The sequence below is a fragment of the Polypterus senegalus genome, chromosome 1 (genome assembly GCF_016835505.1).
Source record: "Polypterus senegalus isolate Bchr_013 chromosome 1, ASM1683550v1, whole genome shotgun sequence".
NCBI classification, from domain to species: Eukaryota; Metazoa; Chordata; class Cladistia; order Polypteriformes; family Polypteridae; genus Polypterus; species Polypterus senegalus.
The window spans coordinates 284,845,391-284,989,569 of record NC_053154.1 but is presented as its reverse complement, the minus strand read 5'-3'; the positions used below and the strand labels follow the sequence as shown (position 1 = coordinate 284,989,569).

The following is a 144,179-nucleotide window of genomic DNA, read 5'->3' as shown; positions in this document are numbered from 1 at the left end:
AGAACAATTCCGGCTGGAAAAGTTCTTTACTGAAAGTGTAGAAGGCTAGCTTGAAGGTTATGAATCTGATCTATCCTTCCAATCATATATTATAGTGTTTGGATACTTTACAGTGAATCTTTACAGAGAAGAAGGATTCACTGATCTTGACTTTGCTGACGATGCTGTGATCTTCACGGAGTCAATTGAGACTCTGATCGGGGCTCTTGAGAGACTGAGTGAGGAGTCTGAGTGTCTGGGCTTGTGAGTGTCCTGAATAAAAACCAAGATCCAGGTGTTTAATAACCTTCTACGCACAGCCATCAGCAGTGTGTCTGTTTGCGGAGAGAGTGACGACCTTGTTGAGAGGTTTACTTACCTCGGCAGTGACATTCATGTCTCTGGTGACTCTTCCTATGAAGTCAGTAGACGGATTGGAAGAGCATAGGGGGTCATGAGGTTGCTGGAAAGGAGTTGTGGCCCTCCCGATATCTATGCAAAAGGACAAAGGTCCAAGTCTTTACAGTCCGGGTGTTTCCTGTTTTGCTATATCGTTGTGAGACATGGACACTATCCAGTGACCTGAGACGAAGACTGGACTCCTTTGCTACTGTATGTCTCTTCGGAGTGGCCTTGGGTACCACTGGTTTGACTTTGTGTTGAATGAGTGGTTGCTCATGGAGTCCCAAATGAGGCACATTACCTGTATTGTGACGGAGCGTTATTTATGGCACTATGGCCATGTAGCACAATTTCCCGAGGGTGATAAGGCTCACAGGATCCTCATTGTTGAGGACCCGAGTGGCTGGACCAGGCCAAGGAGATGCCCATGTACCACCTTGCTGCGGCAGATAGATGGTTATTTCTGGAGGGGGGGGACTGGACCGCGTGTTTGCCTGGGGGGTTGCTAAGCAGGATCCCAAGCTGTTTTGTCATGTGGTGGATGCGGCAACGTTCTGTACCAGTGCATGATCCCCAACCTGACCTGATACTTAACTCAGCTTCTACTGTGACTTCTTTCTCATTGATGGAAGGGGAAATTGCTTATGTTGTTGGCTACCATGCTACATCCCTGGCATGGTACATTGACTGATTGTAGCAGATCTAATCAACCTATTCAGACTCCTTTCTTTAACAGATTTGTCTAATGCCAAACCTGCAGATGGCTTTAAAGTGGCAGCCCCCTCTCAGTATAACCATCACTTTGTCATTTATGAAAAGTTGCTATGCTATATATAGCCAGGCAGGCAAGTCATGCCACTTTCATAGCTACTTTAGTCTTTAGTCTTGCCCAGTCTGATTTGCACGCACACAGGTTCATTACTGTCTGTTTAACATTGATTGAGAAGAAGGAAATACAGGCCTGCTTAGTTCTTACTTTGTATACTTATTTGGTTGATATGTTAAATACTCATGCTGCTTACATCACTTTGGAGTTCTTGGCTTTTCTTTGCATGTTTGATGAGAGGAGTTTCAGCCACCTGGGTAAATTTCATGGCATCTACTTTCTGCCTATATTTGTTCTAGAAAGAGAGGAAGAAAAATTGAAAATATTAAAGAGTGAATCATTCTGTAAGTAGCAGGACAAACAATTTTACAACAAAGTTATCGACCTACTGCAGGGACTATATCTCTCATTTGGCCTGGGAGTGTGTGGGAAGTTGAAGGAAGATGCTGGAGTTAGGGTGGCCTGGACAGCTTTACTCAACATGCTGTGACAGTGACCCTCAACAAGAAAAGCAGATTGAAAATGATGATGATGATGGTGATGAGAACATTATGTTAAGTGGAGGAAAGGTATTCATTTAACATTGACCAAAACACCATTGAATAAAAACTACAGAGACGTAAACTTGTATTGAAAACACTCAGTAGAGGCACTTTGAATCATTTCTGTAGCCCTATTTCTGGATGATTTCTTTTATTGCCAATATAAAAGAAAATGAAAAGTAAAAATACCAGAGTAGAAAAAGTAAAAACATGATGTGTCTCAGTTCCATAGCTGAATAACCTCTCCCTATCTTCACCAACTGTTTATTACCTTCAAGCAATATAACTACAAGAAACTCAAACATGATTACGATGAGCCTGAATTTTTTAGTCTGCATAATGGAATACTAAAAACAAGTGTTGACTGACAGACAGCAATCATTAAGATCGGACTCATAACATCAAAGTATAAAAATGGTGTAAGGGCTGCCAGGAAGTGTATCTATAACAAGTCACTATTGTGGAAAATGTGTGGTGTACGGGTGTAGTTACCCTTGGGACTGTAGAAATATTTCAGTTAATCTTTATTACCTTTGTGATCAGGCACTAACTGGACCAATTAGTATCCAATTAAGCCCTGTAGTCTAGAAATACAAGAACAGCAAGTGTGAAAACCAATACGGCTAAAAGGCTGCTCTGTCTGCCTAGGGAACTGCAAGCTAATTAACAGGGGTGCATGCCTTCATAGTGTCATACGCTTCATCTGAATATTTATCCTCTATTTTACATGTAACAAGGTCTGGCTGAATACTTTGTCTAAAAAATGTTAATTATGAATTATGAATTATATGACATTATGAGACAAACTACGATGCCATTGTGTGATAAGTTAAAAAATGGCATAATGTAATTATTCACTATCAGGAGAAATGCAGATATAACTTCACCAGAATAAGCATGTATAGCAGGATAGGTAGGATAAGGGTTTTACGATTTGGTATTTTATTTAATTGTTTGTGGCATGTGATCCCTTTTTCACAATATATGCATCTATTTAGAGCAGTGTTTCGTGAACTGTGGGTCATGACCCATTTTGGGTAGCATGATATCTTAACTTTGGTTGCACACTGAGTCGTGAATTACAATAGTACTGAATGAGAAAGGGATACGAATGGTTTGGGGTATGCTTTGCAAAGAGTTGCTGCTTGCAGGGGGATACAACCACTTCCCTCCAGGGAAGACAACTATCGACGATTCCCCAAGAGGAACCCCAGTGCTAGACGATGATCAGTGGCAATTCTACAAGAGGGATAGATTCCGTGGATGATGCTCCACAGACACTGAATAACACAGAGATGACAAAAGGCAAAACTTGGTGACGAGAGAAGTTTAAGAACCACTGATTTAAAGGTTTTGAACATACTGTAGGTTTTCATTTTTTGGCAACTGGAAAAAATAGAAAATAGTTATAGTAATGTGCAGTTTTGCAAAAACTGTATATGCAAAAACTAGGCAAAAAAACTGGGAGTTTTGTTTTGCTTCTGTTTAGCAGTAAAACTGCCAGTGGGCTATGCAAAATTTATTTGACAAGATTTCTTAAAGTAAGCTAAATAATCATAAATTATAATAAAGTTTTTTTTTGATAAGTCAATAATTCTTACATTAAGGAAAACAAGATTTAATGTCATGATATAAAAATGTTTCACTTGCTTAGATTTCATTTTTTGCGTCGTGGTGAAGATTTCCAGAGTCATGCTCTGCATATCATTAGAGGTCAGGGAGTTAAAGTCCACTCCACACACTTCCTGTTAATCTATGATTGGATACAAAGGGTGTGAATGTGTGATTCTTGCAATAAAACGTCATCCTGTTAATGAACTTACTTATGGTATTTAGGTCAGATTTTTAGCCAGCATTTCAATTCTTTATGACAGATCAGTTATACATTTGTTTATAACCTCGGCCTGATTTTCGAACTATAACTACGTTATAGATACTTGTCAGAATCAGAACAAGTAGTTTTGTATTATTTGTTTTGTTTTTAGTACTGTATCGTATATTCTTTAAATTTTAGGAAGTAAATCTGAAGTACTACAATGCTCTCTGCGGACTTCTGCCTCAAATACCAGCCGAAGTAGCGTCTGTTTTTCTTGAGTATGAGACGCTTATCGTTAGTCTCTCCACAGATTACCAAAACATGCATGTTACATTTAATAGGTAAGTGTGTGTGTGTTTGGCAATGAAAATGAATTAATTCGTTTTAGAATTTTACTTCTTCAAAATTACAAAAATAATTCATATTTTTCTTATGTGCCAATATCTTAAATAGCTTCTGTTCGGTTCAGTTGAAGCTCCCTGATAAGTTCTTAAAGAATTTGTTAATCTGGCCCAGAAGATATACAGTGTATTGACACACACTACAGTATATTCAGTCAAATCCTTTCTTGCAACCATAATTTTCTTTCTTGTTAGTTAAATATATCCGGCCTTAATTATTGCCTGCTTTTAATACTAACACTAAAGCAAAAAAAGATACTTCATGAAGGCAGCAAAGACACGATAAGCATTATGCTAAAGGCGGTTTATTGGATGTTATGCCTAATTACATATTAAAAAGCATATTTTTATGATGCATTTGTATCTAGTCTTCTATTTGCATGTGCAATTATGTCATACTAGCCATGGTACCTGCTGAAGACAGATAATAGAATAATTTAAAAATACTAGCTATCTCTTGCCCACCATGCACTTTCAGCTACTCTCTTCAATATCCATATGTGTCTGACTGTCTCTTCACCAGCACTCCCTCCCTCCCTCAAGCACATTCCTGTGAAGCCTGCTTCTCAGACTCTGTCATTATTTTTGTGGTGCTTTCCTTGGCTTCTGTCCATTTTTAAACTTTCCGTCTTTGAAGAAGACTCACTCATCATGCACCTTTACTCCTCCTTGTGTGTCTCGTGCGTCCTCTTTGGTCGCATCCCCAAAACCCCAGACTGATCTCTCAGATTACTATGAGGGACTGGACACACAGACTTTAGTATTTTATTATTTAATACATATAGCAACACTCTTTTTTTTTTAAGTATGTACAGACAATTGAAAGACCAACCTTCAGTAATACCAATTATCATAAGCTTTGGGCAAGGATCTCTAAAAGACTGTTATATGTAAACCTTGAGTTATCTTGTACTACTTGAACCCAACACAACTGAATTTAAATTACTGTGAATGTGGTGCTCAAACTAATATTGTCCCTGCACATCTAAACCTCCTGTCTCCTGTCTGTCCTCCTACATGGGTAATACAGTTACATATGTTCCCCTCTGGGACTTTACATCTCCCCTTAAAGAGTCAGAAAGTAATGACTTTCCATTATTGCCAGCTTTCCTAGTCCTCGCAACATGATATCATCTTTCTTGAACAGGGACCAAGAGTTCTAGGGAAGAAGGACTTCTAGTCAGCTGCCAAATCTGGTCAATCCCAAATTCCCTTTCTTCCTTTTTAATGACCTCCAGAAACATCTTAAAGGGCACCAAGTACATCTGCAGGGTTGTCACTTACTGGGAGTTGAGTACATTGGCAGGCAGATTGACAATCTGTGCTTTCTACTCTCCTACTTTGGCCCATGCCAAGGATATTCCCTGTTCCTTACTGTTCTGGTACCACTTTAATCCTGACATAAGACTATAAACTGCAACTATAATGAAAGCAAATTCTGGCAGAATATTCACGCTTTTATGTTGACAGTATTGTGTAATCACGGACTCTGTACCTATTGATCTCTTAGTGCTCTCCATTATTTGTCAATGGTCACCCAGCCTTATGAAGACTGTTATAGCTGCCATATTATGTACAGTATGCCATTTACGTGTTATTATATAATTATCATGAGTTACCTAGAAGGGTATCTTGGGATACTTAAAACTCTCAGTTTGACATTAATAGATACTGTATCTGAAGTCTGTACAAATTGTCAAACATTGCTGAATTACAAGGTGTCTTCTCATCAAAATGGGATCATTAATAATCTCGATTTTCACTGATTATTACCATCTCTTTAAAATTTTATCTTTATAGAAAACATGTTTTTGAAATATCTACCTTAACTGACAACATTACTGTGTTACCCCAGCCTTGTGGAGCAGTGCTTGGTGCTGCTGCCTCCCAGCTCTAGAGGTCTCGGCTCATGTCCTTGCCTGGTCACAGCCTGCGTACATGTCCTCTATATTTGCATTGGTTTTTCCTCCACGTACATTGGATTTCAGTCCTAAACCTGTGTGTTTCAGGTTAGTTGGTCAGGCTACATTGGTCTGATGTGTGTGTGTGTGTGTGTCCGTGTGTCTGTATCTGCATTAGAATGTCCTTCATTGAACTAGCATGCTATCCAAGGGCTGTTTCCTGACTTGTGGCCAGTGCTGCCAGGGCTCCAGGCTGAGGCTCTCTCCTTTTCTTGCATCTTTCTTTTTTCTTTCATCTCTTTCTTGGAGTTACATGTTGTGAAGGATGGCCGGCCATTTATCCCGGCCAATACCCCCAAGCCGCCAGGTGGAGCCCTCCTTGCAACGTGGAGGTCCCCAGAAGACCAGCAGGGCATCATGGACATTGGAGTTTTTATGCAAAGCCCTGCTGGATGCCGTGGGGGCCACAGGAGGGAGCTGCAGGGAGGACCGAGGGCTTCTTCGTGCCCTGTGACCCGGAGGCTCGTCACAGGAAGAGCGACGGACTTCCGGGGTGAAGAAAAGAACTTTTACCTGACCCGGAAGTGATTGAGGATTACATGGACTGGGGATTGAGAACACTTCCGGGTCAGGGATTATAAAAGGACTGTGGGAGCTCCCAGACAGCGAGCTGAGCTGGGTGGAAGGGTGGCAACGCGTCTGGGAGCTGGAGGATTGATTATTTGTGTATTTGTGATTAGTATTAGTGATTTATATGAGTATTGTGGAGGAGAGTGTGCTTTGTACACTGTGGAAGAAAAATAAAGTCAACATTTGGACTTTTACCTGGTGTCTGGAGTCGTGGACAGGGGTTCAAGGGAGCGAGAGCGCCCCCTATCGTTCACAATATTTTGTAAGAAAATGTGCTATAGAAATAAATGTTGATGTTGATTCTGTTGTATTTCAGACTCCATAACTGAAACAACTGAGTTTGAAAATGTAAGTTATGGAGTGACGGCAGTGATGAAGACATCACATCAGCTACAGAAAGAAATTAAGAAAAAAGATTTGGACATTACCAGTTTATTAATATTGATGGGGATTATGTTCCATTATGTTGCAAATTAAAACTTGTTTGGCTTTGGTGTTTTTTTCTGAATGATATTCCCTGAATAATATGTATTTATACCCTCTGTACCTTTCAAAAACATGGTAAGAACACACAGTTCTTGAAACCAATTGGGCTAAAATCACCTTTTATACTATTTTTACTACCTTTACACTCTCATATGATACTAAAGATAATACGAAAAATAAGTCTTGTTTTTTGGAGTTTGTATTAAGTAAAAAGGCCCCACATGCATCTCTGGCAGCATTACATACCTCACTGACTAGATCTCCTGCTTTCTTTGCCTGTTGAACATCAAGGCTTCCTTCAGTAACCCATCCAACTCCTTTCATCCATGACAGGTCAGCTCTGTACTGGTTCTGAAATAGCAATGTAAATGTGAACATTCAAGCAAATAGCAAGTCTATGGTTTATGATTAATGCTGCGGATTCTACAAAGCTAGACTTTGAAGAAGTGATAGGTCTTTCCCATTCATCCAAATCCTCTAAGGTAATTTTATTTTCCTTTTCTCCTTTATAAAAAGTAAGCTGGTTACTTGTAAATCCACTAACCTCACTCTGAAGGTTGTATGCTTTCTTCGCCCATTTCACCTTAATATCATCTGGCAGCACAGTATACTCATGCAGCCTCTTCCTGTAGTCCAAGTCACTTGCCAAAGATTGTGCCTTCTTGGCATGACTCACACTGACCATATCCATTGGCAGATGGCATTTGGATTGAACGTCTTTGGAATCCTTTTTGTAGGCAATCTGAAGAAAAACCACACAATCCCAAATAAACAACATGGCGGCCATAGTAGAAAAAGGAAGGCCAAAAAAAGTTGTCAATTGATAACCTGAGGTAGCACAGTCAGGATGGCTCACTGCGTCAGGACACATATTGGGAGCTAACTATTTCAAAACCTCTGTTTGTATATATTTAAATAACTTTTGTGTTTAACCCAGGCAGCATATTTTGGCAATGGGAAACAGAACCAAAGATAAACCAGAAGAAGCATCAAGGGTCAATTGTCAGTGAACGTGGTGAAATCGCTCAAAACTAAGTAAGGGAAAGACCAATGATGTTGTGTCCACAAATGAAGTTGTATGCATTTCAATGACAAATTTGAAAATAACACCAAAATGATATTTAAAATTCAGGTAACACCTGTGTTATAGAATGAAGTATATTATACCATTACTTATTTTGGGTCAGAAGAGGGCTGTTTTTGATTCTCGTGTTGTGTTACAAAGAAAGGGCAAAGGAGTGTGTCGTAATCAATCCATGGCATGACTGTATGACATTGCATACCTTACAAATGTAATTATTTTGTGCCACGATATTAATAATACTAATAGCATTTAAAATATTAAGATACTCGTTTGGAAAGAAATGGAAAGGATGAAGGACTTTCCATATTATTGAGTAGCCATGGGCTCTTAACTAGACACTGAAGAAAGGTACTTTTTTCAAATTTAATTCAACATATTCTTCTGAAAAGAACACAAAGGTTAATCAAAAAAATTTGTAAATAAGTAAGTGTCAGAAAAATAAAAAACCATGCAACATTTAAATGGAGATTAACTATATAATAAAATGATCTGAAATATTTACAACTGCTGTGGAAGGAGGAATTTAGGAAGCATACCTTTTCGTTAAAAATGGAGGAACATAAGGGAAATTACTCACTGAGCAAAATATTAGCAACAATTATACACCTGCTTATCCATGCAATTAGCTAATCAGCCAATCATGTGGCCGTAGTGTAATGAATAAAATCATACAGATACAGGTCAGGGACTTCAGTTAATGTTCAGACACTAGAATGGGAAGAGTGTGATCTCAGTGATTTTACCCCCTTTGTGATTGTTGGTGCCAGATGGGCTGGCCTGAGTATTTCTGTAACTGCTGATGTCCTGGAATTTTCATGCACAACAGTCTCTAGAGTTTACACAAATTGGTGTGAAAAAAAGAAAGTATCCTGAGAGGGGAGGTTCTGAAGACAGAAATATCTTGTTAATGAGTTAGGTCAGAGGAGAATGGCCAGACTGGTTTGAGCTGACAGAAAGGCTACAGCAACTCAGATAACCGCTGTGTACAACTGTGGTGAGCAGAAAAGCATCTTGGAATGTACAACACATTGAACTTTGAGGCAAATATCCTATAATAGCAGAAGACCACTTTGGGTTCCACTCCTGTCAGTCAAGAACAGAAAGCTGAGGCTGCAGTGGGCACAAGCTAAACAAATCTGGATAGCTGAAGACTGGGAAAACATAGCCTGGTCTGATGAATCTCGATTTCTGCTGAGCAACATAGGAAGAGTAGGAATTCGGTGCCAACAGCAAGAATTCACGCCACCAACCTGTCATGTGTCAACAGTCCAGGCTGGTGGTGGTGGTGTCACGATGTGTTCATTCCAATCAATCAAACCTTGAATGCCACAGCCTATTTCAGTATTGTTGCTGACCACATGCATCCTTTCATGGCCACAATTTACAAATCTTCTAGTGGCAACCTCCAGCATGATAATGCATGACATCACAAACAAACATCATCTCAAACTAGTTTCATGAACATGACAGTGAGCTCAGTGTTCTACAGTGGCCTTCCTAGTCACCAGATCTGAATCCAATAGAACACCTCTGGGATGGGGTAGAACGGAAGATTCATAGCATGAATGTGCAGCTGACAGATCTACAGAAATTACGTGATGCAATCAAGCCAGCATGGTCAACATAGACCAGCCTCTCAAAGGAATGTTTCCAATATTTTGTGCAATCCATGCCATGAAGAACTAAAGCTGATTTAATAGCAAAAGAAGACCTTACCCAGTTTTAGTATGGTTTTCCTAAAAATTTGCTCAGTGAGCGTATTATTATATAGGAAGAGAGCACTGAGATTTAAAAAAATGTAACTAAGTAAGTGCAAACTGTGCAACATGTTCACATTTAAGTTTACTTGTCAGTTTAAATGGAGAGCAACAATAATAAAATGATCGATCCTATTTACAACTGCTCTGAAAAGAGGAATTTAGAAAGGATGCATTTTAGTTAAATAATGTAGGAACACAAGAAGAAAGCAAGATGATATTAGCTGAAAATGTTGGCACTGATGGAGAGTAACTGTTGTATTGCCTGGGCTTCCATGTCTCTAAGGGACTAATACAAAAGATCAGCGTTTATGAGATGTGACTGTGAAAAGAGAGCCACCTCAAATGTGAGCTGATGAAATCAGTTCTTGTGTTTAATGTTTCACTGAGATTAATACAATAATCTTTAGCTACTTTCTGCATTGTCCTAAGTAATGTAAAAGCAGGAGAATTGTTGTTATTCTGCAGATAACAAAAATTGCTTTGTCTCTGTGAAAGGGTTTTGATTCCTGTGTGTCTAATAATTTTCTTCTGATGATGACACCTGGTAGGCTGTCGAAACTACTTTAAGATATGTGACTCATTTTCTCCTTTTGTGGATTTCTAGCTACTAGTGTGTGTGTGTGTGTATACTGCATTTATATATCTATACTAATAAAAGGCAAAGCCCTCACTGACTGACTCACTCACTCACTGACTCATCACTAATTCTCCAAGTTCCCGTGTAGGTAGAAGGCTGAAATTTGGCAGGTTCATTCCTTACAGCTTACTTCCAAAAGTTGGGCAGGTTTCATTTCGAAATTCTACGCGTAATGGTCATAACTGGAAGCTATTTTTCTCCATATACTGTAATGGAGTTGAGCTGGATGGCCGTGGGGGGCGGAGTTTCGTGTGACATCATCACGCCTCTCACGTAATCACGTGAACTGACTATTAACGCAGTACGTAGAAAACCAGGAAGAGCTCAAAAAAGCGCTGAAGAAAACATGCATTATATAATTGAGAAGGCAGCGAAACAATAAGAAGCAAGCGACTGACATATACAACCATATTCATGAGTTCTGCTACTTCGGAAACAAAGCACGGTGTAAACCTAAAGTTTAAATTAAGTTCAAAGACAGGCTGCTGCTGGCGTTTGTAATTTAGTGCCTGCCCATATAAGGCCGTCCGTCAGCGGAAATCCAATAGAAACACTGCAGCTAAATATTCACGGGTGAAGGACTGTGCTTATGCAGAGGAAGATGAGATGGTCAGGGTGGTGTTTGGCACAAACTCAGCGAAACTGCGAGAGAAACTTTTAAGTGCCGGGTCTTAGCTGACATTACATACAGCCGTGGACATCACACGAGATGGCACCAGCACAGCTGGGAAACTTCGATGCATGTACACCAAGTGGCTCACGTGAACTGACGCAGTGCACAGACAAAAAGCAACAGTTCCAAAGAATGCTAAACAAAAACCGAATTACACAATTGAGAAGGCAGCAAAAAATATGAAGCGTCTGATACATACAAGCATATTCATAAGTGCAGCTACTGTGGAAACAAAGCACACGGTGGGAAAAGTGAATGTCCCACTAAAGGCACATCACTTCCTCTTCTGCCGCCCCCTGGTGATGTCACTTCCGGTCCTGCCTTTGACAACATCACTTCCTCTTCCGGCCCCGATCACGTCAGTTCTGTTTTGGACTCTGTCTTGTAAACATCTCTTGAAATATACCATTTTGCAGCCAGCATATATTATACAGGTAGCTGCCCCAAGCTTTTATAATGTCTTTTTGTCATTCTTGGGACTATATATATATATATATATATATATATATATATATATATATATATATAAACAAATCCAAATCATATTATGTGATATCATCTACTGTTAAATTCTGCTCCGTAGATGTCAAATTTTTAGTTTTATACTGTATTGAGGATTTGTTCTGTTTTGTGTATTGTATTGTATTGTATTGTATTGTATTGACCCCCTTCTTTTTGATACCCACTGCATGCCCAACGTACCTGGAAAGGGGTCTCTCTTTGAACTGCCTTTCCCAAGGTTTTTTTCTCCTACTGGGGTTTTTTGGGAGTTTTTCCTTGTCTTCTTAGAGAGTCAAGGCTGGGCGGCTGTCAAGAGTAACTGCAGGGCCTGTTAAAGCCCATTGCAGCACTTCTTGTGTGATTTTGGGCTATACAAAAATAAATTGTATTGTATTGTATATATAAAATATACAGGGGTGGGGAAAAGTGGGGATTCTGTCTGACCTGGAAGTGCTTCCTACGAGTAATGCCCTGGCATCAGAAGTAATCCCGGGTCTGAGATAAAAAGGAGCTGCTGTGCCTCATGCAGGTGAGTTGGTGCCAAGTGGAAGACACACAAAACTCACCTGGAGGAGTGGAAGGAGAGGGAAAAAGAGAATAAGTGTGTTTATGTTACTTTAAAAGCCTTTTTTAAGGTATTTTATTGTAATAAACCTTGTGTTTGCACAGGGTACTTGTGTCTGTGTGGTGGTGTCTTGGGTTTGGGGGTGCTGCAATGTCCTCTACTGGTCAATATGTATTTACTGATATTTGATATTTGACAAATGATATTTCAAGGAGAAAATGTTTTGTAGATTAAGTAGGGGTGTGATTTTAATATCAGAGGCAAACATGTAAAGATAAAAAATAAAATGAATATCCAGTATTTGTCCATGAATTTAACTCATTAACAGTCAGCGTCATTAGTATTAAAACATGGGTCTTGAATGTAGTAAACACAAAACGACCCAAGATAAAAATATGTGAAAACATGTATTTCAACATTCTCACGGTTCCATCTGTGTCAGGAGGCCTGGGAAGCACAGACTGTCCCTCCCACCTCAACCCTCCTTGTTTAGTTATTTTAATTATTGTGACCACATTTTAATTAATTTATCAAGAATTAAATAAACTAATGAAGTAATTGTTATTATTATTAAGTAGACTGTCCAGCCTATTTATCTTTATTACTGTTAGTTTATTCTCATTTTCCAAAATCTACCAAATTATCATGTCTGCGAAGGGTAGATAGTGTTGTGAATTGTATTGCAAGATTTTTCAGTTAAGAAAGATGAAGTTTTGAAGTACTGTTGTTATACTCACTAATCATGGTGCTGGAGAGTGGCGACATTTTGCCTGTAAATAAAAACATGTGCTCTGTACATATGACAATAAAGACCCGATAAGTTGATCAAGTAACCACTTGGTTATATTACATTGGCGACTGGAAGCACATTAATTGGTCTAGTTTGTTATGAGCTATTTACACAAGAGCATTTTGAACGTTGCTTCTTGATGTTACAGAATGATGCCAGCAGGGGGCAATGTGTACAGCGAAAATAAACCACTTGATGAGGCCTTTAGAGTTACCACTGGTGAGGGCAAAATTACAAACTACAACAAAATTGGGAGTAGAGATGCCACAGTGCCTAAAATCAATATTCTGGGTTAAATATTCCTTATAGTGTACCTTCCTAAACTGATATGCTTAGTGCATATAGAACAGAGCTTAAAAAATGGATGAAATCTTACCTTCTGTTAAAGAAATCCATTTTATAATTTATTTATAAATATAAAAAATTCTTAATTATATAAACAAATTAACAAATTATTCTTACAGCATTAGGCAATTAGAATACAAAGTTTCACTTTTCTTTTTGTATAAATTCCAGAAATTCAGTTGGGGATTATTTAAAATTCAAAGGTTACACTGCCAGTCTATTCTACTAAAGGACTCATTTACCTCGCTGCTCATTTTGGAGACTTGTAATGAATGTAACGTCTTGGAGTCACTCATGTTCACACCCACTGCTTTGTCTTTAACTTTCGCATACGCTTCTTTATATTTTATCTATTAAGAATAAAAAATATGTATTTAATAATAATACACTTCATTTATAAAGCACCTTTCTCATGCTCAAAACACTAACACTTGAATTTTCAAATAGCAATGTGGAAAATACAACATGCAGATTAAACAGGTCGTGTGGTTTGGTAGCTAACGGTTGGACTCACAAATTCCTGCTCACAAGAAGGTCAAATTCCATTCATGGCTGACTTTGTGAATCTCTGTTGTAGGTTTAAATGATCTACTTTGGAGCAGTGTACATGTCCACAAGTGGTGCAACTTGTACACTTCATTCAAAGGAGCATTGGGCTGTTGTTCACCATGAAGGTTAGCACATCAGAGTAAGACAGATTGAGGAAGTGACAAATGGTGCATCGTGAATAAGAGAAGAATTCCAATACAATAGTTGTCATTATAATTTCATAACAACTTCAGATTTTCCATTTGTTAAATGTTCAACTAGGACAATGAACATACAACATCTGAAAAATGTTGATGCATGTTTTCCGAGTTTTTCTGAGTATTACACATTCTTCATTTTTCTCTGTTTCTCTTATCTTTGCTAAATGTTTTGTACATACGGTATGTTGAAGAGCTGCACACCACCCAGAGCATATAATGACAGTCAGCATGAGGACGTAGTCCGTTTCACTGTTCTCGTACATCTCTGTGGTCCTTGCTCTGATGATTCTGGGTAGTGTCCATGAGAATGTCTCTATGTCTCTGGTTATTTTGTTTCCAGCTAACACTCACACAGGTTAGGTTAACTGGTGACACTAAATTGGCCCCATATGAGTGACTGGGGGTTTGTGTATGTGAGTGTGTTGTGTGATGCACTTGTTCCGCCTGCTCTGATCCCAATATTTCCAGGACAGGATATTTATTACCAAATGGATGAGAACAAATATTTTAACATGAATTAGATGTTATACTTGGGTTTAAAGAAAATGATGGAAGCCCCCTCCATGCAACTGCAGGCTTGTGTTACTTCACAGAAAGTCTTTTTTAGTGTGTTAATCATTTCATTCAATCTGCTTCATCTTTTTCACAAATGGCGACTCAATACTTACATCACTCGCCAAATCCCGAGATGCTTTGGCAGCTCTTAATGAGAAGCTGTCTAGATTTATGTCACATGCTTTGGATTTGGTGTTCTCCCAGTTTTGCTTGTATTTAATCTATAAAGAAATTTCCAACAATAAAGAATGGTGTTGTAATAACATGGTAATAACATGATACAAAGTGTCTCATGGAAGCTATAAACATACACAGAGAAGCAAAGAATTATGTGTGGGATGTCTCTAGCAGTTCATGCCACGTGACTCCATAATCAAAAGACGATACTTTGCAGTATTGAATTGTAGAATCTCTGTTATAGATTCTGATTGGACCAGTTAAGTTTATTGCAATTACCAAATGTCATTCAAAGTCAATAAACGATTATAATTAATGATATCCAGAATATCAGTGCATCTGTCTGCTAGCAACTGTGTGTGCCCACTGCATATGCAACATTCAAATTTCACGTCTCCTGAAGACCCTCTTGCCCTTTCCGCTGGCAGAACATCTAGAGAGCAGTGAGAAGGAGTTGTAACCCATATGCTAACTACTAATGACAACACGTACTACGACACCACACTGTCGGGGCTGCTTTTTTTCAACCAAATGAAGCGAGAAGCAACTTTTTTTGCATTTTTTTTTATTAAATCCCAGCATGTATTAACAAACAAGCAAATAATGCGAAGATTTAAAATGTTAACTTACGTCACTGAAAAGCTCAGAATTGGCTTTTGCTTTTTTAATCTGTGGAACATCTTGAGGCAAAGTGTATTTTGTTTTAGTCTTCTCATACTGAGATCGATAGTTTAACTGAATAAAAAAGACAAGAAAGTGATTATTGCAAGAAAAAGCTTGCATGCATACAGATGCAGTACTTCCAAATTGTCAAGTTCAATGTGGCATGCCTTCAGAAACGACAGAAACTAATGAAATGCATTATTGACACATCTGAAAGAAATGTTTGCATGTATTTTTGCCTGCTTGATTATAGACTACAATATTCAGAATATTTTTATTAGGTGTGTGCTCTTTACTTTTTTTGCCCTACAAATCATTGAACAGTTTTTGACTAATCAGTGCCAGGACTCATAGTGTGCAATTAATTAATGCATAAAAAGTCAACATAAAGGTCATATTTTAAAGATATGAGGCCCTTTACCATTTACTTACAGCCTCAATGTTAAGCCGACAGCTAATAGTCTGACAGACTCACACTTGCTTTATCCATAGCACTTCCATAACAGAGCCTGGAATCCAATATACACTTAATCTGAATTGCACATTTTTCCTGAAAAATGCAAGCCCTAAGCATTTATATCAATATGACATAAAAAGAGACGTTCAGGTAATTAGTTATTGTAATATACTGCTCTTCAATTAAAGAATGTACGGCTCTATTGGCATGTCCTGGTTCTCATTCTGCTATGCTCCTTACTTGATGACATCACCACTATGTTACAATATAATGGTAGAGGAAATAAGTGCACATACATACATACATACATACATACATACATACATACATATATACATACATACATACATAAAACAAAAACCTACAAAATGTCAAGATTAACAGCATTAATCCTACTAGTACAAGAGTACACTTCACTGTTTAGCTCAGCACATGCAGTCCGATGCTAAAGGGTTACAATCCACAAGTACTTAACTGCAGTCCTAGATAGCTGATCTCGGCAGCACTGAACACAAATCAGGAACAAGCGCTTTGTGATTCCAGTCCACTACAGCACACACTAACATTTTCTCAAGCTGAGTGAATTTAAAGTTTGAGCAGCAAAAAGACTTTAGATGGTAGGAACGACACCAAGAACATTGGGAGAGCATGCAGACTTAGGACAGAAGGCATCACAGCTTTAAATTGAACCAAGCATTATGAGCCACCAGCTTCACACACCGCATTATTTTGCTATCCCTTAATCACAGTAGCCGTTTAATGTCTAAATTAGTATTAGTTGCAAGCCTCGTGCATTTACTTACATCACTGAACTGACGAGCATTGATCTTTGCTTGCATTATATCTGGAGTGTCCGTCACTGTGGTGTATTTCACTCTATCTATGTGCTGTTTGTAATTGACCTACAATAGAAAAGAATCAGTGTCGCAGACTGCCATAAAAGTGAGGTGTAAAATTACATTTAACTACAATTAGAGCACAATATGGAATTGTGTAGAGTAAGGTTAAGTTCTGCAGTGACCTTCAGGTGAGAGAGCGCGAGACAGAGATGATACTGTCAGCAGCAGAAGTCCTGCAGATACCAGTGTGAACCTCTAGTGGCTGATTGGGGTACCCTGTATATGTACTATCTGCTATGGAGAGGGGCACCGGCATTTGAAAAACAGAAAGGGAAAAAGAAAAAAGGCTATAATACTCTACCAGGGCACTAGAAGTGTGTGGCCCACCTCCGGTAGAGATGCCACGTCTTGTGACTAAGGAGGAGGTATCAAAATGGAAACATCCCCAGCTGCTAGTGGGCACACAGTTCCAGAAAGGACAGTATGGGGCCATACTGCACTTGTAATAAAACAGACAGATTGAGGAAGGCTCAGGGGTGCAGAGACAACAGTAGAAATTACGGGGTAGCCTGTTATTCCTGAAGAAAATGTGAGCAAGGCCTGAAGAGACTCTAGGGTGGGGTAAAAAACTGACACTTAGTCAGGGGACCTTTGAGCACATAAAAGGGTGGGCAGATTGACACCAGCAGGAAAAAAGTGAGATTGGGGCCCTAATGAGTGAAAAACAGACATAGGGAGGAAGAGATAGATAGATAGATAGATAGATAGATAGATAGATAGATAGATAGATAGATAGATAGATAGATAGATAGATAGATAGATAGATAGATAGATAGATAATTTCACAGTACAGGATATCAGTCAGTATATCAGCACAATATATTGCATTGTCTGTTAAGATGTCTGCTAGACCTGCGCAGTACCATTCAGCTCTCAGGGACCACCTCGGCCAAGGGGTAGCTCATTAATAGAGCATGATGGCTGAGCATAGAAACAACCTGACATGGCACTCACTGGAGTGGGTGGATATGTCTCAGTCTGTCAGTGGATGTGCTCCTCTGTTTAGCCAAAGCTTCATACAGTCGTTGTCCAGGATGGTCAGCCACTTCCTGGGTGACCTCTCTATCTACCACTTCCACCAGGGAGCCCAGTCTGACTCCCAAGTTTGAATCATGCTTCTTTTTATCAATGTCGTTAGTCTGTTTGTTTCATCAGTTTGTTTAGTTTTTATTAATATTTTGTGTTATTAAGAGCAAAAGAAGCCCATGTTACTGTCTTGCTAGATAAAATCATGTGATCAATAGGCAGGAAGTGGGGTGCAGTGGTTAAGGTTTTGGACCAAGAACTTTAAACTGTGAGTCTGAGGTTTCAAATCCTGCTATAGACACTGAGTGACCGTAAGCAAATCACTTCACCTATCTGTGCTCCAACTGGAAAAACAAAAGTAATCTAAGCAATTGTATCTCAGATATTGTAAGTCACCTTGGATTAAGGCATCAGGCAAATAATAAGTAATAATATATGCATTATAGATAGTACCTAATATACAGAGTCTTATAAGTAAATATTTATTTTCTTTACTTGGAATTTCTTAAACGTACATTTATGTACAATGACAGAAAACATCAGCTTTAATTGTGGTTGAATTTCAAAGTGTGGACCAACCAGCAATTAACAAATTACCAGGGTACCAAACATAAGAACATTTTCATAAACCCAAGCTAATAATAAACAGTTGTAGAAACTATTTCTTTGTCAAAATGAAAAACTAATACAGTTAAAAACAAGATAGAAGTATCAGCAGTAAGTGTCATTAAATTACAAATTATAAGGTGAGGAATACACTGGTTTACTACCACTTTCAAGATTTTTAAATTTCACCCCCATCAGGTGATTCTGAATCATAACCTAAATCATAATGGTAAAGTGTACTTCTTTATGTATCATGACTTCTTAATCTTATGCTGTATATTTGAGTTTATACAAGAGTCAGTGCCACTCTCAACAGTTATTAACTCATCTAGTTTTTCACATGGATTACACAAACACTAATGCGACACTCATGGCCTGTTCTACACAGATATTGTGATTAAAAAACTTACGTCTTTCAGGGGCTCGAGTTTCTTCTGAGTTAAATAGGAAGGTGTCATAGTGGCTGGGTAATTATACTCCACTTGGCTGTTTTTGTCTTGCTCATAGTCTGACTTATAAGCAACCTGTTAAGTGTAAATAACATGCACCGAAGATCATGATAATTTACAGGAAATACAAAGAATAATTGTGAAAGTTTATTTCAGAGATGTTAATGATGATGACAATGATTATGATGAAGGTAATGACTCACGTTACTGGCCAGGTTTTTGACTTTTATGGCATGCAGTGTTTTCCTATCCATGCCAGTGCCTTCGTAATGTCCTTTCATTTGACTCTGGTAGTTTTGCTTGTACTGAACCTGGAAAGAGATATCTGCATTAGCAAAAGCTGGGTGTTGATATTCTTCCCCATTTAAAAATACATGATACTTTAAAAAATTATACTAGAAAACTCCTAGGATAAGAGAGGCCAAAAGACAATTTCAAACACATGCATTAGTAAAGGATTTTTTGCCCATTCTAGAACTGATGTTTGTAACTGTATGCGTATGATAAGGATTGCCTAACTGTCGCATAATGTACAGCTTTCACACTTTCACTTTCCATCTGCTTATCCCAGTGAGAGCTGCAGCAGTAACAGATTGAGTGGTCCTCGTTAGATTTGCTTTTCACCAGGCCTGTTCGTGTGTAGCCCAGTTGGCCTCATGTAGCTGCTGTGTGTGCTCACCGTCCATGTCAGGTTCAATGTCATTTATGAGACGGGCACTCGCAGGACTTATGAAGACAAAGCAGATTTAGCTATGGAAAGTATCTCCTGTGATGCAAAATTTGTAATCATTTTGTCGCTATGTGCTCTGTTCATCACTTGATACACACTGTGCAAAGGTAATTGGTGGGCAGATTTCTAGGAATATTTGAAACTTCAAAGTAATTGATCACTCTGAATGTCTAAGGTACACAAATAAGAATGTGAAAAAGTAAGTTCCAAAGTGGTAAATACAGCAATGCTGTTTTACATTTTATTTAATTAAATATGTAGCTCTAAGGTAAATAATGGTAGATGTGTAATCTTATATATAAACTTCTACGCATGGAAGTGTGTGTGTGTCTGTCTGTCCAGCCTGGAAGTGAGAGGTGGAGTCGGGGTGAGGGCAGGAAACAGAAAACTCACTTAGCCGCTAATAACACAAACGAAGTGAGCACATCGGCAAAACGAAATCTCAGAAGAAATAGAAACTTGCTTAGCCGCTAGTACAGAAGCGATACGAGCACATCGGCAAAACGTAACCTTTTAGGAAAGAGATGCCCAGAGTAGTTCCTTTCAATTACCTGACACTGCTACATTTCAATTTTGTTCTGACGATTTACACAGCTAGTGTAGCTGCTCCTGAAAGTTTTCTCCTGGTGCAGATGAGACCACACTGCAACTGATGTTTGAAGCGTATTTATTTGCTCTTTCTCTCTCTTTTTATGGATCTCGAACACAGTGAAAAACTATCCATCCATCCACAGGGCCGGATTTAGACTTGATAAGGTCCTACGCTATTTGAGACATGGGGCCCTTTATAAGTCCAGATATTCTATGTAAGTGCCAAATATGATTTGTTTTGGGGGCCCCCAAGAAGGCGGGGGCCCTAAGCTATAGCTTGTGTAGCTTATACGTAAATCCTGCACTGTCCATCCGTTATCCAACCCACTATATCCTAACTAGAGGGTCACGGGGGTCTGCTGGAGCCAATCCCAACCAACACAGGGCACAAGGTAGGAAACAAACCCTGGTCAGGGCGCCAGCCCACCACAGGGCACACACACCAAGCACACACTAGGGACAATTTAGAATCGCCAATGCACCTAACCTGCATGTCTTTGGACTGTGGGAAGAATCCCACGCAGACACGGGGAGAACATGCAAACTCCACGCAGGGAGGACCTGGGAAGCGAACCCGGGTCTCCTTACGGCGAGGCAGCAGCGCTACCCACTGCGCCACCGTGCTGCCTCAGTGAAAAACTAAAATAAAATAAAGCTAGTAAATTAAACAATGAATTACACAGGTGTAAGGATAACAAAATTAAAACATAACGTGTGTGCCTTCCGACCAGAACTTCAGGAGTCTTTATTACAGTCTCTCTGATATTTCATTTCTTACTATCTTATTAAAACTAAAACCTTTCTTCAGCTCAGCGTCCATTAAGTGTGTCACTACGTGCATTTCCTCTCCACCAATGAACCTTAACACATGACCACTGCGCCCTTTCATTCAGACCAACTTTGTAAACTTATGTACAAATACATTGCAATCAAAAATAAATAAAATTACAATTAGAAAAGTAAATATTATCAACAATAAAATTGCACCACCACTATTATGATATACAATATAATTTACAAAATATATTTTACAAATTCAAACATCAAATTTACATATATATATATATATACAGTACAGGCCAAAAGTTTGGACACACCTCCTCATTCAATGTGTTTTCTTTATTTTCATGACCATTTACAGCACTCCATCACTCTCCTTCTTGGTCAAATAGCCCTTACACAGCCTGGAGGTGTGTTTGGGGTCATTGTCCTGTTGAAAAATAAATGATCGTCCAACTAACCTGACTTCTGCACAACACAACTGCTGGTCCGAACCATATTGATAAAGCAAGAAATTCCACTAAATAACCCTGATAAGGCACACGTGTGAAGTGAAAACCATTTCAGGTGAGTACCTGTTGAAGCTCATCAAGAGAATGCCAAGAGTGTGCAAAGCAGTAATCAGAGCAAAGGGTGGCTATTTTGAAGAAACTAGAATAGAAAACATGTTTTCAGTTATTTCACGTTTTTTTGTTAAGTACATAACTCCACATGTGTTCATTCATAGTTTTGATGCCTTCAGTGAGAATCTACCAATGTAAATGGTCATGAAAATAAAGAAAACACATTGAATGAGGAGGTGTGTCCAAACTTTTGGCCTGTACTGTATATATACACATACACACACATAATTTGTGACAGCTACAGCTAGTACAGTATAAAAATATGCCAAGACATCAATTAAAAAGAGGCACATTTCTTTCTCTTTGCATGCTCCCATTTAGCAGATAAAAGCTATTCTGATACTTATTTACGCAGCTCTTCTCACTTCCAGTATAGGAATCCAACAGAGCAACACAGACATGGGGGTCTTATTATACAACTAGTGAAATATGTGGCCCTGCGGTCCTAAAATAATATGAAAATAAAAGACAAGGAGCTTTTGAAAGTTCTTATGTCTTGTAAATTGTCACTTCTTTTAGTTCAAGTCATAATGTATCTTATTACTTCTGGTAGCACATCTATAACAAGCGGAACCTTTCTGCTTTGGCATCACATTGTTTTGTTTTCAACATTAAGAACTATTGCTCTTAGTTATGAACCAGTGAATTAATTAACTTTGCTAAGTAGTACACTTCAAAAAAATATCAATAAAAGGATGTAAAAGCAATCCTTTCATATGGTCAGATTTTTCAACTATTTAACAATCTTCTCTATTGTCTCCAGGACATTCTGTCCCTGAAGTGCTCGTGCTTTGTGTATCTAGGACTTTGTCTTGTATACTTTCCGAGCCATCATGTTTGTCTGCTGCTCAATTTCTCTATATTCTGGATTACTTCTTGCTTGTCAAGGTCGTTCAGCATTCTGTCTTCTTCTTATTTTTCATTCTTTGTCACTTAATCACCTTCTGTGATTTGCTTGATGCTCAGCAGATGTCACTGCTCCTTTTTTCTTTCTGCCATTATGGTAGTTATTATTTGGTTTTCCAATCACTTTGCCATAAACACATGACCGCAGGTCACCCTGCTGTCCTTTATTTACTGTTTGTTTAGTAAAGATGTAAAAGCAATGATTGCATATGGTCGAGTGTTCTGAGTATTTGATGGCATGCATTTCTCTCTTCTTCTCGTTCTTGAATTCTGTATCCTAGTCTCGCAGGTCAGTGAGCCATTATGTTTGTCGGCTGCTCAATTGCATTATATTCTGGATTATTTCCTGCTTGGATACAGTATATGCTTCAGTGTCTTGACTTCTTATTATTTTCCATTCTTTGTCACTTAATCACCTTCTGTGATGTGCTTGATGTTCAGCAAAGGTCATTGCTCCTGTTTTTCTTTCTGCCATTGTGATAGTTATCGCTTGATTTTGCGATCACTTTGCCATAAGCATATGACCACAGGTCACTTTGCTGTACTTTATTTATGTTTAGTAAGGATGTAAAGGCAAAGATTGCAAATGGTGAAAAGTTTTGTGTATTGGATGATCTTGATTGTTGGCAAGCATTTCTCTCTTCTTCTTGTTTTTTTTATTCTGTATCCTGGACTTAGTCTTGCATGCCTATGAGCCATCATGTTTGTCTGCTGCTCCATTGCTCTATATTCAGGATTACTTCCTGCTTGACTATGTGCTTCAGTGTCTTGTCTTCATATTGTTTCTCATTCTTTGTCACTTAGGTGCATCTGTGATTTGCTTGATACTCAGCAGATGTCCCTGTTCTTTGTTTTCCCACAATTATGGTAGCTGGAACTTGGTTTGGTGATCATTTTTCTTTAAACTACAGGTTCATTTTCTTTTCTTCATGTGTGTTTAATAAAGTTTGATGTATAATGATCAATAAATACAGTAAATTCAAAAATAGTGTTTTGTGTTTATATCATGTTGTTTTTAGAAGATTTAGTAAAGAGCCTTTCAATTAACAGAGGGGGTTATGTGACACAAAAAGGCTGAATATAAAGAACAGTAAACTCTCCACCACTTGTTTACACACGTAAGAACTCTTGATTATAAGCTCTGAACATGTATTTGACAAATATTCTCGATTTTTGCCATGCATTTCTCTGTCTTTGTTGTTCTTGCATTCTGTATCTCACACTTGCTGCTGGGAAGCTCTTATGGTGTTTTTCATCATGAAAATGGCCTCTGCAATTCCCTTTACACTCAGCAGATGTCGCTATCCTTTGTCTTATTTGGTGACCAAACTCAGCAGGCTGTATGCACATTTGAGGGTAGGGTCAGAGGAGGAACAACAAGTAATGGTTTTCCCATCACTCTTGCCAGCCCCATCATCTTGCCCACTGGTGAGAGTTAATAGTTCTAGCTTTTCAGAAGGCTATCACTCACAACAAAGCCTTTCCAAAATAAATGCTGAAGTCCTATGAAGATTTTCCTTGCCTATGAGACTTGAATGCCAATGAGGACTTCCTTTTGGGGTTTAAGTAATTTAAAATCTTCAAAACAAGATGTTCTAAACACTGTGCCCAGAGATGATTCCTTTTGTCTACCCCATGCTGATATACTGTAGCCCTGTAAGCCTGAACAGGACTAAGAGGGTCTGAAAACAGACTGATGGATGGAGTTCTAAGTAGTTTCATTTATAGACTGAAAATTTGAGTTAAGACGAGAGTACGCCTTAGCTCAGCCTGACAACATCCTGCATGCAAAAATGTCCGAGGAATGTCTATATTTAGGAGACGGAACAGCAAGGGTGTATTGTTGCTCAAAGTATGGCTGTCACTTGATCCCAGTTATAGCCTATTTTAAGACAGGCCCCTCCTCTACCCCGCTTGTAGAACTGCTGATACTTACGTCACTTGTGTATTTAGAGATTCGAGACACATTCTTAAACTGAGGGGTTTCGCAGTAGTTAATGCTGTGACCTTTGATATTTTCCAGATCTTTTTTATATGCCACCTGAATAGAGAAAAGTAAAAAGCACTGTGATGAATACATTAATCACAAACATTGGTAGGTGAAGGCCGAAGCACTGCAGGTAGTCACACTTCATTAGGTAAGTAGGTGCTTCAAAGGAAAGCTTTATACTTTCAAAGGTGCCCCCTTATTTTAACTTATGCAACTTTAGATTTGTCTGTGTTGTAACAATATCACAGAAATGAAAGAAATATCCAGAGAACGTCTTATAATGCAATGCATTTATTTAATCTCTTGAGAACCTTAAAAATAATTGAAAAGTCCACTTGGATGAAGATGTATAATTCCAGTAAAGCTCTAAAAGATTTTAATATTAATAATAGAGAGCCTGCATAATCCCTTTAAACAATGCATACACAGTTGTGAAAGAAGTGATGACAGCCTTTCATGATATCGGGCACAAAGAAATACTGTAATGTATAATATTAGTTACAATCAAAAATCAATAAAATCTGCAGGATGGACTTTCTAGGTAACAAAGCATCCACCACATACTTTTAATCAGCTTTCTCTAGTTTAGATTTCACAGAAATGCAGAAACAACTGCAGCCACAACAGCAGCAAGTCTACACCAGTAGAAAAGAGTATACGATCCGCTTTGACTGGAGATGGAGAAACCCACCGCTGCCAGAAGAAAATAATGCAAACTGGGAAAGAACATTTAAACATGCAGACATTCATATTCTTCTTTTTATTTTTCTATTTAATCTAAAATGCTTTTAGACATAGTCCCACACGTGCACATTGGGAACAGCTTACGGGTTTGAGTGGTTGTAATTCTCTCCCGAGACATAAGGTGGCACTGTTTAATAATGATCTCTCCTCTTCTTCCTCTGTAGAAAGGAAGACTGACACCATTCCACCTATGACATCACTTCAGGGGTCTGACCACCCAGACCCGCTTCTTCCTCCCAGAATGCCTCTTACATAGAGGAAACACCTTCTTGGTCGGTCTAACTGAATTCCAACAGGAAGACTCACTATTTTGTGCAATTAAAACACTTTTTTTTCATTCATCATATTCTAAATATGCAGGGTTCGCCATAAGGTGCCTCAAAATCTTTCTTGGCTTTTGCCTTCTTTACAGCACATTGTCTACAATATTTACATTTACTCACTTAGTAGATAGTTTTATCCAAGGTGAGTTACAAAAGAGGTCACCTAATCGATTAAACACCAATGTAGGGGACTGTTTTGAAACAAGTGCTACAAACACAGGTTACTAGGGTGTTAAACTGTGTTAGCCATTATGCATGTTATGAGAAAGCCAAGCAAAATGACTCCATGCCTGAAGAAGGGGCCTGAGTTGCCTCAAAATCCTGCATATCGTAATCTTTTTAGTTAACCTATAAATGGTGTCATTTTGCTTGACTTCTCATTAGATCAAGGTTACAACATTCACCATCACAAGTAAAATGCTCTAAGTCAAACAGAATAACATAAGACTAGTTACTCCTTTCTTAGCTAATAAGAAGCTCACATCAACAGCATTATCAAAACAGAAGACTCTTCAAATGCTTCTTAAATACATGGAGGGAGTCAGCTATCAGGTGGAAGTGGGCAGCTTGTTTCACCAGCTAAGAGTTACAATCAAAAATATCTGGTCTGAGATTTGTTGCCACATAGAGGTGGTGTCACCTGATGCCTTTCATTAGAAGATCTGAGTGGCCAAGATGGCGTTGCTGCAGGCATGCGCATTGAGAGTATCTACAGGGATCTGGTAAGGTAAACCCACTGATCCAAATGCCAGAGGGACAGTGGTTGGTAAAAAGACAAGTTTCGACATCACTTCCCAGTTCTGCCTTAGTTTTGCGCCTTGGGGGCTATTTAATTATTAAGTGGTGCTTGAAGTCGTCATTTAATTGGCAACACACATCTATACTGCATGGAGCCCGATGGAGGAAACTTCTAGGAGGGATACTCACAGAAAGCCAGAGATTACAGTGGGCATGAGACGTCCACAATTTCATTTGGCTCTCTTTCTTTTCCGTATTTCTTTTACATTATCTCTTATCTTAGAAAGCATTGGACCCGATGAGTGCCTCCATATACATAGTTACTAATTCATTAACTAGTCAGTAGGCAAGAATCAAGGATGTGAACCTTAGGCATTCTGCTACAAGGACCCAGTGAAGTGACGTAAAAGAGGAGTGACGTTCTCACACCCAGCTGGTTTAATGCAAGACATGCCGCTGCAATCATCTGCTTCATTCTTATTGAGGTAAGTTATCTTACAAATTACTTGGGTAGATAGACACTAAAGTAAAATTCACACTGAAGACACCTGGCAAGTCCAAATACTATGAAGCATTGCTGCTACCTTCTGTGCTGCCATGCTGCTGAACTCACAATCATAACTAAACCAAAACCTAAAGTGATTCTTCACAACATTTGAGCAGAACAGCTCCAACAATATGTTTTTGATGCTGTTGACATTCAGCTGAAAACACAGCAAATGTTTTATGTCTGTTATGACTCACTCTGTTTTGGAGAAAACACTTGACTCAGTTTAAATGTGGAAAGAGCTTTTCTCTAGTACTGTCCACCACTTTCAATAATAACAACTCCTTTTTAGTTTTATGTTCTTTTACCTGTCAATGTTAAAAAAACAAGAAAATGACTTCAAAATAAACAACTATCCTTGTATAAAGTATTCCTTTATACTAGGTAGGCCCTGTGATGGACTGGCACCCTGTCTAGGTTTCCTTCCTGCCTCGTTTCTGATGGTACTGGCATAGGCTCTAATTTCACCTGTCTGAAATGGCGTAAGTGGGCTTGACAATGTTGTGTTGTGTTCTATACATTGTAGCACCTAAACATCTGCGTACAGGATAAAGAGCTGGAAAACAGCCACCTCCTCAGGCTGTTATGTCACGTAGCTCCATTCACTGAGCACTGTACAAAGTGCTGCCCTTCTCCCCCTCGCACTTGCAGTTTCGCAATCATTCTGTCTTTCAGGGGCCTGCTTCCTCAGTAATATTTACAATATGGATAAAGACATTTGAATCCACATGTTATGAGATTACAGTTTATTTGAATGCAATTGCAGGCATGTATGATGGAAATTATTTCATACAGTCTCAGTAAAAATACTCAAACACCTTTAATTTCCTAAAACATTCCTTCTATATATATAATTCACTAAGGCAAGACAACCATGAAAAGCACGCCGGAAGGGGCGTGGATTCACTAAGCCGCCGACAAGTTAGACACCTATGGCGCACACAGGAAGGAGCCACGCCCACCAAGTCCAAGACCATTGGATACGATGACAACTGGCAGGGCCACGGCCACCAACTCGGACGCGATGACACAGAAAAAATGGCGTAATTTATGTTCGTCTGTTGTAGAGGCCACATGCAGTGCAGGTCATGTTAATGTCATGTACCTCCGAGCTACGTTGACTGTTCATAGAGGCATGTTTCTCGTGGAGGTGAATCGCCATATGCAGCGTGTGAAACGGTTTGCGAGGGGTATCCCATGGGATCCTTAAAACAATCCTTTACAACTGAGGTTAAAACACAATGAAGGAATCAGTCTTTAAAAACCAATAAGCCCTGTGCCTCTGTTTCATTACCTTCTCACCTGCTTCACCAATGCAGGCCCTGCAACAGTCGAGACGCTCTGTCAGCAGCTGACCTTCTCTGTGCCTGACCGGTTCACACAGAGGCAGCGCAAGAGAAAGCCGCGCCAGAGACAGACAGACGCACACACACAGGCAGCTGGTGGGCGGCTCTCCGTGAGTTTCTCTTGCGAGTGGACACATGACCAGGCGGTGTGTATGCATCGAGTGCGAGGGTGGACGCGACAGGACATCTAGGAAAAATCATGTCGCGGATGTGATTCGCTGTATGCAGTGTGCAAAACAGTTTGTTTGTCGCAGATGTGAATTGCTGTATGCGGCGTGTAGAACAGTTTGCGAGGGGTGTCCCTGTGTCTTTGCAGAAGTGTTCAACCATCAACAAATAATTATGCGGCGTTTGTTATGCCGCGGGTTCACTATTGTGTTGTATTTTCCTCTCTCCAGAGTTCCATCTTTTCATTCACTTACTGTTGTATTCTCACACTAACCTGTTTTAGACAACCGTGTCTTTCCAGAAGTGTTCACCATTCAATAAATAATTATGCATGAGATTGAGCGTGTGTCTAGGCGTGGGTAAGCCGTTGAACCTCATTCGGGCTGCAAACCGTGGAATTGGCACTAAGTGCGACTCATACGCTCCCACTGTTTTCGTCCCTACCCTTTGTACACACCCCCCTCCCACACGTTGACTGTTAATAGAGGCATGTTTCTCGCGGAGGTGAATCGCCATATGCAGCGTGTAAAACGGTTTGCGAGGGGTATCCCATGGGATCATTAAAACATTCCTTTACAACTGAGGTTAAAACACAATGAAGTGAGCAGTCTTTAAAAAACGACTGCGTGCAGCATAGCAAAGTGTTGTACACGCTACATACAGCAATTCGCATCCGTGACAAACATGCGTCTTCTTAGATACTCCTGCACTTTGTACACACCCCCTCCCACCTCGCTACGCCGCACAGACGATTGTGTGTTGGTTCGTTCCGTGCATTGTTACAATGTTGCTTTTCTTGTTGATTTATTACATTACCGATTTTGCAAATGTTACATTTTCTCCCTGTGCTTAAAAATTATTAAAAAACCGGCCTGATTATGCGGCGTTTGGTACGCCGCGGGTTGGCTAGTTTCAAATAATTTATTTATATGTTCCCCTGCCTAAAGTCCAAATTTCAGTTCTCTAGTTTTTTATACAGCAATTCAATTAAAAATAATAGTAACTAGCCAACCCGCGGTGTACCATACGCCACATAATCAGGCCAATTTTTTATGATTTTTAAGCACAGGGAGAAAATTAACATTTGAAAAATCGGTAATGTAATAAATCAGCAAGAAAAGCAACATTGTAACAATGCACGGAACGAACCATCACACAATCGTCCGTGACTGAAAATATGTGCCCACCTCCAACTCGTCACTTGAGTCGTCTTTGCACAGTCCAGATGCACCTGTGACTCACGTAGACTTTCCGTGTTCCTGCAGGTGCATCTAAGAAGACGCATGTTTGTCGCGGATGCGAATTGCTGTATGTAGCGTAAAACAGTTTGCTATGGTGCACGCGTCGTGAATCGTAACCGAAAACTCGGTTTTTAAAGACTGCTTACTTCATTGTGTTTTAACCTCAGTTGTAAAGGATTGTTTTAAGGATCCCATGGGATACCCCTCGCAAACCGTTTTACACGCTGCATATGGCGACTCACCTCCGGCGCGGCTCCTTCCTGCGTGCGCCATAGGTGTCTTACTTGTCGGCGACTTAGTGAATCCACGCCCCTTCTGGCGTGCTTTCCATGGGTGTCTTGCCTTAGTTAATTATATATATAGATATTTAATGTTAAAATAAAGACACACAACTACCTTCTATTACTGCATTTGTAGTTGTCATTTTTTGCACTATATTAAATAATTAAAAAATTAAGAGCTAGGATATTTCAAAAAAGTAATGAACAATACCCATGAAACCTCTGATAAGTGCAATTTCTTTAGTAGATATCTGGAGAACTACAGTGATGACTTTGGTCTTACCTCGCTAACCAGTTTGTTGATCTTCTGGGCACTCTTCAGTGTTAAATTTTCATCTGATGCTAAAGTATGGTATTGAGCTGCTCCTTTCATCTTCAGAAGGTCTTTCTTGTATTTCACCTGTGAAATAAACAAATCATTGTAATGCATGGGTAGAGTTGCTTATTCTTTAAAATTGACTACAAGCATTCAGGAATCATAAACAGACTGTAGAATCAAGAACCACAGACCAATACCATGTGCAATACCTTTGTACAGTAGATATCAGTGTGCTGGGCCAGTAACATCAGTTTGAGAGAGGCCCAACAAGCTAATTAAAAGGGATTAGAAAGTTATGGGACACACACTGGACTCCCTGGAGGTCGTAGCAAATGAGAAAATGAAGACAAAACTGAGTGCCATTATGAACAATGCTGCACATCCTCTCTGTGACACTATCTATTATTTAGTGCCTTTATCTATCTATTATATAGCGCCTTCATCTATCTATCTATCTATTATATAGCAACTTTATCTATTTATCTATCTATCTATCTATTATTTAGTGCCTTCATCTATCTGTTATATAGTGCCTTTATCTATCTATCTATCTATTATATAGCAACTTTATCTATCTATCTATTATTTAGTGCCTTTATCTATCTGTTATATAGTGCCTTTATCTATCTATCTATCTATCTATAATATAGTGTCTTACCTATCTATCTATTATTTAGTGCCTTTATCTATCTATCTAACAATTCACTCAATTCATGTACAGTACCTGAGTACTGAACAGAAGCAGAAGTTGAAGCAGAAATATCACAAGTACAACTGAAAAGTCAAACACTAGTTGGTCAGTTTAACCAGAAATATCCTTAGTCTTGGGCTCAAACGTCCCAATGGTGTGTGTTACTTTGTATTAACAAATGCAGATGTTTCAGATTGTTGTTGCTTCACATTTGAGTTTCTTCAATTCTCCTTTGGGTCTTCTTCTTAAAAGTATTAATTGCAGCAATGATATTGCACCTCAATTACATGTTACTCTTGTTTGTTTTACAATAATTTTTGGATTCTACCACTCCACAACAAGGTTTTAAATACATAGATGCCACAATTTCTGCCATTATTGCTTTATCTATATAAACCAGGAAGATATCCTGTCAGCAGTAATATGTGAGATGCCAAAGTCTCTCAGCATGGCCCTAGGCAAATATTGACAGCTTTGTGGCCCCTGCTCAGCTCACTAGGGGTATCTGCATTAAATGTGATCTTTCTTTGGTGCTAAGATTTAAACTGAGAGCAGAACACTCCTGCATCCATTTTACTTGACCAGAACCCAAAGGGTAAGATTAGATTACAGAGTAGGAAATGTGCTACAGCAATTAATAAAGTGCTCTACTTTGATAAATAAACAGCTTTTATTTAATTTAAAATATTTTAAAAATGAACATCTTTCCGACAAGTTTTACACATGCCAGTGAGAATATATTACATCTCTTTTTTATTAGAGATCTTTTTGGACCCCCCATAATATATCCACCCTATATTTGCTCTCCTTCTTTCTGTAAACTACATTTGTGGTATTCTTATCTTTTTCTTAGGTGTGGCACATGAGAATTGAACTCCATGAGTGAAAACTCGATTAGTGCTTCCATTTGAATTATTCTCTAATTTGAATCTTTCATCATTGTGTACTCTATAGATTCTCTTTCTACTGCATTGTCAATTTATATTTCTAGGTATTGTGAGTAAATGTTTCTTATAGCCAATTTTAAATTAGTTTTCCTGTAATATGTCATTTATTAAATAATTAGGTATCTTATTCCTTTGAAATTGTGTGTACTTTTCTGTGAAGGCTGCTATATAATACAATAAGAATTTATTACATCACATGTTCATGGGTAGGGACTGTTCAAATGACACGAATAGCACTAGGATGGGGCTGAACAGAGGAATGATCTGTCCAGATGGTGTCATCTCTACATGTCAGTGCAGATTGACAGGGACAGTGGACCCATTAAGGGCCTTCTTCAGAAGCAATACAATGAGAGAATGGTCATGGTGGTCTACAGAAAGCCAGTATCTTTCTTTCAGTGGGCAGCACATAAGTTCCATAAGGGAGATTTGTAATCCTCTTTTTCACAAAAAAGGGCAAGCAATCTAAAAACTGCAAGGCATGACTGGTCCTTAAAATGCATATCTGTTGTCTGTTGGTTTCTAGACTTAATAATCCCTACCCTTAACCCTGTAGTAAGTCCTGATTTAATTGTCATTTATTAAATAACAGTTTGGAGTTAAGAAGTGAGCTTGAGCAAAGGGCTTAGCTGGCTGGGATGTAAGGAAGCCTCAGAGAAAAATAGAAAGAGTGGGAAAGAAAAGAGAAGGTGAGACGGTTAGATGTGTGGTGTTACTTTCTTCTGGGCAAGTAAGTAAAGCAAACAATCTGTAGAACTGGGAAACAAGGCAGAGTGGAGCAGATGGTGTAGAAATCTGTTTTTTATAATTTGCATAATTCTGTTTTTCTTTTTGCTCAGTGAATCACTTAATTCTGATAACTGCTTCTTTTTGTCACTTTTTATTTTGAGCTGGAGTGTATCCTAGGAAGTACTCCTGTTTCGTATATAATGTTGAAAAGTCCAGGTCGCTACAGTTCATTTCCTGAAAACAGGATTATGGTTTCAATGTATTAAAAAGGTTTAAAACACACTGTTGTATATAAGAAATATACAAGGTATATAAAATATATTTAATTAGGTAAAATGTCCTTGTATCATACATTAAATACTCACACAGAAAAAGTTCTGAATTTTTTAGCGGCTGTTTAAAAGTATTGCCAAAAATAACAAATAAACCCCCAAATGCTCCTGTCTCTCACATTTATTTTTAGCATTTAATAAGAGCATGCACAACATGAAGGCCTCTGCACCGAACCCTCTGCTACTTACATCACTTGCAAGGTCATTGGCTTTCTTGGCAATGTTATAGGCTGGTGTGATCATTGCTGGGAAGCTTCCTTTCCCTCTGTGCTGTTCATAATCCTCCGGGTAAGCATACTGTGTTAAGACAATGCAGATGGGAAATAATATCAGATAATAAAAGTCCAATAAGGGGTCACTATGCAAAAGGTTGAAGCAAAAGTAAGCCTATTCTTATTTTTTTTCTCCACTCATTATTAGAATTAAAAATCTTACCTGTTCCACATTTCCTGCTGCAACTTCGCTGCTTCCTTTCCCTTTAATCTCCGTCTCATACTTCTGATGGTACTTAATCTGAGATAAAAAAAAACACATAAGAATCAATAAATACCTGAGGTTGATAAACCTTGGAGTTGATACAGTGACCGTCAGGGACAGCACATTTCTAAACACTGCATGGATATATTCCTATGGTTTTCTATATTATTTGCTGTTTCATCGAGGTGGGGTGACACCCAAATGGCTGTCTATACAATCAAATCACCAAGGGGGCCCCACCCGCTCTATGAAACTATCAAATTTTCAAATACAGTGGTACCTCGGTATACGTCTGCTTTGGAATAAGTCCAACTTGGTATACGTCCTGTTTAGAGGCGAAATATTTTGCTTGGTATACGACCTTTGTTTGGAATACGACTCATGTGCTAGAACAACACGTGTGGTATACCGGGCGCGCGCCTTCAAAAAAAAAAGGGCCAAGTTTTAACCTGTACAGTAATCCCTCGCTATATCGCGCTTCGACTTTCGCAGCTTCACTCTATCGCAGATTTTATATGAAAGCATAACTAAATATATAACGCAGATTTTTCGCTGCTTCGCGGGTTCTGTGGACAATGTGTCTTTTTACTTCCTGTACATGCTTCCTCAGTTGGTTTGCCCAGTTGATTTCATACAAGGGACGCTATTGGCAGATGACTGAGAAGCTAACCAATCAGAGCACGCAGTTAAGTTCCTGCGCGCTGAATGCACTGTTAACCAGGAAGTCTCGTCTCGCTCATTCAGCATCAACGTGTTTCGCTGTGTAAAGAGTTGTGCTCTTTTGTGTTTATCTTTGTGCATAGTCAAGCCCTTCATTATGGCTCCAAAACGATCTGCTACTGCTTCAGGGGCCGTGCCCAAGTGCAAACGGAAGATGTTAATGATTGGCGAAAAGGTAAACGTTTTGGATTTGTTGAAGGCTACAATTCTTTTTATTTAAAAAGTAGGAAAGGAATATAAGATCTACGGCCGCAGTGTCTTTTTAACCAGGGTGCAAAACGAGTTGTAAGTGGATGTAATAAGGCAGTAGTCTGGATGGAATCTGCTTTAGGGATTTGGATTGAAGACTGCCAGAAGAAGAACAACGGCAGTGCTACACAATCGCCTGAAGTGGCTCCTTTAAGGGCTGTAACGCTCTCCTTTGTTGTGCAGTAAAATTAAACTCATTGTTATCGGACAATTCATTTTCATTTATTTCATCTAATTGCTTTTGTATTTATGTATTTTAGTATTAAGCAGTGTTTAAATTATTTTATACAACCCCATCAATGTATAATATGCCAATAACAATAGGATTTTATTTTCATGGGAACGAAATAATCATTTTCCCATTATTTCTTATGGGAAAAATTTGTTTGGTATAAGTCCTGTTTGGTATAAGTCCAAGGATCTGGAACGGATTAAGGACGTATACCAAGGTACCACTGTACCATTAATAGTGGGAATTACTGCATTAAATGGTGTAAGTGCCACATGGGATGGACGGGAATCCTGACCAGGAAAGGGAAAGGTTCCTTACCCGGATGGAAGGCCCCAAGTGGATGGGCAGGTATCCCAGCTGAGTCTGAGAAAGAAGCCTTACCCGTACAAGACACACCAGATGGTTGGACAGGCATCACAGACAAAGGAGAGAAAGATTCCTTACACGGACAGGAAGCCCCAGGCAGATGGACAGGCATCCCGGCCTGATATATTTGGAGTACCTTCCCTGACGATGAGGGCTGTTTACTGCCCCACGATGCTAGATGGCAACTACACTGGATATCGGTGCCCAGCTAGAAATCAGTAGGGCATGCTGGGAAGTGTAGTCCATAGCCCTGCTGGGATCTGTGGATGCCACAAGAGGGCACTGCAAGGAGTTACTCTCCCTGTTATTGGAAGTGCTTCAAATGGGCAAATGCCCTGACACTGGAAGTACTTTCAGGTCCTCAATTAAAGGAACCACACTGGCGAGTCAGAGCTGGGAGGAAGGAAGGCAACACTCGACTGGAGGAGAGCAGTGCAGTAGAGAGAGAGGAGGAGAAACAACTTGCTTTGCACTTGTTTATACAAGGTATTTGTGTAATAAACATCTTTTATTTGAACCTGGGACTGTCTTGTGTGTTCATGTTTGAGGCCCCCTAGCCTTTACAGTGGCCAGATGTTTGTGCACTGCATTGTTTAAAGTATGACCAACTGTCTGTTAAGGAGTTCTATTCATCAGGTCACCCAGGGGACTGTGGGGGTCTTAATCTGGCCTTGGTTGATGCACTGCGTGACACCAAACACACAAACATAGTGAGTTGTTGCTTGGGGTTGAAACTAAAGCTTTGTTTTCTGCAGCTTAGTGCCTTTACCAGTACAGTATCTCCCCTGTCACTCATTGACACATGAGAGATTTTAGCAAAAGTCAATAAACACTATAGTTAGAAAGTGTCAGACATGAGTGCTTAGGCGGCACCTTCAGGGCTCTGATAAGGTAAGCAGTACCGCTCCACACCAAGAGAAGGTGTAATTGCTAATGCCATCTCCCATTTTCTCCACAGTTCTTGGGTCACTTCCCCGTTTCCCCAGAAGTTCAGCCTCTATGGGAATCCTAGAATATATAAACACCCCAGCCACTGAAAGAGATTGTTCACTGATGGACCAGAAAGGACAGTAGATGATGCTCCAACCTTGCGATATATACAAGCCTGACACCTTTTGTAAACTGTCTGTGACTGTTCAAACCGTGACTTTTCTTTTTATTTCTTCTGCCTTTTTCCCCAGTTAAACAGAGTTCACTGTGGAGGTGCCTCAACTCCTCACTTGTCTCATTCCATAGTGTTAAAAAAGACATCCACATAGAATTATGGATTTACAAGTCAATGACTTACATATAGAAGCAGCAGTAAACATAAACTCAGGTCAGTTCAACTTATGTAATAGGATCAAGTCTAGAAAGATGGTGAAAATGCAAAATATCCCTAAAATTAGTAGTTTACAAAGATATAAATAAATCATAAATATTTATCATGCCAGGATGAAAATTAATTTAGAAATAACTGCTGTTTTTGGTTATATAATGCATTTCATAGGGAACATTACAACACAGCACTTGACACAATACTTACGTTAATAGAACTGTAGGACAACAGTTAACTCTTTTACCACATAATCTTTGGATCTTTTTATCTCTCCATTTTCTATCCCAGCAATGCTGGGAACAAGGAAGGGGCCAACCCTGGATGGGGCAGCAGTCTATCACAGGGCACACTCATGTGCCCACATAGTGACACTAAACCGATCTGTCCAGGGTTAGCTCCTTTAATGGAATAAGGACACATGCAAAGTGAATGAACAAAATGGAAAAATTAGAACTTTCAGATCTGGAGGGCATTATAAATTATTCCCTGTTAATTGGGGTAGGAATATAACATGTGAGTGTGACTCAGGACTTATGACTGAACAGCATTTGCACCACAAATACATTTTATTTCTAATAATGTTAGTGTCCAAAATGAAGCAATATTATTATTATTATTATTGTTTTACACATTTGTTCATGGTTCACTTACATTGCTGGCCAGCTCATTTGCTTTCTTGGCAATCTGATATGCCGGTGTAATCAATGCTGGGTAGCTGCCTTTGCCTCTCTGCTGCTGGTATTCTTCAGTGTACGCATACTACACAAAAGCACATTTTGATGAGATTTTAGGTGGCATCAAAGCATAATGGAGGAGAATGAAAGTAAAGTTATGTTACACACAGTTTTTAAAAGAGTGAACATTGGGTTATTACTGGCATTAAGTCCTAAAAAAATAAACCTAATTCTGTGTTTACAGCCTTTTCAAATATACAATGAAAGAAAAATACATACATTTAAACAAAGTAAGAAACACAATGTTTGACTGTTTAGTCTTTGTCAAGTATGTAACACACACTCATGATAAAGGTTAAATATTTGAAATGTTATAGATACTGATTTGTTTTTTCATTTTTAATCATGGAAGTAACCTTTCCAGTTTTTTTCTTTTGCAGATGCATCCCAACACAGACCATCACTAACAGTTCCCTATGCAATTAGTGTACATGATTTCATTAGACTCTGTCTGATGCACTTAACTAGCCTAACAGGAACATAAAATCAGCTACTGTAAATCAAGAAAACAAAACAAGCATTTTAGAGAGATAGCAGAAACAAGAGGAGTGGTCAAATCAACCATTTGATATATTCTTAAAAAGAAGGAACGCACTGGTGAACTCAGCAACACCAGAAGGTCTGGAAAAACAGAAGACAGCTGTGCTGGATGATGGCAGAATTCTGTCCCCGGTGAAGGAGAACCCCATCACAACATTTTGCCAAACCAAGAACACTTTCTGGGCGGTAGATCGATCACTGCCAACGTCTACAATCAAGAGAATACTTCAGGAAAGCAAAGACAGAGGGTTTACCACAAGGTGCATTTAGGCTTTGTCAGAGAAAAAATTGAAAAGCCTTTCCAGTTCTGGAACAATTTTCTTTGAACAAAGGAAACTAAGATCAATATATTCCAGAATGCTGGAAAGAGAAGAGTATAGAGTATAAGTGAAGAAACAGCTCATGATCAGATAACGCCACATCAGGTGTGAAACATGGTGTTGGCAGTTTTATGGCATGATCATGCCTGACTGCCAATGGAAGTCGGTCAGTAGTGTTTATTATTAAATTCTGCACTGGCGCCGCAAGTGGCAGCCATTCCAGCAGCTCTGTGTATGACTTTATCTTTTTACCTTTTTTCTCTATTATTCTCTATTTCACTGATCACTTCTACCACTTTCTTTTATGTGGAATTGCTCCCTGGACACTTTTTACTGCTTTTACTAGTTTACATGGATTTTTTTTTGCGAATTTCCCCTTGGTGTGAATTTCCCCTTGGGATTAATAAAGTATCTATCTATCTATCTATTGAAGGCCAGTAATGGTGCACTGCAAATACACTTGACTTTCTTTCTCTGTACGTTTAGCATTCATTTGCTAAGAAGTTGATGTGCTTGCTGCTTCCTGAGCAGTTCTACTTTTCTCGAACCTAGCGCCCGCTTCTTATCTTCTTTCATCGGCATCTTTTCATGTTAAAATGGATTAAATCAGTGTTTGTATTGCAATTACTTAGTACTTTTTACTTCATTTTTCACTTATGCTGCCACTTAAGTCTTCAATCTGCCTGAAGAATGATTTAAGAAATGAAGAGGTAGGGGAAGTGACGGCGAAGGTGGTAGGGATGAGAACTGCAGGCCGCTGCCGAGGGTTGATTCTACAATAAAATAAAATAAAAATAAAAAAAGAGTAATAATTCCAGAAACTCTTTGCTTTTAATATAAAGCTATAGTGCATAGTTTCAGCTTAGTATATATGTACCATATTTCAGGCTACAAGTTATTTGATTTTTGATCTTGACCTTCCTGGGTTGACCTTGGAGGTCAATCATCACTCCGAAAGTGGATAGTAGACATCACGGAGTATATGTGTGCCACATTTCAGGTCAATACTTCAAACGGTTTGCGAGCTACAGGTGATATAAAATCCTGGACAGACAAACAGACAGCCACGGTAGCGTATTATATAAGAAAATATGACTGTTGGCAGAAGTAGCAGGATGACTTCTGAAATGTACAGGACTATACTATCTGCTCAGATTCAGCCAACTTGATAGGACGACACATCACAATACAGATGGACAAGAAGCCAAAACATGCTGTGAAAGCAAACCAAGTGCTCTTCAATGCAAAGTAGTGGAAATATTCTTCATAGGCCGAGTCAATCAACTGACCTCAACCCAATTAGACATGCATTTCACTTGCTGAAGGCAAAACTGATGGCAGAAAGCCCAACGAATAAGCAGCAACTGAAGACAGTGGCAGTAAAATCCTGGCCAAGTATCACTAGGGTGGAAACCCAGCACTAGGAGACAGCCTTGGGGTCCAGACTTCAGGTAATCATTGACTATAATGGGATTTAACCAAATATTGAAAATGATGATTCTTTTTATGATAATATTACTTTGTCCAAACACTTTTGAGCCCTTGAAAACAGGGAGCCCATGTATAAAAATGTCTGTCTTTTCTAAACAGCTCGTTAAAATATTTTTGTTAAACCCCTTGAATTAAAGCTGAAAGCCTACATTTCAATCACATTTTGATTTGCTTTATTTCAAGTCCATTATGGTGGTAACAGAGCAAAAAAAATTGTGTCACTGTCTGAATACTTAAGGACCTGACTGTATCTAGTATACTGTAAACAACAATATAATTTATCATCGAGTATACAATACATATGAGTGCATTTAATTTATCTGACACTTTGATCCAAAATGACAAACCACATACACTTCTATAGTTCTGTCACTAAAATACTTGAATGTTTAGGGACCTTCTCAAGGACATACTGTCTTGGCATTCTTGATCATTAACCTTCATGCACTTAATAAGAAAACTCTGTTGAATAGCTCTTGAACACAAACATGTGGTTAAGCAGGCAGGGTAACCAAATGACTATCAAGTTGCACAGTAAAATAAGAAAATTCCAGTGCAATTTCCACAAATGACTCACCGTATAACCTGGCTTTAACAGTATGTCATCCATTCATTTTCCAAACACACTTATTCTAAGTAGGGTTATGGGGAAGCTGGAGCCTATCCCAGCAAGCATCAGAAACAAGGTGGAAACCATCCCTAGACAGGGCACAAGGCCATCACATGTTGATCACACTCACACATATTAGGGCCAATGTAGCATCACCGATACACCTAAAGTGCACATCTTTGGACTGTGCGTGGAGACCACGTCTCCTCACTGCAAGGCAGCCGTGCCACTCAACAGTATATCATTATATATAAAAGTATACATATATACTGTATGCAAAACATGTAAGCAATCACAATAAGCATTTGTGATGTGTAAGTAACTTTAATTAAAACCAAAGGCTAAATACTGTAAAGTCATGCTGCATTAGTGGTCTTTTTTAGACTTAACACTCACTCTAGACATTGCTGCATTAAAGAAATATTACACATAGGATTATTTTTCCTTCATTCTTCCAGCTGAAATATTTGATTCATGTACATATATGCACAATATATGCACAACAGACTAAACATTTACATATAGTGTGCACACACATATACAGTACAGCTTAAAAGTTCCGTCAGCATTAACAAAACTGAAAAGATTTATCGCTATTAGAAATTACAATAAAAAGATTAAAAATTAGCATATTAGGTGTGACCAAAGCACTGGGGCACTCAGATGCATAAGATAAATGTGGTTCTGCCATGAATAAATGATTGTATACAGTAGTATATTACTTTTTAAAATATATAAACATTTTATAGAAACCCTCTAAAGTGCATAGGCACCTTTAACTGTATATTATCTAACACAATTGTAAAAATCCTCTAAAAATAAAATATCACTGGCTTAACTGGTCATGTTGTCCCTCTACACAGTAATGTCCTTCTTTATTAACTCACATACATCACTAGACAGCTGTCCACTTGTCTTTGCTAGAAGCACATCTGGGGTCTCAGCAACTGATGTGTATTTTGAAACTCGCTCCTCATGTCCACGCTTGTACTCCACCTGTTCCAAACACACCATAATAAAAATAACACACCTTTAGTTTAAAGCATGATACATATAGCACATTATCTATACGCTCATAGGTTGGAAGCAGTACATACATTATAAATCTAAAAAATTTAACAAATGCTAGGATAATATTAACCCTCTCAAACTTACATAATATTTAATCTTTGGAAAATGTCCAGGATTAAAAGACTTAGAGAACTGCATATAGAATATGTTTTTGTATCTTATGGAAAATAACACTTCAAATTTAACTTCCACTACTTTTAAATCAGAAATTTTGCTAAAAGAAACCTACCTAATTTTCCTCACCTCCCACCCGTTTCTATTCTAGAAGAAGTATTGATCAGTCTTGAAGGCACAGACAGTATCTCAACAATATATAAGAACATTTCAAAGTTATTCCTTTTCAAAGATCCCAGGGTACAATGGGGAAAGGATTTTTCAAATAATATTTCTGAAAAGGAGTGGAAGGCAGCCATGCATAGAATACACTTCAGCTCCATATGCGCAAAACATTCAATTATTCAACTTCTTTTATCAATCACATTTATCTCATTTAAAATTATCCAAAATATATACAGGGCAAGATCCAACCTGTGAACATTGCAGTCTAGCTCCAGTGTCACCAGGCCACATTTTTTGGAAGTACACCAAATTAACATTAAATTAATGCCTATCAGACAGCCTTGGGGTCACAATCACTCCTAACCCATTAACAGCTGTATTTTGGTAGACTCCCTGATGGGTTGAAAGTGAGAGAGGCAAACTGATTGTAATTACATACAGTACACTACTAGCATATAGACTTATCTTGCTTAACTGGGAGAACCCCAGCCCACCTTTCATAAGTCAGTGATGTTCCATACTATGTGAAATTGGAAAAATTCTCACTTAAAGGATCTGTCAACTGTATCTCCGCCCGCGTCGTAGTGACACAGGACAAAATTTAAAAGGCAGTAAAAAAGCAGGTATCACCAGCTAAGTGTAGGCAAGGTACACTCCAAAATGCAGATGTACACCAACTCAAATGGAGGCTGGCGCGTATGTGATGAGGGCCCTACCCAGCCCCCTACTCCTGACGTCACGCCTCCCCCTCCCCTCAGCCCACAGCCTCTGTCTCAGATTAGCACAAATAAATCGGTACCGCAAGTGAACTATGATACTTAGAAGTCAAAAAATCAACGGAATGTTCAAGCAAATTATGGAAAAAAACCCAATCTAAATCTGTTAAGTAGTCCTCTCGTGAAAAGCAGATATACATACAGGCAGAGAGACAGACAGACATTGGGTTTTACATTTATAGAGATTTAGAATAAGCATTTATATCTGGTTGGAAAAGGACAATTTTCCTTCTTTTTCTTTTTCTATTTTTTCCATTGCTCCTGTCTCTCCTCTCTGTCTCTGTTTTGTTAGGTTTTGTATTTTTTTGTTCCTGCTTTCTTTTTTTCACTTTCTGATGATTTTTTTTCTAGTTTGACTATGAAGTAATTTGTTGTATAAATACAACTTGTTTGTATGCAAACTTATTTTCTTCAATAATAAAAATTTTAAAAAAGGGCTTTTGGGTTGTGGGTTCACATCCTGCCATTTAGAGAGCATAAGCAAATCACTTCACCAGCCTGTACTCCATTTGGAAAAACATCAGAAATGCAACCAATTGTTTCTCAAATGCAGTATGTCACCTTGGATAAGTAATATTAATAATAATAATACACACAGACTGTGATTAATTATGACCATGTACAACACGTAAAGACACAATTACCGTACTAGCCTCTTCCAAGAAACCAAATGAAACAGCCTTTTTCATAATTCCTGATTACATTCTTGATCTCAATTTTGATAAAAGTGTTGCAAGTCACCTTGGATAAAGGCGTAAGCCAAATAAATACATTTACATTAAAATTTGCTTAGTCGGCATGAATCCTTTATACAACATTTATGATACAATTGCTTATATTTCTTTTGGTAAATATACATTTAAAATCAGGCTCAGTTGTAGGTAACGAGTATAATCTCCAGAACCATGTGTCACCCAGAAATCAACTTACAGACTTCCGATTGCACACAGTGAGTCTTCCACAATCCGCTGGCGGCTCATACTGTTGCTCAACCAGATGTATGACGTTTCTGACTTTCCATATCTGAACCATGTGATTTTTTTTCTGTTAGGCTCTTCGTATAATACAGTTTCAGAAATAAGCATTGATTACTCATGATTCACTTATGAATTAAAATAAAATGCAGGGATATAGAAGTGTTGCCAAATTAATTCTTCATGTACACAATAAAGCTAAGCTTCATCACTGTACTTACATCACTAGCTAAAATGTTTGCTTTCTTTGTAAGCTGATATCCAGGCGTTATCATGGCAGGGAAACTGCCTTTTCCTTTAAGTTGTTGATAATCTTCTACATATTTAACCTGAAAGCAAAAAAAATACCACTCTTAAGGTGCATGAAAACATCACTAGAACAATATTTGTTTTACATATTCACTGTCCTATTATTCTTTTACTTTAATTGGTACAGTATATACATTATACATATGGAATATACAATGTAGTACCAGACAGTAAGGTTTAAAATAAAAATCATGTTTAGAGCTTCCATTTTTATTGAAAAAAAAAACTTAAAAATAAAATAAATATACTGCAGGTAATGGCATGTTTATCTCATTTAGCTGCAACAGTGGAAGGTTACATAAGTGGCATTATACTCTGAGCCAGTAGCCATCACAGAGATGACATTTTAACATTGAGCATAAAAAACATTTACAGCTATAAATGCCTGTACAGGTCCATAGCCATCTATCTTCACACTCTAAACACCACTTCAGCAGCTACCTTGTGGTCACTTACAAATATCTGCAATATGTTCTTCATAATTTTGCCCAATGTACAATATTTGTAAAGAATTAAAGACTAAAAGTGAAGGAACGAGAAGCACCTCTCTTATGTGGGTTACAAGTCAGCATGAATGAAAGCACCACCCATTCACACAATTAAATCAAAGGTTTAATTAACAGCAAAAAATAGTTTCTAATGAAGAAATTGGTTTGAACAAAAACCTACAGCGATTGCAGCCCACCTGGATTGAGATTGCTGACCCTGGTTTAGATCTATTAAAATAAAGTAACACCTTTCTACTAGTACTATTAGGAAACCGATTGCCTAATAGTTTTTATCACTATACTAGTTTCATCAAGAATTCATCATGCAACATCAACGTTTGCTTATACGTTTTAGTTAAGATCTTTAGGATAATTTTGGATTCATAGACTAATAGTTCTGAAATAACTACAATATGCTTCATTGGTGTCTTTACTGAGAACACTGGACTTTTTCTAAAGTCCTTTAAAAACAATTTGCAGTGCTCTAAATATCCATTCAGTTTCTGAACAACAATGGCTTCAGTCCAGTTTTACATTTTTTAAGTTCTGTATTATGCCAGTTTCTTCTGTCTAGTTCTTTTGAGGCTTTATAGGCTTTAGTATTTGTTTTTAGCAGGTCACCGCCTTCCTGTTTTCTGTTCTCTCCAGATAAAGTTTTTTGATATATTATTTCTAACAAACTTTGACTTACACATGACTGCCAGCTTGCTTCTATTGCCTCTAGTCTTTCTTGTCAGCTGCTTCACCATCATAATTGTCCAGATCTTTTCTTTAGATGATTTCTTCTCTTCCTTTGTACACTTCCTTGTTCAATGCTCTTTATTTACTATTGACTTTCTCTGCGACACGATTACATTGATGACATTATAGAAAAAGCACGTATGATTTGCGTCACCACAGGTTTGTATTTTCATAATGATGCACTGAATGCAACTCTGAATTGTTGCATAGGACATTCTAATACGCATCTATAATAGATACGTATGGCATGCATTATGCATTTAGGAGCACTATTACATGGTTAAATATAACATAAAGGTCTCTGATTTTTTTTCAATTGAGTGTCTTGTTATCTATTAATAAATGATGCATGTTTTATAGTTCCTTTCTAGTCATGGTTGCACAAACCTCTTACCAGCTCTGCAGTTGCAAAAGACCTGTAAATACATTACTGCATCTTCAATGCATAAAACATTCTCTACAGTCATCATACGTGTCTCCCAAAGTTACAGCATTGCCTATACATGAGGATACATTGCTTCTTTCCCTCTGATGGGCTGCACAAAATAATGAACTAAGATTGATAGCACATACACAAAATCATACACATTCCTCAAGTATGCTGTTTATTATAAAAATATGCTTTGTCCAATGGTACATTAAGTGCCCACTCCACGGCACGCAACCTTGTTGTGGTGAAAGGGTTTGTGTCTCTCTTTAATACCATGGGCTATACCATGTAGAGCTACTCATGATGAGCCTGGTCATGGCCCACTGGAGAAAGAAACAGATTTTGTTCTCCGTGGCTGTAGAAAGAGACTGCAGCAATGAAATGAAATATCACTTGCTTCTGGAAAGCTATGGGTAATTTTGATAAAACACTAAAGAGCAGAAGCATCACATTCTCCACAAATCCTATATTATTAAAGCTATGGTGTTTCCAGTAGTGATGTATGGCTGTGAGGGCTGGACTATTTCTAAAGCAGAATGCAAAAGAATTGACACTTTTAAAATTTTATGTTGGAAAAAACTGCTGACAGTTCCTTGGGCAACAAGAAGATCCAACAAACCAATACTTGAAGAAATACAACCAGAAGTGGCTTGATTTTCAAACAAAGCTCACATACAGGGCTGTTGAAAATGAAAGAGCACATTTAAAAAATGTATTTCAAACAATCTGTATAAGATAGAAACACATTCCACACATCACTGGATAGAGAAAATCTCAAAGTTTGGTTCTATGGTCCTTGAGGTTGCATGTACTCAACATAAGCACCATGTGTAGTGTGACAAACATCAAAATGGTAGACCATTTCTTGCCACACAAGTGTCAACTGGTCCCTACTTACTGTATTCACAGCTTCCTCAATTCAATGTCGCAAATCTTGAAGATAATCGTACATAGGTGGAACAAACACTCTTTCTTTAATGTACCCCATAGATAAAAATAGCAAGGGTTAAGGTCTGGAGACCTGGGAGGCCATAGACGATGAGCAAGATCTTCTTGTCCACCTCTTCCAATCCATCATCCTGGAATGGTGTCATTCAGGTAACACTGGACCTCCAAGTGGAAATGAGGCAGGGCACCATTTTGCATGACGGTCCGGCATTACCTGAACGACACCATTCCATTACGATGGATTGGAAGGTTCCCACTAATCTTAAAGGTTTGCGACATTGAATTGAGGAAGCTGTGAATTCAGTAACTAGGGACCAGTTGACTTTTGTGTGGTAAGAAATGATCTACTGGTTTGCTGTTTGTCGCGCTACATATGGTGCTCATGTTGAGTGCATGCATCCTCAAAAACCATAGGACCAAACTTTGAGCTTTCCTCTATCCAGTGATGTGCGGTACATGTTTCTGTCTTATACAGTTTGTCCAAAAATAAAAGATGAATTTCCTACTTCTGTGCTATTTGATATATAGAGGATAAGTAAGAGGTTCCTTTTTGATTTAGCTGAAGCTATCTATAGTTGTGATTTTAGGCCAAAAATGAGAAAAACTAAATACAAACACACACTTTTTAATTAACAGTTTATTCTTTCTAAGTTTTTACCTTGATTTGTTTTTTTTTTCTTTTGTTGCAATCACGTTAAATTTAAAAACCTATAGTAATGGGCTGTTTGCGTATTTGTACTTACATCACTGGCGAGCTGACTTGTAGCTTTGGAATGCAGTATCTGGGGCGTATCTGTCACTGATGTATACTTTGAAAGATGCTCTTCATGGCCATGCTTATATTCTGTCTGTATTGATTTCAAAAGCAGAGATAAGGAAAACACTAATTATAAAAATGTAAAAACATAATGTGACATACTAAAAAATATCAACTGAACATTAAATTGCCAGTAACCAGAAATAATATTACTTTCCAAGCAGGAAATTCAAAAATAAGCAAATGGTTCAATTCTCTTGTGTTATAAAAGTAAATCTGTTAACATATCCCTAAATTAGGCAGGTTGTTTTAATATTGTTCATCTCAACAAAAGGATGGGACAAAATTTTAGAACAGGGAACAAGACCAGGAGATGAGTGATAAATAAAGGCCAGAAGAGAAGCGGAGGTCAAATACAAGGAGATCTTAATTAATCAAGTGAGACTCCCAAAACATTAGTAATCCCCTAATCTTAGTCAAAAACCCCTGCTTCATGCACAGTTTTGGATCATAAAAAGCATTTCACCATCTTTTATATTGATGGTCCACTAACATCACACGCCCCAATTTACAAATGTTACATGACAGAAGAGGTGCCATTACTACTGACTAGCTAACTATACAAAGCAGTGGTGCCTGTCAACAAATAGACACTATAAAATGGCATCTTGGTAAATAATAAAGCGATGTGGAAAACAACACCTCCTAAATAAATTACAGTTCGCAGAATAATAATTAAAAATTATTCTCTAATTTTATAAACCCTAAAATCATGACAAGTATATTTTTGAAACAACAATGTGCCACCTTAAACTATCTATTAAAAACAAAAATAACAAAAACAGCTGCCAATAAAGAGCCTACTATGCAGATCAACAGCATGTAAAGACATATTAAGCATTATATACCTACAAAATGAACATAAATATTAGAAGTGCAATGCTAACCTGCAAGGGAGTTCATCTTAAAACAAGGTTGTAAACCCCTGATAATCCATCCATCCATCCATTTTCTAACCCGCTGAATCCGAATACAGGGTCACGGGGGCTGCTGGAGCCAATCCCAGCCAACACAGGGCACAAGGCAGGAACCAATCCTGGGCAGGGTGCCAACCCACCGCAGACCCCTGATAATGTGGCAAATAATCAGAATAGGCTAGTCTCCTGGGCCAGACATCATTCTCAAACTAGAGTACATTCCTGGGCACAAATCATTAAAACGTTTTGTAGTGAACAATGGTGTAGTCCACCATTACAAAGGCTATGCTCACAAGGTTTCTTTCTAAAACATTCTCTCCCAGTTCCTCCAGCCTGTGCACTTTAAATAGCTGGGGTTTCAGAGAAGAGAGAAAAAGAAACTGAACAAAAGACTTGAAGCTGAAAATTAAGAACTAAAATTGCTGTTATCCATTCAGTAGCTCATTAACACAAGGTAACTGAAGCTTAATGTTTAATGTGTACATTTTATTGAATGTGGCGATAGAGGAGAGAGACACACATACACATGTTGACCATGCAACTACTTGTCTCCATGCATTTAAAAAGTACTGCTGTCTGCTATATCTTTCTGTCATTTTGACTACAGTATCACTATACAGCATAACATCAGCAAATAGAGTTTAGAGAAGCACTATGGTTTATATATATTTTATGTGATTAAACACTATAATGGCAATATTTTTGCATGGCAAGTTGACATTCACAATTAGAAGTAATGTTAACTTACTTTAATTATTCATTTAGAGGTGCAGTTAGAAGGTAACTGCTGGGCAGTCTTTGTACATATAAACAACTACTGTTATTAGGCACATTTATTGATTTGGGTGTGTTGAGTACTGTAATTGCGGCACGGTGGCGCAATGGTAGCGCTGCTGCCTCGCAGTTAGGAGGCCCGGGTTCGTTTCCCGGGTCCTCCCTGTGTGGAGTTTGTATGTTCTCCCCGTGTCTGCGTGGGTTTCCTCCGGGTGCTCGGTTTCCTCCCACAATCCAAAGACATGCAGGTTAGGTGGATTGGCGATTCTAAATTGGCCCTAGTGTGTGTTTGTGTGTGTCCTGCGGTGGGTTGGCACCCTGCCCGGGATTGGTTCCTGCCTTGTGCCCTGTGTTGGCTGGAATTGGCTCCAGCAGACCCCCGTGACCCTGTATTCGGATTCAGCGGGTTGGAAAATGGATGGATGGATGGAGTACTGTAATCTGAATTTCCTGTGGCTCTTTCTTATGAACCCTCATAATGGCAGTCATTGCCACCTACTTTTGATGGGGAGTGACACATTGTTTACTTCAAAAGCATTACTTGCAATTCATATTTTCATGAACATAGCTGCCTATTCTTTCAACTTGACATCGGCTCCGACACTATTGTCATGATTGAATATCAGAGAGCACATGCAGTACTTGCGACAATGTATCAATCACATTTACCACTTATCCACTGATGTCTTTGAATGCCATTGTATAATCTGACATTTCAAAAACATTTTTCCATTACAACAAGTTATTTTTATTTTTGATACATGCAATATGCACTCTATACACACGACACACATTTACATGTTTAATAGGGGTCTTTTAGAAGACTTAATGACTGTAGACAGTTTGTCGTAATCAGATGCCTGCTATCTGTTAAATCAGGTTAACAACAGCACTTTTGCTCTTTCCAGTTCAAAATCCCCCACCCCTACTTTGAGCACCACCTTCAGGAGGTGTTAGATTTGGTTTAGAAATGTGACACTTATTGAGCTATCAAATTGTCTTCACCCAGTTCTAAGTAAAATCTACTCGTTGTTGTCGCTAGCCATATACAGTATATTACACATCAGGTTCAGCAAGACTAAGATGAGAAGTCAGTTTTTCTCTAGCTGGCTATTGTGTGCCTGTTTGAAATAATATAAGGTGCAACTCTTTGTGTCCTCCTTCTCTTTTGAAATCCATTAGGCATAATAGGTGCACTGTGACAGTGTCTTATCTCTCATCTTTTAAGTAATACTGGGAGGCTATTTGCCATATTTATCACAGATTACCTAAAACGTGTATTTACTTTCTATCCATCCTGCCTTTCCACTGACCATATTAATACCTATCTTTTCTCTTTGGAACACAGAGCCATGACACAGTATTCTTCAAACAGTATTCAGAATGAGATGTTATATTTCATATTTATAACAGAAAATTCAATAGAGGCTTTAATTACTGTGCTTAGTATTAAAATCAACATTAAAAATTCAAATAAATCATTTTAACAGCTTTAACCATAAAGAAAGGTATGAAAATTACTAAAAAAAAGTTAACGCCAGAATAACATTTTGCTAATGTTTGCATTACAGGGATTGTAATCCATAAGAGCTTTCTTTCCACAAGTAACTACAAACATAAAATTGTTCTCACCTGGCTCGCAATATGGCTTAAGTTACAAGTGTGTTCCACTTCTCTGGATTTGATGTCCCAATGAAAAATTGATTTATATTTTTCACCTTCTTCTCTGTATTTAACCTAAACATAAGAGATTCTAGATTAATCAATCTAATGATGAATGCACAACATTAATTTACAACCCTTGTATGCTTTTCACAATAATCACATAACTTCAGCTTTGATTACTGTGGGTACTGCGTTTCCCCATATTGTTTGTGTAGCCTTTTCATATTCTACCCAAGTTCGTGTATTCCATGTCCTCCAGTAGAATTGGTTCCTCATACATTTCTTTAATATATATAGGATAGATTGTTAAACTTTTATAAATTTATGAATGAGTGCCCAGGTTGTGCTCAGTTAGGTTAGGTTAGGTTAGGTTAGGTTAGGTTCTGGTCCATTCGCAAATCTATTTTGGAATAAGTGGGTTCATTGTAAAACTTTGTAAATGTTTGCTCAGCTGACAGCTGTCTATCTGGGACTAGAATGTCAGACGGCACTGGAGAATGGAAGAACCCAACAGGTGCTTTGTGATGAGACACAGATGGCAAAAGGTCATGGTTGACTGGTAGAAAACAAGTTAGGTTTCCAAATGGTGTTCAGGGAAGCAGACAAGGCCCAGAGGGGAATTTGTGGGGTACTGTTGAAAATAAGACAGGAAAGTTAGCTAGGTCACTATAAATATATCCATCCATCATCCAACCCGCTAGATCCTAACTAAAGGGTCACAGGGGTCTGCTGGAGCCAATCCCAGCCAACACAGGGTGCAAGGCAGGAAACAAACCCCAGGCAGGACTCCAATCCACCACAGGGCACGCACACACACGCGGGACAATTTAGGATTGCCAGTCCACCTAACCTGCATGTCCTTGGACTGTGGGAGTAAACCGGAGTACCCGGAGGAAACCCACGCAGACACGGGGAGAACATGCAAACTCCACCCAGGGAAGACCGGGAAGTGAACCCGGGTCTCCTTACTGCGAGGCAGCAGCGCTATCATGTCGCCCTATAAATATATGTTCCTTTAAAGAAATAGTTTGTTCAAAATTCTATGTTTCACTGTCATTTTCTGACATAGAGCAATGCCTTTAAGTGTGAAAAATATGCACTTTTCAGTCCATTTATTTTGTCTTCCATTATTTTGCACAAGGCTGAAAGTGTCCATGATAAAACATAATAGTCCATAATAAGAAACTGTTAATAGAATTACAAAACTATCACAGTGTATGTGAGTGTGAGTATGTTTTAAGCCCAATTGTCTTACTCTCAATAGATATCTTCTGACAACAGTGCAGTAATCCCATTGAAATATAATTAAAACACTGAATGGATACATAATGTCATTGAATGTACAGCATTTCACTTTTGACTTAAAACTTGTGAAACAGGAGAAAATATTGGACTATGCTAAGACCATTAAACCATTGTCACTGTGGTTTGTATGGCTGCCTCATGGATCCTGATACGTAGCAGGCATCTTTGTGGAGTTAACACATTTTCCCAGAGAGTTTGTTTTTTCTGTATGAGCTCTCCTGTTTCCTTATTACTTTATCAAAAATGCTCAGATTCAGATCATGTTATTAAGGGTATGAGTGGACACAGCCACAGACTGCTGTTATGTCCAAATTTGCATTGTGTCAGAATAGGCTTTGCCCCCCACAATCTTCAGCTTTTAAGTCTTACTTTATTTATGTCATTAAAATTCTTTAGGTCCAAATAGTTAGCAATTATATTATAATTCAATAAAATTACAGCTTTTTCTTTCTTTGAAATACTGTACTATTTTCACAATCACCAAATTCATGCAATTAGGACTGGTTATAATAACGTGTTCTTTAATTTGTCAGGGGGGTGTTAAAATATACCATAACCACAAATGATATAAAAGAAAGCAGAAATCATTCTGAAGAGATTTTGGATGAAAATACAACACTTTACATAGGCATTAACAGCTCATATGGCACCAGTGCATCAAACTGCACACTGGCTGTTACCAAGGGGAAGCAAAGGGCCAGTATAAACACAACACATAAGCTAATGTGCTAGGTTTTACCATTAGGCTTTTTGTTACTCTTGATTTCAAGAAGTTATATTTCCTCCTGGCCACAGAGTAAGTAGACAAAATTATGATTTAAGGGTAAGCTATTTCATTAAAGAACAGAGAGACCCTTCAAGCTACTAGAGGATACTGTAGTCTAATGATCCTGAATTTTACAGATCAGTCCTCACATCATGAGTGGTTCCAGAGATACTTGAGAAATAATGATGGATGAAGGATGAAGTTCAAAAGACCATTTCATGTCAGTGCCTGTTGTGTCTGGAGGTGAATTTCAAGTAAAAATCCAATGTTGGGAAGATAGTAAAGACAGAAAAATTTGACAGAAAGTATCTGTGATAGTGTTGGAGAGTTCCTCGCCTGATAGATAAGGTAAAACCTGATCTAGACAGACCCAGTAAGGATCTAGGTTTGTTGAGATTTTCCCTGGTTCATTGTTCCATGAGCATCCACTAACTTTATTGTTACTATTGTGGGTTGAAATAACTGGAAAGAAGCAGAACTGTACTTGAAGTGTCATACAAGTCTTGCACTCATCCTCTAAGTCCTACTATGATTTCCTGTATGTAAATTAACTCCAACATCACTATTATCCCTCAGGTTCACAGAACAACATCATATACCAATACACTAATGATAATACTATCAACTATGAAAGTTTTCAAATCCTGACCTTGGTGAGCACTCTGGCTACTGGCAACTCCTTCATGAGAGACCAACACCTGATTGTAGTCATCATTGTGTTCCTATTTCTGACATTATATTTTCCACTTCAACAATACAGATTTATTTTATACAAAATGGCTAATTCTGTCATCTGATTCTAACTATGAAGATGTTGCTTCTGTATTTATTTCTAAGCAATTTACAGAATAGTCAATTAATGATGAGTACACAGAAAAAGACTGGATATTACATTAATGAATTGTGAAATTGGGAAATTGTGAATTTCCCCTTGGAATTAATAAAGTATCTATCTATCTATCTATCTATCTATCTATCTATCTATCTATCTATCTATCTATCTATCTATTTGTTTTAGCATTTATAAATTATTATTATTATCATTAGATAGATAGATAGATAGATAGATAGATAGATAGATAGATAGATAGATAGATAGATAGATAGATAGATAGATAATTAGCAGTCCAAAGTTCTTAGCCTTACTATACACATACTGTTTGTACACCATTATAGCCAATAATATTTTAAAATGTATTCTAAATTGGTTTTAATCTTTTTATTATCAGAATGCCAACACAAAAACTTATTTAGAGTGTTGTTAATAAGATTATTTTCTTATGACTTTCTCAGTGTAGCATGGGCATTATTTCATTTGAAAGAGTTATGTTTATTTAACATTTTTAAATTTAATTGAACTAAAGAAACATTTGTGTACTTTCAACAAAAAATGTACAGTATCTCTAGAACTAAAAAAATAGTCAGATATTGAATGTTGTATTGAAGAAGACAAGAATTTTCAAGTGTCTCCTGCCACCTACCACATGAAATGAGTGAAAGAGACAGGTGAACTTTAGCATGGCAGTTTATAACTTCTATACTTAAAGCGGGTTTCACATCACAGTCTCTAGATAGAAATAGATCATGCAATAAACCAGACTTCATTCCAAGCCACAAGTCTGACTGGAACTCTAAGTTTGGCTTAAATACTTGGAAACAGAGGTAAGCTCCCTGCTTGAGTCTGAACTCCAAGCTCAATAAAGTCCCATTTGTACTTAAATCTATCATGGACATAAAAAATAGTTTTTTATATTTACTGAAAATAGCCCCTTTTGCACAAAAAGCTCTGAATGTTTCAATGTGGTCACTCATTGTTTAAAATGTCCATGTTAAGTTTTAGTATTTAAGATTTTAATACACAACCTACTAGTAAATGGAAAAATGTTTATTTTATTTGAAAAAATGCAGCTCCAGAGTCCTGGACTAGGCTGTGTCTCCGTGGAGTTTGTATTTTCTCTCCATGGTTTTACAGGTTTATCTATGGGTATTCCACTTTCTCCCTCAAATCTCAGAGTGAAGGTGCATGTGTGAGTGTCCACTGCAATGGACTTGCTTAATGCTAATGCTGATGCTGCTGAGATAAGCTTCTGCCTCCAAAATCCAGGACTAGACTGAGCAGGTTCAACAATGAATTGATGGTACAAAAAACTGTTCTTAATCTGAAATCTTAACAAAATATACTGAATTATATGATATACAACTAATCTTTGAACTTAATCTTAGTACTAAACTACACTGTTTAAAATGTTTTACATGTTTTTTAAGAATGCCATGAATATTTACATTGAAGTTAGCCATACGTAACCATATTTATTTCTATACATACCTCACTGACAGCTTGTGATTGCTTTCTGGCATTTATGTTAAATGGCGTCTCATAAACACTGGTGAATGTGTTGAGTTTAGGATTATGTCTGTAGATGAAGAAAAATAAATTAATTACAATAGTATAAAACGCTTAATAATCTCTTGGCAATTCAGCTACATTATATATGTTCAAAAAATTAATCTTAACATCAAAGATAATAGATAGATAGATAGATAGATAGATAGATAGATAGATAGATAGATAGATAGATAGATATTTCAAGAATACAGAAAAAAGGTCACTTACACTTGGCAGTATGGCTTTTTCTTGTAACTCACACAATTATTTGCAGTTAAGGTCATCTTACATATTTCACAGTGGAAACAGGATTTGTGCCAGTTCTGAACAAATAATTAAACTATAAATAAAAATTCACTTCCATGCAAAAATCAATTTATTATTATTAAATCACTTAATAAGAATACTTTTAATTTTAAAGAGCAAAAAATTTCAATAGTCTAAATCATTTTTGTATAACTGCTATAAATAATAATGTGCTTTTTAAAATAAGTGCTTAGCAATAAATCGATTACTAAGCACATTTTTAAATAATTCTGAGTATAAACCAAATTTGAAGCAAAAGTGTAACTGGGGTAAATCTCAGTAATTTTATTCAGAAATACTTAAAAATCATTTACAAAACCCGTCACCTTTTTGCTGAACTTAAACATTTGAAAAGAGGCCAATCCTCTCAGTAATTAAAACATCTAGGGAAAGTACTTTTATACAGTAATAACAATATTTTCAAAGCCTGAAATTTGTCTTTTTACAAAGCATATCTCATTATTTTTGTAAACAAACTACATTCTCCAGACATTTTCATTATATTTTGTACATATTTTTAATTATATTTAAATTTATGGCATATAATATGATAAATGTAATATTTAATTTTTTTTTATGTTTTTCTCTTTCACACATACAGAAACATATGTTAATATATTGCAGCATTAGTTTATAGCATAGATCCAGTTTAAGCTATATTTTTGCATAATGAATTATATTATTTTGAAAGTCAAATTAAAAACAAAAAAACAAATTTGAAAAATGATTAAGGGTGTGTTGACACAAAATCAGCTTTGAAAGTAAAAAGAAAAATCTCATGCCTAAAATGTGCTGCTGATATATTATTAAAAACAGACAAACTGGGCGACATACCTGGCCAATGCAGTTGATTTTTTCAGCTGGATACACCACAAAGCCACATCTAGCACACGTTTGGATATTCATTTTCTTAAAACAATCAGATTTTCCAAAATATAAAACTGACGTTTGGGACTCCTGCTGTAAGAGAAGTTCAACTCAGCTCTTTGCGTGTGCTTTTCACCTCGTCTCACACTACACTCTTCTCAAGGGCCCTGCTCTTTAGCACTCTAACAGAGGTATGTCACTGACGGCTGTCTCAACAGCAGTGGAAGAGAGGCAGTAAATTACCAGAGCTAGCAATCAAGTGAGTTTAAGTGTGACTGAAGACTCATGGAAACCCCCACCCCACACCAATACCCCCCATCCCATTCATCCTCAGTGCCTTCCTTCTCAAAATAAAAGTATGAACTCATTGGAGAGTGACTTATGAAAAAAACTCACAGAAATAAACAGAGACAGTCACATCAAAGGTATTCTAGCATGTAAGAAAATGACAAGTAATTTCAATAATAAAAAAGTTTGTCATTTGTTGTTGCACTTGATTAGATCACTATTTTAACTTATACTTATATGCTTACACAGTAGCACTTTTCACATTGACCACAATGACATACATAGTGCAGATTACAATTTACAGAAGTATACTATACTGTGGTCTCCCATTTTGAGCTCATGTAATTGACATGACTTTTGGATATGGGCATTTAGGCACAGTAAAGAGTATACTTAGAGCTTTTCTTAGTTTTTGATTTTTTTATGAATTATAGAGAGGAGGGTCCGTCGGATAGTCGAACCTCGGATTCAGGAGGAACAGTGTGGTTTTTGTCCTGGTCGCGGAACAGTGGACCAGCTCTACATCCTTAGCAGAATCCTGGAGGGTGCATGGGTGTTTGCCCAACCAGTCTACATGTGTTTTGTGGACTTGGAAAAGGCATTTGACCGTGTCCCTGTGGGAATCCTGTGGGGGGTGCTCCGGGAGTATGGGGTACCGGACCCCTGATAAGAGTTGTTCGGTCCCTGTACAACCGGTGTCAGAGCTTGGTCCGCATTGCCGGCAGTAAGTCAAACCCGTTTCCAGTGACAGTCGGACAGGGCTGCCCTTTCTCACCGATTCTGTTCATAACTTTTATGGACCGAATTTCTAGGCGCAGCCAGGGTGTTGAAGGGGGTCCGGTTTGGTGGACTCCGGATTGGGTCACTGCTTTTTGCAGATGATGTTGTCCTGTTTGCTTCATCAGGCCGTGATCTTCCACTCTCTCTGAATCGGTTCGCAGCTGAATGTGAAGCGGCTGGGATGAGAATCAGCACCTCCAAATTCGAAACCATGGTCTTCAGCCAGAAAAGGGTGGAGTGCCCTCTCAGGTTTGGGGGAGAGATCCTGCCCCAAGTGGAGGAGTTCAAGTATCTCGGGGTCTTGTTCACGAGTGAGGGAAGAATGGAGCATGAGATCGACAGGCGGATCAGTGCGGCGTCCGTAGTGATGCGGGCTCTGCATCAGTCTGTCGTGTTGAAAAAGGAACTGAGCCATAAGGCAAAGCTCTCAATTTACCAGTCAATCTATGTTCCAACCCTCACCTATGGTCATGAGCTATGGGTAGTGACCGAAAGAACAAGATCGCGAATACAAGCGGCTGAAATGAGTTTCCTCCGCAGGGTGTCTGCACTTTACCTTAAAGATAGGGTGAGAAGCTCAGTCATCCGGGAGGGGCTCAGAGTAGAGCCGCTACTCCTCCGCATCGAGAGGAGTCAGATGAGGTGGCTCGGGCATCTGATCAGGATGCCTCCTGGACGCCTCCCTGGTGAGGTGTTCCGGGCACTTCCAACCGGGAGAAGACCGCAGGGAAGACCCAGGACACGGCTGGAGGGACTATGTCCCCCCGGCTGGCCTGGGAACATCTTGGGATTCTCAAGAAGAGCTAGAAGAAGTGGCCGGGGAGAGGGAAGTCGGGGTCTCTCTGCTCAAGCTGCTGCCCCCGCGACCCGACCTCGGATAAAACGGAAGAGGATGGATGGATGGATGAATTATAAATGATTAATATTAAGATTATATGTGATCTAGCATCTGGCTTGTCATTTCACATTTTTAAATTGAAGATATTTTGCTAGCATCTCTAACCCAAGCATTGGCTTGTCTTAACTGAATTTTGGACAAGCTGCAAACTCAAGAAATGTCATAGGGTGGGTGTAGAGGATCTGAAGGCTACATTACTTCTATAATATCTCAGAATGTAAGACACTCTGAAGAATATATTAGATATTCCTGTACTCATCTGGTCACCAATGTACTGCAGTCACCACTCCCTAAGCAGCTATGCTACACATTATCGGAGCATAGAGCATGCCCGAGTATGGAAAGGGTGAAGAACCAGACGCAAGTGTAAAAATAGGGTGGAAAGGTCCATTATATCTCCATATAATGAAGAATGTTCAATTGCTTTTAAAAAAAGTTAGATTAACTGTCAAATCTCATTCAAGTATTGTGATATTTTGTGTACTGTGGAGAACTGGCTTAAACTTATTTCAGATGTTATTTTAATGCTGGATGAGTTTCGTGCAATCAAACAGACAGAAGGGGTACTGGAAATCTATGTGAATGAGCAATGGTTAAAAGCATTATAATGAGAACTGAAATGTGTACATGTAATCTGGACGTTAAAATACTGACTGAATTCATCCACATGAGTGCTGAGGGGGATAAGTTACATCATCCTTGTTACTGTTTTATTAACTTAGTAAGAGCAATTACTCATTTTATTACATACACTTTAATGATGAAATATTCTGACCCTAGCATGCAGGTGACTTCAGTGAGGGGAACTTTGAAAGCAGAAAACTTCTATAAGCATATTCTAGTTGTGGAAACAACAAGCTGGACTGGCTCTATCAAAATGTCACTACCTTTATAAATAAACATGTGGTACAACATATCTGACTTACTCATTCCTAGAAGCCTGTGTCACACACGTGCAAAAAGGGGACAACCAAAAGGGGATCGCAAAAGAATGAAGGGTGAGGGACTGGAACGGAGTATTAACGCCTTTTTCCGTGCCTTCCGTAGCAACCAGATGTAAGAGTCCGTTCTGGCTACAGAAGAGGGCTCAAATTCCGGCTCCCATGGTTACCTCACTTCCGGTCTTCTCCTGATGACTTAATTTCCACTCTCCCGATTATGATGTCATATCCAGCTCCTTCGATCATCATCTGCCTAAATTTTATTTCCTGCTTCTCATTGTATTTCCTGCCATGTACCCATAAAATCACCCAGAAGCTTTTTTGCAATTGTCAAATGCCTGTTTTGTTCAATTTTTACTGTGACTTCAGTACAATTCTGAATCCAGGATCCACCAGCATTATATAGGTATTCTCCAAACTCTTGATCTTTTCTGTTTGTACTTTATTTTGTCACACCTGTTATCAGAAAGTAGCAGCTCTCTTATTATCCAGGCCAGATGTTCTTGTGTGTGTTTGGTAGTTGTGGTTTTTTAAAATATTTATATTTTGCTTGAGCTTCAGCAAAGTTTTAATATCCTCTTGTGGACAAAAAAAGTATCTATCTATCTATCTTTCTATCTAATAATAATAATAATTTATAAATGCTAAACAATTAATGTAATATCCAATCTTTTTCTGTGTACTCCTTATCAATTGAGTATTCTGTAATGCTTAGAAATACAGTGCATCTGGAAAATATTCACAGCGCATTACTTTTCCACATTTTGTTATGTTACAGCCTTATTCCAAAATTGATTAAATTCATTTTTTTCCTCAGAATTCTACACACAAAACCCCATAATGACAAAGTGAAAAAAGTTTACTTGAGATTTTTGCCAATTTATTAAAAATAAAAAAATTGATTATTCGTAGTATACACAAAGTACTGTACAAGTAACCACAAAAGGAAAAATAACCCAACTGCCTCACTGCTCTACAATATTTATCTTCTATGTACAGTATCATTTATGATGGCTTGAACATAAGCCCATTACAAAAGGACACTTTTTTTTCTACCTACCAAACATACTCATACACATAGTGGCACTACCTTTCTGCCAGTTGCTCTACATAATAACTCTACATTTTGTCAGCACAGAGTGTATCCATTTATGTTCTATTTTAGTGTTTACTACTAGGGCATTCATGCCCTCTACAATTATCAAACCCTTATCATTTGAATTCCTCTTTTTCCTTATCTGGCATGAGCTCTAGCATTTCTTACCTCAACCAGAACAAATACTATGGCTTGATCAAGGTATCAATGGCACCAAATGCCACTATGGTGTACTGAGAAGATATAAAAATTATTACAAAATCAGCCTAGATAAATGACTAAATACTGAGAAGAGATAAATAATATTACAAAATCTGTCTAGAGAAATGACTAAATAACAGTTTTAGAGTAAGGTGGCACAGTGACCCTGTAATTAGCTGGCAGAGATATTCTTGCCTTGAGCCTAGTGTTTGCTGGAATAGGCTCCTCCATGATCCTGCTCAGAATAAGGCAGGTTTGGAAGATGAATGAATGGATGGTGGTACCACCTAACAGCTACACAATCCTGAGTTTGAATCTTGACATGGGCACTACTTGTGTGCAATTTGTACATTCTCTCCAAACCTGTGGTGGGGTTTCCTCCCAACTCCCAATTAGAATACCACAGTCTCAGTTGTCACGCACGAGCGAGTAGGAGGACATTGTATGGACCAAACGAAGGTAATTCCACGCCAGGCCAGGGGCTGGCAGAGTGTACTAAACCTTCTCCTGTTTTCTCTACAGACCTGCTGTAGGAAAAACTATCTGACTCAGCATTGAAGACATCACTTCCGGTGTCAACGCCTAGGACAACGTCACTTCCGGTTCTGGCACCTTTGATGATGTCACTTCTGGTTCCGGCGCCTAGACTGAAGTCAGAAGGTGGTCACTTCTGGTCCCTCTACATCACTTCCAGTCTAGTCACTTAAAACCACCATTTTTCCAAACCTTCAGAAGTTCATGTCTGGACTCCAACAGAGACACATCTCTCTTCAAAATGAATCCATTGCAGCCAGGGATAATATATGGGTGGCTGCTTCAAACCTTTTTAAGTGTGTAGAGTCTAATCTTTTCACACAGTTCATCCTGTATGAGTGGCCCTTGTCCAGAACTGGCTCCCGACTTTTGCCTAGCATTTGCTGGACAGACTCAAGTCTCACAAGCCCCTGAACTGGATTTAGGATGGGTGAAGGAGTGCTGTGTGGATTTACTTCCCATTTTGATTACTTTTTATTTTTAAATAATAATGTCTGTTTAACTTTGCTAAAAATTATCATGAAAAGTGTATTTGTGAATGTTTTATTATGTTATAGGAATGTCCGTGTCCTATGAACAAAATGGACATTGTGAAGTGTATTCATTTAACGCTTTATACATTACAAGGGTTTTTTTTAAATAATCCTTAATTTATTTTAAAGTCAATAAGGAAACATAGAGTAACAGCTCTATATTCAAGTGTTCAAGTTCTATCTTTGTAGCAGTTTTTGTAATAAATATGTACAAAAACCTGAACAGCCTTCTATCAAAGCAATTTCTACTTTAAAAAATGGATGAATTGACATTTTTTGATATTTCAAAAACAGACACAGCATTTATTTTCCAGCCTTCCTGAGGTGAAAAGGCAAATTTACTGCATCAATATCACTGCTAAAGTACAGCTTGGTATCATTCAAAAACTGACCTGTCACTGTCTGTGTGAAGTTGGTGCATTCTTTTTGTTTGTCTTTATCTACTTCTACATCCCACAGGCATGCTAATTTGGTTATTTGACAAGTATACATCAGCTTTGTATGTGTGAGTTGGGATGTATCTGTGAGTGGGCTCTGCATTCAAATCACATTCAGAGCTTCCAGGATTGGCTGACTCCCAACAATTCAATACTGAATTAATCAGGTTCAGATAATGTTTGGTAAAATGAATAAATCAGGATCAAATATAAAACCTAAACTGTGAACAGAAGCTGTAAACATACAATCTCACACTTTCAGAAATAAAAATTGACAAAATCTTGTTACTTTTTGGAGAATTGCCACCTCTTAGTTTTCTTGCTTCAAAATCCACAGTCACTGGAACAATTAATGACATAATACTGGAATCATCAAGGATTGATGAATGAGTACAATTTACTGTCATTTACATGAGGAAAAGTGAATATTAGGGTATTTTTAACATTATCTTTTCTAATGGAATAATAAAGAGAACATTAGGGGGCATTTCCCCTTGGGATTAATAAAGTATCTATCATCTATCTATCTAGTATTTCAGGGGAAAGCCTTATCTAATTTCATAAGCAAATAATAGACTGCTGTAATTAAAATGAGATAATGATGAAATAAACCTCTAAGTGGCAAATAGAACTGAAATCTAGTATAAATTATATAAACAAAGCTGCACTTAAGTTTAAATTTATAATGATTATACTTTCTGAGTAAGAGGACAGAAGAAACTCATTAAAAACACAAACTGGGAGCATTTCTATACTATAACTGGGACGAAAGTCAAAATGAAGGTTTTCAAAAAAGTTGTAGTGTTTAAAATGAGACTAATAGTGCAAGGCTTCTTCATCGTTTAAAAAAAAATGAAAGGCAAAATTCAAAATTAGACAAAATCTAATAAAGGCAGTCAACTTGACATCCAGGTTCTTCAAAGAGATCTGAAAAGGGTCATTTTGAATGCAACAGGAACAGTAAAAATTGTATTAATTACAATAGGTATGGGTACTGTGACTTTGGTAACTGAGGTTTTCAATAATTTGGTTGAAAGTGGGTGCAATAAGTCTAGAGATTGGTCTCTTTTCTGAAATCATTAGAAGAATTTCCAGTTCTGTCATTGAGTTAGAATTAGAAAAGTAATGTGAAGTAAAGAGCAATAGGGCTTGAAACAAGATTACCAAATACATTTCACTACCTATAGTCCTGTGAATAATGTTTTGCTGCTTCATGATATCCTTTATATTTGTACTTTTGTCACAATGTATGGCATTAGATCTTCAGGCAAAATGCAATACTAGATAAAGGGAACCAGATTAAACTCAAAACATGAATTCTAACTTGTGCCTCAATCAAAGGGAATCCCAGAAGGAGGAAAAAAGTGGTTGAACCCACCAATCAGGAACAGGTTACAAAGCCATTTCAAAGACTTTCGGACTCAACCATACCAGAGTGAATGCAATTATCTCCAAATGGAGAAAGTTTGGAACAGTGCTGAATGGAAAGGCTGCTCTGCCAACACTACCCTAAAGGTACAGTGGCAACTTTTTCAAGAAGTTAGAGAAGAGTATCCAAAGAAATGAAGGTCTCTTTAGTCTTGGTAAGGTGAGTCATGATACCACAGTACGAAACAATGGGATTCGTGATAGTGTTACAAGGCTGAAAACTCTTCTCCAACCATGAGTAACATTAGTGCTCATCTAGTATTGGCAAAGAAACACCTGGATGATGCCCAGACGTTTTGGAATAATGTTCTACGGATAAACAAGTTAAAAGTATAACTTTTTGGACTACATGGGTTCTATTATTTTTTGTGTAAAGTTGATACAGAAATGAAAAGTAAGATCAACCCTACAGTAAAGTACAACAGTAGTAGTGTGATGGTGGGGGGATGCTTTGGTGTCTCAGGAACTGAAAAGAACCATGAATTCTGTACTTTATCAGAATATTCTTAAGGAGAATGCTCATCTGTCCATGACTTGTAGCTGAAATGTACTTGGGATATGCAGAAAAACAATGACCCCAAAAAACAAAACTACAACTGAACGCTCAAAAACAAAAATCTTTTTGGATTGGCCTACTTAAAGACCTGGTTTAAACCAAACAAAGATACTGTAGCAGACAGTTTGCACTTGCAAGTTTAACAGTGTTTTTAAATTAAAGAAGCTCCGCAAGGAGAAGTGCAGGGCTTAAATTCCTCAATAGAAATGCGAAAGGTTGAAATTATGAGAAGCATTTAGTTGAGATTATTATTGTTAAAGGAAGTGCAACCAATTAATGAAAGTACGGGGGCAATAACATTTTCACATGAGTGATGTAATGCTGGATAACTCTGTTCCTCGAAAAAAGAAAATAATCAGTTAATAACTACATTGTGTGTTCACTCAGGCTCACTTTCTCTAATATTGCCTTTTCAAAAACAGAGGATATCAAGAAGGAGACACATACTTTTTCACAGCACTGTATGATCCTCTAATGTCTGGCTGGTTTTTAAGGAAAAGTTTAGGTAGTACATTTTACATGGCAGTTCAAATTTCTTATTTGCCAAATTGGCTCTAGCAGACCCCCGTGACCCTGTGTTAGGATATAGTGGGCTGGATAATGGATGGATGGATGGATAGATGGATAGATGTCCCTCACAACAACACAGGGCCCATTTAGAATGGTAATCAAATTAGGCAATATAATGAGCTTTCTTACACTTTTCAGCGCTAATGGGTAAAACTGAAAGTTATTTGTTCTTCATTTACATCTTAGTTTGTAGCATTGTGATTTAAAATTGAGGTAAAATTAAACTTTGGTAAACTTTGGGAGATGCTTTGATTGCGTGTTGAAAACCTGTTTCAGAAATGAGTTGTCATCATATCTGTGGTGATACATACTAATATGAAAAACTCAAAAGGTATGTTTAATATACTGTATTTACATGTGGTGTATGTTGTAATCTAATGCCATACTGCTCTAATTTTACATTGTGCTATTTTTTTGGCAAGGGCAGGACAAAGTGATATAATAAATTGCTGATCTAAAATAGTTTCATTTAGACACAACTTTCCAAAATTATTCAGTTCTAAGCCTCCATCAGTTCTAATGCTGCAGATGGGAATGACGTCCCACCAGAGATGACCAGTTAAACGAAAACAATATGGACACCTCCATGAAAACCTTTGCTGTGTAGACAACACATTACACGGTGTTAGAAGTATTTTCTTAGTTATGTTAAAGTGTATTGCTGGATATTAGCACAAAGTCAATGGGAGGTTCTATTAACCCCCACAAGCTAAATTATACTGGAATATTCTAAATATTTCTTGTCCCTCTGATTACAGACTAGTTCAGTTAATGATCTGCCTTGCAGATCAACAGTTTCAAAACGTAGATACAGAATGTACTAAGTGAAGCCTACGTAAGTTTGCCACCATTGAGAAATGACACAACCTTTAAATATAGAAAGTAACTGAAATTTTAAATGACAAAGCTAAGATTTTAATGAAATGGAGAAGAAACCTTTTATCCTTTTTTGTCTTTTGTTCTACAGTATGTATGCAATAACTTTTTTTTCTGAATTTTTGTGATTTGTTCCTTTTTTAATTTTCACTAAACCTTTTTAAAACAAACTTTTTTGGACTGAGAAATTTCTTTTGTTACAAGTTTATGACTCATGCTGTATTCTACCTTGCCAACTCGGTAGCTGCTCAATTTTGGGGACCTGGAAAAGACGTAGCTACACTTGGTATTTTGCACATCCAAGCACTGTATCATCATCTCCACAGACAGGACTTGGACAGTACTGTGTGTACAACTGATTTAATAAAACAGAAGTAATAAACAAAAGCGTTAAATAACAGTATAAATCTACAGCTTTTCCTAAAGTTTCCTTTGTACATAGCTATTTTGCATTGACGTCATAATCTGATGTCAGAGAAACTTGAACTTGACAGACCAGCTTCAAGATTCCAAGTAGGAAATTTGACTTATGGGTGTGTTCCAGGTAAGAGGCCCAGTGCAGCTCAGGAGAAGACACACTACATGTTTTTCTTTCTTTAAAGCTCCATGGTATCCATTTGCTAACCAGTTGCTGGTTACTCCAGAGCTGGTGCCTCCAAACTATCTTTATAAACAAATCGGAGTATTTTGAGCACCCAATGGATTACTGGAAGCAAATAATAACCACATGGAGTGCCCAGCACAATGATTTCCAATCCCAGTCCTGGGGACCCTTCAGACTGCAGTTTCACCCCTTCATAGGAGCTGCTGATATATTTCTGCAAATTAACAGTTTTAGTAGTATAATGATCTGTTTTACAAAGCTAGAAAAGTCCATGATGGTAACATGGCTGTTGTAATGGACATGGGTGGAGTGACCTACCTGCCAGGATGGAAGGTCATACCTTGCCCAGCCAGAAGGACACCATGCTAAAGGGAGCAGTGAGATGGGTGGGCTGCAGGAAAAATAGTATAACAATGGGAGACTGATCCATCAGGACAAAGAGCCCCCCAGTGGACTAGGTAGTTGTACTCCGCTGGCATGCCCCCAGTTTGGTCTCCCCCCTTTTTGGATTTTAGACCTGATCCATAAGTGCTCCTGGGGTCCAATGCACCTGAAGTACTCCTTGGCCCAGGATAAAAGAAGCCTGTCTGTCTCAGTCAGAGAGTTGGAGTTGGTAAGAGGTAGAACAAGACTTGCATAGGAGAAGAGGAATTAGTGAAAAGGGAGGGTTTGGAGCATATTATGTTATATTATGTTGTATTGTGTTGTGCTGAACTTCCTTGAGAAAGCCTGGGAAGGTACTCAGGAAATAAAACAATTTTATTGGAACCCAGGGCTGTGTGTTGGCAGTTGTGTCTGGGGCTTAGAGCTCTGACATGCCCCCTTGTGGCCACACAGTGAATACAATTAAAGCAGTTTCCAGTTCTCAAAAACACCTCAGTGTTTGAGAAGTATACCTAATAACAGAGACATGCTCCGCTCTCAAGGATGATGATACATTTGAAAGGCTTTAAAACCATATCCTTCAGTTCTGTGGCTGCACATCTATCCATTCATTCACCAGTTATCAACAGGTGGGACACTGGAGCCTAACTTATCAAAATCCACTTTGCATTGCATTAAAAGAGTGTATTACATAGAGTTGCCATGAAGTTTTTTAGACTTTTTCCTTAACTTAGCACATAAGAGAATGCAAACCTATAAACCAATGTATTGTCCATTAATCATTTAGGTGTCTGCTTGATTGCTCAAGGACAGTATGTATTGTATTATACAGTTGAGCCCTATGTTTGTATGAAGAATGTACTAAGAAAAGCATCTGCAAGTTGCCATCATCGTACTGGAATGTCATGCTGCTCTCGGCATCTCTTTATTGTTTTTACTTTGCTCATGACAAACTAAAATGACTGCAAAGTATGTGTGCCCAACATACATAATATCTACAACCACTAATTATAATTTTCAAATGACATTAGACACTGCCACCTTACAGTGCTTCAGTCTAGCTTTTTTTTCTCTTTGTACGTAGTTTGTACAGTTTAATATTATTGTTTCATTGGAGCCTCTGGTTTGGGCCTGCAGTTAAAAAAAATTGTGTTGGAGCATAGTGAAATTGATGTACAGATGTACATAGATGTAAAGTTTACGTCAGCTTTCCATGGCAGGCTAATTTAATGGAGTGAAATGTGATTAAACAGGTAAAGAAAATCATTGAGAAAAATGTGTTTATGGCAGTATATTTGAAGTGCATTTTCTTACATGTTTATATTGAATAAATGGAGTTAGTTTAGAGCTGCGCTAAGCATGCATCTGCAAAGGGAAAACAGATAAATGGTTATTTCCACACTGGACAAGAAAGAAAGTTAAAAATGCAACATTTCAATGAATAGCCTTCATCAGGTGTGCAACTGAAAAGAAAAGAACAGGCAACATACTGATAGCAGGGATGGAGAGAACAACACCTGGGCAGATAAAAGGAGAAAAGGTGAGACTAGATGTGAAAACGCTGTAATTAGAGATGATGAAAGGAGGGTTTAGTTAGTTAGTTAGAAAGTTAGCCTATCATTATGACCTTTTTGTAAATCTTGTGTATATACAAAATGAGGTCCGAAATCTGCTTATACAAATTTCCATGCACATATCGGAATTCATAAAAAAAACTTGATGGGGGAACGTGCGCATATTTACGGCAACTCTAATCCATACGTACTCAACATTTCGTGAAACTGGGAAATGACTACACCCTTGATCAAGTCGGGAAATGTAACCATGACAACTCGCCCACATAATAATAATTTGGATCACCCAATCGTTATTATTATATGCGTTGATGCGCCGTCACCTCAACAACGATTTGAACGTGTATAAAGGGTATGTATTTACACTAAAGAACTTTTTACCACTTCTCAGTGAACTGGCCGAACTCCATCTTACCTGCGGTGCCGAAAGCCATTAACCGGCTGGCAATTAAGGCACTACATCCAGTTTTCGTATGATGTAAGTGCATATACACTCACCTAAAGGATTATTAGGAACACCATACTAATACGGTGTTTGACCCCCTTTCGCCTTCAGAACTGCCTTAATTCTACGTGGCATTGATTCAACAAGGTGCTGAAAGCATTCTTTAGAAATGTTGGCCCATATTGATAGGATAGCATCTTGCAGTTGACAGAAATTTGTGGGATGCACATCCAGGGCACGAACCTCCCGTTCCACCACATCCCAAAGATGCTCTATTGGGTTGAGATCTGGTGACTGTGGGGGCCATTTTAGTACAGTGAACTCATTGTCATGTTCAAGAAACCAATTTGAAATGATTCGAGCTTTGTGACATGGTGCATTATCCTGCTGGAAGTAGCCATCAGAGGATGGGTACATGGTGGTCATGAAGGGATGGACATGATCAGAAACAATGCTCAGGTAGCCCGTGGCATTTAAACGATGCCCAATTGGCACTAAGGGGTCTAAAGTGTGCCAAGAAAACATTCCCCACACCATTACACCACCACCAGCCTGCATAGTTCTAACAAGGCATGATGGATCCATGTTCTCATTCTGTTTACGCCAAATTCTGACTCTACCATTTGAATGTCTCAACAGAAATCGAGACTCATCAGACCAGGCAACATTTTTCCAGTCTTCAACTGTCCAATTTTGGTGAGCTTGTGCAAATTGTAGCCTCTTTTTCCTATTTGTAGTGGAGATGAGTGGTACCCGGTGGGGTCTTCTGCTGTTGTATCCCATCCGCCTCAAGGTTGTGCGTGTTGTGGCTTCACAAATGCTTTGCTGCATACCTCGGTTGTAACTAGTGGTTATTTCAGTCAAAGTTGCTCTTCTATCAGCTTGAATCAGTCGGCCCATTTTCCTCTGACCTCTAGCATCAACAAGGCATTTTCGCCCACAGGATGTTTTTCCCTTTTCACACCATTCGTTGTAAACCCTAGAAATGGAAAATCCCAGTAACTGAGCAGATTGTGAAATACTCAGACTGGCCCATCTGGCACCAACAACCATGCCACGCTCAAAATTGCTTAAATCACCTTTCTTTCCCATTCTGACATTCAGTTTGGAGTTCAGGAGATTGTCTTGACCAGGACCACACCCCTAAATGCATTGAAGCAACTGCCATGTGATTGGTTGATTAGATAATTGCATTAATGAGAAATTGAACAGGTGTTCGTAATAATCCTTTAGGTGAGTGTATATATAAAACATAAAAAGGCAATTTGTACAGTGTCCGGTTCTCCTAACATAATCAGGGCACTTTATTACATTAATTCATCTGTGATGACACGAAGTGACTGGGAAACGTTGTGTCCTCGTAGCCTGGGTCTGCCAGTAATTCCTTTTTTAGGTAAAGAGGCTTACATGCGATAGTGCCATAGGTGGTGGCTGGTTTATTTGTAAACTAAGTAACTGGTTAAACTCTCAGCGTTTCAATTCAATTGCAATAGCAATTATCATTACATGTGCCAAGTGATAGTGGCTAACCACTCAAGCGCTTACACCTTTCTCTGGCCCTCAGAACGCACATCACACACGTAGTGCCACAGATGACCTTGCTCTGTCAGGTGTGGAGCTAAGCCTGTGTGACGGACAGCCGGGTCCCATGCCCGGCAGGGACGCCCCTGCTGCTTCTGTCCCGGGGGATTCGCCATGGGCAGTCCAATACCTCCCCCGGGACGCTTGGTGGCAGCCTCCCTGGCCGACTATGATTCCCCAACCGCCCGCAGGGCTCCATGGGAGATGGAGTCCTCCACAGCTTGGTTGGGGCCCAGCATGGCTGCTAGGGGGAGCTGCCTGCTTCCCACAGCCTGGCTGGACGAGTTTTCAGCCCCACCCGGAAGTTCAATTAGGACCAGGTGGTTAATCACCTGGAATGCTTCCGGTGGGCTATAAAACCCCAGCCACCACCACTCAGAGAGCCAGGGTTGGGAGGAGGAGGGCGGCGGCGGCGGCGGCGGCGGCGGCGGCGGCGGCGAGGAGGACGAGGAGGAGGACAAGGAGGAGGAGGACGACGGCGGCACGGCGGCGGCACGACTAAGCTTGCGGAGGAGTGGTGGAAGAGAAGGTGGAGAAGTGAGTTTGTGGCTTTGTACTTTTGGGACTGTGTTTGGGCTGTGTGGCACGGGGAAGACGTGTCACACAGCTGAAGAAAAATAATAAAAGCCTGTGTGTTTTGTACACGTTGCCTCTGCGTGGTCTGTGCCGGGTCGGGCGCTATATAGCGCCTTTTACACCTGATACTGTACTTTTCAAAGCAGGGGGCGGGGTCTCAACGTATCTATAGCCAATGAACTTCAGAGGCATCGTGATTACATATGTATGAGGCTGATCCGCATTCACTGTACAGTATATTGATGTTTCAGGGTTGTGTTCGACTCACATTTCCGACTGTACGTCTATTTACAAGGTGATTGTGATTTATAAAAGTGAAATTGCTTAGAAAAGTACGCAAGCCAGGTTTTATAAAGCTGTTTTTTTTTTTTGCGTAGACATTTTCTTGTTTTTAGCATGCGAAAATTTACGCTGAAATTTATTCACGCAAAGTTTTATAAATGATGCCCCTGGGATCCACCTTTGTCAAAATGCTCTTACGGCATAATCTGCACAGAAAAAAGATTTAAGCTCCATTATCGTCCACTGTGTATCCAAAGCAGCATGGAATCAGGATGTAATAATTTCCTTGTGTTTTATAGATTAGTCAAATTGATGATTAATATATAGGTTTATAAAACTGGAATTCACACAGCAAACTCTTTTCTGCTTTACTGTGCCATTTAGCCTTGCAAAGGACCCGATAAATTTGCTTTCTGCATTACACTCAGTGCTGCTGGAATAAAAACTATTTTTTTACTTCATTAAGATAAGTATTGCGTTAGGTTACTCATTACTTTAAAAAAAAGTAATGTGTCTGCTTAACGCATACTACTTTTAACAAGTTTCCCTATAGGCTCTTGAGATTGTGTTGCTGAGTTTAGCATTGTACGTTCAGCTCATCAACATAAATTGAGCAATTTCTGAAATACTGAAACATATTGTTTCAGTTATAGGAGAAGGTATAAAGCGAACGACCGAGCATTTCCTCTGGAAATATATTTTGTAAACGCTTCTGACCGCGGCTGCTGAAAGCGTGTGCGAAGCAGATACCTGTGCAGGCTGACAGAGTGCAACAGGCATGCGCAGATTACAAAATTCGTAACAATAATAACCCGAATAAGGATTTAGATGGGCACATGAACGAATTATTAGAGGTTAAATCTACCTCTGATAACCAAGTATGTCAGAGGCTAATAACCCGATTTCTCTGTTCGGAAAAGGGATTTACATAGCACTTTAGAAATAAGGTATCTGTGAAATATCAGTTTATTAAAGCATGGAAACTTACAATCTTACACACCTCAAGTGTACATACTTTTTATGTATTATAAAATGATTCATGAAACAAACTGGTGAAACCTCCGAAATAAATGACTGTACAATTTTAAAATTAAAATATTGCATCTATTGTACATGTATACCTAACCCTTTAAATGCTCAGTCATGTTTCTCTCCTATCCTAGTCTTCATGAAAATTGGAGCATTGGTTTATAACTGTAATATTCAAAAGACTACATTTAGTTTATCTTTAGTTAGCCTTTATGCTGTATTTTTAGTTTTAGTTTAGTTTTTATTTCACAGAGACATTTTATTGTATAATTTACAGATGATCTCGGATTTACTTAAAGTGGGTTGTCAAAAATATTCTACCTGAGCAAATTCTATCTTTAAACTACTGTATATGAAACAAGCAAATATGTATTAAATTTGATTACATTTTTTGTTATTTTCTGAAGACTATTGAAAACATTTTTCATTTGAATTGACATTGTGTTTTTATTTTTGTACACTACTGAAGACAAAAAATCTTTATTTTAAATCCATAATGTAAGACAATATCAACAATAATTTCAGTAAAACCAAAGAGCTGGTCATAGACATCAGGAAAAAAAAAACAGACCACACTCCCATCATATACCAGAAGTGATGATGTTGAGAGGCTGAGCAGATCTAATTTTCTTGGAGTAGTCATCACTGATGAACTTAAGTCACAAAATATTTCTGCTATTGACAAGAGTGCACAACAATGAGATTTTTACCTTAGCCATCCAAGGCAAGCTCTGATTTGGCCACCTGTTCTCACAAGCTTCTACAGGTGCACAATGAAGGCAATTCTCACTGGCTGTGTAATATCCTGGTATGGGGAATATCTGGCTCAAGATCATAAAGTACTGCAGAGGTTAGGGAAGGTAGGACAGAATGTTAGCAGCACCTAGCTAGCTGCCTGCTTTTTAGGACAAATGTAACACACACTATATTAAAAGAGAGAGAGGGTAGGAGCACACACTGATACAGTGCATTTCCGCACCCTCCACATGACAAACCAATTTAGGATCCTAGATTAGGACCCGAGTGCAGCCATGTAATGGGTGACACCTCAGCACCACACTAATTCAGATGGAATGGAACCAGTATGAGGGTTTTTATGGTGACTGGAGTGCCAATTCTGCCACCAAACCCCAGGTTTTCCCTGTAGGTTGGAGGGCCTTCATGCAGGGCTGGATGCAGATTAACGTCATACCCAGGACGGAGCAATTGCAGGTTATAAAGGCAAACTAAATTATTAAAGACTGCCTAATGGTATAGGACCATTGGCACTCACTTCAATTAATTCTGGGACAGTTTCTGTCCACAATACAAGTGCTATACGTGTTTCTACTTAAAATATTACTGAACACTCAATCATAAAATCAAATACTGTATGTATTCTTGAATGTATCTTCTTCTTCTTTCGGCTGCTCCCATTAGAGGTTGTATGGTTACTGCAAATACATGTTGGTTTTTGAATATTGGTTTGTAAATCATCTTGTTTGTCTCATGGTGGACCATTACGTTAATGAGATCAAATAAAATACACCTTGACTCGTTATAATACAATATGAATAAATCTCTCTTTCTGTCTTCCTCTGTCTCTCCCTTTGAATATTACTATTGTTACCACTATCACTGTACTTTATTTCCATAACTACGCCAATCATATGGAATTTAATTTAGTGAAATTCATACAAACAAAACAATGATACAAAACACAGCATAAGGACAACAGTAATCATCATTCCCCAAACAATGAATTTAACAAAAAATAACTTTGATACATTTATCAAATTAGTACAGAAGATCCTTAAGGTGAAGGTGTTAAATTCATGCATTTTGTAGCTTGTGCACAAGTACTGTTCTGAAATCTGCTAGTCCCAGTGGTGATTGTCCCAAGCTGTTTTACAAGATGTAAAGAGAGTAAACAGAGGGTCAGTGATGTGGCAGGTCAAAAAAACATGAATGGCTTAATGCTTCAGTCAGGGAAAAGTAAAATGAATCCACTCTGGGGAGGTGCCACTAATAATTTTAGAAGTGGTAAACAACACTCTCTGTAGTGATTTCCTGTCCTTGGCTGAGGTACTATCATGCAAAACTGCATTGGAAAAAGTGTTAAAACTCTTTCAATAAAGTACCTGTACAAAACAGTCATTGCTTCCGGTGACACCCTGAACTTCTTTAACTGTCTCAGAAGGAAAAGCTTCTAATGAGCTCTGTTGGCCATAACACGTGATACGACATAGTCCTGTGGGCACCAACAGTCAGGTGACAAACTTAGAAATGTTCCCTTTAAAATTTACCACCTGCATATATCTATATAGTGGCATCGGGGACGCCCAGTAGGACCAGAGGAGGGCTTGTACCTCCTCCAGACCGCGAGAGGGCGACCGCCCTGGTTATGGGTAAAGGGCTTGGAAGCTCAGCCCTGTAGGGACCCGTGGCCACCGCCAGGTGGCGCCCCGGTGCCTGAACAACCCTAGAGCCCAGCACTTCTGCCACACCAGGAAGTGCTGGGGGGAAGAAGACGGGGGACACCCGGAGGGCTTCCGGGGTGCGCAGCCGGCACTTCCGCCACACTGGGGCGTGCCTGCAGAGGAATGCCAGGAAGCAGCTGGAGCCCATCCAGGTTCCTATTTAAGGGGCCGCCTCCCTTAATTCAGGAGCGGAAGTCGGGTGGAAGAGAGACGGAGCTGGAGAGAGGATTGGAGGCGGCCAGAAAGGCAATTGGACTGTGTGCCCTGGACATTGGGGGAACGTTGCTGGAGGCACTGGGAAGTGCACTGACGTAATTGTAAATATTATAGTGTAAATAAACGTGTGTTGGGTGAGATTACGATGTCCGTCTGTCTGTGTCCGGGCCAGCGTTCACTATATATATATATATATATATGTATATATACACACATATATATACACATATATACAGTACATATACTGCTCAAAAGAATTAAAGGAACACTTTTTAATCAGAGTATAGCATAAAGTCAATGAAACTTATGGGATATTAATCTGGTCAGTTAAGTAGCAGAGGGGGTTGTTAATCAGTTTCAGCTGCTGTGGTGTTAATGAAATTAACAACAGATGCACTAGAGGGCAACAATGAGATGACCCCCAAAACAGGAATGGTTTAACAGGTGGAGGCCACTGACATTTTTCCCTCCTCATCTTTTCTGACTGTTTCTTCACTAGTTTTGCATTTGGCTACAGTGAGTGTCACTACTGGTAGCATGAGGCGATACCTGGACCCTACAGAGGTTGCACAGGTAGTCCAACTTCTCCAGGATGGCACATCAATACGTGTCATTGCCAGAAGGTTTGCTGTGTCTCCCTGCACAGTCTCAAGGGCATGGAGGAGATTCTAGGAGACAAGCAGTTACTCTAGGAGAGCTGGAGAGGGCCATAGAAGGTCCATAACCCATCAGCAGGACCAGTATCTGCTCCTTTGGGCAAGGAGGAACAGGATGAGCACTGCCAGAGCCCTACAAAATGACCTCCAGCAGCCCACTGGTGTGAATGTCTCTGACCAAACAACCAGAAAGACTTCATGAGGGTGACCCAAGGGCCCCATGTCCTCTAATGGGCCCTGAGCTCACTGCCCAGCAGCATGCAGCTCGATTGGCATTCGCCATAGAATACCAGAATTGGCAGATGCACCACTGGTGCCCTGTGCTTTTTACAGATGAGAGCAGGTTCACCCTGAGCACGTGACAGAAGTGAAAGGGTCTGGAGACGCCATGGAGAACATTATGCTGTCTGTAACATCATTCAGCATGAGCAGTTTGGTGGTGGGTTAATGATTGTCTGGGGAGGCATATCTATGTAGGGTCACACAGACTGCTACAGGCTTGAAAAAGGCACCTTGGCTGCCATTAGGTATCAGGATGAAATCCTTGGACCCATTGTCAGACCCTATGCTGGTACAGTGGCTCCTGGTGCACGACAATTCCTGGCCTCATGTGGTGAGAGTATGCAGGCAGTTCCTGGAGGATGAAGGAATTGATACCATTGACTGGCCACCACACTTTCCTGACCTAAATCCAATAGAACACCTCTGGGACATTATGTTTTGGTCCATCCAATGCCACCAGGTTGCACCTCAGACTGTCCAGGAGCTCAGTGATGCCCTGGTCCAGATCTGGGAGGAGATCCCCCCACAACACCATCTGTCATCTCATTAGAAGCATGCACCGATGTTGTCAGGCATGTATACAAGAACACAGGGGCTATACAAAGTGCTGAGTACAATTTTGAGTTGCTGCAATTAAATTTTGGCAAAATGGACTAGCCTGCCACATAATTTTTTCACTCTGATTTTTGGGGTGTCTTTGAATTCAGGGCTCTGTAGGTTGATCATTTTCATTTCCATCAAACGATGTGGCATCCTTTCGTTCCTAACACATTACCCAGTCTATATCAGTATAGATATCCAGGAGGATTTCTTTTTCCCATTGAGATCTGATGTGTTTTCAAAGTGTTCCTTTAATTTTTTGAGCAGTTTATATATATAAATATATATATATATAAATATATATATATATATATATATAAATATATATATATATATATATATATATATATATATATATAAAACCAAATTTCAGGTCACTACCTGTTGAAGCTCATCGAGAGAATGCCAAGAGTGTGCAAAGCAGTAATCAGAGCAAAGGGAGGCTATTTTGAAGAAACTAGAATAGAAAACATGTTTTCAGTTATTTCACCTTTTTTGTTAAGTACATAACTCCACATGTGTTCATTCATAGTTTTGATGCCTTCAGTGAGAATCTACCAATGTAAATGGTCATGAAAATAAAGAAAACACATTGAATGAGGAGGTGTGTCCAAACTTTTGGCCTGTACTGTATATATACAGTATATATATAAAAAATAATATATATATATATATATATACACATATACAAACACACACACACACACACTATGGTGTTCCCCCCTGCTCGCTTCGCTCACTAACCCCTCCGGCCTGCGCTATGTGCCAGTCACTTCACATCTCGGCCGCTTGCGTTGTGAAGAGGGGTGCTGAACGCACCCCAAGCAGATGTGGTTGCTCCTCTGAAACCTCCTCTTAAACAGTGATACAAGTTTTGTTTTTAACTCCTCTTTGCTCAATCAGCTGCTGGCTTGCTGGTGCCGTACCACGTGATCTGCATCTCGCACGTTGCTTTGAACATTTAAAAGCTTGTACAGCAGCTTTCCTACTCTTTGTCTTTTATTTCCGGCCCTGGGCATGATTAAATCTCTTGGCACAAAGTCTCGTCTTGTCTTGCCATAAGTTCTTGATATTTTTTTAGTTTAGAATTTAATAAGAACTAGCAAAATACCCGCGCTTCGCAGCGGAGAAGTAGTGTGTTAAAGAAGTAACGAAAAAGAAAAGGAAACATTTTAATAATAACGTAACATGATTGACAATGTAATTGTTTTGTCATTGTCATGAGTGTTGCTGGTATATATATATGTATATTGGTTTGAGAAGAAGTATGAAAAAATATGAGGTTAACGCAGAAAAACAGATCACCAATTGAAGCTTTATGAATAATAATTATTTCGCCATCAATAATTGTTTTGGTAAAGCCATACTCAGTGTAATCCTCCTTCCATTTTATAATTTTTCGGCGACTAGCCATGATTAAATGAACGGTAAAAAAGTAAGAGCGAAGCGACAGTGACTTATTCAGGCAGGCAGGTGACAGCTCAATAGCTTGAATTTGGATTTAAGTAGGTTCTATTTAGTCGCCAGAAATATCTTTGGTAGGAATGGAAGTTGAATTTAGTCTTTAAATTTCTATGGTGAAGAAAAATTTATGCAATGATGACTAAATTTAACTTACATTCCTACTAAACATATTTCTGTCGACTAAAAAAAAATTACTTATATTTAAAATTTAAATAGAACTTGAACAGATACGATAGTTTATAATACCCACGCAGCATTAAGTGCACGTAAGAGCGGGAGTCATCCGTTTTAACAAGCAGCGTATTGCACTGATATGAAATAGCCTGCCCATTTAATTATTTAGGAATGGATAGATAAATTAAGATTTTGTACAAATAATGTTTTTAATTTTTCTTCCTCGATGGATTCTGGCACCCCAGCAACAGCTGCTCGCACCCCAAAGGATACATATATATATATATATATATATATATATATATATATATATATATATAGATATGCGTGTTTGTATATGTGTGTGTATATATGTAGATATGTATGTATGTATAAATATATATATATACTCAGCAAAAAAAGAAACATCCCTTTTTCAGGACTGTGTATTTCAACAATAATGTTTTAAAAATCCAAATAACTTTACAGATCTTCATTGTAAAAGGTTTAAACAATGTTTTCCATGCATGTTCAATTAACCATAATCAATTAATTAACATGTACCTGTGGAATGGTCATTAAGACCTTAACAGCTTACAGAAAGTAGGCATTTAAGGTCACAGTTCTAAAAACGCAGGACACTAAAGAGACTTGTCTACCGACTGTGAAAAACACCCAAAGAAAGATGCCCAGGGTCCCTGCTCATCTGCGTGAACGTGCATTAGGCATGCTGCAGGGAGGCATGAGGACTGCTGATGTGGCTAGGGCAATAAATTGCCATGTCTGCACTGTGAGACGGCTAAGACAGCACTACAGGGAGACAGGAAGGACAGCTGATCATCCTCGCAGTGGAAGAGCCCTGATCTCAATCCCATTGAGCACGTCTGGGACCTGTTGGATCGCAGGGTGAGGGCTAGGGCCATTCCCCCCAGAAATGTCCAGGAACTTGCAGGTGCCTTGGTGGAAGAGTGGGGTAACATCTCACAGCAAGAACTGACAAATCTGGTCCAGTCCATGAGGAGGAGATGCACTGCAGTACTTCAAGCAGCTGGTGGCCACACCAGATACTGACTGGTACTTTTGATTTTGAGCCTCCCTTCATTCAGGGACACATTGTGAAACATTTTTAGTTTATGTCTTATGGTGTTGACTCTTTTAGTGTTCATACAAATATTTACACATTAAGTTTACTGAAAGTAAAAACAGTTGAAAATCAGAGGACGTTTCTTTTTTTGCTGAGTATATACAGTATATGCCAGTAACACTCATGACAGTGACAAAACAATTACATTGTCAATCATGTTACGTTATTATTAAAATGTTTCCTTTTCTTTTTACTTCTCCACTGCAAAGCACGGGTATTTTGCTACTATATATATATATATATATATATATATATATATATATAGTATATATACTGTATAAATATATATGTATACGTACATACAACGTACTGTATATATAAACATATAAAATGAAATAAGCATTAAAAGTCTATTTAAATACAATTTATCCCCAAGGAATACTATTTATGGACTTTGTTTCACTGGTATATAAAAGATGATATTTTATACATTTTTTTTGCATTTATTAATTCTTGTAAACTCTGTATTTAGAAGCAGGGTATCCTGGCAGCCATCGAAAAGAGAGAATTTCATAAAGTACTTTTCTATTGCAAAACATCTCTCGTGGCATTTCACTTGGTAAAACTATTACAAATGCATAAACTATACTGTATATTCATATTCACAGGAAGAGAACATCTGGACACAGTGGTTTTACTGCAATTAAACATTAATTTAATGGGTGGAATATGAACTAATAGCTTCCTTTGTTTCCAAGATCTAATCCAATAGGCTAAATTTACTGAAGTACACATGCAAACTATCATCCTACAGTGTTTTAAACAAAGTTAAATGTAGAAACGACTGTGCATCATTATTATGTATACTGTACCAATAAATAGACTAGGCGCTTATTCATACCTCTCTGATCACATTCCAAGCGCATTATCAAGAAACCGATAATTTCGGCAAAGCTGTGAATTGAAAACACACTTAAGACGGTATAAACCACCTTATTTATTAAAGCAGTACAGTAAATCATTACAGAATGGGCCGGTTTACGATGACGTCATTCGTATTTTTTTTTTTGGTTAAGGAAAAATTCAGGGGTTACAAACGAACCTTCCCCGCAGTCAGATCAGCGCGTAAATTGAGGTGGATACGCGCGTCAACTGCAGTGACTCACAGTATGAATGTTTTTGCACCCAAAACTGTCAAAGACGAGCATAAAGCCTTGCCCTTCAAACGACACCGCCCACTTTTAGGAAGTGCTACTTTGTTTCGGTTTACTAGTATTTCCTTGAGCCATCATCAGAAAGCCAAGTCCTAGCGTAAAGAGGGTACATTTTGTGGAGACGACGGGAGTCCCAAACTAAAGTAAGTCGCATTTCTTAGGCTCAATTTCATTTATTTGTGGACTCTTTGCTTCCGCTCTTTAGGAGCTTCATGTGACCAATTACACGCCGGGTAGTTCTCTGACAGGAGTTTGCGTAAACTTTGTTCTCTGATAAAACGGATTGCGCGAAGGCCTCGTTCAGCGAGAGGCGCGTCCTCATTTTAATCCTGTACAGGTTACGCTTAGTACTCATGAAAAATGCAGAGGAAGGCTGCATTTATATTAAACGACAAATAGTTACCTTATACACAAAATAAAACTTCACGTTTCGCCTTAAGCAGGGGTTCTCAAACTCGCTTCCGGGTGCCCACTGTGGCTTCAGGTTTTCGTTTCAACCAGATTCATGATCTATAACAACTGATAACCCTGAACTCTTTTAATTAGCTATTTTTATCTTCTCTTATTCTACATTCAGAAAACCACAGCAGCATGAGGTTTACGATTATAAGACATTTTCTGCTTTTGCTGTAGATTTAAATGCTTAACTCTCTTTTGTTTATTTCATTATATTTTGCCCATTCTTTGTGCAGCTTGCTCCCATCGTAATCTCTTAATAATGACAATTAAAAACGAGTAGAGCAGACTCCCAGGCAAGCTGCACGGAATCATGAAAGTCTACAGCAACTTTAGCGTCAGACCCACTAATTAGTAAATAATGGATAAATAAAACAATTAGAACACCTGTAAAAGCAGAATGAAAATCGAGATCCATCCATCCATCCATTTTCCAACCCGCTGAATCCGAATACAGGGTCACGGGGGTCTGCTGGAGCCAATCCCAGCCAACACAGGGCACAAGGCAGGAACCAATCCTGGGCAGGGTGCCAACCCACCGCAGGAAAATCGAGATGAAAATGTTAAAAAGAAAAAATATATACATTATTCCCATATAACTGTTTAGTACATTTTAATATATGTATTTTTACTAAACTTAGTTTTTTCTAATTAATATATTGTTCCCAAAACACAGAATCTGGGAAATAACAGGTCTCTTAATTAGCCCTGGAGTTTGATTAAAAACAGAAGCTGGTTGGAACAAAAATCTGCAGTCACAGTGGGTCCCCAGGACTGAGAACCCCTGGCCTAAAGAAATGCCAGAGAGTTTATTTTAAATATAAACAGGAACATCTGACAACTTGAACTTGAAGTACTCCGTTCCTTACTAATGGTATCAGTTATAATAGGATTAACAAGGACTATTTTTGCCAATACTGTTTAGAAGTGTTTTTTTTTCTTAGTTTTTGAGAACCATAATAGGCAATAAGATTTAAAATAAGAGCAAATGACTCTTGTTAGCTGATGACGTGTATAATCAAGTGAAAATGTAAATACAACCCATAGTAATTGTTGACTTTTTCGAAATATTTGAACAGGCAAAGAATAGATCTTCATTCAGACAGTGCCTGCATAAAGGTGTTGTGCTTTACTTCACTAAAAACCTTTTTACCCATTTTTTATCAAAAATATCAATAGATTTAATGTTCTGCAGAGAACAAAGTAAGTACACCCTTGGCCTCAGAAGTTGGTAGCAGAAATGACTTATGGATTGGCATTTTGCCCAAGTGCCCACCAATTCCTTCAGTTTCAAGATGTTGGTATGTTTTTTTTTCTTTTATATATTGCTCATTCAAAATCTCCACATAATATTTTGATACGATTCAAGTCAGGGCTTTTACTAGGCCAGTCTGTAACATTCTATTTCTTCTTTTTGAGCCATTCCTTTATGGATTTGATAATGTGCTTTGGACAGGTGTCCTCATGTTCTCCTCAAGCACATTTTGATATGATGCAGATTTCATGGTTGACTCAATGACTTCAAGCTTCCCAGGCCCTGAGGTAGCAAAGCAACCTCAAACAACAACATCACCAAAGTGGTTCACAGTATGGTATGAGGTTCTTCTCCTGAAATGCTGTCTTTGGTTTGAGCAAGACAAGTCTGCTGTTAATGTGGCTAAGCAACTCTATAGTTTATTCATCTGTCCAGAGCACATTTTTCAATCGCAAACTGTTGTGGTGCTATAATGTTCTTTCTGCACAACAAAAACTTTTTTCTTTGGTACACCTTACATGCAGAACAAATGTGTGCAATTACTTTGTGATTGTTGATGCATACACTTTGACACAAAGCTTTGCAAGAAGAGTTAACTGCAGATCCAGCAATTTAAGTTTGGGGTTCTTTCATTAGCAAGCAGTCAATTCTTGGGCTGAATCTGCAGGGCCAACCAGTCCTGGAAAAATTAGCAGTTGTTTGAAACCAAAGCCACTTGATTTTCCTTACAGTGGAATGATTGATTTAAAATCAATCATCGATCATTTTAAATCCCTTGCCACACTCATAGGCATCCACAGCCTTCTTTCTGAGGGCTTTAGAGAGCTCTGTTAATCATGCCATGATGACAACATCACACATCAATAGAAAAGGGAACACCAATCCTTGATATCCGTGGTTTAAAAAAAGACAGGTTCTGCGTACATGTCCCTTAAGGGGGATAAAAATAATTGCCACTTAATTTCGAGTCTCTGATCAGGACAAAGGAGGTTATAAAATTAGTGAATGAATGAAATTTCCTTTCACTCGGTTTTTCTTCAGCACTCGCTGGTCATCCTTCAGAGCCTCTTTCACACCGGATTTAAATTCTGTCATCTTCTCATTTAGGTGACTTTTTAGCTCCTTAGCAAGCAACATCCTGTCGTCCAGAGCCATTTCAGCCTCAGATCCACTAGCTTACTATCCTGGCGGTAACAGGTTGCAGTCTAGTAACAAGCTTGTAGATGGGACTAAGATAAGTAAAATTGTAGTTAGTTCTGCCCAAAAGTGTTAGACATTTACACTTGAAGGCATCTTTAACATTTGAATAGAGCAGATCCAGTTTGCTACTTCCTCAAGTGGAACATGACATAAACTGAGGTACGCTTGTTGTCGTTTCTTACAGTCACATGGTTGAAGTCAGCACATATAATTGCAAGGTCAGAATGATTCATCATTAGAGTGTTCAAATAAAATGCTCCAAAAATCCACATTAAAAGGGCAACAAAACCAAAATGGAGACCCCCACTTTCTTGTGTAGATGTCTGTCTAAAACAATTATGATCATTAGAATGCAGCCAAATTCCTCCATCCAATGAGAAATTTTCCATCAAACCTCACACACACATACCTTCCAGTCACAATGAGATGTGCAGGCTGATTATTTATTACTAGCTGGACTAACATTTAAATCCAAGTGCAGAAGTTTCAGCTGAACCTCCTTTAACTCTTTGAGGGCTGAATATTTTTCCAAAAACCTCTGTTTTCTGAAAAGCACACAATGCACTGGTTTCACACATAACTCAACATAAAATGTCTGTTGCTACGTGCTGTGGCTGCTGTTGGCGCCTGCACAGGGGTGGGTCGATGGCCAAAAGGAATGCACAGCAGGCCGGCTACCTCTCTGTCTTTGCACAGCAGGTAGGTGATGGTGGCAGTTGCTCTTGTCATCATAAGTGGTGGTCTTCCTAGGCAAACGCTGCTGTAAGCATATCAGCTACATGAACGTGTTCAGCACCATGATCAGCTGGGGACAGATAGGCTGATGCTGGTACCTCACTTTTATTTTCAATATCTATCTCCAGATCACTTGCATCAAACTCAGAGTCCGAAAAGTCAGAGTCCTATTCAGTGATAATACGTAAAACGGCCATGTAGTATTTTGCTTTGCACATTTGCTTTAGTCTCGACAGATGCCTATGCCATTTTAGAGGCTGTTTACTCTTCACTACACATGCATGTGCAGTGAATCGAGGTGAAAGCAACTTTCCTTCAAGCAAAGAGAGTCAAACTAAAACATATGGGCGAGTTTTGTCACAGTTTACAGCCGATTACCATCCTCTACCCCTGAATTTCAACAAAAGTCAACATCAGCCCTGAAACAGTTAATTGTAGCAAACCTGCTTTTACCTGAAGCAAGCCTCCTTTAACTTTAGTTGCTGGTTGCACAGAAATCAGCTTATTTTATATAAATTAGAATTTGACAACACAGATCAGCATTGATGCCTCTCAGCTCAAGACACCTCAGTTTGCCACATTGGTCAGACTGTGGAGCTTCCATGTTTTTTCTAGTGACACTAGTTTTCTTCCAAATCCCAAGGGCTCTCCAACCATTAGTAATGATGGTAATCCAATAATAACTTAGTTCGACTGCACTGCCCTATCTTTAGCAATAGTCTGCAAGGGATTCTGAAATGTTCCCATAGCTGCTTTGAGATATAAAATGCTCATCTTATTTCAGGTTTTGTGCATTTGTTTAAAAGTTAAAACTGAATTTGGCTCAGCGTGGGTGGATCCAGTAATGAACTGGTGCCCTATCCATGATTAGTTCGGAAACTTTTGAGACATACTCTTGTTCTGTGAGACCCTGTAATGGAAAAAAAAAACATTTCTTCACAAAGTATGTCTGGATTAAAGTTCCCTTTCTTACAGTTATAATAGCTGTAATTTGTTTTCCTCTCCTATCACTATGTCCTTAGAGCAGGAATCCTCAGTCACAGATCTGGAAGGTCGCAGTGGCTACAGATTTTCATTACAGCCAGTTTCCTAATTAGAAGTCAGTCCTTGCTGATAATGAAACTTGATATTTAACTACAGTATGTGCCTGTGACGATCCGGGTTCTGCTCCATGCTCCCATCTTGCTTCCGGGAGCTCTGAACCGGACACCGTTGGTAATGTCACCGATGAGCTGGACAGTGAGGCACAACAATGAAGCAAGGGGATGGTGCAAAAGTGCTTTTATTAAAACATCAACAAAATTGAAACAGTGTTCGAATAGTGCAGTGTCTCTGAAAGGTCAATAAATAAATAATCCAATAAAAATGAGTGAATTTGTGGAGGTTAAAAACACAACAGCAAAAATCCTTTTAAAACTGAGGTTTAAACAATGGCTGTAAACCAGTCTTTTAAAACAAAGCCCGTTGCCTTCTTTTACTGGTGACTCCCCTGCTTCTCCCATCCAGGCTATGTGCCAGGGGAGTCGCCCTACATGTAGCTGACCTTCTTCACTGTACTTGTCCAGTGGCCTTTCTGATCCCTGGCTCCGGTTCTGCTCACCCAGATTGAAACTTGGGCTCCTCAGCGACCAGGACGCTCACGCTGGGGCTTCCATTTCCAAAGTACCCATTTCCCGCTGCCTTCACTGCGGCGAGCCAACCTTCTCCTGGTCACTCCTGCTCTAAACAAGCTCTCGGCAGTAGCGACCACTACCTTCGGCCCTCAGGTGCCAGCCAAAAAACCCACTCTGGCCCTCCTCTTCCAGCTGCCTGCAATCAGTGAGAGCCTGCGCTCGTTCAGCTTTCTCTGTCCTGCTTCCTGCCGTCTTCTTCACCCTTAATCTCCCTTCACTTTTTTTTTTTTCTTTTCGTCTCCTCCGCCTCTATTATATGTTCTGGGGACATGGATCCGGTGTGGCGATCAGCAGCTCCCAGCAACAATTACAGATGCAGACGACTCCTCACCTGTGCACTTAAGTGAGGGCCGTCCGCATCACGAATCACCCGGGAACCTTAATTAGAAACCATTTATTTACTACTAAATCAATACATTTGTTGGGCTTAATTTTATTTATCTTGCCTGTTACAATTCAGAACCCTTAGTTGCCTTTTTTAGTTTTTAGCAGCTGCATTTAAGTTTTAATTGTTGCCTTTTTTTAACCAGCCATTAGTTAATAATGGAGTGAAGATGACCAGTAAACTAGCAGTTCTACAGCTAACATGCTTCCTTTTAAACCTTTGCATATGCGCCGAGAAGAATCCGTGTTAAAAAATGTGAAGAAATAAATGAGAGGGGAATTGGAAGGTCCACAAAACACATGGATAATGTTCTCAGAGAAAGAAACTCTACAGTGCATTTAAAGTTTCTCTTGGATGGATGAAAGCACTAACAAGCCAAATAGTTAAATACTAAAATACCAAATTTCATTATGAGCAAAGACTGTGTTCTAATTAGGAAACTAAATGGAAGGAAATCCTGCAGCCACTGTGGCCCTACAGGACCGTGACCGAGCACCCCTGTCTTAGAGTTTTTAAATTCTTTCCATATTAGTATTGCTCTTCTTTTAGTACTCTGGTTTCCTCCCACCTCCTGCACAGCATGCATATTAATTTCATTAGCAAGTCTGTACTGGCCTTGTATGAGAGTGTGGGTGTTTGTTATTATGCAAATTCCTTGTGATACGCTGCCATCCAGTCCATAGCTAGTTCCTGCAGTACGGTATGCTTCATGCTTCCCAAAATCCCAGTGACCATGTAGTGGGCATTGTGGGATTAAAAATTGGGAAAAGTGTTTTTACTCCAAATTATTTAGGTGAAAGTAAGCTAACGTGGAATTATTTAAATTAGAACCATAATTGCAGTTCAGTTTTGGCATTTGCAGCAAAGGAGCAGTAGTACTATTATGTACAGTACATTTCCATCTTCATGTCTGCCTCTCATTCTGGATCTTACAACATTTTCTCCCTGGCTACCATCTTCATTCTGTGGCTGACAGTTTTACATTATACCCAGTATGTTCACTATTTCAGTGTTTGATCCAGATATGTCTATTCATTTTTATCAGTGATTTTTTTCTCTGTACTGTATGTAGTTTCAATAACAGTTTGTATTTTCAAAAAACACGTTGCATATGTTGCAAATAGGATTACAGTGCAGCATGAACTAAAAATATGAAATGAATAAAGTTAAAATAATACATATGGAAGTAAGGAATTAGTTCTGATAGAGACTGGAGTATGGGAATGACCATATTTTTAAGTAGTTTTAGAAGAATAAAAATAATTGTTGTATGACACAGCTATACTGACGATGTGCTAATCATCCACACAATGAGTATTTATATGGTAAGGCCAGCCAACCCACCCCTTTTCATAATTTTATTTTCTGACCAAAAATTCTGTGTCTCAGCAGGACAGTAGCCTAGAAACAACATTAAAAACTGTCACAAAATATTCTATAATCCTTTTACCTCCCATTCAAATGTGTAATTACTATTAGAATCATTGGTACAAACACAACAGTCCTAAGAAAATGATCAACTAGACTACAGTATGATAGGCCTAATGCACCAAATCTAAAATGACTATTTCCTTTTGCTGAAAAGATTTTCGTGCACTTTGTGACCATGAGCATATAGACTTCCTTCTTTATTGGCATCTACCAACTGGTCATAGGTCTGTTACTGTCACAGACACAGAATACCTTTAGCTACAGCACCTTATAGGTGCCTCCCCTTTTGAGGTCTTGAACAAGGCCTGTTCAGACTCCATGTGCCTCATTGCCACTGAAATACAGGAAAATATCTTTTTAAGTGCTGAGAAATTCCCAAAAAGTGGTATCAAAGAGTTGTGCCCTGTGTACTGTTTTTACTGATTTGGGGGTGTTTGGTTTGTGCTTCTTCAGTCTAAACAAAGTTTTAGTTGATATCTGTACACCTATTTCTGCTTGAGTGTGCAGAGCAGACGGCCTCAAATTAGTGGAAGCAACAGCAAATTTGATTATTAAAATTCACCTCAACTTTATCAGATTTACAGAAATTTATTTTACACGTTACTGTAGTTTAAAAAAAAAAAGTTGAAAATTCAATTTGTTTTTTATAAAATTAAAACAATTGTAATTTTAGGTTTAGTGGACAATAAAAAGGTGAACAGTGGGTAAGGTCTCATTTTGCAGTTTTTTAGAGAGAAAATAAATGTAAATGTCTTAACTAACATGCAGTATAACAACTGTCAACCTTTTCAGCTCTGTAAAGGTTTCCTTTTTGATTTGTAAAACCAAGCTGGTATTACATTAAGGCTCAAACAAGTGTTTTGTTCACAAAACAGCATTGTCTAGTTAAGTGTCTTAGTGGACCACCCTGTTAATTTTTTCTTTAATAGTGATAGTGTAGATACCCCAGAGGATGGTTGGGCATCCTGCTCAGGACTGAAGTGGAGTCCTTACCTGGATGGGATGCCATAATGGAAGGATCGACTAAATAGGGGCAATACCCAGTTGGCATGACTTATGATCCTTGTACTGGGCAGTAACGAGTTACATTTGCTCCATTACATTTACTTGAGTAACTTTTTAAAAAAATTGTACTTCTAAGAGTAGTTTTACTGCACCCTACTTTTTACTTTTACTTGAGTACATTTATGAAGAAGAATTGCTACTCTTACTCCGCTACATTGAGCAACACTCGAATCATTACTTTTTTTCCTTTAAGATATGCTATATTTTTGCCAGAGAAGCCGCCAGTGGATCTACTGCATGACTGTTTCACCAATCAGACGTAGCAACAATAATCACAAGACTCCGTTTCACAAATTAGACAGAGCCATGCAGTCACATGACCACACACAAACTGTGGCGGCATAGCGGTACAAACTCCTCACAGACAGCGGACAGGGAAAGAAAGAATACATGAAAAATGAGAGCCAACTCCTGCTGAAGCTTAACCTTCACTTCACTGAGTGAAGAACAAGCACGTTTTAACCAAACATGCACAGACACAGACAGTCAAGGTAAAGTGAGACTTCTTGTACGTGCACAAGCTGCCTTGTTCTAGTGTTTTTTTTCTATCAGCTGTGCTACTTGGAGGGCAAGTGAATATGCAGTATTATACAGTCAGTGTACAGTATATCTCGTCACTGTAAGTAGTTTGCACTGTTCAAACATACATGTTACCTACTGTAGGTATATGCTTCAAAAGCTTTGTTGTGAAAAACTGAGATTTGGATCTTTGTGTTATTTGTGCATCTTTATTTTGTAAAGATGTTATTTATTTTTACTCATTTTTTATTTTATTATTTGGAAATAGCAGAATTTGAACATTATTTTATATTTTTGTCTTATTACAACATTTCTAAAAAATATATAATTTGTACTTGAGTAGTCTTTTCACCAAATGCATTTTTTACTTCTACTTGAGTAATATTATTTTGAAGTAACGCTACTCTTACTCGAATACAATGTTTGGCTACTCTACCCACCTCTGGTGGAATGCTTGAAGAGTACAAGAACTGTCAGGATAGCATCGCAGGAAGCAGTTCATCCCCCATTTTAGTAGGTTGCAGTGTCCCTTATATAGAATTCCACTTTGGACGCCTGCAGGGCTACACGGGCGTTGGAGTCCAGAGAAGCAGCCCTTTGGGGATCCATGACAGATGATAGGAGGAACTGCAGGGGGAGGATCTTCTTGGCTTTCTCATAACCCAGCAGTGCTTCCAACTGGCTACATCACATCACCAGAAGTACAGGTAGTCCCTAGGTTAAAGACATCTGACCTACGACTTACGAACGGGGGCGACAGCTGTGACGTATGCGCCTCAGTAACTGCCGCTCCGTCATCTTCGGCCTGGGGATGCTGCAAGCGAAAGCTGGACGGAGGCTGGAGGGGGGCGATTTTGCTGCTCGCGCAGTGTAGTGTCCCTCGGGCGGCTCCCGGCGGCAAGGAGTTTCACTGCCCGTCCACCACACACGGCTGCCCCATTCGTTCTCGGTGGGTGGCTGGTAATGCTGCAAGCGGTGACCCGGTTGTGGCTGAACAGTGGCCATTGAGGGTGAACAGGGCGGTGGGGGATAGCATTGTAGTGTGCCTCGGATGGCTGCCTGTTGAATTGGGGCGATTCATTACTGCTTTTGGCCGCACCATGTTCGTTCTTGGTGGGCGGACACTGCAGGCAGCATACTGTAGTGGAGGTGACTGTGTGGTGGGCGAGTGATGAACCACCCCTCGCCGCCCCCATTCATTCTCAATAGCAAGCCTGCTGTACTGTCACGTACATAGCAGAAAGTTGTCTATTGTCAGTACATCAGTTGACGACTGGTGCCTTCCTGCTGTGATAGTGTGTACAATGCTGTACAGAACAGCTCATCTTAATCTTTTGTCTTCACCCTTCAAGAATGTCTCTGAAACACAAATCTGATGCAAGTGCTGGTGATAAAGTAAAGAAAAGAAAAACCATCACCATTGAAAATAAAGTAGAAATAATAAAAAGGTCAGAGAAAGGTGAAACTCTTTCTTTGGCAGAGCACTTGGTTACAGTCAGTCAACAGTAGCATTTATTAAAATAATGTACCTGTTCTGACTTACATACAAATTCAACTTAAGTACAAACCTACAGTCCCTATCTTGTACGTAACCTGGGGACTGCCTGTATTCCCGGGACCTTAATAAAAGATACCGCATGCTATTGTCCAGACAAGTAGGAGTTGGGAGGAAAATGAGAAACGCTCAACTGGAGGAGGGCAGTGTGGTGTAGAGAAGAAAGGTGAATTCGCGGAGAGATAATTGTGTTTTTTATGGTTCATTTATGAAGTATTGTAATAAAAAATCAATTTATTTGAACATGGGACTGGCTTGGTGTATTTGTGGTTGGGTTTGGGGCCCTCTGGCACTCCCAAGGTTTTAAAATAGTTATATAACAATACAAAAATGTATTATTTGAGCTGTGGCGGTTGATAATTGTAATGTGCAGTTTGCAGGTGCAAAAAAATGTTTTTTTCCTAAAAACATAAACAAATGCAGTCATTGCGCAGTGCTGATAGTTTAGTATTTAAAATAGCATAAAAAACTTTAAATGATGACAGCTTGGTGAAGATATTATTTAATCCAGCATCAGTTTTGGATGCATTTTAAAGCCGTGCAGAAAAAACACATATTTCAGTGGACTCTTTCACCTAATCACCCCCTGCCTTTTGCACCTCATGCCCAAACCACCTCTGTCTTTTTCTCCTCTGCACAACACCTATCACCTCTGCACCAAGTCTGTCTCTTCATTCAGCATCTGCCTTTCTATGACTTTGTGACACTCAATGCATCCACCGCTTTTATTTCAATGTAAATCATTAAGGAGTGCTAGAATATTAAGTCATTTTAGGTTCCCTGATTTTGCACTGTTATTTAAAATATAAAAGTATTTGCCTCTGTTTATACAAATTTTTAGATTAAGAAAAATTGTGAGTTAAATTGTGCATCACAAATAGAAAATACGTTTGACATTTGTAAGAAATGTGTATCTTTATTTGGTTTGTCAGAAAAACACATATAGCTAGGTAAATTATTTTTCCTAAGACTGACCCTTTAGGTATTTGTTTTGTTTAACTTAAAATGTCAAGCTATTGCTAATGCAGTGAATGGCGATGAGTAAATTAATATTGAAACTGTATAACATAGTAAAGAAAGTTTGATGATACGTCGTCTACATTTTCAGATTAGTACTGAATCTTTTTTCCATTGTTTTTACATTTTATGCAGATGCAGGATGAGTCTATGGGCAGTGGAGGGGAAGAGGAAGTGGAAACATTAGAGGATACAACTGATGCACGACCAGATCGGAAAGGAAGGTTCATTCTTTTTGGAGGGTATGTAGTTTAATGAACATCCTAATAGGTGAAAATCTGGTTAATTGCTGGATGAATGAGTTTTGGGAGACTTTAAATGTGGTTCTTCAGTTTTTGCCATAAGGATGAGTTGAAACCTTAAGGCATAGACATCAATGACTGCAGAATTTCAAACGTGCTACTCTGTCAGTCCCTTTCATTTAGAGAAAGGAAAGTTTACCTGCTATGGTGCATAGTTTACCCGATTAAGACTGGGCACATTCATGTTAGGATGTGACTTGGTTTCACCCTGACCCCTCCATTAGTATCCGTTACTTAAAATGCCAAATGCAGCCTTAAGTTAAAGGCAATAGTACAAGATAGTGCAAAAAAGATTTATTAATGCTAATATAATTAGAGAACATGGTGTGCACATTGATGCAATATCAGAAAATAGTCAGTCTTTAAGAAAGTGCTGACATGTTGTGAATGATTCATAGTTTTATTTAAGCATTCTAAAAATGTGTGACATTAATGTATTTAGTTTCTACAGACTTGAGTTTTCTTAATAATCCTGCTGGTGGTATTGCACATTGACACTTCCTTTCTGTTTTTGGGTTTTATAACTATGTGTTCACTTTTTTGATAAGGGGTACAGAATAAAATTCTCCTTTAGCATGATGAGGTTGCTCTGAATTTTTTTATTACATTAGGAAACTTTCAGTTTTTTTTTTTTTTAAATATTTTCCGCAATAACGAAATAATGAGATGTTTTCTATTCAAGCACAAATATCATACAAATATGCTTAAAAATATGTTTTAAATAAACTAGTGTTATTAGTTCACTCTGCTGCCTTTTATCAAATATTAGATTTAGCTTGAAGCCCTAAAAATATTCAGTGTCAGTGTTCATTAATAGGGGAACTCAAGAGAAGGGTACTTTTTGACTGTAGTGAATGTATTTGTTGTTCAGCTCATCAGGAAATTATGGAAAGCAAATCATTTTGAGGAGGCTGACATGCCTCATATGTTTACTTTTACTTTTTTTTTTTTTTAACTTCTGTGTAGGTATGGCTGATATTAAACAGCTATAATTTCTGGCAAAAGAAACTGCCTGAATGCCAAGAACATTCATTGCTTAACTTGCACATGGTCAACAAGAGAAATATCATTCTCATTACTGTATCACACTACCTACTTTGATCAATCTGTAGAAATGATGTAGGGCTTTTATGACAGATGGTGTATTATCTAGAATTAAATAAAAGTCCTAATTTCCTTTTACATTGGGGAAACAAGACTTCATTGTTTTAAATGTATTAGCATATATTTGGGGCACTGTGGAGGCACAGTGGTTAGCATTGTTGCCTCCCAGCTCCTGGAGATTGGGGCATGTGCTGATACAGTGTGTTGCTGCACCCATTTCCTGACGAACCATCCAGATTGGGACCCGAGTGCAACCATGCAACGAGTGACACCTCACCACCATAGTGGAACAGTGTGAGATTTATTTTAAGGTTGCTGGAGTGCCAAGCCTGCAACCAACCCTCCAGGTTTCCCTGCAAGCAGTCAATCCAAATTAACATCATACCCAGGACAATGCAATTGCAGGTTAAGGGCCTTGCTCTAGGGCCCAACGGAGTAGAGTCACTTCTGGCGTTTATGGGAATCAAACCGGCAACCTCTCAATTGCTGGCCAGATCCCTAACCTCAGAGCCACCACTCCACCTTTCTACAGCTCCTGGACATAATTAAGTATTTTGTCCAGTCCTCTGTTTGTGTGAAGATTACTATTCTCTTCATGTGTGCATGAGTTTTCTTCAGCTACTATGATGTCCTGTTTCATCTCAAACATGTACATGTTGGGAAAAATCACAGTACTAAGCTGTCCTAGAGTGTGAGTATATGTGTGCCTATGCCATTTGATAAATTGGAATTCCATGCCTGGTCTATCTCAGCATTTTAGTTAAACAGCAGAGTTTCAGAAGAGCTCTGGATCTTACATGGGGAACAAACACCAGACTTTTTTGCATGTCTTTCAAGTCTGAGCAGTGAAACATTCAAATTGCATTGAAATCCTAGCAAAATGCAACAACACCCACTTTCTCCTCCTTTATGCACATTTTATTATTTTCAGCCCATTTTTGAGCTTTTCATTATTCTAACATGCACATCTTTGGGATATGGGAAATATGTTAGACAAACTCAGAATGAACATGTACTCTCTATACTGAAAATGCCCAGGCAAGGTTCATGCAGTTTTGAAGCAGTAGAACTAAATACTGCTGCCTTGTCCTAACTGTTATAATTTGTTTGAAGCATTCTACAGTGTAGATCTATGCTTCATCATTTTCTTCTTCATTTTTATTTTATTTCTTTATGTTGAATTACAGTAATGTTACTGTAATGGAAGTGGCTCAAATGTCTTTTTGCTTTTGTTGTATTTTAAAAATTTGGTTATTGATTATGCTGTTATGATTATTCTTTTGCTTAGTTATTTTATATAGGTGTTTTAAGTTAATTGCATGTTCAGTTGTTCTTTATGTTATGTGCCTTGTCTTCTTCATGTTGAAACTAAGAGTGTGGAGTACTATGACACTACAACTGGTGGACTACCTGCAGATCTTTATAAGCCTGCATCTTTTGCAGTGCTGTAACTTCTGCATTATAGTTAAAAGCTTCTGTTTAACTTTCTACTTGGATTCTTGGCTAATAAGAAAATAGTGTTTATCCATTCATCTGTTATGAAGAACTAGTGGAAAGTACAGTTAAACCTAAAATAGATAGAATAGTATAATGAGGAGTGATAATTTAAAGAACCTTCTGTAAAACTGTTCTTACATAATTAACACAAATCAAGCATCCTTTAATACAGTTATGAAGACTAAAAAGACAAACTGTCTTACTGATTTGCAACATAAAGTATTACTGAAAATGAGCCTGTTCTATACTGCTCATACTGATGATCTTATTTAAGAAAATTGCATGTGTACAAGGTTGTGGATTAGTAGATGTGCAACCTTTTTATAGTTAAGTTGTCAGATTAGAACATCCTCCCTGCTGGCAGAAACACGTGTACTGTATACTCTTTAATATGAGTAACATGTTTTTAAATAGTACTTTGATTTGAGTATAGCTGTACTATGCAAGATGATCTACCATTAGTCTTGCCTAGTTATTGCTCAAGTACAATTGCATGCATATCAGAAGTGTTACATTGTTCAGGAACTAATGATATGATAATGCCATGTAGTTTTTGTTTTACTGTTGAAGATAAGGTAGAAAGAAACATATACACAATTAAGCTTAGCTTATCCAATGATTATTTCAAATGATGCCTCCTCAGCAATTCCTTGCTTGGGTTGAAAGACAGGTGCTACTGGCCTCTTACAGATATGTATGCCTATAGACAGGAACAGTCCCAGAGTAGTTCCAGTTAGACCATTCTCTGTTCTTTCGTTGATATTTGAATAAAGATATATCTGATTTAAATCACTGATTCTTGCTACAACTTCTTCCCTGATTGCAGGATTGATGAATTAGTGATGAACCTGTTATTTTTTTCCCCTTTCTTTTTATTAGATCCCCACTACCGATAGTTGACAGTTAAAATTTGATACCTTGTTTATCATAAAATAAAAATGCACACAAAAGATTAAGGTAATATTTTTCTGTAATATTGATGTTGTTTTCATTTTCAGGGGTACAAATTCATATAATCCAGCACTTCACAATCTCTCTCTAATGTTATTCTCAGTGGCGGCTCGCGTATAGGCACTGTGGAACTGCAGCACCCCCTATTTCCACTTGATGTTATCGATAACATTTAATATAATGAGTCCTTTTTTCTTTAATTGTTTCTTTATACTTGTACAATATATAATCCTTAAACTTAATGTCAGTAGCCATCCCCCCGTTTATGAAAAAGATACAAAAAACTTTTTGAATGGAACTGTGGGCTTCAGAGTTCCAGCGGCGTGGTGTTTGGCTGTTGTGCGTGTTTAAAAATCGTGTACCACAGGCATGTCAAACTCGCTACCATTGGTGGGCCGCTTCGACTGCCATACGTGCGTCAGCGGGCCGCACTGTAACAAATACTATTATACAAAGTTACTGTAACTTTCTTTCCAATACTGAAAACTTTAAAAAATGTAACACTTAAAGTTTAAAGAAAAGCAATTTATTTCCATGCAATCTCCGTACAACAGCATACAATTAGAGTCTTAGCCTCTTAGCTAGGTCCTTATATTATTATATTATATTCATTGCTTATATAGGAGTCTTACAGTGTGAGATTTATTTCTTTTGTCCCGACACTTAGCATTTCTTGTTAGTAACCAGTTTGTCAATATCAGGCTTGAAATCTTGTGCAGCTGCAAGTTTTATGAGGGATGGAAGGTGCTTGACAGTAAGTCTTGAGTGATGTGCGGTTTTGGTAGCTTTCATTAACGAAAACAATTGCTCACAAAGGTAAGTGTTTCCGAACATAGACAGTACTCTTGATGCCAACTTATGGATCTGCACATACGAGGGTGGCAGGTAAGCATACAAGCCTGGCACACCAACTTTGTTGTATTTTGCCATCAGAATAGAATCTGACTGCAGTTCAATCAATTCCATTTGGAAATTCTCGGGCGCATTCTCAGCGTTGTAAGAGTATGGTGACGTAAACAGCACAAAGTCCTGTTCGTGTGAACTGAAATCGCGAAAACGCTTACAGTTGGAAAACAAATCCTCCAAAAATCAAATTTTACTTTACTAAGTTTACTTCAAAGTTTATATTGTAAAATAAGCCGATATGCAAAAAGCCCCCTGACCTACACTAATTATACAAACTCAAAATCACAAAAATCTGTTAATAAACAACTCACCAACCTCTCGCGTCCACTTCAGATCTTCAGCTGTAGTCTGCACTAACTGTTCATTACAATACTAGCACAAAATTACATAAAACTAGAGCAAAAAAACGTGAAAATATGCGAGCTATTACTACTTGTGATGGTCAGTTCTGCCCAGTGGCCAGTCTCAGCAGCCCAGCCAGTAGTGTAGCCCAGTGGTCCACAACCTGTTTGACACCTAGAACTGCTTTACTAGAAGCACATTTTTCCAGGGACCGGTGGATTGTTGGAGGTTGGAGTTTATGGGGTGATTATGGCTGGGTTCGTAGGGCAGTTTTATACACAATTTACATCACATTTCTATTATTATTAAGTTATAATTTAGTAATAGAAATTATACAGCTTACCATAATGCAGAATCGGTGAGAGCCCTGAGCTTGTTTTCCTGCAACCAGACGATCCCATCTGGGAAGGATAGAAGACAGTGACACGCGAAGTGTGTTGCTTATGTTCAGTCTACTCTGTAATCTCGTTTTGGTTGCTGTCACTGCAGAAAACGTGCATCACAAAGATAGGATGTTGGAAATGGAAGCAGCTTCAATAGTTTCTTTCGCATTATTTTAATCTTCTCCTGTCTACAAGTTATGCTGACGAGAATTTTTCTCAGCATTTCCTTCCAATGATACATTTTCAGGGTGCAAATGATGCCCAAATCCAATGGCTGAAGCACTGCTGTGCAATTGGGTGGGAGGAATTCAATGTGAACATTATCTAAGTGTGGAAGCATATTGTGGTCAGCACCATTATCAATCAGAAGCCAAATTATCCTTTTCTTCTTATTCATATTGTGAGGTTTCTGAACTCTTTTGGGATCTGGGATCCCCTCCACCCAACGGGAATGACACGCTGAAGTGCGTCCCGAAGTGCTATTGCCATGTGTGAGATTGTTTGTCCGGGTCCCAAGAGAGTTTAAAAACCTCATATATTCTTGAATAAGTGCCGCATTAATATGAATGTTTGTTTTTTGAACAAGCATCACTACAACCACATAAAAACGGCTTTTTCGGCGTCTTCAAATGCAGCAGTTCACATACGTTTGCAACCTGAGATTTTTCTTCTTTTTTGCATATAATAAGTATGCCGTTTCTATAGAAGGGTGAAAATGAGTTAAATTGTTTTTGAAATGTTGACGAGCAGTAAGGAAAATGTATCACTTAAAACCACACAAAACAAAAACTGCAAAAAAACAGTACAAGGAAAGTTCGAAGAAAGAACATTTTTTAATAGTGTTTCTGTTTGGGGATCATTGTGCATATGTCCACAACTGAGCTGTGACCGCAGAACTAACTGCTCTGTGGATGATTCATTCAAGCATTTCAAGGTCATTTCGTTGTAATGAAAGTATCTGCTGCTGAATGTACTTTGTAGTAACGAGATTTCTGTGGACTTGTGTCATATGGGGAAACTGTCAGAAACATAAAAATACTTTGTTGTAATACTCTCTCACCGCTGTCTCTCCTCTTTCTGCGCTGCTGCAAAGCCCCGCCCGACTAGTGTTCTGAAAAGTGTCCTCAGTGAAGGGGCAGCCTTTTTGCTGTAGCCCTTCACTGAGTGAGTCTCTGTTGCTGGCAGTTCTCTTGGGCTGCGGACCGCAGCCTAGCACTTCAGTTGCGACTTCACGGCTGCAACTATACTAGCAGATGACGTTTCTGGTACCGTAATGCAATGAAAAAACGTGCTTTTGTCAGAAGGCAGAAGTAAGAAAAGTCAATAAGTAACGCCGAAGATGCAGAATGATTCAATCACAAATGATAGTAATCATTTTGTACAAGTTTAGTGCTAACTAGGATCTGTCATGCGGGCCGCACAGATTTCTGTTGCGGGCCGCATGTGGCCCAGGGGCATATTCTTGAATGTAATAAAGTGTAGAATTAGATTATTATCCTGCTTCCAGCTATTCTATTTGATTCATTTTTTTCTGAGGCAGAACGCTACTTTTCAACATTGAAAAGAATAAACACTTTTCTAAGAAGCACTATGAATTTGGAAAGACTAAATGCACTTGCAGTGCTTTCAATGGAGAAAAATTTCCTCAGTTGTCATCCAGAGATTAAGGAGAAAATTATTGATCTTTTCGCGCAAATTAAAACAAGAAGAATGGATTTCATTTTTAAATGAATAGATCAAGCTTGAACTGTAACAATTTAGGTTATAGTAAGTAAAAAATGTTTGATTTTGTTCTTTTAGGATTATACCAAATTTCTGAATAAATTTTCTTTTTATACATTTTTGTTTCCTTTTACACAATTTTAAAACAAAGGCTAAAAATTTTCTGGAGCAGCACCCCCACTAATTTTAGCTACGAGCCGCCACTGGTTTATTCTGTACAGTTCATTTCACATTTAATGAGTTGGATCTACTAATCAAAAACTGAATCTTTATCTGTGCAAATACATTATAAATATAAATACATTATAAGTCTCTTCGGCTATTGTTTGGTAAACAGTCAGTTTTGGTAGCTATGCTGCTATATGTACATATATAATGTACTGTGTGTGTATAAGATGGCATGGTAATGTAGTAATATTGTACTAAAAAGACCAGGCGGGTCCGGCGTGGAGTTTCCATCTTCTCCCCATGTCTGCGTGGGTTTCTTCCAAGTGCTCCAGTTTCCTCTCACTGTCTAAAGACTTGCAGGTGAGGTGAATTGGTAATGCTAAATTAGCCCTAGTGTGTGTTATGTGGTGTTTGTGCTATGCTTTGGACTGACATTCTCTCAAGGGTTTGTTCATGCTTATGCTAGCTTGGATAGACTCCAGCTTCTCCTGAGACCCTGGGTTGGATTAAGCGGGTTAGAAAGTGACGTAACATAAGTGTGTGTTTGACACACACGCTAGTGATACACTTGGACCTATTGTCCTAAAACAAAGGAATGAAGGTAGTTCACATAGATAAGCTGAATTTTGCCATTTATGTCCTAAGTATTGTTAGTTTGTCACTATTTATTTTTGTCTTGTTCTCGTTCTTGCATTCTATATTTTGGATTCTCTTTCTCTTTTACTATTCCAGAGTTGTTTATCATGTTTGACAAACAATAAACACAATGTGTATACTTGATTATGAATTCTGAAAACGTGTACCATGTCCTGGGGGATTATCTGTAGGTGGGCTTGCAGGGACTGTGCTTTTTTGAATTTCCAGAACAGATTAAACTATATACAGCATTACTTCATGCCTGACTATATGTCTTGCATCAGCATTTTATCTGCTTATTGTTTCTCAGTCTTTGTCTTCATCTTCTGTAATGTGCTTGATGCTCAGCAGACGGCATTGCTCTTATTGTCCTTCTACTATTACCGTGTTCTTCATCACATAATCTGCTTCTGTTATTTGCTTGACACTCAACAAATATCACTGCTCTTGGTATTCTTTCTGCTCTGTCACTTTCTTCGTCACTGTGCCATAAGAGACACATAAGCACACATCACATTTCCGAAGTTATCACTACCTATAATGTGTATTTTCCCAAATATTAAGGCAAAGCATGATGTAATTCATGATGACCTTGAAGATGTGCAATTTTATGAAACACGATCATAACAATAGAAAATGTGATTGTGTTTCATTTGGTCATACTGAGAAATTATTAAATTGTATTTCCTCAATATTTGGCATTCCAAAGTACAAATCACTTCTAATATTATTTTCATTCAGAAGATGTTTCACTGTCACAAGGTTGGAGAGATAGACTGATTAAAACAATTTACCTAGAATCTCTGCATGGAGGTATCATTATAAGCCAGTTATATAGTAGCCACGTAATAATTATCTAAATATAATTATGTCATCATAATTCTTGTTTTTTTCCAAATATACCTGTCTGGTACATCATCTGTTTAGACATATTTGCAGTCCTCAGTTATCACAAGAGCTTGCAGCAGTCAGCTGTCTCAAGGAGTGAGGCTTAAATAATGAATACACATTATCTATATCTACTTCTTCAAATGCCATGACTCTACTGCCTGAAGGTGGTTTGATTGTTTCAATGACTATTCTGAGTGCTTTATGTCAGTTGTCACCATTAAAAGCAATGTATAAAACAGAGCTTGATCATCTTGATTAACATCTGTGGAAGAAAGACGCAGAGAAAGGAGTGCAATTAATCAATGTTAGTTTATTAAAAAATATTAATAAACAGGTGAGTATTGAGTATGGAGCTTTCAGCTTGCAAGTCAAAAAGACTCTCACCCCCATCTTCAAGCTGCTTATATAGTTTTTTACCTCTCTCTGCCCTTTTCTAAAATATTTTTACAGTTGCTTCAGTGCTTCAGTGTTTCCTCTTTTTGCAAGCTTTTTTTCTATGTCATCACATTTTTATTTTTATTCCTAGACATAGAACAGTCTTTTGCTAACAGTTGCTTTTAGGAAATTACAAAACATTTTTTTGTTAACAGGGTTGTCACCCTGCTTTAAATATTCTTGCTTACACACACACATATAAGTCAATTGCTTATATCAGTATCAGTGCATTATTAATATATATATATTGTAGGATTGTATTGTATATTGTAGCTTCCACACATCCTCAATAGAAAGACCAATATTGTAGCTTTATTTGTGTGTTTCTGATTTATGCTAGAATAAGTCATTTATGAATATAACAGTTTGTTTACCTGGGTAAGAGACTGGGATACTTTGATTGTGTTGTCTTTGAAAGTAAGCATGAAAGTCTACTTAATGTAAATACACTTTTATTACTGACTGCAACAGTTTTTAGTGGCATAAGCCAAACACAGCGTTCAATCAATCAATCAATCAACATTTATTTATATAGCACATATTCATACAAAAAAAATGTAGCTTAAAGTGCTTTACAAAATGAATAGAAAAATAGAAGACACAATAAAAAATAAACATAAGTCAACATTAATTAACATAGAATAAGAGTAAGGTCCGATGGCCAGGGTGGACAGAAAAACAAAAAACCCAAAGGCTGGAGAAAAAAATAAAATCTGTAGGGGTTCCAGACCAAGAGACTGCCCAGTCCCCTCTGGGCAATCTACCTAACATAAGTCAAACAGTCCTCTTTGTATTTAGGCTTTTCATGGAAGGACCTGATGATGATGGTCACGTAGACTTCTGGCTTTCAGTCCATCAATGTTGGTGCATCATGATGCTTTGAGTAGGTGGTGGTGGCCCAGGCCGCCACCACAAAAAACCAGAAAAGAAACAGAAGAAGAGTAGGGGTCAGTATGGATTTTGGAGCCACTGTGAATAGTTATTATGAAGAATTGAACATACAGAGTATCAGTATTAAGTTAAAGTGAAGTTATAAAAAGGCCATGTTAAAGTAATATGTTTTCAGCAGTGTTTTAAAGTGCTCTACTGTATTTGCCTGGCGAATTCCTATTGGCAGGCTATTCCAGATTTTATGTGCATAACAGCAGAAGGCCGCCTCACCACTTCTTTTAAGTTTAGCTTTTGGAATTATAAGGAGACACTCATTTGAAGATTTGGAATATAACGTGTCAGGCATTCCGATATATAAGATAGAGTGAGATTATTTAAGGCTTTATAAACCATAAGCAGTATTTTAAAGTCAATCCTGAATGACACAGGCAGCCAGTGTAGTGACATCAAAACTGGAGAAATGTGTTTGGATTTTCTTTTCCCAGTTAGGATTCTAGCAGCTGCATTCTGCACTCGTTGCAAGTGATTGATGTCTTTTTTGGGTAGTCCTGAGAGGAGTGCGTTACAGTAATCTAGTCTACTGAGAACAAAAGCGTGAATTAATTTCTCCGCATCTTTCAATGATATAAGAGGTCTAACTTTGGCTATGTTTCTTAAGTGAAAAAATGCTGTCCTAGTGGTCTGATGAATATGCGATTTAAAATTCAGATTACAGTCAACGGTTACCCCTAAATTTTTTACTTCCATCTTAACTTTTAATCCTAGTGCATCAAGTTTATTTCTGATAACCTCACTGAATCCATTATTGCCAATTACTAAAATTTCTGTTTTCTCTTTATTTAGTTTGAGAAAATTACTATTCATCCATTCAGAAATACCAGTAAGACATTGTGTTAGTGTATCGAAGAGTCGGGGTCATCAGGTGCTATTGATAAGTACAGCTGTGTGTCATCAGCATAGCTGTGGTAACTCACGTTGTAACCTGAGATAATCTGACCTAATGGAAGCATGTAGATTGAGAATAACAGCGGACCCAGGATAGAGCCTTGTGGAACACCATATCGGATATCCTGTGTCTTTGAGATTTGATTACCACAACTCACAAAGAATTTTCTCCCTGCCAGGTAGGATTCAAACCAATTTAGGACACTGCCAGAGAGGCCCACCCATTGACTAAGGCGATTTCTAAGAATGTTTTGTGATCAATGGTGTCAAATGCAGCACTCAGATCTAAGAGGATGAGAACAGATAAATGGCCTCTGTCTGCATTTACCCGCAAGTCATTTACTACTTTAACAAGTGCAGTTTCTGTGCTGTGATTTGTTCTAAAACCTGACTGAAATGTATCAAGAATAGCATGTTTATTGAGGTGGTCATTTAACTGCATAATGACTGCCTTCTCTAGAATTTTACTTAAGAAGGGCAGGTTAAAGATGGGTCTAAAATTTTCAAAAGCAGAGGGGTAGAGATTATTTTTCTTGAGCAGGGGTTTAACTACAGCAGTCTTAAGACAGGTTCTGCAGTGTTGGGGAGATATACTATGTTATCTCTAATATCATTAATTTTTTGATTGAAAAATACAGCAATGTTCTCACAGGTTTCACTGGAAGTATTCTGGGGGCATTCCTTTGAGTTACCTGGGTTTAACAGACGATCAATTGTTGAAAATAAAACTCACACACAAAATTTTAAAGTGGTCAAGACAACATATATAGGTGTACAGTTCTAATTACATGACACATATTGGCTTACAAAGAAATGATTTTTCACTGAATGTGCTCCCAGTATGACGAAACCACACCTATTTAGCAGCTTTGCCTTTGGAACACAGCATGTGCTAAATTTAAATTACCCTAAGTGCTAAACAGCACCATAAAATGTTTGTCTGTACATGTCGTTTCTGAATTTGAAAGTGATTTCAGATTACAGTGATTGAAGTTTTGAACCCTAACCCTAATTTCTCTGTGTAAAGAAAAACTTCCTAATGTTTGTGCAAAATTTACCCTTAACAAGTTTCCAACTGTGTCCCCATGTTCTTGATGGACTCATTTTAAAATAACAGTCTTGATCCGCTGTACTATTTCCCTTCATAATTTTAAACACAATCATGCCATCTCTTAATCTTCTTTTGTTTAAACTGAAAAGGCTCAGCTTTTTCAATCTTTCGTCATACTTTTGCTAGCACTTCTGTGTCCTTTGTGTAGCCTGGAGACCAAAACTGCATATAGTACTCTAGATGAGGCCACACCAGTGCATTATAAATGTGATTATATATATCTATATCTATAAAATTCTTTTCGCATTTGAAAAGAAAATTACGTATGACCACAGAACATATTATAATACAGGAACTAATCACTTCGTTTGTGGACGCCATTTTTATATCGTCTTTATGAATTGTTATTATTTGTGTGAGAGTTATTTTACTGATATTTTAAGGAAGTAAACACAAAACACGCCGATCTATCCTATAGAAGTGTGCCCCGCGTCGCCCTCTCCCAGCCCTCCTGTCTGGACTCCAATGCTGAGCTGTCCGCTGCCAGGCGCGTTCTAACAGAGAAGTTTTATTTATTCGTCCACGTGACTGTTGTGGAAACTGCCACATTATAACTTTTTTTTAATTGGCAGTACTTGATAGTAGAAGAGATGAGGAAAACAGCTTTGCGTCTTTCTACTTTTCAGCTGCACCGAGCTGTAAACAATGTGAAGACAAGGCTGCCTTCAGCGGCAACGGGTCGTCAGAACAAAGTGGACGCTGGGAGGTGCGGAATGTTGATAGCTTCGCAATTTCGGGCGTCCTCTCTTCTTGCAATGTTTGTGACACTTCGAGTCCCCCTCAGCTCCTGGGAGAGTGAAAATCTTTGCAAATGAGTGTGATCCGCACCATCGAAGCAAAACTCTCTTTGTAAATTGTGCTGCACGACTACTTACTGAACCTTAAGGTGAGTTCAGGTCACTAAAACCCTGCAACATTCAAGGTTGCTTTTGTGATGAATTCTTTTAAGATGATGGAGGGTTTACATCTAAGAAGATGTACCAACCTCTTTATGTTAAGTTTTAGACTTGGGAATTGATTGGACCTTCTGCCCGTTAAGCACGGAAGGGCAGTGTCCACGTTTCTCAGAATATTTTTTGTCTTAAATCACAGGCACGTAGTGCAAGGTTGTCAGGCAGAAATTTTCAGGATCGCATAGAAAATTTAATTTCTATACCACAGCGGTCGTGTAACGCCTTTCACAAGGGATTTGCTACTGAGAGATGATCCAAATGCATTTAAGCTGCTGTTAGTGCTACTTACCTGTTGTGTTATAGCGCCTTTAAAATGTACTTTACCCGAAAGCACTCCAGTACTGCTCAATGTATATTTACTTCTTACGTTAATGTTTTACTATTTTAATAATTTATATACCGCATTTTATTTTTTTCCCTTGCACTCAGTGAGCAAAGCCACTGGGTAAACAGCTAATAATATTATATTATATATGTGAATTTCCCCTTGGGATTAATAAAGTATCTATCTATCTATCTATCTATCTATCTATCTATCTATCTATCTATCTATCTATCTATCTATCTATCTATCTATCTATCTATCTATCTATCTATCTATCTATCTATCTATCTATCTAAAGCTTGAGCATAACCTCTTTGGACTTATACTCCGCACATCATGCTATATAACCTAACATTCTGTTTTGCCTTCCTTCTAGCTTCTGAACACTGTCTGGAAGTTGATAGCGTAGAGTCCATTTCAACTCCTAAATCCTTCTCATAAATTGTACTCTCGATTTTCAGACCTCCCATTGTGTATTCAAACTTAACATTTTTACTTCCTGTGTGTAATACCTTACCTTTACTGACATTAAATTTCATCTGCCACAAATCTGCCCAAGCCTGTTTGCTGTCCAAGTCCTTCTGTAATGATTTAACAAATTCCAAATTATCTGCCAATCCCCCTGTCTTGGTTTTATCTGCAAACTTGACCAGCTTGGTACTTATATTCCTTTCCAAATCATTTACATATCTATTAAAAATAGCAGCAGCTCTAACACTGACCCCTGTGGAAAACCACTCTTAAAATCAGCCAATTCTGATGAGGTTCCTCGCACCATAACCCTCTGTTTCATGTATCTGAGCCAATTCTGCACCCATTTACAAACATCACCCTGAACTCCCACTTCTTTTAGTTTGATGCTCAACCTCTCAAGTGGCAGATTATCAAATGCTTTCTGAAAGTCAAGATAAATAATATAATATGCTCCTTTTTGATCACATTCTTTTGTTGCTTCCTCATTGAATTCCAGCATGTTAGTAAAACATGACCTCCCTCTTCTGAACCCATGCTGACTGTTCATAACAACACCTGTACTTACCATGTGCTGCTCAATATTATCCTTCATAATTCCTTCCATTAATTTTTTTGTGATGAACACTTGGATCTGCCCCGTCACCCTTTTTATATAACAGAATATTTGCCCTTTTCAGTTCTTCAAAATCTCCCCAGTGCGCAGTGACTAAAAATATGTGTCAAGGTGTTAATATATGTACTCACTTGCCTCATTAAGAACTCAAGGGTAAATATTATCTGGTTCTGGTTATTTCTTCTAAATCACCTCCTTAGTAGTCGCATTTACCGCTGGGAGGTTATCCACTTCCTCACTTATGAAGACCTCAGAAAACTGCAAGCTTAAATCGTCAAATATTTCACTGTCTCTATCTTTTAATTCCCCTTTACTATTCCTGATGCCCTTCACCTCCTCCTTGACTGCTCTTTTACTGCTAAAATACTGAAAGAATAGGGTTGTCTTTCGCCTTATCTGCTATATACTGTATCTCTCCAACTGTCTTTTAGCCTCCTTAATACAGTATCTTTTTTAATGGTGGCTCTCTTGTTTTCATATGCCCTATGATTCATTTTGGAGTTATTAATCTTATACACCTTCTATAGTTGTTTTTTCCTTTGCAGCTTCTTTTTTAAGTCTTTATTAACCCACTGCAAAGTTTTTAAAAATTTATTATTAATTCCAAATTTAGGTATGTACCTGTCCTGCATTACATGTAAAACATTTTTAAATCAGTTCCACTGCTCCTCGACTGTCTCCACACTTGAAAGCGTATCCCAGTCTATCCTCCCTAGACTTTGATGTATCTGCTCAAAATTTGCCCTACCAAAGTTAAACTCAGCAATTTTAGTCTTTGCATCCACACCTATTACAAAACACTGAGAATGGTATTTTATTATGGTAACTTGATCCTTTATTTATATAGCACATTTTCATACAAATAATGTACTGTAGCTCAAAGTGCTTTACATAATGAAGAAAAAGAAAAAAGACAAAGTAAGAATTAAAATAAGAGAACACTAATTAACATTGAATAAAAGTAAGGTCCGATGGCCAGGGAGGACAGAAAAAACAAAAAAAACTCCAGGCGGCTGGAGAAAAATAAAATCTGCAGGGGTTCCAGGCCATGAGACCGCTCAGCCCCCTCTGGGCATTCTACCTAACATAAATGATCAGTCCTCATTATATTCAGGGATCTCATGGAAGGACTTGATGATGACGGTCATGTGGACTTCTGGCCTTTAATCCACCAATGTAGGGACATCATGGTGCATTAATTAGGTGGTGGTGGTGCAGATTGCCACCACAGAAAACCGGAAAAACAACAGAAGAGAGAGTAGGGGTTAGTATGGATTTTGGAGCCACCATGAATAGTAATGATAATTAATTGAATATACAAGGTGCGATCCAAAAGTTCCCGGAATGTATTTATTTAAAAGCATACACACCAAATAACAATTAATGGTGAACAGTTCCTTCAAAATAGTCACCCGCTGAGTTGATACATCAATCCCAGCGAGATTTCAACCTTTCGAAGCACTTGTGGAAGTCGTTTTTTGTCAGTGTGTTCAAGACATCCGTTGTTACCGTTTGGATCTCCTCCACCGTCTCAAATCTGCGACCCTTGAGCCTCATCTTCATGCTAGGAAATAAAAAAAAAAAAATCAAACGGCGCTAAATCAGGTGAGTACGGAGGGTGGGGAATGGCAGTAAACTTTGTAGTAGCCAAAACTTTGCGCACAATCAGAGATGTGTGAGCTGGTGCGTTGTCGTGATGCAAAAACAATGACTTGTCAGCCCGCATCTGAGGACGTGTTTGGCGAATTCAATTTCGCAAACGCCTTGGAACAACCCTGTGGAATGCTCCATTCACCGTCTGTTCTTGTGGCACAACTTCCTTGTGGATGACACCCTTTACATCAAAGAAGCAAATGAGTATTTACTTTGTGTTGCTGTGAACTTGTCGAGCAATTTTGGGTCTTTCAAATCACTCATTTTCACGAACAACCCTTCACAGACAACCGAAGTTTAAACGAGAACTGCGACTTGAAAAACAACTGCACTGATGTTATAACACGTGATAACAGCTCTCAAGGACAACTTGAACTGCTATCTAGTGACGATTGATTTAACCAAACCCTTCTGGCTGCAGAATAAATGCATTCCGGGAACATTTGGATCGCACCTCGTACAGAGCATCAGGATTAAACTAAAATGAAGTTATGAAAAAGCCATGTTAAAGTAATGTGTTTTTAGCAGTTTTTTAAAGTGCTCTACTGTATTAGCCTGGCGAATTCCTTTTGGCAAGCTATTCCAGATTTTAGGTGCATAACAGCAGAAGGCCGTCTCACCACTTCTTTTAAGTTTAGCTCTTGGAATTCTAAGCAGGCGCTCATTTGAAGATCTAAGGTTATGATTTGGAATGTAAGGTGTCAAACATTCCAAAATATAAGATGGAGCGAGATTATTTAAGGCTTTGTAAACCATAAGCATGTAGAGAAAAGTCGATCAAAATGACACCCTTTATTGGCTAACTAAAAAGATTACAATATGCAAGCTTTGAAGGCAACTCAAGTCCCTTCTTCAGGCAAGGTGTAAACTTGCATATTGTTATCTTTTTAGTTAGCCAATAAAAGGTGTCATTTTGCTTGGCTTTTCTCTACATTCATAATGGCTAACACGGTACAACACCCTAGTACTATAAACCATAAGCAGTATTTTAAAGTCAATTCTGAATTACACAGGTAACCAATGTAGTGACATCAAAACTGGAGAAATGTGCTCATTTTTTCTTTTCCTAGTTAGGATTCTAGCAGCTGCATTCTGCACTAATTGCAATCGATTTATGTCTTTTTTGGTTAGTCCTGAGAGGAGTGCGTTACAGTAATTTAGTCGACTGAAAACAAAAGTGTGAACTTATTTCTCAGCATCTTTCAATGATATAAGAGGTCTAACTTTTGCTATATTTCTTAAGTGAAAAAATGCTGTCCTAGTGATCTGATTAATATGCGATTTAAAATTCAGGTCACAGTCAATAGTTACCCTTAAATTCTTTACCTCCGTCTTGATTTTTAATCCTAATGCATCAAATTTATTTCTAATAACCGCATTATATCCATTATTGCCAATCACTAAAATTTCAGTTTTCTCTTTATTTAGCTTGAGAAAATTACTACTCATCCACTCAGAACAAGTAAGACATTTTGTTAGTGAAACAACAGAGTTGGGGTCATCAGGTGCTATTGATAAATACAGCTGCGTGTCATCAGCATGTCTGTGGTAGCTCACGTTATGCCCCGAGATAATCTGACCTAACGGAAGCATGTAGATCGAAAAGAGCAGTGGACCCAGGATAGAGCCTTGTGGAACACCAATCACCTCTACACCCTCAATTCTGTCCTGATTATTACAAAATGCTAAATCCAGACAGGCTTCACCCTGCATTGGTGCTTTAACATATTCTGCTAAAAAATAGTATTTGATTACTTCTAAAAACTCCTGGGGCTTCATGTATAAACGGTGCGTATGCACAAAAATGTTGTGTACTCCCATCTTCTCACATCACGATGTATAAAACCTAAACTTGGCATAAAGCCACGCACATTTTCATGCTAGCTCAAACCATGGCGTACAGAAGTTCTCTGCTCGGTTTTGCAAACTGGTGGCACCCAACGTCAAAGCAGTACTTTTGTTCCAGTGTGGTTTCCCTTTCTTTTTTAGATCCACATCCCTGACGCGGCGTTATCATATACACTGAAATTAACTGCATATTGTTTATTAGTTTAAGGCATCTGATTGTAATTAACCTGTAACAATATAATGGTCCACAGAATGGCCAAACTATTCCAAATACCATAGCTGCTTTAGCGTTGTTACTCTCACTGCACCTTCTTCTTCTTCTTCTTACAGCGTCAGAGTATAATATATCACTGTATCTGAGTGTGGAATCACAGCTCTACAGCAGCTGATCAGAAAGAGAATTATCAGTATACAGCATCTAGCACATGCTGCCTTAGCCATGCTCCCTATTTGAACTGCTCCCATACGGCAAATGCTTCAGATTCTTTCCTGTACTGATCTCAAGATTCAAAAACAGTTTCATCCCAAGAACTATAAACACAATCAATCAGTCCATCAAGTGCTCCTTCTAGAACTTTTTGTACTTAAAAGTACAATTACCTCACTGTAAACTTCTGATACAGTTATAGTATTGCACAACCTGAGCCACTTTAGCGTGTATTTACATATGATGATGATATAATTTTTTAGATGAAATGCAGCAAAATATGTTTATTACATTATACAGATAAAATGTTAACATTTAAATAATCTATATTTTTAATAGTTAAACATGTGAGGACATGGTGCTGCAACACTAGCGACGAGCTGGCAATCTGTTCAGTGATTGTTCCTGCTTCGCGCTGTATTCTTGCTCTGGGCTGGTGCGACACTGGAAAGATAGATGCATAGAATAATTAAACATGTACTACGAAGATATTTCAATGTTCCTTAAAAGTTTTGAAGAATCGGCATTCTACGCTTACAGATGGCTTAACGTCTGTTACAGAGATGATTGTGTGGCGATTGGATACTTGGAGAAAGAAAAGGAAGGACAGGAATTGGGGGTTAGTAAATTTGAAAGAGACAGTCCTTCTGCAATAAATTATTTTATTGAAGGTAGCACACTACGCAGCAAGCATCTTGCGTGTGGCAGGAACAACCTCTGGACAGTGCGCCAGCTCGTCACTATCACTGTGCCACCATGTTCAAAGTCAAAGTGAACTTTATTGTCATCTCAACCATATACAGATAGACGAAATTGCGAAGCTCAGGGTCCACAGTGTAACAACATGATGTGCAAATAATAAGTTAAAAATAGAATTAAAATTTTAAAATTTTAAAATTAAAAATTAAAACACAAACAAGACAAGACATTGTGCAAAGATATGACAAAGAAGTAGAAGCAATATTGATGTGTAAGATATGTAATATAATAATAATAAATAATAGATATAGATAATACAGAAATTATCAATGTGTGATAATAGTTGTTTTAAGACATGTGTAAACAATGACAGGTCAGAATGTTTCACAGCAGAAGGATATCAAGAGTGTCAAAATACTTAAAAGTCAGCATGAGATTTTCAGTTCTTTTCTACATGCACACTCATCTTTGCAGGACAGTGGTTTTCATGTATAAAAGTTCTGTTCTTAAAGGTAGTTGAGGCTGTGTGGAAGATCCCAGGGGGCAGCCTGGTGTTAAGGAGTCTAACAGCTTGGGGGTAAAAACTCTCCTGCAGCCTGGCAGATTTGGCTTTGATGCTGCAATATCTTCTCTTGGATGGCAGAAGTGTGAAAAGTCCATGTGAGGGGTGTAAGGGGTCCTGCACAATGCTGCAGGCCTTGTGGACACTGCGTTTGTAAAATATGTCCTGCAGTGAAGGGAGAGGCACCCCAATAATGTTCTCTGCTGTCTTCACTGTCCTTTGCAGGCGCTTGCGGTCGGATATGTTGCAGTTGCCATACCAGACAGTGATGCAGCTGGTCAGGACACTATCCATGGTGTCTCTGTAGAACATGGTGAGGATGGAAGGGGGAAGACGTGCTCGCTTCAGCCGCCTCAGGAAGTGTAGTTTCTGCTGTGCTTTCTTGATTAGTAATGAGGTGTTATGTGTCCACGTAAGTTCCTCAGTTATGTGCACACCGAGGAACTTGGTATTCCTAATAATCTCCACATCTAAACCGTTGATGCTGAGTAGGATGTGAGGAGGATGTGATTTTCTGAAGTCCACGATTATCTCTTTTGTCTTGTCGACATTGAGAGATAGATTGTTGTCTTCACACCATGCGGACAGCCGTTTTACCTCATCTCTGTATGCTCTTTCATCATTCCTGCTTATCAGTCCCAGCACCGTCGTATCATCCGCAAACTTGATGATGTGGTTGGTGTTGTGCATGGCTGTGCAGTCGTGAGTCAGCAGGGTGAACAGCAGTGGACTAAGCACACAGCCCTATGGTGCTCCAGTGCTCAGTGTGATGATGCTGGAAGTGTTGTGGCCCATCCGAAATGACTGGGGCCTCTCTGTCAAGAAGTCCAGGATCCAATTGCAGAGGGTGGTGTTCAGGCCCAACCTGTCCAGTTTTACAACCAGCTTTGGAGGGATGATTGTGTTGAAGTCAGAGCTAAAGTCTATGAATAGCATCCTGACGTATGTGTCTTTTTTATCCAGATGTGTCAGGGAGAGGTGAAGGGCAGAGCAAATATGGCATCCTCAACTGACCTGTTTGAGCGGTATGCAAACTGAAGAGGGTCAAGGGAGGCAGGGAGATTATTCTTTATGTGTGACATGGCTAACCTTTCGAAGCACTTCATTATGATTGGCGTGAGTGCAACTGGTCGGTAGTCATTCAGGCATTTCACTGATGACTTCTTCGGCACTGGTATGATGGTGGTCGACTTGAAGCATGCTGGGACTGATGACTGGCTCAGAGATGTGTTGAATATGTCTTTGAGCACAAGACCAGCCTTGCGTGGATTGACTCTGGATAGAGTCCTCCTCACATCTGTTATGGAGAGACAGAGTGCTTGTTCAGTGGAGGGAGGTGTTGCTTTTCTCGCAGGCTTTTTGTTCTGCTCCTCAAACCGTGCAAAGAAGTTGTTCAGCTCATCCGGAAGGGAGGCATCACCATCACTGCTGTGTGGGTTGGGCTTGTAGTTTGTAATTGCCTGAACACCCTGCCACATACGACGTGCGTCTCTGGTGCTGCTGAATTGTTTGTTGATCTTCTGCGCGTATGCCCACTTAGCTCTCCTTATAGCGCGAGACAGGTTGGCTCTGGTCACCCTGCGGGCGGCCTTGTCTCCAGATCTGAAGGCTGCATTTCTGATCTTGAGCAGCTTGTGCACTTCTCTTGTCATCCAGGGCTTTTGGTTGGCTCTTGTGGTAACATCCTTGGTAACAGTAACATTCTCTCTGCATTTGGAGATGTAGCCAGTCACAGAGTCTGTGTACTCCTCCAGATTGATGGAGTCACCATCTACAGTATAGCAGCCTCTCTGAAAATGTCCCAGTCTGTCAATTCGAAGCAGCCTTGGAGAGCTGAAACCGCACCAACCTGCCACACTCTGATGCTCTTGCGGGCTGGTTTAGTGCGCTTCAGCAGGGACTTGTATGCAGGGACCATAAAAACACTGATATGATCTGAACAGCCCAGGTGAGGGTGGGGTAGGGCCTTGTAGGCGTCAGTAGCGCTCGTGTAAACATTGTCTAGACAGCTTCCCCCTCTAGTAGCAAAGTTCACATTCTGGGAGAATTTTGGGAGAAATGACTTCAAGTTGGCATGATTGAAGTCTCCAGCAATAATGAAAAATGCCTCGGTTTAATAACATGTTTTAACTCCTATCATCATGAAATGATATCAAGTATACATCTCAGTATTTAAATTATTCAGAGAGCTGTAATATCATGAATGCAATGGATCCTGTGTCCTGTCAGAGGAAGAGAAAGCCCATTTAAGAAGCACATAGTGATTCATACACATAGAGCACATAGAAGAACACATACAAAACAAAGCATTTAATGTGCTACTTTAATTACGATGGTATTTGAGAAACTAGTAAATTAAACGACTTTAAGACGAAGTTTATGATGTTCTTCTTTAATGACAAAGTAAAGTATGTGATTAAAGTTGGCATTTCAACCTTTTTTCCCCACTGTGTCCCTGTTTTTTTGTCTTTTCTCTGTACCCTAATAAGTTTCCATATGACACTCAGACAGTCGGCTACGACTTGCCTTTTCACAGCGACTTTGATATCTGACAACTTCTTTTTTTATTTCGGGCACTGTGCTACTTTGTGAACTTGAGCTTTCAAGTTTCTCAGACACTCTATGTCACTTGATGAACTTCTTTTTGTTGTTTATACCACTGTTTAAACCAACAAATAGTAAGTTTTTCCTTGCCTCCACCTGGTATTCGCTGAAATTCTTCTATTTTCCCTGGTGTTTTTGCCATTGCTTTTTCACAGAACGCAGAGCTTAAGGGCTATTTATATTGATTTGCATATTCTAAGAGGCATAATTCTGGGAGGAGTTGGGGAGTGGCAGCAGGCGCATGCACGTGTGTTACTTCTCATGCTGACCAGGATTTATGTAGCGGAAGAACATGGAAGTTGGCGAGCGCATAGATTTATGCATCTGAATTTTTTTGTGCGTACGAACATTTCTGGCTTTTGTCCGTACACCATGTTTTAATGTGAATTCTACACATGTCATTATGCATGAGGCCCCTGCTCTTGTGAGCCACCATGTGCAAGGTTATCCCAGTTAATATTCAGATAAAGTTCCCCATGACTGTAATATCCCTCTGTAAACTTGCCTTTTTAATATTACTAATATGTTGAAATTGCTGTATGCATTGGGTTGTCTATAACGCACTCCTAAAATAAGGCCTCTTTCCCTAATGCTTTGAAGGTGAAGCCACATGTCTTCACAAAGATGGGGCTCATTGTCCAACTGAAGAGGATTTGTGTTTAAATACTAAATACTAAATAAAGTGATCAGGTGCATATTAATTCATTGCAAGAGCTTTATTAGCATGAAAAGTTGGCTTTATTACAGAAACCCATTTTCACTTATTTTGGCCCTGGCACAAAATGATTAGCTAAAAGTGTCCAGCAAGCACCAGGACCATCTCCTCTGAAGGAGTCAGCTACAGAATCACGATGCCACCAGTGCAGAGCTTGCTCAGTGTCGGCAGCAAGGAGGGTGTGAGTGCATCTGCACGCACAATGAGGCGAAGATGTTTGTACAACAGCCTTGCGTCAAGAAGAGCAGAAAGAAGCCACTGCTTTCCAAGAAAAACATTAAGAACAGACTGAAATTTTACAGGAAGTACAAGGATTGGACAGCAGAAGACTGATGCAAAGTTATTTTTTCAGATGAATCCTCCTTCCGATTGTTTAGGACATCTGGAAAATCAATTGTCCGGAGAAGGAAAAGGTGAACGTGACCTTGAGTCCTGTGTTGTGCTAACAATGAAGCATCCTGAGACAGTCCATGAATGGGGTTGCTTCTCATCCAAGGAAGTGGCCCCTCTTACAATTCTGCCTAAGAACACTGCCATGAATAAAGAATGGTATCAAAATGTCCTCCAAGAGCAACTTCTCCCAACAATTCAGGCGGTATTTGGTGATGATCCGTGTATTTTAAAGCATGATGGAGCACCATTTCACAAGGCAAAAATGATAACGAAGCGTCTTGGAGATCATAAAATTTAAATTTTGGACCTTTGGCCAGGAAACTCCCCAGATCTTAATCCCATTGAGAACCTGTAGCCAGTTCTCAAAAAGCAGGTGGACAAGCAGAAGCCCACAAATTGTGATCAAGTCTAAGCACTAAAAAGGCAAGAATGGATCACCATCAGTCAGGATTGGGCCCAGAAGCTGATACCCAGAATGCCAGAATGAATTGCAGAAGTTATGAAGAAGAAGAAGAAGGGTGAACACTGTAAATATTGACTCTATACATAAATTTGATGTATTTGCCAAGAAAAGCCTTTGAAACTTATGAAATGTATATATTGTTCTTCAGTATACCATATAAACGTAAAAAAAAAATCTGAAAATACTGAAAAAGCAATGTTTGCAAAACACAACATCTGTGTCACTGCCAAAACTTTTGCCCACTACTATACCATGTCAGTTCTGCTGCTCAGGATGGTACCTATCTATTTGAATTTGGATTGCAGAACTGACAGACTACCCTTACGTATGTCATTTGTTCCAACATGGTCAATGACAATTGCATCCACCACCACTCTGGCCAAGAGCCTATCAACCCTTCACCCAGAAGGCAACATACAGTTTCTGAAGCAGTTATCCCTACCCCTCTCTTTCTGGGAACTGGTTTTGAGGTGGCCAGTTAGGGCTCCTCATTGCTGCCTGCCACCTCAGAATTAGAAACACTGTCCAGCTCTGCAAGGACCTAAAAACAGTATGACACTTCCAATTCTGGGGTTGATGCCCCCAGACAGTGTGCACCCTTCACATTGCGCTTTTTGACCTTGACCCAACTATCTCTACTTGTCTGGTCTGTAATCTCCACCTGTGCCACCTTAGGGGTGCACACTATCTCTCTAAAGGACACGTCAGCCAGGTCTGCCATCTCTCTACTACAACACAGGTCAGCCAACTCCTCCTCCAGTTCAGGGACTCTGAACTTCAGGTGCTGAATCAGCTGGCATCTCCTGCAGATATAGCCCTCATAGAAGACAAGTTCCTCCAAGTCATCTAAAAAGTCCAACATGCAAACAGCATTTGCATTGCGCCATATTAAAATTTTATTTAGAATTACTAAAACTGCCTTTTTTAATTAAAATTAAATGATGGAACAAATGGTAAAGCTAAAAAAAATTAAGCCAAAAAAATTAGATTGTAGAACTGCTACAGCTATTTTATAAAACTTCTGGCCCCTTAAGCCCCTGTAATATTCTCCCTGTCAACTGCCTGCTGTTTGTCCTTCTATGAGGTTAAATTTTAACTTTTTTTATCTGTTCTAGTAACTGCACTCCTCTTATTCCTTAGTTAAAAACTCCCTACTTGCAGTGTTTGTAAGCCCTGTATTAATGAACCCTATGCTGTCAACCGCTTCACTGGTCTACTTCTGGACTACTGAGAACTGTTCAATCTAAAATAAATAAAAATTGCTTATTGAATATCTGCCGCTAGTTAATTTCTTGCTGTCTTATCTGCTCCTACAGCCCCTTGTGCCTGATGGGGGTCTTAACTCTGGCCACTTACCTATACATCACTAAGCCTTCCTCTTTATTGCTTTGAAGTCAACCACTGCCTTCTTTTTATAGTGAGGAATCACTGTTTCTGTTACTTATTAACTGTTTATTGCTATGATAGGGTTATTTACTTACAGATGTTGGTATCAGTTACTGCACCCATTTACTTTTGCTCCTCTATGGGCAGAAAAAAAAGCAAAAAACCCTCTAAAGGGGGAAAAAAAACTTTTAAAATTCCAACACAGTTTCTTAGCAGCTACCAAAATACAATTCTTGTGTTTTTTTTTTAATTAACTATCAAACCACAGAAGACCCAAAAACTCTAAGCAACATTCAGCTGCCTCTCTCACTTGCAAAACATGATGTCAGCACAATTTCTATTTGCTTTTAACAATAACACCTTTTAAATTTATTTAATAATTTTGTATAATAACTTTGTATACCAGTCCAGAAACTTCAGTTTGTATTAAAAACTTTGTTTGAGACTACTTCAAACTAGAATGTGGTACTAGACAAGGATGCCCCCTGTCGCCACTAATGTTTGCTTTCGAGCCATTGGCTGTTTACTTTCAAAGTGCTTCTGAGATAAAGGGGATTATCAGAGAAGGACTTGAACAGAAAATATCACTATACACAGATGAAATGATACTATATATATATCAGATCCACAAAATACCTAACCTAGTCCTAACAACACTAGCAGAATTTGGCCTCAAAATTAATTTGAATAAACGCATGCTTTTTTCCAGTGAACTTTTTAGCACACAACATTAGATTGGACACCTTCCCTGTTATCATTACAGATCAGTTTAAATACCTAATTTTGCTGTCTGCATGGAAAAACTTAAACAAGATGTGTATAGATGGTCTACCCTCCATCTCACTTTAGCAGGGAGAATTAACACTGTCAAGAAGAATATCCTTCTTAACACTAGAATCCCTGAAGCTTACGAAAAAACTTGTAATCCCGGGCCACCTTAAATTCCTTTGCACCTCTTGATCATTGTATTTTGTTTTGGAAATGTGTCAAGCAGCACAAGAGGCAGGCAGCCTGCTATCCCTTCCCCCACCGACACAGCTTTAGTTGTACACCAAGTTCTCCCAGCTCAAATCTATTTATCTGGGTGTGAGGTGCCTTGAATTGTATAGGTCATTTCCTTGAATTGTATATATTGTTATTTGGAACACATACATTTCATGTATGTTCCATGTCTGCAATGATCTGTGAAAATATACGATGACAGGAAATGCGAGGCAAGAAATGTTGAGCACATAACTAAAACAGAAACTTTTTTCATGTTCTACTAATAATTGGCAAAATACTGACAGGAAGTGTATAATGTGTGAAGACTGAAGTCCAAATATCAAATAAACACTTTAACAAAAGACAGACATAACAAAACAAGTGTGCTTTTTATCAAGAATTTAACCAAAGTAAAAGAAATTGGAATAGAGTACAACACATACCCACATATACGTCAGCTTGGCTGGTGTAGAGGTAAGAACCGCTGTCTCCAAGTCAAGAGGTGGTGGGTTCGATTCTGTGTCTTTCATGCATTGAACTGTTTTGAGTAGTGAGCGGCTATTATTATTACTATTATAAAATGACTAGCTGTGTAAGTCCGTGCTGTACAAAGCCCGGGGTCCTAGAAACTAATGAAGTTGTCAGAAAAAAATTGAAATGTAGAGATGTCAGAAAATTGAAAGTAACTACTCTGGGCATCTCCCTCCTATGAGGTTTTTTTTTGCCGACGTGCTCGCATCGTTTGTGCATTAGTGATGGGAGGAAATGTAAAAGGGATACCGTTTTACAGATGTTAGTGGTGCTAAGCGACTTTGACTTTCTTCTGAGGTTTTGTTTTACTGATATTATGATCTCGCTTCTTTTTATGACTAAGCAAGTTTTCTGTTTCCTCGGAGGCGGAGCCCTTACCCCGACTCCACCTCTCACTTCCAGGCCAGACAGCCACACACACTTCCAAGCATAGACGTTTATATATAAGAAAACATATACATTTGATTTATTTGAGTCTGTAACAGCTGGAGTAATTTTATTGTACTTGTAAAAGTTAGCGTTTTGTTTCATTATTCACTTTTATCCTCTCAGTCATGTTTACTCTCCCCTGATCTGACACTGTTAGTTTTCAAATAAAGATGTGCTATAACAGAGGTGAACTCAGATGAGGGTGAGGGTTGTACATGGTAGAAAGAGAACAGAAGCCCTCCCCACAAGAAACATCCACTCACACATAAGAACAACGCAACTTCACCAGGTGTAAAGGCAACAGATGGCACTGCTTTGATGCAGCAAGAGGTCGGGTGTCATCCTGCCAGTGAATCTGCCACACGCTTGTCCTTCAGTGAAAGAGCAGGGCTTACAGAGCTTTCCAAAGTATTGTGTAAAGTCCTGTTTGTGATTATGTTTTGTGATGGTCTTTATATAAAAAACATTTATATAAAAGTCAGATCGAATGTTATTTACCTATTTACCTCGATTTGTTTTCTTTTTTTCCTACAGTGTAAAGTCACAAGTAGACTGCAGAGCTTCCAGCTGTTCTAAAAGCAGTTTAAATACTGCAAGTAATGTTTGGTTTGTGTGAGATGCTAAAACTTCATCACCAGGTTGAAAAGATTATTTATAAATGTTGCAATGGGCATGGACATGCCTGCAGAACTGGTTTCAGCCACAAGATGTCATTATGGAGTTAGCCACACATTATTGTCCAAAAACCCAATAGGCTTGAACTAAGTCCTGATTAAGTTATTACAATTGATTTTTGTGGTCTGGTGTGTGCTGTGTGTGTAAGTGTAGACTTTGACTAGGTGGTAACTTGGCCTCGATTTGTTCCTGAATTAGGCTGTCTGCAACGAATAAAGCAACTTTACATAGCATGGAAAAGGCTAAATAGAAATGACTATGTGTTGGTAAATTTAGATATATAAATACTGTCTAATGTGCAGTGAAAAAGGTGCTCAATTACAGACCTAAAGTCTCACTTTAGTTTTTGCCTGGGTTGCATTTAGTGAATCAAGCATTTATACTTACTAAGCATTTAGCAGCTCCTCTTGCATAATTTATCAGTCAAACAACATTAATCAGGAATTGCCAGTTATTATATGTATCATATATATATATATCATATGTACTAACTAATAATAACTTGTATAACGACATACTCTCTGTCTGTATTACTGAACACGTTATTTTTGATGGTAGTGTAAAGTGATTTCAATGTCTCATTCACAACATTATTTTACTATTTAATTCTGTTGGATTAGACTTAGTGTATTTTTCTAAAATGTTGCATTGCATATTTTCTCAAACCAACTTTATGCAACTCAAAGTCACAGGGGGTTGGAGACTCCATGCAGCTTCAAATGAAAGGTACCTACTAAACCTGGGCGGAATGCCAGTCCATCTCAGGGCCCAGTCAGGCACAGTCATAGCCAAAGATGGCCAATTTATAAACAATTTAACTTGACTGAAAACTGCATATTGGTGGCACAGATCTCCCTGCATTCAGATCACAGACCTGGACATCGTCTAAGATAAATTTTGCACACTCTCCCTTAGTCTGTGTGGATTTTCTTGCAAGTAGATTGAGTTAGTGAATCCAAATTGTCCCTTTGTGTTATTATGAGTGAGCAGTTTTTCCTGTTAGTTCCCAGTGTTGATGGAACAGTCTCTGGCTTCCAATTTAGCATTGCAGGAGGCCGGAGCTCACCTGGGGCCTCATGTATAAACGGTGCTTACGCACAGAAATGTTGCGTAAGAACTTTTCCACATTCAAATGGTGATGTATAAAACCTACACTTGGCGTAAAGCCACGCACTTTTCCACGGTATCTCATACGTTGTCGTACGCAAGTTCTCCGCTCGGTTTTGCAGACTGGCGGCACCCAGCGTCAAAGCAGTGCTACTGTTCCTGTGTGGTTACTCCTTATTTTCCTGACATGGCTTTATAAATACACTGAAACTAACCGCATATTGTTTATTAGTGTAACACATCTGATTGTAATTAACTTGTAACAATATAATGTTCCAGGGAACAGCCATAGTATTCCAAATACCATAACTGCTTTAGCGTTGTTACTCTCACTTCTCCTTCTTCTTCTTCTTCTTCTTCTTTCAGCTCCTCCCATTAGGAGTTGCCACAGCGGATCATCTTTTTCCATATTACTCTCACTGCACCACTCGGAGTATTTATACCACTGTATCTGAGTGTGAATCACAGCAGCAGCTGATCAGAAAGAGAATTATCTGTATACAGCATCAAGTACACGCTGTCTCTGCCACGGCAAAACGTTTCAAAGCCTTTCCTGTGCGGACCTCGCGGTTTCAGAAACAGTTTCATCCCAAGAACTTTAAATGCACTCAATCAATTGCTCCTTGTAGAACTGTTTGTACTTATAAGTACAATCACCCAACTGTAAACTTGCACTATAGTTGTAATATCGCACAACCTGAGCCACTTTATAAAGCACGTATTTACATATGATGACAATATCATTTTTAAGGTGAAATGCAGCAAAATATGTTTATTAAATTATACAGATAAAACTTTAACTTCATTTAAATAATCTATATTCTTCACTGGGAGTGTCGTGAAGGATAGAATAATTAAGATATTTCAATGTTCCTTAAACGTTTTGAAGAATCAGTGCTAAGCTTACAGATGGCTTAACTTCTATTACAGAGTTAATTGTGTGGCGATCGGTTACTTGGGGAAAGAAAAGCAAGGACTGCAGTGGCGGCTACGCCAATATATATTGAATATAAAACAGAAAGAGAAAATAACAACACAGCTAAAAACGCAGCGACAAATTTCAGCAAAAGTTAAATGCTTGTGTCATGAGCACGAGGCGGCAATGCAGTGTCTGCAACAGACGTTGGCCATCCACCGTGCATAAGCTACCTTACTCACATTGGCGGGTGAAGGAGCCACCGATTCTTCCTCTGCCCAGTGCCACCACAAGCCTAGAGCCGCCCCTGAGTACTGCTGCAATAAATTATTTCTTCGAAGTGAAACACATGTTTAATAACGTGCTTTAACTCCTATCATCATAAAAATGATATCACGTATACATCTCAGTATTTTAGTTATTCAGAGAGCTGTAATATCATGAATGTAATGGATTCTGTGTCCAGTTGGAGGAAGAGAGCTAGTTTAAGAAACAAGTAGTGATTCACACACATAGAGCACATAGAAGATCAAATACAAAACAAAGCATTTAACGTGCTACTTTAAATATGATGTGATTTGAGAAACTGGTTAATTAAAAGATTTTAAGATGAAGTTTATGATGTTCTACTTTAATGACAAAATAAACTACGTGATTAAAGTGGAAATGTCGAGATTGAAGTTGACATTTCGTGCTTTTTCCCCACTGTGTGCCCTTTTTTCTCTGTACCCTAATAAGCTTTCATATGACAGTCAGACAATGGGCTACAACTCGCCTTTTCACGGCGACTTTGATATGTGACTTGTTTTTTATTTCCGGCACTGTGCGATTTTGTGAACGTGAGCTTTCAAGTTTCTCCAACACGCTATGCCACTCAATCAACTTCCTTTTGTTGATTATACCACAGTTTATTTGAACAAATAGTACAAACCGGATTCCAAAAAAGTTGGGACACTATACAAATCGTGAATAAAAACTGAATGCAATGATGTGGAGGTGCCAACTTCTAATATTTTATTCAGAATAGAACATAAATCACGGAACAAAAGTTTAAACTGAGAAAATATATCATTTTAAGGGAAAAATATGTTGATTCAGAATTTCATGGTGTCAACAAATCCCAAAAAAGTTGGGACAAGGCCATTTTCACCACTGTGTGGCATCTCCCCTTCTTCTTACAACACTCAACAGGACGTCTGGGGACCGAGGAGACCAGTTTCTCAAGTTTAGAAATAGGAATGCTCTCCCATTCTTGTCTAATACAGGCCTCTAACTGTTCAATCGTCTTGGGCCTTCTTTGTCGCACCTTCCTCTTTATGATGTTCTCTATAGGTGAAAGATCTGGACTGCAGACTGGCCATTTCAGTACCCGGATCCTTCTCCTACGCAGCCATGATGTTGTGATTGATGCAGAATGTGGTCTGGCATTATCTTGTTGAAAAATGCAGGGTCTTCCCTGAAAGAGATGACGTCTGGATGGGAGCATATGTTGTTCTAGAACCTGAATATATTTTTCTGCATTGATGGTGCCTTTCCAGACATGCAAGCTGCCCATGCTACACGCACTCATGCAACCCCATACCATCAGAGATGCAGGCTTCTGAACTGAGCGTTGATAACAACTTGGGTTGTCCTTGTCCTCTTTGGTCCGGATGACATGGCGTCCCAGATTTCCAAAAAGAACTTCGAATCGTGACTCGTCTGACCACAGAACAGTCTTCCATTTTGCCACACTCCATTTTAAATGATCCCTGGCCCAGTGAAACGCCTGAGCTTGTGGATCTTGCTTAGAAATGGCTTCTTCTTTGCACTGTAGAGTTTCAGCTGGCAACGGCGGATGGCACAGTGGATTGTGTTCACTGACAATGGTTTCTGGAAGTATTCCTGAGCCCATTCTGTGATTTCCTTTACAGTAGCATTCCTGTTTGTGGTGCAGTGTCGTTTAAGGGCCCGGAGATCACGGGCATCCAGTATGGTTTTACGGCCTTGACCCTTACGCACAGAGATTGTTCCAGATTCTCTGAATCTTCGGATGATGTTATGCACAGTTGATGATGATAGATGCAAAGTCTTTGCAATTTTTCGCTGGGTAACACCTTTCTGATATTGCTCCACTATCTTTCTGCGCAACATTGTGGGAATTGGTGATCCTCTACCCATCTTGGCTTCTGAGAGACACTCTGAGAAGCTCTTTTTATACCCAATCATGTTGCCAATTGACCTAATTAGTGTTAATTGGTCTTCCAGCTCTTCGTTATGCTCAAATTTACTTTTTCCAGCCTCTTATTGCTACTTGTCCCAACTTTTTTGGGATTTGTTGACACCGTGAAATTTTGAATCAACATATTTTTCCTTTTAAATGATACATTTACTCGGATTAAACGTTTGATCTGTCATCTACATTCTATTACAAATAAAATATTGACATTTGCCATCTCCCCATCATTGCATTCAGTTTTTATTCACAATTTGTTTAGTGTCCCAACTTTTTTGGAATCCGGTTTGTATGTTTTTCCTTTGCCTCCACTTGGAATTCGGTGAAATTCTTATATTTTCCCCCGTGCTTTTCCCATTGTCTTTTCACAGAAGGCTGAGCTTAAGGGCGATTTATATTGATTTGCATATTCAAAGAGGTGTAATTCTGGGTGGAGTTGGGGCGTTACATAAAGCGTGTGCACGTGCATTACTTTTCACGCTGATCGGGATTTATGTTGCGGAAGAACGTGGAAGTTGGAGTACGCCTCCTGCATCTGGATTTTTCTGTGTGTAAGCACATTTTGGCTTTTGTGCTTACGCCATGTTATAGTGCGAGTTCTACGCACGGCGTTATACGTGAGGCCCCTGGACTGCATCAGCCACAAGGTAGAAGCCAATGGGGATGGGGGTGCAGTTCTTTGCAGGGCCCAGTCATACATGCACTCGCATTTATGGGGGCCAATAGAAAAACGATTTAACCAGCTTGAAAATAGCAGATTCTTCTTGCCCATAATACATTTGTCAAGATGAAAATTGTTTGTGAAAATGTAAATTTTCCTTTAATAGTTTATATAGCATAATTCCAGTACAGTAATTTTATAGCACTTACAAAGTGTTAATCTTCACAATCCTTTGTAAGATCTTGGCTACACAGTGTAAAGATGCGTATTTGCCCTTCAATTATAGACTGTGTATGTTACTATATGTATGTATGTATGCGGGACTGCCGTAATTTCATGATTCTGTGTTTGTCAGCAGAGGTGCAAGAGGCCTGGATGACCTCAGCAGGTTGTTAGGTTACATGCACTTTATGTTTGAATAGGCCTTTAGAAAAGTCCAGTGTGATTCACTTGCTGACTCAGGGACTCTGCATGGCCTGAGAGTAGAACATCATGCTTTACATTTTTTGAGTACTACTGAGCATGTCAAGCTCCTAGCAAAGCTTTAGTCTCTTTTACTTGCTGGAAATTAAAAAAAAACAACTCTTCAGATGCAGAGTGGAGTACCAGTGAATGAGGACTCAAGGTATATGTCTCAGTTACAAAGATTTTTTTTTTCTGGTTTGCTTACTTTAATTCATTCCTCTGTTTTACTTTGCCTTCATGTTCCTTACAATTGCATTATGATTCTGAATGTATAGTTTTAATCTTTGACTGGCATCACGTATACACTATTTGTCTCAGTTTTTCAGGTGTATAGTGTCAGTTTGCTTTAGATAACTTCTTTTGGATGAATTGTAATATAGAATAAGCATTTCAAAATTATATGGTGCTACAGGCTGTTTCTGAAGAATCTTGAAAATGTGCTCCAATAGAACATTTGTGCCAAATTCTCAAAAGAGCTATGATCTTTCTGATTGTGTTTTGTTCCTGCTTTCTTGATTACAACCCCTTTAAAAACTATGGGTTTAATGATCAAATTACAGCAGTTTTGTTTTTTTTTCAAGAAAATAGTAGGTCATTATTTTTAAATTTCAAGTTTGATTGGGTGTACTGGTCAGGGTCTACTTGATTGTTCAAAATGCTTTTGGCATTTATTCGACATCAACAAATAAAGAAATTGTGTACGCATATATCCATTTTTGTGCTAATAGGGAAATGAAAAAAGAGAATGTATTGTTTACCAGGTAAACTAGAAAAATTGAACTGTTTTTCAATAAATTCTTCCTACTGATAATTTAAAAATTTAAATTTTTAAAAGTAGTAAAAAATAAACTTTTGTGTTTTTCTTCTTGATTAATACAGACAACAAATTACTTGTTGAATTCTGCCTTATTTAACACAACAGTAACTAATTGTATGTGTAGAGAGTATAGGTGATCTTCATGTGTTATGGTAATTATATAACAGACTGTCTAGCATATACATGTCTGTCTGTCAGAAACAATGAAAACCTTTTTGGAGCAACCTGAGGGGACATTAAAGTTTAAATATTACAGAAGTTAAAGGATCTACATGAACGTGCAGAGCTGCCGCATGGCCGGCTAACTCAGCCAAGCTTCCATTATGTTCTGATCATGATAATGAAATGAATACATGTAATAGTGCCTACTACTACTCAAAGTAAGGTAGTGTGAGTGATTGCACGAGTTTTCCCAATAGCTATAATTAATGCATTTCATTAAAATTTTAGCCTAACATCAATTTAGCCAATCAAAAAAGTAATTAACCTATTTCAGATAAACGATTGCATAACCGCTTTTTCCAGAATTCAATGTACAATTAATTGGATTATATGAGCAGTAGAACTGACGTTATGACATAACAACATTCTCAAACTGTCTTGATCCAGTTCCAGGCCACAGGTGGGATGGAGCCAAAGCCAGCAACAAAAGAAGATTGATGGATGTACCGTTGCAGGTCTGGGCATATAAACAGCAATGGGATTGTGTTCCCCACAAAAAAACACTATAAAAAGTACACATATTTGTTGCTTCTGCATTTATGGGCATGAATACATATATTTAGATATTTTATTTATATATATATATATATATATATATATATATTGAGAGAGAGGGAGCCAGCCAGCCAGCCAGCCAGAGTCCCAAACCACAGATACAGTAAATGTTTGTTATCTTCTTCTTCTTATTAGGATAAAATGAAGGCTTTTTTATTCTCTCCAGGCACTTCTTTCCAATCATTGCTCCAGTAATAAGCCACCAGTATGCAATAAATCAAACAATTCTCACAATTCTCCTATTCTCCTCCAGTTGAGTATTGCTCGCTTCCTCCCAGCTCTGACTCAACTATGTAAGGCAGCAAGCTCGTTCTTATGCTGACCCCAGGAATGCTTCCAGTGCTACACCATGTCTTTCGGGGAGCACTTCCTGGTCATAAGGAAAGTGGGGATGTCCTCCTCTGACAGTGGCCTCTCTTGATCCAACAGGGCTACACTTCTAGACTCCATCTCCCAAACACCCATTAGGGGTGTCCCAACTGGGTTCCCAAATGAGGACCAGTGCCAAGTGGTATATGGGAGAAAGAACCAACTCTCTGCTTCCGCTGGTCCCTCCATTAACTCACATTGGCCGGGTACAAAGTTATTTATTTGTTCCGCCGGCCAATCTGTCTGTGTCGTCTCACTGTCCTCCTGCCTGGGTAATAACGTCTTCCCTGTCTCATCTGGGATGTCTGCTCTCCTCCTACAACACATATAAATATATTTAAAAACAGCAAAGTTTGCATCTGTTTTATTACAAGTTTTACCTCATTTTTCAGTGTTGCCATTTATGCTTTACATTCTTGCTGCATACATTAAAATAAAATAATTGAATAGTTTTGTAAGAAGAAATATTTACTTGTAATGATATGAGAAGGTTTTCTTGAATAAAGTGCTTAGAATTGCTGACTGGGAGCCAATTGCACAACTGCTTGCATCAGTAAAAAGGAATTTGATGGTTTGTAGCTGTGATGGGTTATTTCAGTTTGGTGGTTTGGAAAATTAGCTGATTATTATATTTGGATGTGCTGTTGAATGCATTATTCATTTTTCTAAAATTGTACCATGTTTAATTTTGACGTACGTCAGGTTAAAAACTGATATTTTTAACCCTTCATTAAAAGAAAAGTAAAGCTAGCTGACAAAATGAAGGAAATATCTCTAAATTTTCTTAATAGGCAATTGGACAATGAATAGCAACCAGAACACCACCAGTTTGAGTAGATTCAACAAGTGACTTGAACTGTACTGGAGTTAGTGATATTTTTACATAAGAAATTCCAAATCTAATATTTCCATGATAGCTTTAGAAAATACTGTCCTGGTGCTGCTCAAGATTTTCCTATAAGTGCAGAGTTTACGTGTTGATTGGGGTAGCCATGACACAAAGTTTACATGTTTTTCAGATCATTTGAAGATTACTTGTTAGATGAGGGTATTCTCACATTGGAATATTTTGCTACTGTTGGGATAGGAATTCACAAAAACATAAATATGATAACTTTTTGACATCTACTTTTGTCATCTAAAGGAATCAGTTATCCTAAGTTGTTTCAAGAAAATCCATACCCACCATAATAGGCACACCAGAAGCCTTCATTCAGCCATGAGGACATATTTTAACTAATCATCCATTTGTTAAGAACAAAGTGAAGGATGACTCCTCTGTCCAGATGACGTTTTTGCATTGCTGAGTTTCTGCTGTGTTCATGGTACCACTATGCATCATTCTGTGTAATAAAGGGTTTATTTAATGTAAGTCAGTCATAGTATCCCATTCTGAATTTATTGATGAACTATTGCTAACTAAATTGCAATTTACATTTTTCCTAAGTGATAATGTCTTTCAGTTTGGCTCATGCTTGTGAAACATCAACAAACTGATCACTGTTTTCCAGTTAAGTCAGATACAGTACATAAATATCTTAGAAATTAGCCATGTCCCAAAGCCACCAAAATCTCTATATTAAGCCATGGTGGAAAGTGCCAGAAACCCCGTGATACAATAATGTCCAAATACTTGGACCACAACCGGATAATAGTGCAGGTGTTTTGTGTTTTTAGGTATTGTTTTGTGATTCTGCAGATTATTCCCTTTATTGTTTGACTGAAGTAAAATTGAAATCATACAGTATCTCTATGATAACATACTATATGTCAAACTTTAATTATTCAAATTTTATTATTTTTAAGTGTGCATATGTGTTTCAAGCATCCAGCAGTCTACACAGTAAGAATTGGGGTACTCAATTAGTTTGCTAATATAGCCATAGTCTTTTTGAGATGATTCCTTATATAGGACTGTCAACCAATAATTGAGATTAAAATGTTGCATAATTAAACTATTGTTTATATAGATGCAAATATGGTTTTAAGATTCCTGTGACTATATGTAGGTTGGTAATTTGCTATTTTTATTTTTAAAAGATTAAACTTTCATATTCAAACAAAACTTGCTTAACACCATTCATGTCCACATGTTACTTAACAAAAAAATATTTCATGCTTTAAATCCCCCAATTGTCAGCTAGAGTTGGACTAAATCAGTTTACAGGACCTCCAGACTTGTACTGCATAACCTCCACAACATGGACATTTATAAACTGCCTCAGACATGTAGCAAATTCAGATTTTACCGGTTTAATTGGGTTATAGTATAACTGGGTCACTCCAGTGACCAGGCTGGGACACATAACAGAGACCACACAGTGAAAAACTGAAGAGTTTTTCAATTTGTGATTATACTCTTTGTCCATTTTTTATACTGTGTTTTGTTTTGTGTAGTTTATATGTATGTCCAGATCTAATTATGCAGATCCAGATCGTCTGGATGTGTTTGATTTATGCGGGGACGATTCCAGTTCGGCACAAAGATGATTCTTCATGTTGTCAGTTCACACACTTCTCGATGGTCTGGGATTTTTCAGGTGATTTTTCTATGTAATAAACTTAATAAGTAATAGCGTAATGAAAATTGCATAATTACACGTGGACCACCCTATAGAATGTGAACAAGTGTGTTGACAGATAAAGGGCATGATTGTGTGCATAATTTCTCATTAATACATATTTGTTAAAATATATGTCTCAGTCTAAAATGTACGTACAAATGCAGTATATTGGGATTTACCAAAACTGTAAGAATTATTAATTATGCCATGATGTGATTTTTTGGCTCTACCACCCACTCCTAAAATTACGTCCTTCAAGTCTTTGGGCATGGTCTTCTGAAAGAGTCACTTGTTAATTAGCAACTTCATGTGTCTCATTTGTCCAGCTCTGTGACTGTTATCAGGACAAATGAAGATCTTTTTAAATTTTTTCTGTTTATCACTGTTTTCATGGCATTATATTATAAAACATCTAAAATAAAAAGTCACAAACTAATTGAATGAAACCCTTATATAACTTTGTTTTGCACCCAGTTTGTGTTTTACTCTGCCGACATATTTGACTTGATCAATTATGTCCATAAGACAAACATGAAATACAGTGTACTCATTTAAATTGGCATTTTGTAGGTATATTTCTTGTTCTTGCATTGATACTGATTGTTTTTTTTATTTTGTGCTTCCTGTCCAAGTCAGATGTTTTCTTTCTTTTTAAATTTCTTCCTTTTTAGTTGTTCTGGTGTGTGTTCAGACTATGGCGTAATTGTATATATGTCTGTCTGTCTATCGCGTATTCCTTGGATATTGTGGAATATTGACTTACCGTAGAGTGTAACTGCTACAGCTTTAATTATTTTCCTGTTGAATGGCTAGATAAGCATGCGTTCATTGATTTTGCATATTACAGAATCTGTGTACTATATGTAAAATATTCAAGGGACTATGTTCATTTCCACTGAAAAAGGAGAGGGCGTACTGTTTGTTTACACTGTGAAATGATTGTGTCCAAATTTCTGAAGAAAATTTCAGTATACTTACTGTAAGTGTTGCCTGATAGTGAGTGTACCATAGAGGACTACCTTTGGTTATGCTGATGCTGGAACAAAAGAAAATGATTCAGATTTATTCATTACTGCAGCACACATCACTTACCATGCAAAATACTGAAATACATTTTAAAGTGTAAATCACTGTCCGAAGTATATAAAATGTCATATACTAAAATACACTGGAAGGACAATTTATGAATTAAAAAAAACATCAGTTCTGCCTGGAATATTAATTATATTAAGAGAAAACAAAAGATTTTTTTCTTTTTCATATATGATCAATCAGCTTTCCAGCTCTGCTACGTACAACATTTTCTTATTTGTCCTATTTTTTTTTTTACGTTTCTGGTAAAGTGTTCACCTACTCCACTACACTACATTCCTAATATGGGGAAAATAATTTTAATACGGTTTCATTCTTAACACATAGTCACTACTTAACCTAATATTTTTAATTTTTTGAGAAAGCATATCTGAAGATATGGTGTGAATATGTTAACTCCACACAGCTGATGACAGGGCCAGGATCAGGTCAACACTTTGTTCCACAGTCACTGTTGTATGTTTGTTTTGTGTCTTATTATTAGTTTAGAATTCTTGCCATTTTTATTGTTGTTCAGTTTTTTTTCTCTTCACAAAATCTACACACAGAAAAACTACCCACATTCACCCAGTTATTTTCTGATTATTTATTAAAGTGTAATGTTTTCAAAACAGTGTATTAGTCTTAGTTTGTCTTAGAAAACTATGCACTTTTTACATTGAAATGCATATACTTCAGGAGTTGGGTTTTTGGTGATTAGTGAGCTCCTAATAAAAAAAAAAACATAAAAAAATGTTTTAGCTTATTTTGCTATTTAGCTGCCCTCCTTACATATCCAAGTGCTCATCCTAGGCCGACATCCTAGTATACATTAAGTTGTAACTTAACACCTTCAATTGTTTGAGATTAGGACAATTTATTTTTTCAGGTTTATTATACATTACACTTATATTATACTATGACTGTTCAGTGTTTTAAATTAAAGTCACATACATAAGGTTAATCCAAGAGTAATATACTTTCTATAGTCTCTGAGGAGTTTTACTTTGATGATGCTCTTTGATTAGGGCCAGACTGTGCCAGTTGGTTTCAACAATACTTACTGTACATTCATACTGAGAGATGGTAAAAAAAAAAGACTTAGAAGCATTAACAATTCAGTAGCTCTGTTATTTAAAGCTTTAGTTTTGAATTACCTGACAGTTTCATATGAGTCTGTGAGAACCTCTTTCATCATACAGGTGAGTCCTTACCATATTATATAGTAGCTAGTATCATACAATACAATATTCAGTGTCAAGAGTCGAACATATGGTGCAGATACAGTATCTTTAGGGTAGGTAGGGTTATCAGAGACCAGATGGTTTAAAGCATACTGTACAGTATACAGTATGTTGCCAGTTTAGAATTTTGATTGTGTTGTAATAATGCAGAGTACCAAAGTATGTGCGCAATGCAGCAAAAGTAAGTCTGCCAACAGCATCTTTGACACATATTACTTTACCATATCAAGTTTTGTAAGATTAAGAAATATATTCACCAGGTGTTATTTGGGGAATGTAAGGATAAACTTGATTTTAAAAAACAGTCTTTGTGTAGGAAGTATTGTTCTCAGCTGAAGTGCATTGTGTTGTCTCCTTGATAAATTCCTCAGGTATAAAGTTTCTGACTCATATCTGACTGCTATAAGTAGACCTTCTAAAGTTTAATTTTTTCAAGCTTTTATTCTAATCTAAATGACAAAGAATGCTGGCTTTGTTTGCGAGTATGTGGGTAGCAACAGTTACACTGTTTATACATAAAAGAGTTAAATGAAATCTTAAGCAGTCATCCATCTTCAGCATTTGCAAGAAATGTATATGTGCCTTGTCTAATCAAAGTTAGAAATGCAAATTACCTGTTTTGTCAAATTCATCAAAAAACCTAATATGATTAGCACTCAGGCGATATTGAGGTCGCTTTCACAGACTCCTCCATTGTAAACAGTTTTTTGTGGATCTTATTCACTTATCATATTTGTTTTGATTGTTAACAGCAAAAAGAGAAAAGATGAACAACCCCTGGAGCAAGAACCCATTCCAGAAAGTCATTACAGAGTTGTATCTCCAAAATTCCAGTATAAGATGAACTACAACAATGTTGGCAAGTGCATCATTATCAACAACAAAAACTTTGATGAACATACAGGTAAACTCTAATTTACTTCTTTTCCACCTTCAAAGCCCTAACTACATTAAACTGAAAATTCTGTTTAGTTTGCCTTTCAACCCTTTCTTATATTCACTTTGAAAATTAAACACAGTGCTAATTGATGAAGGAAAGTCACAGTGCTTTTTGCTTTGCACCCTCCCTTACCATAAACTATCATCTCTGGGGAAGAAGCAAAAGCTTTAGATTCTGCAAAAATTTTGATCTCCGGTTTTTGACTGATCTCGATGTTTTAGTGTCTATATGTCTGTCTGAATGTGTGTGTGTCTGTGTGTCAGTTTCTTGAGGACAGTCTAGAGCTAAAACGGCTGGATGGAAAAATACCAAACTCAAAGCTTAAGCATCTTATGAGATGACAATGTGGTGATTGGTTTTTGAGCCAAATCGTGCAAAAGAAAAAGGCACTCTAGAGGAACCCACAAATACCATAATTCTGCAATTAATTATGAATTCTTCTTGTCAATTTTATGATCAGAAAGATCAGAATCAGAGAGGTAAATAATTACTGAAATGTTATAGAATAGTTTGGGTAACTTTCTTCCTAGGGCACAAAGCCTACTGACACTCGCGTCTGAATTTTTTTCACATTAGAACTAGGACAACATTTTATCAATCTAATATAAACGAATGAGAGCACCAAACAATGGTAGCACTAGACTTTTTTTTTTTTATTTTAACTTGCATAACCTTTTTGACCACCATTGAGCACCTTACATTTAAAATACTGTATATCTGTGACCATGGGCGGCACGGTGGCGCAGTGGTAGCGCTGCTGTCTCGCAGTTAGGAGACCCGGGTTCGCTTCCCGGGTCCTCCCTGCGTGGAGTTTGCATGTTCGCCCCGTGTCTGTGTGGGTTTCCTCCAGACACTCTGGTTTCCTCCCACAGTCCAAAGACATGCAGGTTAGGTGGATTGGCGATTCTAAATTGGCCCTAATCTGTGCTTGGTGTGTGGGTGGGTATGTTTGTGTGTGTCCTGCAATGGGTTGGCACCCTGCCCAGGATTGGTTCCTGCCTTTTGCCCTGTGTTGGCTGGGAATGGCTCCAGCAGACCCCCGTGACCCTATGTTCGGATTCAGCGGGTTGGAAAATGGATGGATGGATGGATGGATCTGTGACCATGCACACATGTACATATTATCTGCCTTTGTTTTTGTTCTTTATATGAGAATATCAAATAGCAGTGTATCAAGAATAGATCGCTTTATTGACAAAAGCTAACAGAAACTTTGGAAAGGCGCTCTCCCTAATGCACATACTGTGCTGCACATGGTGTAACCCAATTGGGGAGCTAAATAAAAAGACATTGTTTTCATTATATTAAAAGCATTAATAATAATTTAGTTTAAGAGCCCAGATATTGCTGCTTATTAATTTTATATTTTCTAATCATTTATACGTTGTTACATGTATATTGATTTTAATACCTTAAATTAAATACAGATTATTAGCAACACACATTACAGACACTAGCAACGGGATGAAAAGAGTACGTGTTTTCATTACTCACCCAGGTCCTACAGTATAATATACTGTGCTTCTTTCTTTGTGAAGTGGAAGAACAAAAAAAGTGTAAAGTTCCAGCTGCAGAATGGTAAATCAAAGCAAAATGGGACGCACTGCATTTGTGTGGGAAGCTGCTAAGAAAGCCTCTTAACACTAGACTTACCAAAGCCTACGAAAAAACTTGTAAATCCGGCCCACGTAAATTTTTTATTATTACTATAACATGAAAAATGTTTCTGTTTTAACGATGTGTTTACATAGATTGTTGTAGACACGGAACACACATAAAATGCATGTGTTCCAAATAACGATATAGTATTTATAAAAGGTGTCATTTTGCTTGACTTCTCACTCTATACAACTTTAAGCAACTGACACGCTGGTAAAAACAGACTTGAGCTGAGAAAACTGCGGTGGTGGGGGATGTGATACCAGGCTGCTTGCTGCTTATCGACACATTTAAAAGACGAAAGACACTGACCAAGAGGTGCGAAGGGATTTAAGGTGGGCCAGATTTCCGAGTTTTTGGTAATTCTAGTGTTAAGTAAAGTGTTTCAGTACTGGATCTTCAGCCTCATTAAGCCATTTTAATGTTATTTTAAAATTTAAACAGTATGCTGAGATGGATAGATTGGACTGATTCTGATTGAGCATATTCAAGATTTTATTGTCATTTTTATGCTGTGTAAAGATGTTGATCGCACTGTTTACACAGTATCTGTGATTTACTATGGCTGCATGTATGTTTTAAATGTTTTATATGTTGGGAGATGGTTGTTGCTATCATTGTGGTTTAGTTCATTTGAAGGTTAGTGCAAATGTTTGCTGTATGTTTTTAAATAAATTTATAAAATATGTATGTGAAAGAAAGAAAGAAAGTTACTATTATAGCGAGGCATTACAAAGGTGTATTGCTGTTGGTATGAAGGAGCCCCAGTAGTGTTTCTTGATGCACATCTGCTAAATAATTAATTGGCTGAAAGTCCTCAGTGTTAGTGTGTCATGAGAGAATGTGCAGCAATGTTTTAATTTTCTCCTTCACAGCAGGGTACAAAGTTGAAGTGGGAGCAATAGTTTTAAACAGAGCACAAGAATCTTAGTTCACAGTCACTTTAAAGGCTAGATAAAAAAGTAGCGTTTTAACCAAAATTCATTTAATTGATAGGTGACTTTTTAGCACTGCTGTTTATACCCAGGAAGAAAACAGTGACCAGCTAGTCTTGAAGTGCCTTGTAAAGTTGTCTGTCTTTAATAGACATCTCAAAATCACTAAGTGTGAAACTGTTTGGTAGCAAGAATGGGAAAACAGTGCCCATTTTAACTGTTCTTGAAATAGGAAGCATAGTTAGTAGAAGAACAAAGTAGTGTGTAGACTTCTGGGAGTTATGTATACAAAGATAATGTCATTCTCTATTTAGGTAATCCCCTGGCTGATAGGCCATATGTTACATATATTCAAGTCTTTCAGAGTTTTGTCTGGTTGTGAAATCAACTAGACTAAATTAACTTTTCTCTTTCTTAATGACCTGTGCTGCCAAGACTTTTCTCCTTATGTTAAGTTTAAGATATTTGTGAGTTGATACCTCAACCTTAGTCACATACCTGTATATATCATCTAGCAACTAATGATGCATTTTCACTGATGTAGGAATCTCCATTAACAACTCAAACTTTCCCTCTTTTCAATCTTATCTTGCTATTATCAAAATGAATATTTATGAATTTTATAAATGGTATAGTTCCACTTGCTCCCTTTCTCTAAACAATTGGTTAAACTCAGGTCACTGACTTTTGGAGTAGCAATGGACCTAACCTTAAGCATTACTATCTATTCCTCAAAAAGAATCTTTAATGCAAAATAGTTAATGTATATTTTGAAATTGATTAGTCATTTGCTTTAGATGTCTGGTCTTTTGGATTTTTGAGGAAACCACATGAGATGTGGTGAATACTTGGATATGAAGTTATGTTTGTTAGCTCTACAAATCTACTTATGTATACAGTTAAGTGCAGATCACTAAACACATTTCTTTGTTTTAAGATATTTCTTAAAGTCAATATATTCATATTTTTTTTTTACTCTTTTCAGTTAAAAGATGTATTAAAAATTGTATGTAGCAGAAAACTTTACTTGCAGTGCTTTTCCTGAATTTAGTAAAAGGTATCTTTTTTTTTTTATAGGAATGAATGTGCGTAATGGCACAGATAAAGATGCTGGAGAATTGTATAAATGTTTCAAAAGCCTTGGATTTGATGTGCGCATTTACAATGATCAGACATGTGAAAAAATGCAAAATCTTCTCAGAACTGGTATGCGAATTTTCGTTCCATATTTTTGTTGTATTTCCAGTTTGGTTTACAATTTTAAGTTTAATGCAACAGTTTTATTTCCTTTAATTAATTTATTTATTGAGATATAAATTGCATATAGCATTGTACTAAAACTACTAGGAATTCCATAATGTCATAACTCCAATAGTTTTTTAACTAGTGCATTATGTGTCATAATATTGCAACTAAAATTTAGTTTGTCTTTATTGCTCACCATTGTGCATTCCCAGTGTGAGAATTCCCAATGATCTAACTAAGCTAAAGAAGAATTTATGATGTCTGTGAAGTTAATTGCAGTATGTTTAAAAAAAAAAAGAATTTCTCAAAATTGTTCTGCTATAATATATACAGAATTTCATAAATAAATTCACCTTATTAAGAATAAAATAATTCTATCTTAATGTTATAAATGGCTTTGTACCTCATCTGATATTTGAAGTTACTAGGTATTCCACAGATCCAGATCCTCACACAATGAGTATAACAGAATTAATTAGAAATGACTTCTCATAATGGACTGAAGTAAAATAAGTCATATCTGATCAGGCAACACATGACACGATCAGAATGAAAGTACAGATGCCTTTCTGAATATTTCAATTTTGGAGTTTTTGGAAGAGTAGATGTATGAGAAGGACAGATCCCATGAAGATCAAAATGAATTCAAAATACTCAAGCAACAAAGGCATTTGTAGATTACGGAAATCTACATATTTTCTCAAGTGTCTAAATGTACATTGTAAAATGCTATTAGGGTGTGAAATTAAAAAAAAAATGTTTACAAGGTACTGGGATCTTCTAATGCCCTATCCAGGCCTCACTATATAGTCTATTAACAAATATATATTTTTTTTTTGCTGCCTATTTTTATCAAATCCAAATGATAATCCCTCACACCTTATTGGCAAAAATACCTGCAGAAATGTTGGCCAAAGAAACCACAGTCTTTCAGCCTGCCCTTCACAGGTCAGGCTTCCTTCACAGTTAGGTGTGCCACTATAAATAGAGTCATTTTCAGAGAAGAGGAAAGGTGGGCTCATTTCTCCTTGAATTTTCAGCCATGAGCTTTAACGGGCGTAACTCCCAGCCTGACTTAAAGCCACTCGTCCAATGTGAAAATGAACAGTGGCCAAATGCGTAGAAGGCTTCCTGCTTACTCCAAGCCTCAAGGTTGCACACCTTTTTGAAGAATATTTGCTCTTGTGACAATGGGCTTTATGCAAGAATCAGGTGAAGCTGGAGCTCAAGGGTCCAAAGTGACAACTGCCTTCAGCCATCACGAATGTCACTGGACCACCAAATGAAATATACAGTAGCTGTTCACATCTTAAATGTGTGATTGAAGCTTATTGTATGTCTTTTTTGGCATTCAGTACCTGTTTGTATAATGGTAATACCTATAAACATCTAATAGAAGATGTAGCTGAATAATGTTATCAGCTACAAGAACAATAGTTAAGGTCTGTGAAGCAATCCCAATTTTAAATTTCAGTTTTATTCTTATTATATGCTCTCCCATGTAAAAGTCCATTGTACTATGTACAAATATACAGTAGTATGACAAAAACAATATCATACTGTGTTACACAAAGAAAAAATTTAATGATGACAAATAAACAGAAATTAGGGATTAATGACATTATATATTAGCAGCCGCACTTTGTAGATGGTAATGTATGCAAACACAGCACAGTGTCACATACTGCAAACATAATCCATATAAATATACATAGGAAGAAAAGGAAGCTTATTATTGTACTATAGTAAAAAGCACTAGTGCAGTGTTACCAGGAGTGCCTTACATCATTTTGTGGTCGACTAAAGGAACCGCAAGTTGCCAGCTGGAAAATGTTGGGGTGCCAATCCAGACTTACCTGTTTAACAAAACTATTTACATTTTTTTAAGTCACCATAAATTAGATCTGCTAAACACAGCATCAGAAAAAGTTCAAAACATGATTGTCATCAGGTTAGGTGACCAAAAGGTAGGCCATCCTTTGTTGCGTTTGATGCAAGACTGAACACTTCTTCCTGGCAGTAGTGGGATATACTGTATAGCTTGGGGACTGAAAGGGACAGAGTCAGTTGGCCTTACCGGGCATTTTCTCTGTGCTGCAGTGGGAACAAGAGAGGAAAAGGTTAGCATCAGCACCACCTCTCAACCCGGAGCGTTACTACATACCTCTGATGAGCCCAGAGAGTGGTCCACAGATGCGCTTGCATGACAGCTTGTAAGGCAACTTAGCAGCCAAAGTTCCTTTTCCTCTTTTTGAGTTAGCAAGTGTGTATACAATGCCATTTTTTAAAAACAAATCAATTATTTAACTGATTTTTACCAAACTCTGACCACTTTTTTTCTTTCCTTCTGTGGTGGATGCTTTGTTTTAAATTTGTAGCCTCAGAGGAAGACCATAGTGATAGATCATGCTTTGCATGCATCCTTTTAAGCCATGGTGAAGAAGGTATGATCTATGGAACTGATGGACCCATGGCCATAAAGACGATGACTTCACTTTTTAGAGGAGACATGTGTAAGAGTCTTGTTGGAAAGCCCAAACTTTTTTTTATTCAGGTTAGTTGATTTTTAAAAATCACATCTGTATAAAGATCATGTGTGTACAGCGGATTACATCTTAGTGCATTTTTAGGTCTACATACCATGCATTGGGGATTATTTAAGCCATTATATTTAATGGTGATTAATATCATTCAACAGTGAAAATAATAAATGGTGGCGCTGTTGTCCTACAGTTTAAGGAGGCTGTGTTTACTTTGGACTGGTCACTGTCTGTGATGGAGATCTGTTGTTCTTACAATCAGAGCTGGCTGTAGCTTTTTTTGGGATGGAGGTAAAAATGTCACGTCCAAACCACAGAGTTTTGAAGGCAATTGTTTTACATCTATAGCATAAAAGAACTGCGCCCCCCCCCTTTTGTTTCTTGTGCAACATTACACTGATATTAGATTGAATAGCAGGGGCAGGGGAAGAACCCACTTGGAGTTTTGAGTGTGGTGTTACTCTGTTGGCCCTGCTTCCAATATCTTGTGCAGGTTTTTCTCCTACAGCCCACACATATCTCTGTTAAGTGAATTGCCCCCCTAAACTGATAGTGTATAATTGAATGTGGGTGTGTGTATACATCTGCCATGCAATGGACAATAGCCATGTTTAGGGTTGTATTTTGCCTTTCATCTGATGTTTTTGTCCTATTCAAACATAGCAAGAATTGCTGAATTCAGATGAACAGAGTAAAAATTAGAGATTTTAAAACTATTGTCTTTTTGATTAATTATCAAAAATGAACTATAGTATATTATTCAACAAATCAAAATTTCATATGTTCTATTCTTTCAAGCTTTTCTGAAAATATCTTATTAATTCTTGTTCTCTTTTTAAACATTGCTGCTTTCTTGTGTGATGTGGCATGAATTTATTAAAAGTGATTTGTAGAATGTTTTCACCTTGATATTGTGTAGTGTTCTGTAGTAACACCAGAAGCTCTCAGATAGTAAAAAAATATATAGTGGTACACAATAATATGCCAAAAAAGTCAAAGGAGAGCTAATATTTGTGTGGAAATAATTGGGGAAAAAACTTGTTAGTGTTTTATTAGGAATAAAAATGTTACAATTGTTTGCACTGAGTTAGTTGGACTGTGCTGTTTGTTTGTAAACGGGGCTGGATATAAAGATAAGTTTATAACAATCATATGTTCTGATATTTAATTTGTCCTTTTATATAATGTTTCTAGGAAAAGTGCTCACAAGAGCTGCATTGATTGTCTCAGGATGCTTGTTCCAATTAATGACTCCAACTGCAGAACCTGCAAATAAATGTCGTATACTCTTAACTGAACCTGTGTTTCCTAATTATAACACGTCATAGTACAGAAATGCATGCCTAGAGGTTGAGATAGTTAACTAGAATAAAAATTATGTGTACACATTCCTTAACAGCATTTGCAGTGCTGTGAAAACAGTGGTTTCTTCTGAATCGCACTAAAGGGTAGATGGCTCTGCCAGAGCTCAGGTTTACTTTGTTTAAATCAGATCAAAGTTAAACAAATCAGCAAATCTGCTGTGGTAGGTAGGGCATTTTATTATTTAGCCTTCAAAAAACATCCATGATAAAATTGTGGAGCAATTGTAAATGTTATCAAAGGCTTTAAATATTCTCTGGAATGCAGTGAAATGTACTGCATAGTTAAAGAGGGAAAGGCTAAAACAAAAAAAGAACATTATGAGCAAAGACATTTCTAATAATCCAATGGAGATTCATAGTTCTTTGTATTAAATAGCAGCCTTTCTGAACCTCTCACAGGAGTATCCAAAGATCTGCTTTGTTTTTAACAGTATCGGAAATTTAAACACAAAATAAGCAGTAATATACAAAGATACAGTCATATAACTTGTTCAGATTAGATATGGAATTTATTCTGCTGCAATGTTGGATCACTAAATTAATGACACAATGTATTTGTTTTAGCTAAAATATTTGCTTTTTTTTAAGGCTTGTAGAGGTTCTGAGTTTGATAATGGGATCCAGACAGATTCAGGACCACCAAGTGAATGTCTGGAGACAGATGCAAATCCAAGACACAAAATTCCAGTTGAGGCCGATTTCTTGTTTGCCTATTCCACTGTTCCAGGTAATCCTTGATAAGCAGCGTACTTTGCAAACATTAATGTTATCGAATCCTTCTTTGCGATAAGAGTGACATCGGTACATTTTGGAAACTACATACAAAGAGTATAGTTTCTTTCTTTCTTTCTGATTTTGAAAGAGATGTCATTTAAACTGAATTTTATTCAGACCATTAAACGTAATATTAGCGCTTTTATATTCAGTTAAAGGTACATAAACAAGGACTATCTAACTGAACTTCTTTTAGAAGGACAGGCTGATTTTAATTATCAGAGCTAAACAGTCCTCCTGTATAAATATAAATATGCCTTTTAGCAAAATTTCTGTATACTTAACTAGTCTGTTGTAGAGAAACCTTGACATGCAAGCTTTAAATGATAACTGGAATCATTTCAATTTTCTTATGATAATATGTCTTAGGAGAATTGTTTTTGTTTCTGGGGTTTTTCAATGCTACCAGCAGTTCACAAATATGAATATTAAGCAAAACAGGGGAACCTGCAGAGTTTCACAAGAAAAAAGACATACGCAATAAGAATTTGCTTTTTGCATATACAAGGTCTGCCATTGGTCTTCATGCTTGTAAAATTCTATTTATGAAAGCTGATTTTTCTGGTAGTGCAGTATTTGTTATCTTCCAGTTCTACATTGCAATTGACCTTTCTCTGTAATGTGTGCGAAGTATGACAGATGCCAAATGCCAAAGATACAAGTTAATATATCAGCAGTGGAAATTAATAGAAAAGTAGAGACTCTGCCTTTGTTACTAGGGAAAGCAGTGCATGGAATATAGTTTGGGAAATACCCACCAACCCAGTACTGATTTCAAAAGGAGTTACTCTGACACTGAAAACAAAAATATAATTAGGCCACGCAAGAGTAAAGGTGAGACTTGGTTATTGAAAGCAAAGAATTGACTTAAGATTTGAAAGGACTCATATGAAAATAATAATATGAAAATAATCAAGTCAAGAGAATGTGCCTGATTTTGCTGAAAGCAAGGAAAACTATTTTAGGGCCGAGTATGTAATTAATTTATGTGGCGAAACAGGTACTGTAGAGGTATCCTTGCAATGAAGAGCAAAAGACAAAGAAGAACAAGATATGAAACATACTGTCATAACTGGTATGTAGATGGAAGGGAAAAGACTGTAAAAGAGACATAGTAAAGTTAAATGGAAATACCAGGAAACACAAATAGAAAAGTGCCCACTACTAGGGTGCTCCAGACCAAGTAAACAAGAATTTATGGTGCAACCACATAAGTTCATGAATCACACCTCAAATTGTCAGTCAGCATGTCTGAAGAAGACTGTCTCTGGCTGTCCCTTTGCCACAGCAGACGCCACTAATATCTGCATGCTGTCTTTGTGGAGTTTACAGGTTCTTCTTTGGTTTGAACAGGTTTTCTTGTTTACTGCCACAGGTTGTGTTAATGACCAAATGTAAATTGGGGCACTGTGAGTGAATCGGTGCTGGTGACTGTGTACGTCTGTGTATAGTCATGTAGTATGATGTTCTGGAATTCCATCTTGAGTTGTTATTTCCTTGTGTTTACAACTTTCAGTATAAGCTCTGGCCCCTAGTGAAGCAAGTCCCAAAATGCTTGAATAGATTAATTTTTTCACATTTGTATGCCCTTTTATCAATAAGGTCATTTCCGTAATCATTTAATATCACTACAAACATTCCTTTAATTTCTTTATTATCATTTGAATCAAAAGAATCAGAGCAAGTTGTTAGCCGATAATGAGCAAAAGTTGAATATTAGAACTATGTAAATTATTGTTTCCATGCTAATATGGAGAAAAAAAAAAGCAAAATTTTAAACACCAAGAAGGTGTTTCATGTACTGTTGATTACAGCAATGCATTCTTGAAAACATTTGAAATTGCCTCATTGAAACCTAAGCAATTTCAAATGTTTTTACAAGAAAAAAAAATGTAGATCCTCTAGTTTTTGCTCATATCGAAAAGGCAATTTTGACAATGATGTGCATGACTGAAATAAATGTTCCGAAACACGGCTGTCTTGCAACTACAGGAACTTATGTGGACATTTTTTTAGATTGTTTGGCCATCACGCGTCACAGAGTAGTGATTAATAAATGAATGGTTCACTGTTGTATAATTGCTTACAAAGTTTTGTGTTTAAAAAAATTGCCAATAAACTAATTTCTGGAAAATAAAATCAACAACCCAGTTTGGGGTACTTCTAAAATACTACCCTGAGGATTCTGTGTACCACTGATTAAATAATATCAATGTGTGTGTTTCAGGCTATTATTCTTGGAGGAATCCGGGGCGAGGGTCCTGGTTTGTGCAGGCTCTTTGCAACGTTCTGAATGAATATGGGAAGCAGCTGGAGATCATGCAGATCCTTACTAGAGTCAACTACATGGTAGCCACCAGTTTTGAGTCCTGGTCAGAGGACCCTCGCTTTAGTGAAAAGAAACAAATACCATGTGTAGTTTCCATGCTCACAAAAGAACTTTATTTTAATTAAGTCTTCAGGAAAATCATTACTAGTTGAACATTCAGGGAGATTAAGAAAGCTACTTTTACACAGTTGAAGTTTTATGTCCAGTCACAATGATGCTTGTCTTTAAAGGTGTCCATTACACACAGCAGACTGGTAGTGTAATACGTATTCATGTTGCTTGTGGAGTTCACAAAATACTGTATTGGTTTGCAGAAAGTACCCAAATATTTACCTTTTTTTCCATTGAAATTCAATGAGCACTTGTTGTTTACAATGTATAAATGAAACTTTTTTTTATATTTGTGGTTTAGAATAAATTTATAAACACCTAGAGCCATATTAATGTTTGCTGATGAAATAAAACATGATACGTTAAAACACAATACCTGTCTGTGATGTGTGCTTTCTTTCTGTTTATGCATATTATTAAGTGTTTTTCAGAGAATAAAACAAATCATTTTTAGGCTTTTCTGAATGTTTGTAAATGTACAGCATATTGGGAAATGGTAGAAACAAATTGGAAAATTTGTGTTCCTACCTTTCAATCTGTAGAAATAAAATTCACCTTACAAAATAAGGTAATTTGTAATGAAAGCCATTAAGTAAATCTTCTATGGAATCTTCACAGTCAAGCACAGGTTTTTTTGTCTCAGGGATACTATTAAATATTTTGGAAAATTTTCTCTAATTACATTTCAGAATTCACAGTCACTCATTCATAGTAGCTGGTAAATAATGACTTGATTCTTGAAAAATATTGGGATTAGGAAAGTCAAAGTTATCAAGTGTGTTTTAACTAAAGTCTTTATTGAATGTATTAAGGTAAAGTGCATGCATATACTGTAAATTCTGATTAATGCAGTGAGCCAGACACATGTCAAATAATTCATTCAACTTTGTACAGTAGGGCATGGTGCTGCAGGTGACATTGCCGTGCAGCATATCTGTAAACGTGGTTGTACTTTGTGGCTGATCTGTTTTTTGGATAGAAATCACTTCACTGTTGCTCTCTAAACCCTTTTACCTAATCATAGCTCATGACCACTAGTTATGCATTGTGACATCCCCAGTGACTCGGTCATAGTGCTCTGCAAATAGCCATCATATGATCAAACAGGTTTGATTTTGTCCAAAATCACAGGAGTGCACTCCTCTGTGAGCTACTGCTAACAGCCAGTGGGTACACAGCCAGAAGTGCAATGCATACAATGTAGT

At 38.1% G+C, this 144,179-nt stretch overlaps 2 protein-coding genes across 5 annotated transcripts in view; one reads left to right on the top strand and one right to left on the bottom strand.

The window, feature by feature from the left end:
- Positions 1-56,061, bottom strand: part of LOC120543135 (nebulin-related anchoring protein) — a 113,520-nt gene extending 57,459 nt beyond the window's left edge. Inside the window, exons 1-21 of one of the 3 annotated variants that reach the window (XM_039776033.1) lie at positions 55,789-56,061; positions 54,877-54,971; positions 54,589-54,676; positions 50,159-50,263; positions 46,762-46,866; positions 43,324-43,431; positions 40,894-40,998; positions 36,959-37,066; positions 33,381-33,458; positions 33,135-33,242; positions 30,211-30,327; positions 24,486-24,590; positions 19,123-19,230; positions 18,881-18,994; positions 16,743-16,841; positions 15,450-15,554; positions 14,756-14,863; positions 13,581-13,688; positions 7,528-7,725; positions 7,230-7,334; positions 1,404-1,502 (exon numbers count right to left, since the gene is read on the bottom strand). In XM_039776033.1, coding sequence (XP_039631967.1) covers positions 1,404-1,502; positions 7,230-7,334; positions 7,528-7,725; positions 13,581-13,688; positions 14,756-14,863; positions 15,450-15,554; positions 16,743-16,841; positions 18,881-18,994; positions 19,123-19,230; positions 24,486-24,590; positions 30,211-30,327; positions 33,135-33,242; positions 33,381-33,458; positions 36,959-37,066; positions 40,894-40,998; positions 43,324-43,431; positions 46,762-46,866; positions 50,159-50,263; positions 54,589-54,676; positions 54,877-54,971; positions 55,789-55,860 — 2,238 coding nt within the window. In that variant the 5' untranslated portion in view covers positions 55,861-56,061. The remainder of the gene's footprint in view (positions 1-1,403; positions 1,503-7,229; positions 7,335-7,527; positions 7,726-13,580; positions 13,689-14,755; positions 14,864-15,449; positions 15,555-16,742; positions 16,842-18,880; positions 18,995-19,122; positions 19,231-24,485; positions 24,591-30,210; positions 30,328-33,134; positions 33,243-33,380; positions 33,459-36,958; positions 37,067-40,893; positions 40,999-43,323; positions 43,432-46,761; positions 46,867-50,158; positions 50,264-54,588; positions 54,677-54,876; positions 54,972-55,788) is intronic. The other 2 variants (XM_039776021.1, XM_039776025.1) reach the window with 2 other exon arrangements.
- A 23,379-nt stretch (positions 56,062-79,440) lies between these two features.
- casp7 (caspase 7, apoptosis-related cysteine peptidase) lies at positions 79,441-143,347 on the top strand. 2 transcript variants are annotated; one of them, XM_039776012.1, is made up of 7 exons: positions 79,441-79,705; positions 90,989-91,095; positions 131,830-131,981; positions 135,689-135,817; positions 138,235-138,410; positions 140,349-140,487; positions 142,762-143,347. In XM_039776012.1, exons 2-7 carry the CDS (start codon positions 90,989-90,991, stop codon positions 142,986-142,988), a joined length of 930 nt encoding a protein of 309 aa, XP_039631946.1. In that variant the 5' UTR covers positions 79,441-79,705; the 3' UTR covers positions 142,989-143,347. The 2 variants fall into 2 exon arrangements, with proteins under 2 accessions (XP_039631946.1, XP_039631938.1); XM_039776004.1 differs by lacking the exon at positions 79,441-79,705 and adding an exon at positions 81,234-81,319.
- The last annotated feature ends 832 nt before the right edge of the window (positions 143,348-144,179 follow it).

Excerpts from the sequence above, each read along its gene's own strand:
- casp7 (XM_039776004.1), top strand. The coding sequence starts at position 81,266 with ATGGATTGGCATTTTGCCCAAGTGCCCACCAATTCCTTCAGTTTCAAG. Across the intron at positions 91,096-131,829 it reads AGGTTCATTCTTTTTGGAGG|CAAAAAGAGAAAAGATGAAC; the intron begins GTATGTAGTTTA and ends GATTGTTAACAG. Across the intron at positions 135,818-138,234 it reads GCAAAATCTTCTCAGAACTG|CCTCAGAGGAAGACCATAGT; the intron begins GTATGCGAATTT and ends TTAAATTTGTAG.